Here is a 144179-nt window from a genome sequence, read left to right on the forward strand (position 1 = left end):
GTTGTTACCATGATACCAGCAGGACGTATCATATTGTTTGACTAAGGGGGATTTTTAGGAGTTCATAATTAATCACTGCCCCTATAATTGAAATGGATAGTCTGCGAAGATTCTATTTAATTTGTACAGCAAAAAATTTACCAGAACCAATAAAGAGACCTGAATGTCATAACCTTAAAGGAGATTTACAGCATCTTGTCATTGGCTTTTTGACTCATGGCTATTATAATAGGAAGACAAAGTGGAAGCCTTTGGAACTGCCCTTATCTACTAAAAGATTAAACCAAAGGCAATACCATAGTCCTAGGGGAATTCCAGTGATTAGTGGCACTATTAAAGAGTGCAAAGATGTAAAGGTGGTGATTTTCCATCACACTTTCATTTAACCTTCTGTTTGTCCTCTGCAAACAGAAGGTTATCTAAAATGTTGCTTTTTAATTTTGAAGTATTATTTGTATTCAAGTATCTTTATTCTATTTCATTGTCTGCTATTTTTACATTCTAGTCCCTATTTGTTGCCATGAAGGTAGAAATCACAATTTCTACCCAACACTGTAGTGTTGCATCCTACACACAAATGTACTTTAGTGAGCTGATATGTTTATGTTTATGTATCATCTATGGCTTTTCTTGGTACGACAATGGCAGAGTTAAATAGTATCACAGAGACCATATGACCTGCCGAACCTATTAATAAAATACTATCTGACTGTATGAGCCCATTTTCATACTGCTAGAAAGAATTGCCTGAGACTGGGTAATTTATAAAGGAAAGGGGTTTAAGTGACTCACAGTTCAGCGTCGCTGGGGAGGCCTCAGGAAACTTACAATTATGACGGAAGGTGAAGGGGAAGCAGGACACCTTCTTCGTTAAGGAGAAGTGCCCAGTGGAGGGGGAAGAGCCCCTTACAAAACCATCAGATCGCTTGAGAACTCACTAGCATGGGGGTAAACTGCCCCCATGATTCACTTACCTTCACCTGGTCGCTCTTTTGACACGTGGGGATTATGGAACTGCCCCCATGATTCAATTACCTTCACCTGGTCTCTCTCTTGACACGTGGGGATTATGGGGATTATAATTCAAGATGGGATGTGGTTGGAGACTCAGAGCCTAACCATATCACTGACCCTTTGCTGAAAATGTATTAATTCTGTCTCCCACTTTAAATTATGAAAGGGACAATTACAGTACTGGTGGAAAAACATTGCTGGAGTGCTTTAGTGAAACCAATTATTTAGGTAGCAGCATGCCACGGTTACGGCTTAGTTGACAGTTACTCGACTTGTGAACTTCATAGGTTGGTGTACGATTCTTAACATGAATATTAAGTAGAGGCATTGAATGAAGATAATTTTCCGATTATAATCTTGCTTTGCTTCTTCAGGACTTTATAAACCAGACCAGCTGGCTGTAGCACAGATACGAAAGACTTTGAGACCTTGAAGGCACCTTGAAGAACATCCTCAGGCTTCCTCATTTAACAGGAAAAAACCTGAGGCCCAGGGAGGCATCTCAGCTAAAAATACTACTATACATTTAAAAGGAGGTTTCTTCCCGTCGCAGTTGCCTTCACGTTTTCAAATCTTCTCTTTAAAAAGCAAAAGCAGGGCACATCCAGGCCAAGCGCCAGAAAACTCGGAATTGGCTTTATTTCCTTTTTTTCTAGTTGGGCTCGGTTATGATTTTCGGTAACGTAGACAAGTGCTGTCCTTTTCCATAAACAAACGCTTAAAACAAATTTTACCCGAGAAACAAGGATAGACACGAAGCTGCCCTCCCTGACCCGTTCCTCACCCTCGCCAATAGCGACAGGCGCTGCCCGCCGTCCCTAACCCGGACCAATCAGCAGCCTGCTGCGGGCCTGACGGGAGGGGCGGGGCCGCCGTTGCCAGAGAAGCCACTAGCCGGTTACTAGCTGCGCTTTTGTTCTACTTGAGCGGGCACTCTTCCGCGGCAAGCAGGTCTAGGAATTCGCCTGCTTCCCACCTCGCGTCCCTTGCCTTCCTTCCTAGTCTACCCACTGTAGTGCCCCCTGCGTCCCGCTCCCTCCTAGCCGACCCAGAGCACAAGAAGGATTGCCAGGGTTTCCACTGCAGCAGCCCTGGCGCCTCTGACCCTTTTTTTATAGCGCGGCGATGGCGGGCTGACGTCACGAAGACGTGCGGACGCAGCGGCGGGGGCGTAAGTACGCCTTTTGGGTTGGGGACGACTTTGTGGGGAGCCTAGCTGCTGCTGAGCGTTTACCGCGGGAGCCGTTAGAGGTCTGGAGGTGAGGCAGTGGTGGGTCCCGGAAGTAACAGGCCCTCGCGCCTACCCAGCCCCCTCCGCGCAAACCCTCCACCTCCCTCAGGCTGACTACCTGGCCTGGGAAAAGGGCGGCGAGACTCTTAGGAAGGTTGTGGTCCCTGGGACATCAGGGCAGATGTTAGCGTGAGGTGGGCTTGTCCAGAACGAAGTCCTGACCGGGCTGTTCCTGGATATGGTTGCGTTTCTTTCAGAAATAGTGACCTCTTAATCATTGGGCTGGCTTTTAAGCGCCCATCATGTGATATATCAGATTGTAGGAAGCCCTGGGGGCTTCGTAAGTGAGGTATATTACAGGAATCCTCAGGAAATAATTCCTTCTCCAGGATTCCTCTAGGTCCCAGCCCCTGTAGGCGACCCCTCTAGTGCGAGATTGACCTAGGGTCGTGGAGAGTGCTAAAGGCCGACTTGTGTTCAGTCCCAGCTCTGCCACTGAACCCGCTGTGTGGCCTTGTCTAGGTCACTGAACCTTCCTGGCTTCCTTACTGATAACTGTAAAATGGAGACAATAATCATCACTTTGGGGTGGTTGTAATACGAGATTAAGTAAACGCAGGGCCATTAAGGTGGCACCGAATGTAGGTGGTTAGTGATTGGTGGTGCTTGTTATTTACTGAGAATAACCATACTGGGGCTGCTGTTGGGGATAAAATCTATTTCGAAGACAGTTTCCTCATCACGCAACGCATAGTACGGTTTCAAGTGCTTTTGAATGAACGAGGTTCTTGGAGTTTTAAGTGCAACTTAGTTGTGGTTAAAGAAACAAACCGGGCCGGGCGCGGTGGCGCATACCTGTAATCCCAGCACGTTGGGAGGCCGAGGTGGGCGGATCACAAGGTCAGGAGATCGAGACCATCCTGGCCAACACGGTGAAACCCCGTCTCTACTAAAACAAATACAAAAAATTAGCTGGGCGTGGTGGCGGGCGCCTGTAGTCTCAGCTACTCAGGAGGCTGAGGCAGGAGATGGCGTGAACCCAGGAGGCGGAGCTTGCAGTGAGCCGAGATCGCGCCACTGCACTCCAGCCTGGGCGACAGAGCGAGACTCTGTCTCAAAAAAAAAAAAAAAAAGCAGAAAACCTGTCTGCTTTTGAAATTAGTTTGATATTTTGCTTATAGTAAGAATGTCATGATCATGTATGATCTGCTTTTTGCTTCTCTTTTTCATCTTCTTATTTCACAATGGATGTGTATTTATAGTGTAGTTTTTCAATCCCAAAAGTTCCTTGTGACAGACTTTAGAACAATGGAATTTAGTGATCTGGTCAGGGTCTGCTCTCTCTCTTTAGAATTGTAGTCTGTGCTTTTAGGTAGCTCAATCTTATTCATTACTCATTTCCTTGTCCAAAACAGTTTTAATCTTTTGAATCTAAATTGAATTTATAAGTATTAAAACCTGACTGAATAAAGGCAAGTTTGTGGGGGTACTTTTTGCTTTGTAGATTTTTATATTTATGTTTTCGTATCATGGCTTTTTTTTTTTTTTTTTTTTTTTGAGATGGAGTCTCGCTCTGTCGCAGTGGAGTGCAGTGGCGTGATCTCGGCTCACTGCAACCTCCGCCTCCCAGGTTCAAGCGATTCTCCTGCCTCAGCCTCTCTGGAGTAGCCGGGACTACAGGCACCCGCCACCATGCCTGGCTAATTTTTGTATTTTTAGTAGAGACGGGGTTTCACCATCTCATGGCTTTTAATTCAAAACTGAGTTCCACCAATTCCTTACTTGTAATCTTGGACAAGCTGTTTAACTCTTCTAAGATTTAATTTCCTTATTTATAGCTTTTTAATAGCAACCTTATGAAGCTTTTGTGAGATGATGTTTATAAGGTCAGTCAGTGCTCTGCTCAGTAAATGGCAACAGCTGTCATGTTGAAGGAAAGGAATATGCTTTATGTTTATCTGGTACAGGATGGTGACTTTATTTGGGATTAGACAATATTCTGAACATCTTTGGCCCAGTCTTTTTCCGAGTAATTGTGCTCTATATGGACACTCAAAAGTGTCCGAGTTTAAACAATAAATAATTTAGTCACCCTAACTTATATTTGAGAACCTAATCTATGCTCCCCACTGTGTTAGGAATTTTTTAGGGCACAGAGTGATGCGTATATTTGTCCTCACAGTTAATAGCAAGTTTAAAAGAAAACTAAAATATGAGCATTTATGGAGCAATTAAATTCTAAACTATATGATTCTGAAAATACTTTTGTTTGGAGTTCTTGGTGGGCTGTAGAAATCAGGGCAATACTTTGAGAAGGAAATGGGATGTTGGCTTTGAAGTACATGCCGCGTTTACAGACCAGTCACTCTTGCTGTCAACTCTTCTGCCTATATTATCCAATCTGCAGCCCATCTTTTAAATATACATCCTTCTTTATTCATTGGAGAGAGGCATTAGCCAATTAGTTATCTAAGCTAATCTCTTTGTATCAGAAAATGTTTTTTCCGTTTTGGTAGCTTTTACCTATAAAATTTATTTTCCAGCTTTTTGCCTTTTTCCAAACTTCCTATACTTTTTTTTTTCATACAGTTACCACTCTAGTGAACTTTTGACTAGTGTCCAGAATAGTAGGGGGAAAAAAAGAGCATTCCTACATCTACTTTGTGTTCCTTGCTGAATATTTCATGGTGACTTGTTTCAATAGAAGCTGTGTTTGAAGCCAGTGGAAGTTAGTTTTCTAAGAATTCGTGTTTGGGAAAACAAAATGTGCAGGTTTCATATGCTATTCTCTTCAGAGAGATTATTTTAAAATACGTATTCGTCTGAAGTTAGTTAATTCACTTAGTCTGATCTGCCATGGACCATGATTTTCCTTTTTCTCTGACCATGGCTGGCATCATGATCCCTGAACAGTTATCCCCAAATGCTTGCTGTTGGCCACAATGGAACATAGTTTAGTGAATGTAGCTGGATCAGCATAGCCTACAAGCACTCCTGGAAAAAGCTTTAAGTACATGTCCTCTTGGCAGTAGACTGGCAAAATTGTCTCTGTATAGGAAATTTAAATCTTTAAACATTTTAAAATATTTTAAAAGTGCTCATCTTTAAGGATTTTTAAATGGTTTTTTAAAATTTTTTATTTCCATAGGTTTTTGGGGAACAGGTAGTATTTGGTTGCATGAGTGAGTTCTTGAGTGGTGATTTGTGAGATTTTGGTGCACCCATCCCTGAGCAGTGTACACTGAATCCAATTGGTAGTCTTTTATCACTCACCCCCTTCCCACCCTTTCACCCTGAATCTCCAAAGTCCACTGATTGATTCTTATGCCTTTGTATCCTCATAGCTTAGCTCCCACTTATGAGTGAGAACATATGATGTTTGGTTTTCTATTGCTGAGTTACTTCTCTAAGAGTAATAGTCTCCAATTCCATCCATGTTGCTGCGGATGCCATTAATTTATTCCTTGTTATGGCTGAGTAGTATTTTATCATATATATATTATATATATATGTATATCACAGTTTTTTTACTCATTGTTTGATGGACATTGTGTTGCTATAAACATGCATGTGCAAGTATCTTTTCTATATAATGACTTCTTTTCTTCTGGGTAGATGGCTAGTAGTGAGATTGCTGGATCAAATGGTAGCTCTACTATTAGTTCTTTAAGGAATCTCCACACTGTTTTCCATGGCGGTTGTACTAGTTTACATTCCCACCAACAGTGTAGAAGTGTTCTCTTTTCACTGCATCCATGCCAACATCTATTATTTTTTTTTGATTATGGCTGTGCTTGCAGGCGTAAGGTGGTATCACATTGTGGTTTTGATTTGCATTTCCCTGATCATTAGTGATGTTGAGCATTTTTTCATGTTTGTTGGCCATTTGTATATATTCTTTTGAGACTTGTCTATTTATGTCCTTAGCCCACTTTTTGATGGGATTGTTTTTTTCTTGCTAATTTGAGTTCATTGTAGGTTTTGGATATTAGTCTTTTGTCAGATGTATAGATTGTGAAGATTTTCTCCCACTCTGTGGGTTGTCTGTTTACTCTGCTGACTATTCCTTTTGCCATGCAAAAGCTCTTTAGTTTAATTAAGTCCCAGCTATTTATCTTTATTTTTATTGCATTTATTTTTGGGTTCTTGGTCATGAAATCTTTGCCTAAGCCAATATCTAGAAGGGTTTTTCTGATGTTATCTTCCAGAATTTTTATAGTTTCAGGTCTTAGATTTAAGTCTTTGATCCATCTTGTGTTGATTTTTGTGTAAGGTGAGAGATGAGGATCCAATTTCATTCTCCTACATGTGGCTTGCCAATTATCCCAGCACCATTTGTTGAATAGGGTGTCTTTTCCCCACTTTATGTTTTTGCTTGCTTTGTCAAGTATCAGTTGGCTGTAAGTATTTGGGTTTATATCTGGGTTCTCTATTCTGTTCCATTGGTCTGTGTGCCTATTTCTATACCAGTACCATGCTGTTTTGGTGACTGTGGCCTTAGAGTATAGTTTGAAGTTGGGTAATGTGATGTCTTTTCACCTAGTCTTGCTTTGGCTATGTGGGCTCTTTTTTGGTTCCAAGTGAATTTCAGGATTGTTTTTTCTAGTTCTGTGAAGAGTGATGATGGTATTTTTATGCGAATTGCATTGAAATTGTAGATTGCTTTTGGCATTATGGCCCTTTTCACAATATTGATTTGACCCATCCATGAGCATGGGATGTGTTTCCATTTGTTTGTGTCATCTATGATTTCTTTCAGCAGTGTTTTATAGTTTTCCTTGTAGAGGTCTTTCATCTCCTTGGTTAGGTATATTCCTAAGTATTTTATTTTATTTTGTTTTGTTTTTGCAGCTATTGTAAAAGTGCTTGAGTTCTTGATTTGATTATCAGCATGGTCACTGTTGGTGTATTGCAGTGCTACTGATTTGTGTACATTAATTTTGTATCTTGAAACTGCTGAATTTATCAGTTCTAGGAGCTTTTTGGAGGAGTCTTTAGGATTCTCTAGGTATAGAGTCATACCATCAGCAAACAGCAACGGTTTGACTTCCTCTTTACCTATTTGGATGCCCTTTATTTCTTTCTCTTCTCTGATTGCTCTGGCTAGGACTTCCAGTACTATGTTGAATACAGATGATGAGAGTGGGCATCTTTGTCTTGTTTCAGTTCTCAGAGGGAATGCTTTCAACTTTTCCCCATTCAGTATTATGTTGGCTATGGGTTTGTTATAGATGGCTTTTATTACATTGAGGTATGTCCCTTGTATGCCGATTTTGCTGGGGGTTTTAATCATAAAGGGATGCTCGATTTTGTCAAATGCTTTTTCTGCATCTATTGAGATGATCGCTTGATTTTTTTTAATTCTGTTTATGTGGTGTATCACATTTATTGACTTGTGGATGTTAAACCATCCCTGCATCCCTGGTATGAAACCCACTTGATCATGGTGGATTATCTTTTTGATACGTTGTTGAATTCGGTTAGCTAGTATTTTGTTAATAATTTTCTTTTTTTTTTTTGAGACGGAGTCTCACTCTGTTGCCAGGCTGGAGTGTAGTGGCATGGTCTTGGCTTACTGCAACCTCCGCCTCCCGGGTTCAAGCATTTCTCTGCCTCAGCCTCCGGAGTAGCTGGGATTACAGGTGCCCGCCACGATGCCCAGCTAATTTTTGTATTTTTAGTAGAGACAGGGTTTCACCATCTTGGCCAGGCTGGTCTTGAACTCCTGACCTCGTGATCCACCCGCCTCAGCCTCCCAAAGTGCTGGGATTACAGGCGTGAGCCACCACGCCTGGCCTTTTAAGAATTCTTGCATCTATGTTCATCAGGGATATTGGTCTATAGTTTTCTTTTTTGGTAATGTCCTTTCCTGCTTTTGGTATTAGGGTGATACTGGTTTCATAGAATGATTTAGGGAGGATTCTCTCTTTCTGTATCTTGTAGAGTAGTGTCAATAGGATTGGTACCAGTTGTTCTTTGAACGTCTGGTAGAATTAAGCTGTGAATCTATCTGGTCCTGGACTTTTTTTTGTTGTTGTTGGTAATTTTTAAAATACTATTGCAGTCTCACTGCTTGTTATTGGTCTGTTCAGGGTTTCTCATTCTTCCTGATTTAAGCTAGGAGGGTTGTATCCAGGAATTTATCCATCTCCTCTAGGATTTCTAGTTTATGTGTGTAAAGGTGTTCATAGTAGCCTGAGTGATCTTTTGTATTTCTGTGGTGTCAGTTGTAATATCTCCCGTTTCATTTCTAATTGAGCTTATTTGAATCTTTTCTCTTCTTGATTAATCTTGCTAATCGTCTATCAATTTTATTTATCTTTTCAAAGGACCAGCTTCTTGTTTCATTTATCTTTTGTATTTTTTTTTTCAGTTTCATTTTGTTCTGCTCTGATCTTGGTTATTTCCTGCCTTCTGTTGGGTTTGGGTTTGTTTTGTTCTTGTTTCTCTAGTTTCTTGAGATGTGACCTTACATTGTCTGTTTGTGTTCTTTCAGACTTTTCAATGTAGGCATTTAAGGCTATGAACCTTTCTCTTAGTACCCAGAGGTTTTGATAGATAGTGTCACTCTTATCATTCAGTTTGAAGAATTTAAAGTTATCTTTAAAATGATTTGATCATTAAACATGTATACAGAATATGTGTCTTTGTTTCACCCACCACTAACAAGTTGTACAAAAGTATATTTGTCAGTTAACAGTATATTCCACATTACTGAAAACATTTTATTGTGAAATGTCTGCTTTTCTATGCAAGAATACATTTGGTCCAATAAAATGATAGCATTTCTTATAAAGTAGGACTTTTTATGCTAAATAAAATTATTACATTTTTGTTCAACACATATTTTTTGTTACACAATTATCACAACACAAAAGCAGTGGAGTGCCTTGGAATCTCTGAACAATATTTATCCTGGAGAAGATGACTGTCGATAATTTTCATGGAAATTCCTGAGACAAATAGTTCTCTTCCTTGTGTGTTGAGAAATCAGTAATGTAATGTAGATTCCATTTTAGAATGTTAGGTAGAAAGTCATTCTGAATTCCTAGTTTTACAGTGTATTGATTTTATTTATTTGTTTACCCTTTAAGATAAATGGCAGTTACCAGTTATACGTGATGAAGCAGAAAAATTTTATGACTTTATCTTATGATAAAACTTTTAGAAAAGTTGTGTATAAAATACCAATACCTAACTAGTCTTATCTTGTAAAATATTTTCTACAAATTGAAAATTTCTGTCTTCTTACATTGTTTTTTAAACTTTTATTCCAAATATAGGAACCATTTGTCTTTTAATGATCCCTGAAAAGACAAATCAAGGGGTGAATTTAAAAAAAAAGGTAAACAGTCTTTAGTCATTATATTCTTTAAAAGCTCTAAGCCTTATGTGTTTTCCTTCCATTATTGCTTAGCTTTTACGAGGCTTGTAGGTGCTGAGGATTCAAATATAAAAAAGACATTCTTTCTTGAGATTCCAGTCCACAGAGAGACAAATATGACAAATATTTAAACAAGTAAAGGGTTGGTACCAGTTGCTCTCTGTATGGGATAGCTATTGCAACTGAACGAATTAGTAGATGATGGTTCTCTTGATTGCAGTGACTTATCCCGAACATATTCTTCCTAACTTTCAGGTTTGGTTTTTTATTTTATTTTGTGTACTTGTAATTCTTCTAGTCTATAAATAGCTCAAAATATTGTTATACCATTGTAATAGATGTTGCATATTTGCAGCGTTCAAGGGAATCATCTTAGACTATCTGTTGGTTACTTAGCAGTTCTTTTTGGACTTCACTTTCTGGTATTTGAAAAATATGACCATACTTCTTTGGCCTGTTTCCTAAATATTTGTCTCTATAGTATATAGAACATTCAGATAAAATGTATACATTTTATGGACACTTTGGAAGGTTTCTGAATGGCTAATTTAAATAATCTTCAACCTGTAATTTCACTTCTACTCTAAGTGTTAAAAATTCCTGAATGTAATATGTTTTGTAATACAGACATATAAAACTAAATTACAAGGAGGTAAATATCCAAAAAAAATGTAGAAAACCTTAAATATAACCTTTGATTTTGTGTAAACATAAAATGAAGTCAAGGAACACATTACCACGTATTGTTAGAGTTGGGAAAACAGAGCCTTAATGGTTGCCAGAGCTCTAACTCATTACTTAAATTGGAATAGTTTTGAAGAAATTAATAAATATTCACATTTTTAAAGTGACATCTACAGGTGTGAGTAAAAACAATTAGTAACATTTGGAAGTAATGTCATCTGTCTGGTCTTTTCATTATCAACAATAATATTCTAGATTGAGTTGGGAATAGGAGTAAGTGAATTTAATTTTGAAAAGTCTACTTGCAATTGAGTATCCTATCCTTTGTAGCTATTGTTGCCAAGTACTTTGGAAAGTTGAATTTCTGCAGATTTAGGCATAAATAACATATATTTCTTATGGCATGGGCCTAATAAGACAGACTATAGGTAACCCATGGTTTTTATATTTGTTTTATAGTCCTGCTGGGTTCAAATATTGTAATACTTCAAGAAATAGACTAATAAAGATTTTTACACTCTTGTGATTATTTAGGAATTATCAGGCCTTTTGGAAACAGTGTATGGAAATTGGCAATTGTTGAGTGGTTGTGCTATGCAATTTTGATACAATTTTGAATTAGTATAACAATGAGTAGCAGTTATACCTCTTATTTTGTCTTTGAAATGTTATCCTTTTACACATCCTTATAACCTTTATTTTTTATGAGAGTAATGACAAAAAATCTCTATTGAATTAAATTTAATAACTAAAATATTTCCTAGCTTTCAGCTTATGTGGAGAAGTCTCTGTGAAGCCACCTATAAATCCATTTACTGAATTTATGGAGAAGGCTGTAAATGATGGAAGTCATTCTGAAGAACTCTTTTCCCATCTTAAAACTATATCAGAGAAAGAAGATTTACCACGGTGTACCAGTGAAAGTCATCTCAGCTGGTATTCTCATCAGTATCAGGGGAAATCTAAATTTCCGATTCCAGGATTTCCTGTTTTGTCTATAATATAAATTATTTGAATCAAATACAGCATTCTTTTAAGAATATCTTTTCCAAATCTAGTATTTATTTATTAAAATATATTTAATCTGATTACAAAGGTACTCATCTAGCAGAATTCAGCTAGTTTTTTTGAATCTTAATGAAAGCAATTAAAAATGAAAACCTGGCTGGGCGCAATGGATCATGCCTAATCCTAGCACTTTGGGAGGATGAGGCAGGTGGATCACTTGAGGTCAGGAGTTCAAGATCAGCCTGGCCAACATGGTGAAACCCCATCTCTACTGAAAAAATGCAAAAATTAGCCAGATGTAGCATATGCCTGTTGTCCCAGCTACTTGGAAGGCTGCGGTAGAAGAATCACTTGAACCTGGGAGGCGAAGGTCGCAGTGAGCCGAGATAACGCCACTGTACTCCTGGGTGACAGAGCCTGGGTGACAGAGCGAGACTCCATCTCGAAAAAGAAAAAAAAATGAAAACCTCATCTGTTAAGAATTTGTAAAATAAAGCTATTTAAGATAAATGAAAATATATGATATTAGAAATGTAGTTAATGAATGTGAAATCACTGTCATTTGGTATATTACTATATAGCAAATACTTGTCATACTTCTTTAAGTGGGGAATACACTTGTTATTTACATGGAATATTGCCCCCCGTCAAATGGCAATCTTAGTATACCATTACTGTCCGTATGGGTAGCTTAGTCCAGCTTCTGGTTTAACTTGTTATGAATGAAAATATTTTATCATCTATAATCACACTTGACTTTCTGCCCATGTTTTTAATAAGGGACAGGTGTCATTTATAGATAGAATGTTCTTAGGCTCATTACTTGAAGCCAGTTGTGCTTAAGAACACAGATATTTTTGACATAGCCTCTAAGATGCCGTCAGTTGTTAATGAGCCGTTATGTTTTACAAAGAAAGAGAAAAGCTGCCAATTAAAGAGTTTCCATATCACTTGGAATTTTATTTATAAATATTGAAAATGCTCCTTCAAACTTAACTATACATACATCTTTAATCCAAATAACTTTTGTGATTACATACAAGTAAAATATAAGTAAAATATTCTTAAAATTTGCTTACACTCAAAGTCCAAGTTTCGAGCTACTTTTGAACTAAAAGTTGTCCTTGCTATGAAGAGTACTGTATAGGTGATATGGCATTTCTGAGGAGCGTCTTTAAATGAAGTGGATTTAACTTAAATTTTGTATGTGCATTTGTAATTAGCCTGAAGCAGGACATTCTAAATGAAAAGACTGAATTGGAAGCAACACTTAAGGAAGCGGAGTTGGTAACTCGTTCTATAGAATTGCTTTTGCCACTATTTAAGGACACCATTGAAAAGATTAATTTTGAAAATGTGAGTGACTTATGAATATATAATAAAATGAAAAGCTAGTATAATACTCAGAATGCATTAACTGAGGTCTCATATCTTACATAGGTATGCTCACATATGAGTATTTAATACCAAAAATGAGGGTTTCTCAGAATTCTTTATTCCCGTGTCATTAACTACAATTCTTTTCCCGAAAGATAATCTCAGCATACACCTGATAAGAGGCTAAGCTAGAAACAATATATTTTGGATGTTTGAATTACCCGGAGTTCAACTAGAAAATCAGCTTTTCTTAAGAGTGAATTTTAAACTAAAATCTTCTGAGAGATGAAATATATGTTTCTATAGTATTATTTGGAGTAGAGAACTATTTTTAAGTTTCAGCATATTAAAGTTTAAATTAGGGACAAACAATAGATTATCTTCTATAACTTTTATTTAAATAAAGGCCAAAAATGCTTTTAAAATTTAAGCTCTTATTTTGATTTCATTTTATTTTAATGTACTGTATAACAGATCCAATTTACTATTAACAAATTTTGTAACATTTATTATTACTATGCACAAAAGAATGATTTTGTTTAGTAGGAAAAAATGTCGTTTGATAATATATTTTAGAGGGTTTTACTTAATGCTGTCTTAAAATGTGTATGTGGTTCTTATAATTTGGCAGGTGAATCTTTCTGCATCGAATTTGAAGATTTCCGAACAGAAGGAAATATTAACAAAAGAATTAGACACCTTCAAAAGTGTAAAACTAGCTTTAGAACATCTTCTTAGAAAGAGAGACTACAAACAAGTAAGGCATCAACACTAAGCACTCATTTTAATAGTGATATTTCTCATTTGAAGGATACATTATTTTTAAACTGTAGAAATTATTGGTATATTTGAAATGGAAATAATTATTGGAATTTTGTCAGTCATTAATCCATACCTTTAATGTTTCATAAGTAGTTGTATATGAAAACCACGTTTTTATAGAAAATGTGTTTTGGTTTTTCATCTCAAAAACTTTGTTATACTTAGCTGATTCGAATAAAATACACACTTTTTGAGTTTAAGCTCTTTGTACATTATATTTATACATATCTATATATTCTTCTTCTGGTAAAAGCTTTATTGAAATAGAATTCACATACCATACAGTTCTTCCATTTAAATTATAAAGTTCAGTGGTTTTCATTGTATTCACAGAGTTGTGCAGCCATCACCACAGTCAATTTTAAAGCATTTTTACCACTCCAAAAAGAAAGCTTATACACTTTAAATCACCTAAATTATTCTTCTGACTCCCTTTTGGCTTTTTCCTATGATAAAAGTTATTTCAGAATTGTAAAAACTATCTAATATTAGGTAATAGCTTTTGTAATTAAAAGGTTACATGCTGATAGAAAATTGTGATAAGCAGAGAAATATTCTCTTGATCTCAGCACTTAGTGAAACATCACTATTAAGGACTGTTAATTTTATGTTGTGTACATTTTGCAGTATTTTGTTTCTTTATATATGTTATGTGTGCATATATACGTGGTGTTCTAGAAAAATGGAGTAAAACTACTATATTTGTTTTGTAATTGGACTTTTATACTTAACACTGTATCAATATTTTCTCATGTATTGAATATTTTTTGAATAGAAAGGAATCTTAACTCGAGCTCTTTGGACGCTTATGGATCCAAGGATGGCCTTTATGAAATCCATGAGCCCTCTGAAATTCCTTGTACAATTTTGCATTATATGTACATATATATGTGGTTTTGGGTGAAAAGAATTGATAGCTTTTTCACATTCTGAAGCAGAAGTATGACTCTCAAAAATGAATAAATAGTCGTCTATGGTCTCATTTAAAATGGCTATATAGAATTCTGTTACTGATTTGCTGTAATTCTTTAAGAGATTTCTTATTGCTAGAATTTAGATTGTTGATAATTTTTGCCTATTTGTAAACAGCACTGTGTTGCATTCTATACTCTATACAAACTCTATACAAACTTCTTTTGTATAGAGGGTTTTTGTGATTTTAGTGTCATTGGCCTATACTTTCTGAGGCATTCTTTTGAGATCAATTTAGTAAATTAACTAATTTTATAAATTGCAGACCAAAAATAATTTGGAATACTTGGGCAAAAATCTTTTCAATGGTTAACTCTTTTAAAAATCTGAATTAAAAGTCATATTAATTTATTGAGTAATGCTTATTTCACTTCCTACTTTTTTATATAGAGAAATATAATTTGCAATCACTGATTTATAACATTCTTTTCTCAGACAGGAGACAATTTACCCAGCATGTTGCTAGAAAATCTAACTGATAATGAAAGTGAAAATACTGTAAGTCTTTCCACACTTACTTTGTGTCCATTCTTCCTGTCATTGTTATTTGCATGCTGCTTGGTTTTATAAATTAGCCAATATTATCCAAGTTGTGAAATTTCTAATTCTTATTTTATATTTGCTCAAGAATCTTAAGAAGAAGGTATTTGAAAAGGAGGCCCACATCCAAGAACTTTCTTGTTTGTTTCAGAGTGAAAAGGTAAGCAAAATTTGAGCTTTTGAGCTTAATTCATTATATTAATATTGACCCCCTTTTTTTTCCCACCCTGGCTTCAACTCCTCAGAAATAAACACAGAAAAGTGTTTTGAAATTCTAGATTATTTGGATATTTTACAGGTTTTACCTATCAAATATAACATCTTAATTTTATTAAGTATTTTTAGAGTTTTATGGTGTTTGTCAGAATACTTGGCATAAATCACTTCATATAGGAACTGTTTTAAATTTGTATTGTATTTCAATTGGGGGACAAATTAAGGAATTTTAGTGTTTGTAGGAGCATTTTAGGTATATCCATACCTTTATTTAGAAAGATAGATGAGAATTTTAAAAAAGAGATGCTTATCAGGAGCCATTAAATAAAAAAGGTTGGGGAAAAAAACTTAGCCCTGGTTGGGCATGAAATACATTTGTAATAGGGGCGGCAGTTTATGTAAAGTAGTGCTTTGCTTTTTATCAGCTGTTTAGATTGTGCCTCAATCAGGGTAAAATTAAAGATACTGGGCTGGGGATACAGCAAATAATATGGATTTTTTTTTGGTTTTCTCTTTCTCTTTGTTACAGACAAACACTTTGAAAGCAAACCGTTTTTCCCAATCAGTAAAAGTAGTACATGAACGACTACAGATTCAAATTCATAAAAAGGAAGCTGAGAACGATAAGTTGAAAGAATATGTAAAGGTTATATATAAATATGTATCCTTTTTTTAGCTTAAGTGATAAAATTAATGAAAGGCTATAAAGCTTTCCTTAGTTCTAGAATTTGGTGGTTTTAAAATACACAATTGTTGACATGGGAAATACATATTTAAGGTAAATCTTAATATTTGTGGCCTAACTAAAGGTTTGGGTCCAAATTTCAATGTAAGAATGCTGTCTCTGTTTAATACCAATCTAGGAAGGATTTATGGAATTGAATTACTTTAAAAATCATTTCTACTTTATAGTTAATTTATATTTACTGTGGAAAATTTATAGAAAATAAATTTAAATACACCAAAATCGTTAACATTTCGGTGTACATTATTTCAATCTTTTTTCTCCATCTATACATATATACATACATACTTTCACATGTTTAACAGTCAATACAATGTTTATTTTTTGTTACTAATCATAATAATTTTAAAATCAGCCCAACTTTGTTGTTCACAAAATTAAGTAATTCCCTTATTAAACAACTTTGTAGAAGTATAATTAAGGGGAATTTTTTGGTTTAATTATTCTTTTGGAGTCAAAGTCACGTTGAGATAAGAATTTGAGGTGGCATATCATACAATATAAGGTTAACTCTTTTTTTTTTCCGTCAAAGGCAAAGAAGCAATATTCCCACCTTGAGAGGTTACAGAGACTCAAACTCCATTGAGTGTGAGGACTTCTGAGTTAGATTTCTGTTTGGTTTTGCACTCCTGAATCATAGCAGATGTCTGCAACCTGTAGCATGTTTCAAAACCATACTCGAGTTTGTGTGTGTGTGTGTGTGTGTGTGTCTGTGTGTGTGTGTATGTGTATTCCTTTAAAGGGACATTAAGCGGGTTTATGGGGGATATAAATTTTGTATGCTAGGGCACTGCAGATGAACTGGACTTGGTATTGCAGTGGTCTGTCATAGTAAATACAGGAGAACACGTGATTGAATACATCTGATGTGTGATTGAACATATTAGATAATCATCTTTCCCAATTTATCTTAAAGCATAGTGGTTATTTTTTATAACCATGATAATTTGGAGAAAGAACGTAAGGCTAAAATCCTAAAATTTTGCTATGAAATTCTACTATAATTTGAATTCAAATTCTTTTACCAAAATGCTACTGTTAAGAAATGATTAAAATAAACTGAGTCTACGGATTTTTCTACATTTTCTCTCACACACTTTTGGATTTAAGCCATTAAGTAATTAAGCGGTTCAGAATTTAGTTCTTTTTGACTTAGGTTTGACAGTGTTTTTTTTTGTTTTGTTGTTGTGCTTTTTTTTTTAAGAGTATGAATCCAGTGAACTCAATTTGGCAACATCAATCTCAACTTTTTAGCGTTGAGTAATTTGTTTTATTGGGTCTTTTAAAAATTTACATTGTAAATCTCTGGGAACTATCCCACAGATGCCTTGCACCAATTTTTCTTTCTAGATCTTTGTGATGTAGCAATTAGAACATTTTCATATTTTCAGAAGAGACTGAGAATAATTGTCTGTATAAAATGTAACATGTATATACAGACACTGCTTTGAAGATAGAAAAAGAAGATAATCAGCTTTATGTGTTCATTTGGCAAATGACTTGAGAGGTTATTTTGAAATTATAAAAATAATTTGTCGTTTCAGTATACTCCTTGATAGTGCGTAAGTGTGGGATTTGATAAATCTGGTGAGAAGATCGTGTCTGGAACCCTGTTCAAAAAGAAAATTTAGTTTCTATGTTTAGAAGTTTTTTAACCTAAGACAGCAACTATTCATGGTGTGATGATGACACCGTGTGGACTTTTAGAGGAATGACAGCAGTGTTTCCTGTGGGATGTTCCTTTGTCTTATGTCTACTTACTGTACTGCTGTTTTTCCCCAGCTACTTATGTTTTATGAGATTTTGTTTTTTAAAAACAATTTAAGAATGTATTGCTCCTTCTCTTACTTAGTCACTCTTCAAAGAAATCAAATCTAAATCTTAATATATACTTCTTAATCTCAATTTTAGAGGCAGTTAAGAAGCTTAGATTTTGATGATTGTAGAGTTAAGTTGAAAAGTCCTAGGTTTAGCTTTTACTGTGACTCCTTTGCAATTTTTAAAAATTAAAGTGGCTGTCTAAGGAATGGGAGACTAAAACTTAAATTCTGTAATAATTTCACATTCATTTCAATATTACACAGGTTTCAAAAATGTAAAAACATTAAAATCATAAGTCTTTAAATTAATAGATACTTAATACTCAAATACTTTAAATACACAGTCTTAAAATAATTTGAAATAAAAGCATTTGGGTTATCACATTAAATCACATCCCTCATCTAGCCAGCCTAATATTCTGTCTCATCATGTCACGAAGAGATATGCCAAAGAGATAGTCATGCCAATTAGTTACAATCACATTTAATGATAGAAGCATGTCCTCAATAATACTAATCTTATGACTCTTATAGTCATTAATTTATCTAAACCTGTGTTTGGTCTTGGAATAATGACTTCCATAAATTTACTTTATTGGATAAAGAAGTATTTTATTATCTTTAATGTAACTCTAGTGTCAGGGCATGCCCCCTAATTCTAGTAAATTAAAATTTGGTAAATAAATCTGTTTATCTCATCTATAGCCTTCTTAAAGATTATAATCATATCTTTAAGATTTTATCTTTCAAAGTGAAGAGTCCTAATATATTTGGGGAGCTACCAATTCCTTTGAACATTGGTACATATTTGGATTGTTTTTAGCTCAATTATGTTTTTTTAAACTAGTTTTTAAAACTAGTATGATGTATAATATTCTAGATGTGAACTAAAAAAACTATTTGAGTTAATCACAGAAGTTTCAAGGAAGTTAGTGTTTGTACCGTAATCACTAATATTAGCATTAGTTTGATATAGGATTATATGTTTTAAATTTGCATCCTTTAACAGGTTATAGAGAAGCATTGGTCCCCAATGTGTAGAGGATTATTGTATTAGGCCATTTTAACATTGTTATAAAGAAATACCTGAGACTGCATAGTTTATAAAGAAAAGAAGTTTAATTGGCCCACAGTTCCACAGGCTGTATAGGAAGCATGATTCTAGCATCTGCTCAGCTTCTGGGGAGGCCTCAGGAAACTTACAATTATGGTGGAAGACAAGCAGGGAGTGAGGCATCTCACATGGGGGGAGCAGAAGCAAGAGAGAGAGCAAGTAGGGAGGTGCTGCACACTTTTAAACAACCTGATTTTGCAAGAACTCACTCACTATCAGGAGAACAGCACCAAGAAGATGCTGTAAACCATTCATAAGAAACAACCCCCATGATCCAACCACCTCCCACCAGGCCCCAGCTGCAACACTGGGGGTTACAGTTTGACATGAAATTTGGGTAGGGACACAGATCCAAACTGATATAGTTTGGCTGTGTCCCCACCCAAATCTCATCTTGAATTGTAATCTTCAGAATCCCCATGTGTCTAGAGAGAGATCTGGTGGGAGGTGATTGGATCATGGGGGTGGTTCTCCCATCCTGTTCTCATGATAGTGAGTGAGATCTGATGGTTTTATAAGGGGCTTTGCCCCTTGGCTCTTCACTCTTTTCCTTCCTGCTGCCACATGAAGAAGTTCCCTGCTTCCCTGTCACCTTCTGCCATGATTGAAGTTTCCTGAGGCCTCCCTAGCCATGTGGAACTGTGAGTCAATTAAAACTTGTCCCTTTGTAAATCACCCAGTCTCAGGTATTTCTTTATAGCAGCGTGAGAATGGACTAATACAGTTAATTGGTACTGCAGAGAGTGGGGTATTGCTATAAAGATACCCGAAAATGTGGAAATGACTTTGGAACTAAGTAATGGGCAGAGATTAGAACAGTTTGGACAGCTCAAAAGCAGACAGAAAGATGTGGGGAAGCTTGGAGCTTCCTAGAGGCTTGTTGAATGGTGTTGAGCAAAATGCTGATAGTGATATGGACAATGAAGTCCTGGCTGAGGTAGTCTCAGATAGAGATGAGGAACTTCTTGGGAACTGGAATAAAGGTTACTCTTGCTATGCTTTAGCAAAGAGACTGACGGTATTTTGCCCCTGCCCTAGAGATCTGTGAACTTTGAACTTGAGAGAGATGATTTAGGGTATCTGGTAGAAGAAATTTCTAAGCAGAAAAACATTTAAGATATGACCTGGTTGATTCTGAAAGCTTTCACTTTGATGCATTCACAGAGAGATGGTTTGAAATTGGAACATACGTTTAAAAGGGAAACAGAGCATAAAAGTTTGGAAAATTTGCAGCCTGACCATGCGATAGAAAAGAAACACCGATTTCCTGGGGAGAAATTCAAGCAGTTTGCAGAAATTGGCATAAATAATGAGAAGCCAAATATTAATGGGGAAAATGTTTCTGGGGCATGTCAGAGGTCTTCATGGCAGTCCCTCCCATCATAGGCCCAGAGGCCTAGGAGGAAAAAGTGGTTTTATGGGCTGGGCCCAGAGCCTTGCTGCTTTGTACAGTCTTGGGACTTGGTGCCCTGCATTCTAGTTGTGGCTAAAAGGGACCAATGCATAGCTCAGGCCATTTCTTCAGAGGGTTGATGTCCCAAGCCTTGGTGACTTCCATGTGGTGTTGGGCCTGCAGGTGCACACAAGTCAAGAATTGAGGCTTGGGAACCTCTGCCTAGATTTCAGGGGATGTGTGGAAGTGCCTGGATGTCCAGGCAGAAGTTTGCTCTGGGGGTGGAGCCCTTATGGGGAACCTCTGCTGGGGCAGTGTGGAAGAGAAATATGGGATTGGAGACCCCACATAGAGTCCCCATTGGAGCACTGCCTAGTAGAGCTGTGAGAAGAGGGCCACAGTCCTCCAGACCCCAGAATGGTAGATCCACCGACAGCTTGCACCATGTGCCTGGAAGAGCCACAGATACTCAATGCCAGCCTGGGAAAGCAGCTAGGAAGGGGACTGTACCCTGCAGGCCATGGGGCTGGAGCTGCCAAAGACCATGGGAGCCCACTCCTTGCATCAGCATGACCTAGATGTGAAACATGGAGTCAAGGGAGATTATTTAGGAGATTTAAGATTTAATGACTACACTGCTGGATTTTGGACTTGCATGCGTCCTGTAGCCCCCCTTTTTTTTGGCCAATTTCTTGCATTTGGAATGGGAACATTTACCTAATACCTGTGCCCCATTGTTTCTTGGAAGTAATTAACTTGCTTTTTATTTTACAGGCTCCTAGGCAGAAGGGACTTGCCTTGTCTCAGATGAGACTTTAGACTTGGGCTTTTGGGTTAATGCTGGAATGAATTAAGACTTTGAAGGACTGTTGGAAAGGCATGATTGTGTTTTGAAATGTGAGGACATGAAATTTAGGAGGGGCAAGGGGCAGAATGCTATGGTTTGGCTGTGTCCCCACCCAAATCTCATTTTGAATTGTAATCCTTATAATCTCCACATGTGTAGGGAGAGACCTGGTGGGAGGTGATTGGATCATGGGGGTGGTTTTCCCCATGCTGTTCTCATGATAGTGAGTGAGTTCTCGTGAGACCTGATGGTTTTATAAGGGGCTCTTCCCCCTTTGCTCCTCACTCTTCTCTCTCCTGCCACCATGTGAAGAAGGTCCTTTCGTCCTCTTTGCTTTCTACCATGATTGTAAGTTTCCTGAGATCTTCCCAGCCATGTGGAACTGTGAGTCAATTAAACTTCTTTCCTTTATAAATTACTCAGTCTAGGGTATTTCTTTATGGCAGTGTGAGAATGGAGTAATACACAAACCATATCAGTTATGTACATATTTTTACAATGTTTACATAAACATTGGAGTTCTGAAATAATTTAATTGTTGCTATTTTCTTTTTTAGAGCTTAGAAACCAAGATAGCCAAGTGGAACCTGCAACTGAGAATGAATAAGAATGAGGCTATAGTGATGAAAGAAGCAAGTAGGCAAAAAACTGTAGCTTTAAAAAAGGCATCTAAAGTTTACAAACAAAGGCTTGACCATTTTACAGGAGCTATTGAAAAGCTTACTTCCCAAATTAGAGATCAGGTATGTAAATGCATTCTTTTTAAAATTAACAGATATATTATGTACTTAGTTTATATAATTAATATCATGATGCTTAATGTAGTAATTTTATTCTTTTCTTAATGCCGTTAATACTGGAAAAAACTTACACTTTTTGCTTTAATCTTTTATTTTGAAATATTACATAAAATGTCAAATTTTCATATTGAAATATATCAGCATTTCCTTGGGAACTTTACTTAAAGGAAATATTAAGTGTCCCCCCCCCCACCCACACACACACACACACAAAGGTTCTATTGGCCAACCAACTAAGGGTAATACTTCATGCACATTTCCCCTTGGGACATTGTGTTCTATGTTAGCAAATTAAAGGCTCTGAGAAGGCTTTCAGAAACAGTGGAATGAAGGGTATTGAACTAAGAGTTTCTCACACTTTTTTAACCACAGAGCTATTCTTTTACACACAAAGCGACTCTTGGAACTGGTTCTGAGGAATGCTAGTTTGAGAAATGCTGATTTATGTTATTAGACCCTATGACTTTATTCAGTAATTAACCTCATTTAATCTATGTGATACATTTAAAACGATGTGCTGACATAAACACACCATGTAAAATATATCTTTGGTATAGTACAAATTTGAAAATGGCCTTAGTGCTTTGTTGTTTTTGATAAATTGTATTTATTCAATTACTAATTAATAATTTTTTTTAAAAAGTCTCACTGGTATCCTACCTCTTAAGAACTTATGTTAAGGCTTATAGAATTATTAGAGGCTTTTAGAAATGAAAACAGACTTGTATAAAAAGCTTATTGCAAACAAAATAGTATTTTGTTAACCTTGTGACTTGGGATAAGGAACTTAACCTCTTTAAGCTTCAATTTCCTCATGTATAAAATAGGGGCTCATAATACTCCCTAGCTCATGTATTTGTAGGGAGAGATAAATGAGAAAATATATTTTTGCACTGTCCTTCTTTCTGTTCCTATAATGCATGAAGTTTTTTTCTTTGTTTTGTTGTTTTTCTTGTTTGTTGCTGCATCTGGCTTTAATGTTCTTCCCTGGCTCACAATAGCTCTTTCTTTTTTAATCACTCAGGTATCTTTTCAATTGACATCTCTTCAGAGAGGCCTTTCTTGACCATTCCTTTTGAAGTAGTCCTAAAACAATCATATCAATGTCTTAATTTTTTTCATAGCATTCACTATAATCTGAAACTGTATCATTTATTTTTTCATTTATCACTGCTGTTGTGTTTTGTTTTATTTTTAACTGTTTCCTTCTACTTGAATATAAGTCTCAGAAGGCAGGAGCTTGCTATCCTATTCACCTAAGGTAAGGGTACCATTATTTAAAATAGTACCTTAAGTCTAAAATATGAACAGTTCAGCAATAAGAGCTAAATAATAGTTTAACAAAATGTTATCACATATCTACACAATGCGTAAATTTTGCCAAGGACTACAGAGGGAGATCAAGGACAAGGAGGATTTGTAAAGGTCTGTGGTCTTTGGTAATTAGAAGGTCACTAGTTACTAATTCAGATGCAGTTTCAATGCAGTGGAAGGAAAGGTGAAAAGCGGGATTTTGCTTTATCTGCATGTTATAAGGAGAGATGAAAGAAGAAATGGGGATTTGGAAAGTACTAGAGACAACTGATTCTGACTTTTAGTACCTAGGGGCCAGGATGTTAAATGCTCTATAATTCTGCACACTGAAGAATTAACCCATTTCCTTCTTTGAATATTAGACAGATCCTAATTTTTCTTCTCGTGGCTTAGATATGCCATTTCTCTAAAGCAAAGAGAAAAGGTAGGCCAACTCAAAAAATCTCTAGGAAGGTGATTCCATCACTGACTAGTTTCAACATCTAGGAATGCCATACTGATGAAGTAGGTAATAATTATATTGCTAACACATAAATTCTTTTCTTACTGATAAAACTTCTAAATATCTTAATTTATATTATAAACTTATACTTCATAATTTATACTGAAGCTTATTTTATACAAAATATGAAAACAATACTAGTCTCCAATATATCAAAAATATTACTGTGAAAAAATTTAAACAAAGTGTTGTGCGTACTACATGCTCAGTAAATACTTGCTCAGTAAATGGATGAATGATGAAAGAAAGAAGTACCCAATAAATGTTAATTGTTGTCATTACTGTTTCTAAGCTTTTTGATTTGTAATTACTGGCATTGTGGCCTTCCAGTGTGTTTTTATGTAGAATGTAGATAGGAGGCACAGTGGCTACAGCTCTTTAGGTGGATCTGCAGAGAATTATTTGAGCTATTTATTGTGTGTTTACTGTGCTCCAGGCACTATCAAGGCCCTAGAAATATAGCCATGAACAAAAGCATATAAAAATCCCTACCTCATGGGAGTTCACATTCAAAATGAATAAGTCACTACTACCACTTGTATCTCTTTGTGGACAGTAGCAGTGTTTGAAGGCTGATGGGGTGACCTCTACAAAATAGATCTTGGCGTCATTATAGCAAAGATAAGTAAGGTACATCACTAAATGTTATGGAGCTGTGGAACTGGGGGTAGTTTCTGTGTATATCACAGGGGCTTTCTCCTCTGATGCTTATGTGGTTGTTACCATCTTCTGTATATAGAGCATGAAATTAATTCAAGACCAGCCTGGGTAACATAGCAAGATGCTGTCTCTACTATGTATATATATAATATATACACCATATATATAGAGTAGTTATATATATCAATATATATGTATAATAGATGTATATATAGTATATACATATGTATCTAGATACATTTTATATGTGTGTGTATATATATGGTGGCTGTGGTGGCACACATTTGTAGCCCTAGCTACTAGGGAGGCTGAGGCAGGAGGATCCCTTGCAATCAGGAGTTGGAGGCTGCAGTGAACCATCATGACCATGCCACTGCACTTCAGCCAGGGCAAAAAAAAAAAAAAAAGTAAAATGGAAAGTTCAGTTAAAAAGAAAAGAAATTATCTTAATTATGAAATATTGTTTAAAAATAGTTGCAACATCTTTTAAAATGTTAAGTTGAAACTTCCACTATGTGTATATAAAATAATAGCAATATAGATATTTACTTTAAAATTTTTCTATTCAAAGTTGTACAGTGACTTTATTTATTTCAATAGTTTTTGGGGGACAGGGTTGTTTCTGGTTACCTGGACAACCTCTTTAGTGGTTATTTCTGACATTTTGGTGTACCTATCACCCGAGCATTGTACACTGTACCCAATGTGTATTCTTTTACCCCTCACCTCCCTCCCTCCCTTCCCCCCAATTCCTAAAGTCCTTTATATCAATCTTACGCTTTTGCATTTTCATAGCTTAGCTCCCACTTATGAGTGAGAACATACGATATTTGGTTTTCCATTCCTGAGTCACTTCACTTAGAATGGTGGTCTCCAACTTCATCCAGGTTGCTGCAAATGTTCCTATTAATGGCTGAGTAGTATTCCATGATGGATATATACCATATTTTCTTTATCCGCTCATTGGTTGATGGGCATTTAGACTGGTTCCATATTTTTGCAATTATGAATTGCACTGCTATAAACATGCATGTACAGTTTTCTATATTTGAAGTTCCATACTTTTTGGAAGATTGCTTCCCTGTTTATAATGTATTTGTGTTTAGAGATCTGAACAAAACAAAAATGTTTTAAAATTATAGTATGAATACTTTTATGTATTTTTTAGGAAGCCAAGTTGTCTGAAACAATTTCAGCTTCCAATGCCTGGAAAAGTCATTATGAGAAAATTGTAATAGAAAAAACTGAATTGGAAGTACAGATTGAAACAATGAAAAAGTAAGAAAAAATTTACAATCTTTTATTATTTAGTAAGAGTTTTCACTTTTTAAAAAATTCTTTGAGTTGTTTGTATTTTTATTTTTTTAGATTACATATGGTAAAGGTGCTACTTATATGATTTGATATTTTTGCTATTTATAATTCTATAAAGTTTTCTTACTCTACTATTAAAAATAATTAAAATGATTGCTCATTAAAAGTGAATTGGTGTTCACATTTTGAAATTTTTTTTTTTTTTTGAGATGGAGTCTCACTTTGTTGCCCAGGCTGGAGTGCAGTGGTGCGATCTCAGCTCACTACAACCTCCGCCTCCTGGGTTCAAGCGATTCTCCTGTTTCAGCCTCCCTAGTAGCTGGGACTACAGGCATGCACCACCATGCCCAGCTGTTTTTTTTTTTTTTTTTTTTTGTATTTTTAGTAGAGACAGGGTTTCACCATGTTGGTCACGATGGTCTTGATGTCTTGATCTCCTGACCTTGTGATCCGTCCACCTCAGCCTCCCAAAGTGCTGGGATTACAGGCGTGAGCCACCATGCCTGGCCCACATTTTGAAATTTTAAACTTGTAGATTATCATTCAGTATTTCAGTATGCCATCTATTATTTGTAGTAAATGTTAATATTTACTTAAATGGAGATGATGTTTCTCTTTTAAACAAGAACGTGTAAAAATATATTTAAAAGTTTATAATAACTGCTTTGAAAATCCTAAAAATTATTGTTCCTTAATTAAAGTGACTTAAATGCATAACAAAGAAATGAAAAATAAAAATACATATATTTTATTATTTGAAATGTATTACTGTAACACTATAATGAACCCTGAATATTTGATTTTAAGTGTTTTCTGTGTCTTCAGTTTTGTCATTGAAAACTACCATATATAATTCATTTCTAAAGTTTAGTTTTATTGCCTCACTTAATTCTTTTCTTTAACCTTGTCCCTAAAATTGTGTATATATATGTGCATGGGTATGAATGAGGGGAAGAGAGAGATGTGCATACTTGTGGATAATAGTTTAGAAGTTTTATTGAACAGCAAAGAGCATGTTGTATAATTTTTTGTTGGTGTCATCAGTGGGTAATTGTTTCTAATCAGAGTTACTTTGGTTGTACCCTTTTAGATTACTTCTTCCTATTTTTCTTGTTCTATGAGTTCTATTTATTTTTTGTTATTCCCTATTTGAAACAATGCACCCTGCCAAAGTGATTTCAGAAACACACTTAAAATGTGTTATTTGAATAAAAATTTTTATGACTTTTATAAAATGTGTCATTGATTTTATAAAGGCAAATCATTAATCTTTTGGAAGATCTGAAGAAAATGGAAGACCATGGAAAAAATTCATGTGAAGAAATTCTTAGAAAAGTTCATTCAATTGAATATGAAAATGAAACTCTGAATCTTGAGAATACAAAATTAAAGGTACTATGTATGAGTGTTTGTGCAGGCGTGTATTGTATAATGACCATAGTCTACTTAGTAGAAATAGCTTGAAGAAAGAGTATGTTTAGAGCAGTGCTCTTGTATAATTTTGTCTTCTGTGCTTGTCAGGATATTATGTTTTCAGCAGTACAAAATAATATTTATGAAGTTGACTGTCTCTTTGCCTCAACTTTTAAAATAAACTACTGTGCATTTTTTGCAGTTAAATGAATCACCCAAATTACATTAACTTTAGTACATAAGATTATTTCTAGGTGTCATGGTTATAATAGGATATAACCTCAGGCCTGGTCTGTTTGAAACCAGAAAGTATGTTCTTGGCTGCTTCATAACCAGAAAGAATTTTCCAACTTACTCATATCCAAGGGGTAATTGCTTTCCATAGGTACCAGAGGACAGACAGGGGAGAAGCTTTTAAATTTTCTGAGAAAAAAAGATACTTGAGTTCCCAGTCAACCAGAGATACATACAACCAGATGGAACTTGAAAGATGATGGCATCATTTTCACTTCCATAATAATACTTTTAGAGGACAGAAAATAGAAGACAGCAAAGAACCTTTTTAAACCATGAAATAAAGTTTATGTGCACAGGATAAATAATATATTAGTAGCATAGAGTACATTTTAGAGAAACTTGTCAAATAAGCATCTAACATTGTTTTGTTGTATTTATAACAGTTTAATTCTATCACTGTATTTAGAATTAACTAAATGATAATACATTTATTCTGTGTATTAAGATGTCCTTAAGACATGTTAAATTCCTAAGAGATATTGCAGATATATTTTGTGGTCCTTGAGAGAAAAGATCTTTAATGTTAAAAGAGAAGTGAAGGTCTAAGGCTTTTTTTTTTTCTTGATTTAAGGTTTGTTTTTGTTTGTTTGTTTTGCATTAGAAATGCACTTGTTTCTTGGAAACATAATTACTGGCTGTTTAGAATTATGCATTATATAAAACTTGCAGTGGGTTTTTAAAAATGAGTATGTTTATGAGAAAAAATATACACAATTTAAAAATCATCACCAATGGAAATTATTTTAATAAAATGATAGCATTCCAGGCTTTAGAGTTCTGAATTGTTATTTTAAAAGATTATTTTTCTGATGGAAACTGGAGATACATCCATATCTCTTTTACCCTTTCTAAACCCTTCTTTCACTATATGTCTAAAATGTCGTTGCTGAAAAGAGAATTTTATCCATTGTAGGTCTTAGCATATTTTCCCAGGAGCCAATCTGTTTGCTACGTACTGATCTGTCTTTGTGGGAGATACATAGTGTTATGCAGTACAGTGTATAGTAATGAAAGTTTGTTTATTATATATTACAGAAGGCAACAGATTGCCCAAGCCAAAAAGATTCTTTCCCTTTGTAGGTTTATAAAGTTGTAACTTTTCTCATCTTGATGTTGAGTTTCAGTCTCCTTTAGGCCAATGGGACAAAGCTAGGCTCACAAATCTCAAGTCTGTTTTGTTCCAGGTGGAAAGACTCGATTAGTTTCAAGTGCAGCACTTGAAATAGCCAGTCCTGTTGGCTGTGGTCATTCAGAGTGAGTGGAGGAAATAGGAATCTAAGTGATATACATTATAGGAAGTAGCAAGGTCTTCTTTTCTCACCTTTAATGTATTTAGTAATACAATTATTTCGGCTACTTTTTGTTAGGAAAGATTTTAAAAAATCAAAATTGCAATGTACCTTAATACCATTTTGTTTTAGCAGCGACATTATGATATTCTGAATTAGAATTTTTTCCTTCAAGAAATTTTGTAAGTCCCTTATGGTTTTTCAAGCAATATGAACTTCTCATGTTTTCTTAATAAAAGAAGTTCAGTTATTCAGTGAACATAGTTCCTCCAACTTCTGACAATTTATTCAGTATTATCTTTTGAGTGAAGAATATATACTCATTACAGTAAAAGTGGAAACTATAGAAATATAGAAAGAAAAGAACAGAGTGATCGTTGATCCCACATTCCTTGGAGATAACTGTATTTTGTAATATTTCCGTTTTTTCATAGTTGTTATTAAAATAATGTCTTGCTTTATTCACTTTAAAATGGAAACATGTATATAACATATAAACTCTTTATAAGCATCCTTTTAAATTACTCTGTAATATATATTCAACATAGAAGTGTTAGGTGATTCCCTATTTGTTGGACATTCAGGTTATTCCCAATGTTTTTAACATTTAATAATAATAATGCTGTGATGAACATTTTCATACATAAACTTTTTGTTGTATTGTCTTTAGCTTAGATTCCCATGTAGAATTACTGAGTCAAAGAATATGAACATTTTGAATGTTCTTGATATGCTTTGCTACATTTCTTCTGAAAAGGTATTTTATTACCCATACTGCCATTAGTTTTCTATACCTCATCAGCACAGGAAATAAAATGTTTTTTTTTTATTTGTAGTGTTTGCTAATTTGGCAGGTAAAAATGTTATCTATGGTTTTAATTTGTAACTCTTTGAGGAGCTAGTTTTAAATTTCTTAACAATTCCTATTTTTATTCTTTTGATGGTTATCTGCATATCTGTAAATTATATATTATACTGTTCCTTGGTTTATCAAATTTAGTCGATTATATTAACCTTCTAATTAGTAGAGCACCAACATAATTGATAATATAAATACTAATACAACTAAAAGACATGTTAAATTCCTAGTAAATACTACAACAAACATATAACTTTATGCTTTCAAAAAAATAAGTGAAGGTAGTTTGATACAGGAAGCTAAAAGAGTTAAGGATTTTATGGACATAAGAGATGAACATAAGGGCAATATACAATAAGCACTTTCAAGATAGGGCTCATGACCAAAGGGAAGAAAGAGGAGGAGGAACATGGAGTATATGGGATTTATGTAGAGTGCTGTGTACCTCTGTGGCTTGCCATGTTCAGCTGTGTTTGTGCACTTTGTATTCAGCTGATGTTTTTTACATGGTTCAGACAATTAATGAGCTAGAAAAAATTGCATCTGAACAAAAGTTACTTCTTTGTTATACATCATTCCCCTACTTACCAATACTGTAAGATGAGGTTCACTTGACAGAAATGTGAAACATAGGACAGATTATATATCTTCACCTTTTGTTTGGAAAATAAGGATATTTTCCAACTACCTGTTCTCTGTCTGTTCTCCACATGTTCACTTTGCCAGTGTTGTTAAATTGACAATTTGTTATGTAACCTGAAGTGCTCTTTTTATAGATTGATTCTAAACATTAATAGCAATGACTTATAATTGTTCTTTCACTACACAGTCAAGTAATATGTTTATAAATTTTTTTTCTTGTACAACTTTTAAATTTTTCCTGGAGTTTCCAAAAACCCTGCTTGTTTTACTCTTTGCCCTTATCATTGTCTTGTTTTTGTTGTTGTTGTTGTTTTGTTTTGTTTTCCCTTCTTGAAATTCTTCATCCTATCTCTATTCTCTGAAGAACCTATTTTCCCCAGATTTCTTCTACTTGGGGCCTTCTGTCTTCTTGTTTCAATCTGAATGGGTTGATCTCTAGGCCTGCTGCCCAGATGCCATGCTGGAATTTTCTTGACTGCTACCCTGGTTCCACTATTTCCTTGAACCCACATTGTGTTTCCTGTTCTTTTAACTGGAATATATCTGCAAATAATATTCCCTTAAGGAAGAGAAAATTAGAAGTAAACATTAAAATGGTCTTACATGTCTAAAAATGCCTTTATTCTGTCCTCATTATGATCAATGGTTTCAGCTGGGCATAGCAACCTAGCTTGAAAGTAATTTTTACTGAGAACTTTGAAGGCTTTGCTCCATGGTCTTCCATAAGTCAGAGTTGCTAGTAGAGAAAATCTACCACCAGTCTGATACTTATTCCTCTGTAGTGACATTTTTTATTTTTCTTGAAATTTTCAAGAAATTCCCCCTATTCTTGGTGTTTTGAAACTTCACACACATTTAGTTGTGTCTTCCAGTCCTTTGTGCTAAGTACTTTGTAGACGTTGTAAATCCAAAGACTCATGTCCTTTACCTCTGGAAAATTCTGTTGTATTATTTCTTTGGTAATGCTCTCTCTCCTGCCCCTTTCCATTTTCTCCAGTCTCTCTGTCTGGGTGTACTGCCGATTGTATTGTTGATTTGTTGGACCTCCTAGATTGATACTCTGTCTTCAATTTCTGGGTTTTGTTCAATTTTGGGGGCAGATTTCTTTGGTTTTTATCTTATAATCCTTTGTTTAAAAGTTTAATTTTCAAGAATTTTAAAAAGTATTCCCCAAGTGTTCCTATCATCAAATATCTGAAAATACCTATAAGAATTTTTTCTTTTTTTTTTTTTAGCATTTCAATTTATTGTTTCCAACTGGCACTTTTTTTTTTTTTTTTTTTTTTTTTGCGACAGAGTCTTGCTCTGTTGATGATTCTGGAGTGCAGTGGCACGATCAGAACTCACTGCAGCCTCGACCTCCTAGGCTTAAGCAGTCTCCCATCTCAGCCTCCCAAGTAGCTGGGACCACAGCTGATAGCTAATCTGTGTGTGTATGTGTGTGTAGGTGGGATCTCACTATGCTGCCTAGGCTCCCTGGGCTTTTGAACTCCTGGACTCAAGCGATCCTCCCACCTTGTCCTCCTAAAGTACTGGGGTTACAGGTGTGAGCCACTGTGCCCAACCCAATTTTTTTCTTCCTTTTTTTTTATATAAAAAATTTAGATCTGTCTCATGATACTCTTTTTCCAGAAGTCTAGTGACATTTAAGAATTTACAAATGAGACAACAAAAAGACTAATGAAACAGTAGAAAACTAAATGGATATGTGGATGGTTCTTGCCGCTAGATTGGTTTCACTTCACTTTTCTCAACTGTTGGGAAACTTAGCAGTTTACCGGTGGCTCCTAAAAATGCCAAAATACATGCATCTTTGCTCTGGGTCGCCAGCACCATCCCTCTGTCATTCCCAAACAGTTCATTCAATTTCTTTAGAGAAGGATTTTTCTTATCTTTGTTGGGAAGTAAACTCCTAGTTCCAGGTGTTCTGCCTTGAGTGTGAGCAGGGGTTGGAGGGTAGTGGTAGTAGCTGTTCTATTCACAGACTTTGAATTAATCCTTTTCAAACCCAGGTCTCACTCTTGCCCTTAGCCCTGTGCCTCTCTAGATTCTACAGATAGATGAACTTCCTCCTTAGCTAAATCCACTCCTGATTCATAAGTCAGTCATTAGTTTTCCAGAAGCATTAAAAATATTTTGTCCTTTGATAGCCACTGGTATGTTATTTTTATTAAGTTGACTTACATTCTTTTTCCTTTATGTTAGTTTGGTCTTGGGAATGAAGGGAGATTTTACAATGTGGTTAGTTCTCCAGCAGAAGACTCCTTAAACCTAGGAAATTCTCTCTGATAGGGCACATTACTAATCTTCCCATTTTTCACTCTGTTTTATTCTCTGTATATTAATTTTGCAGGTAGAATTTCATTATACTTACTTGTTTGTATAATTTATCTCCCTCTGAGGGCTGTTCTTCCCTCCATCCATCCATATCAGGGCCAGGGATTGTTTTATCCTTCCATTACTTCTAGTGTCTAGTACTGTGCCTGGAATACATCAGTCATTTAATAAATGACTCTGGAGAGTAGCAACCGTAATGGCTACTATTTTATCAATTAACCATTAATGTAGGAGGCACTTGATAAGTACTTTACTTTTTTTACTTCTAATTCTCTTGTCCATACTATCATAAAGATACTTTTCTTAATTATGGATGAATACATTGAAGCTCAGAGAGATTAAATAACTTAGCCAAGATCATACAACTAGATTAGTGGCAGAGCCAGGATAGAATTTGGAAGAAGACAGGAAAAAATACAAGACACAATCTTGTTCATATTTTATAATTAGAAATTTGATTTGTCTCAATTTGGAAGAAGACAGGAAAAAATACAAGACACAATCTTGTTCATATTTTATAATTAGAAATTTGATTTGTCTCAATTTGGAAGAAGACAGGAAAAAATACAAGACACAATCTTGTTCATATTTTATAATTAGAAATTTGATTTGTCTCACATTTTAAGTTACGTAAAGTTTGCCAGAAATTGTATTGGAAAATTCCAGAAAACAAAATACACTAGCAACACTAGGGAAGTTTCTTTTATATTTCAGCAAGTCTTATATTAGTTAAGATTCAGCTTCACCATATGTAACAGAAAATCCAAATTAAATGGCTTAAGTAAGATAGAGATGTGTGTTTATTATGTAGAAGAAGTATAGAATTGGCACTTCAAAGCTGATGTGGCTCTTTAGCTTTTTAGCTTTCTGTTCTGCCATCCCTAGGTCATGACCGTCATTCTCATGATCTAGAATAGAGGCTGGAGCTTCAGCCATTATAGTCAAGTTTCAAGTAACAAGGTGCAGGAAAAAAAGATGCATTACCTCCCTTTTTAAAAATTTCCTCCCCTTTAAGGAGCCTTTCCAAAATTCCCATATGACTTGATTCTTTTACTTATTTAGGCACATGACCCCCACCTAGCTGCAAGGGAGACTAGGGAATGTAGTCTTCTAGTTATTCTGAGCTCTAGCCAAATATGAATACTCATTTTCTGCAATTGTTTTATGTTTTCTGCATCTACTCCTATAGTCCTCCTATTCTTACACATTGGAATGCCATTTTTCTCAGTATCTAAATCCTACCTTTCCTTTAAAGTTTAGCTCAAATGCTACTTCCTCCCAGAGTCTTCTCAATGAATTTCTCCTTGTAAACTCCTATCTTTGTGTACATACAGGTTGCCCAGGGAAGGTGTGACATACTTAACTCTCAATGAATATTTATTGAATTAATGCTTAAATTGCTCTATTTGGAAAGAGAAAGCAATTTCATTATGTTTATTTTCTTATTTTCTTGAAATCCTTCAGAGGGAAAGGATTAGAAAGATATTATAAACTAGTTTTTGATAAAATGATGAATTTTAAATTATATAGACTATAAAAGTCATTAAGTTAAAGTTTGTATCTTAGCATATTCTATTAATAGTTAAGAAATGTATTTTTAATGCATTATTTTCTGGATTTTTAAGGAAAACATTTACATAAGTTTGGCGTATGTTATTTGTAGTGTAAATGCAGTTTTTTTGCAGCCTAGATTTTTTGTGTTTTATTACTTTTAATTACTTTAGAATAGTTTTAGATTTTAAAGTTGCAAATGAAAAATAAACTGAATACTGTTTCCAAGGCTGAGTAACCTCCTCTATTAGACACAACAGAAAGTTTATTTGGAAGGTTAAAAAGTTGTATTTGTTTCTTATAGAAAGTTAGAAAAACAGAAAAGCACAAAAGGAAAAAAATTTAAGTCACCTGTAATCTCATAACTGAAAGATAACTGGAGTTAATATTTTAGCATATATATAATTTTTTATTTTATATGTAATATATATGCTACTTCCAATAGCTGCTTCCAGTTTTTTTACTATTGTAAATAAAAACAAAGTTTCTTTGAGTCTTTTTTGCTTATCTGTTTTCTTAAGATATATTTAATTGTATGGTCAAAAGAGAGACTCATTTTTAATATTGTTCTGTATTTCCAAATTACCTATCATAAATGTGTCTACTATAAGTAAAATAGTCCCTATACATTTTCCAATACTAGGTAATTAAAAGTGCTAATTTTAAAACAAATCTCTCCAAATTTTATAAATAATCTCATTTATTCTTGTGGCTTTACATACCATCTATGTGCTTGAGGCTTTCAAATTTTTACCTCTAATCTAGACCTAGTCCCTGAATTCCAGACATATATTCTGCTGCCTGGTTGACATCTCCACTTTGATATTTAATAGGTGTCTCAAAGTTGTCATGTCCAAAATGGAGCTCTTGATGTTTCCCAAAATAGTAAATCCTACAGTTTTCCTCATTCCAGTTAATGGAAAATCATCATTTCTCTCATACGCTGCTTCCAGTCTGTCATCAAATCTACCTCAAGTATATTCAAAATTGGACCACTTCTCACCAGCACCACTGTCATTACGCTGATTCAAGCCTCCATCATCTCTCATCGTTACTGTGACCTCCTGAACATTCTCCTTGCTTCAGCCCTGGCCCCTGCAGGCAGCATTCAGTATAGCAGTAGAGTTGTTTCTATAAAAATGTAGTCAGATGATGTCACTGCCCTGCTCAGAACCCCCCAGAGATATCTTGGTTCATAAATACCTACAAGGCATTATACCATCTCATTTTCTATTACCTCTCTTCTTCTGCCACTCTCATCTCCTTCCACGCTTCCTCTTTTTTCTCTATTTCTACCTCACTGGCTTTCTTGTTGTGTTCCCCTAACTTGCTAGGCCTCCTGCTGTTGCCTTTTTCCCTTAAACAGACACACTTCCTATCAGTTTTACTCAAAAGTCTCTTTCTCAGGAGGCCTTTGCCTACATGTCATTCCTAGCTGCTTTTGTGTTTGATGTATTTTACTGCTTATTCTTATTTTTTGTCTGTCTGCCCCTCCAGTATGTAAGCTTCATGGAGGAAGGGAATTTCGTCTGTTTTGTTCACTAATAGAACCTTCAGTGTCTACAGCATTTTTAAAAATAACTAGTGAACATATTGGCTCATGTATTCATAAATTATTCACATTTCTGCCTTTTTGAATTACCTACTCAGTTTTTATATTTGTCTTTTGTCCTAATTAATATATAATAACTATGTATTAAGGATATTAATCTTACGCTTGTTTTATTTTTCTAATGACAAATGTTATTTGACAAGACATCAAATTTGTCATTTGCTAATAACTTTTTCATATTTTGTTTGCCATTTAAACTGTATTGGAAAGCTATGAAATTTTGGAGAGATACATGCACACATTTTTTTAAATGGCTTCTCTTGAGAGTGCTCTCACAGCTCTGCACATCTTGTAATCAAAAACATTGTCCATGTAGACTGTCTTTTCAAGGATGTTTGTATACTAGATATCCTTGGAATATGATAACTGTGTCTCCCTTAGGAGTATGGGTAGGCATCTCACTGCCTGCTATAAGAAATTTGGGTTCCCTAAACTCAGGTTTGTTCTTCCGTAATGCATTTGACTGCATATACAGTTGCCACCTGGCCTCTTTGGGTTGCTCTGTGGGAATTGGGGCTCAGCAAACTGATACAAATGCTGACAGTCTTGCTGCTCTTATTGCTGTGAGTAATAAGTCTCCTGTCTCTGACCTAGGAATCTTGTAACTTCTGTTATCATCCATGAAATTGCAGTAGGCTAACTAGTAAGCTTGCAAGGAAGATAAAATCTCAGACTTTTACATTTCTATGTATCTTCTTTTAATTTTATGCTCTTTAGGACTTTTGCTATCCTGAAATGAAATACAGTTTTATCTGAATTGTCTTTGAAAATTTTTAAAGTTTTTATTTAATTCATTTGATGCTTCTTTAGTGTTGGGCTGAGGCAGGTAGTTAACCTGTTTTTTTTTCCTAATAGTTAAACAGTTGTCTTATTGCCATTTATTTAGTTGTCCATGTTTCCTCCATTGATTTAAAAATCTAACCTTTATCATGTACTAAGTATAATTTTTGTGTATTTTTCTTTTCTAGTAACCTCTATATTCTATTGATTTTTCATATCTAGGAACATTTCCAAGTTTTTTTGTCAGTAAATTTAAAAAGTTTTAAAAATCATATGTCCTGTGTAAATCTTAATAAGGTTGTTCATAAGTATTAGTCACTAACTGTGAAATTCCTAAATTTTAGATGGTATTGCATGCAATAAAAAATATTTCATCAACTTTGTTAATACACGAGTTATGTTTTTATAATAATTCTGTAGCACTGGAGTATAAATGTATTCTAATGATTTATAAAATCTGTTTTTTTTTTTTGCTAGACTACACTTGCTGCTTTGAAGGATGAAGTTGTCTCTGTTGAAAATGAACTGTTAGAATTGCAAGAAGTAGAAAAAAAACAGAAAACCCTTATTGAAATGTATAAAACTCAGGTGACTACTGCATTTATTTTAGTGTTTACTAAAATTGGTAGACAATTTAAAACACTATTTGTTTGTAATCTAAATAAACAGAACTGAAGAGAGGTGGGGCTATCATTGTGGGTTATAATATGGTGTGTCTCAAATATTTTTTAAGGTCCCACACATCTTTATAAATAGATGATTCTGCTGATTCCTGATTCAAACACTGCATATGGATATACTGGATATTCCTAAAAATAGATTTAAAATTAATTACATAGGTATAATGTGACCCTTAATGTATTCTTGTTAATCTTGGTTTTATTTGTTTGTCATCATGTATATTTAATGGTATTGATTTAGATTAATGACTCCCTTCTAGGGTCATTAAAGTTCCTTATGCCTCCTTTCTCAAGAAATAAAGTATAATTCAGATTATTCACATGAAAGACCAAGAAAAGAACATATGACAATATATATGAAATAGACCATGTGTTCAATGGTAATTTATAGAAAACCTTTATTTTTTGGAAATGTAGCATTCAAGAAAAAACTTCATAAGATGGGACTTATGCAGGTCCTTGCATGATGGTTAACACACTGGTCAGAGAGACTTTGAATTAAAGAATAATGAACTGGCTGGGCGTGGTGGCTTACACCTGTAATCTACTGGGAGGCTGAGGTGGGCGGATCATTTGAAGTCAGGAGTTCGAGACTAGCCTGGCCACCATGGTGAAACCCTGTCTCTACTAAAAATACAAAAATTAGCCAGGTGTGGTGACATGCACCTGTAGTCTCAGCTACTCAGGAGTCTGAGACAGGAGAATTGCTTGAATCCAGGACGTGGAGGTTGCAGTGAGCCGAGACTGCACCAATGTGCTCCCAGCCTGGGCAACAGAGCAAGGCTCCGTCTCAGAAAAAAAAAGAAAGAAGAATGAACTAAGGATGAAAGCTTTAGGGGGGCAAAGTGTGGGCAAGTAGGAAGGGACTGCATCTTGATGGATTAGATGGGAAAATTAGAGTTGAGACATCCAGTTAGAATATTTCAGTCATCCAGATCTGAGGTAGGAATGGAGGTTGTGGTGGACTGTGGGACCTGTTATTCATCAGGGTCTTCCAGCTGGTTATTTGGGTTTAATCCCTCAGCAGAAATACTGTTATTTTTTATATTGGTATTTGGTTGAGTGACCATATTCTGGGTGCAGGGCCTAGAATCTTTTCTTTTTTTTTTTTTTTTTTTTTTTAGTAGATTTTGATTTGGTGGGAAAAATAATTTAAATGGAAGCTAGTTTGGACCAGAGACTGGTTCTTTGAAGTGACAGTGATCTGCAAATGAAAATCTTTGTAGTCTTCAAAGCTCAAGTGGAGAGTTTAGAAGTATTGATGAGAGAAGACAGGTAAATCAAACAAAGATTGTGGGTTAGAGTAGAGCACTGAGTGATTCCGTATTTAAAGAAGGAATAACATTAGATGAACCAATCAAGGATATCGATAGGAAAATAATGACTTGTGGCCAGGCGCGGTGGCTCATGCTTGTAATCCCAGCACTTTGGGAGGCCGAGGCGGGCGGATCACGAGGTCAGGAGATCGAGACCACGGTGAAACCCCCGTCTCTACTAAAAATAGAAAAAATTAGCCGGGCGTGGTGGCGGGCGCCTGTAGTCCCAGCTACTTGGAGAGGCTGAGGCAGGAGAATGGCGTGAACCTGGGAGGTGGAGCTTGCAGTGAGCTGAGATTGCGCCACTGCACTCCAGCCTGGGCAACAGAGCAAGACTCTGTCTCAAAAAAAAAAAAAAAAAAAAAAGAAAATAATGACTTGTTTAAAATGAAATTTTAAATTTTAGATTTTTTTTTTTTTTTTTTTTTTTTGAGACGGAATCTCGCTCTGTGGCCCAAGGTGGAGTGCAGTGGCGCAATCTCGGCTCACTGCAAACTTTGCCTCCTGGGTTCACGCCATTCTCCTGCCTCAGCCTCTCCGAGTAGCTGGAACTACAGGCGCCCGCCACCACGCCCGGCTATTTTTTTGTATTTTTAGTAGAGACGGGGTTTCACCGTGTTATCCAGGATGGTCTTGATCTCCTGACCTCGTGATCCGCCAGCCTCGGCCTCCCAAAGTGCTGGGATTACAGGCGTGAGCCACCGTGCCCGGCCAAATTTTAGATTTTTATCTCATGTTATGATTCTAAAAATAATACGTTTCTCTCATACTTTATTTTCAGGTACAAAAGTTGCAAGAAGCAGCTGAAATAGTAAAAAGCAGATGCGAAAATTTGCTACATAAAAATAACCAAATAACAAAAACCAAAAATAAAAATGTAGCGAAGGTACGTTTGGAATTCAAATAAAATAATTAATATTTTATATATTTTTTACTTTATGAATAGTACACAAATTCATTCATTTTGGTCATTTTCTCTAGTTCATACTTAGGCTAAGGACTAGTCTGAACCTCTGTAAGAGTTTGTTTTCCAAGGAAATAATGTTTCTTCCAGGCTGGGAATGTTGTTTGTTTATGTGAATGTTTTTTCACTTTTTTGTTAATATTTGGAAAATAGCATAAATGTTTAATTTTTCTGATGCAAGAGCGGACTTTAAATAGCTCAAAAAGTGGTTATCAATCGTAAGTATACAAACCTAAGTACCTCTCATTTTTAATCTCACCCTTTTTTTCTGGTTATAAATCTTTTACATCTGAAAAAGCAAAGCCAATATCTGCTAAATGCATTTTTGAAGAAAAATAATATCTTTTAAAAAACCATCGTTTCCTTTTATTTGTTCTGTTGCAACAGAATGAAGGGAAGGCCAGTGTTGGCAAGTTATGATGTTTTTGTGAATATTTTAAAGTTTTTAAATGAAACCGCATCTCTGTTTGGGTTTTTTGTTGTTTTGGTAAAGAAGCAGTGAAAGTTGTAGGATGCTGACTCCTGGCAGCAGAGGTCATGCGATGTTAGTGGTCGCTTCCATCTGAATCTAATAAGGTTACTCTCTCTGGGTTGCTCCCCCATCTTAGGATTGAGAAGTCAGAGCAAGGCAATAATGTGAAGAAGAGGTCAGCCAGAGCAAGCATCCTCCAGTTATACAGAAATAAAGATAGCCCACTGAATGCACAACTTACTGCTTTCATGGAATTACTTTTCACCTATTTTTAGCAGGCCAGCGAATAAACCATTTCATGTCTTTTGGTCTCATTTGCTCATGAAACATAGTAGTGCAAATGTCTCCTTTTCTGCTAGGCAGCACTGTAAATAAAAGCATATTTTACAATCCTGTTCAAATGACAGAAAGGGCTGGAGCCTGTCTTTTTCAGATACTGTGAGGTCACAATGTTTTCTTACTGGTATTTAACAAGACAACTATTTTTTTTAAATGAAATTTTTCTTTTTCTTACTTCACTGTTTTAAGTCTCCTGGTTTTCTCATGGCCTCTAAGATGTTTTAGAGACACTGAGGGATCCTTTGTTCTGGTTTTATCTTTCCTGATCAAGAATGCCAGATACTACACAGAAACTATTAGATGTTCCTGTCTCAGGGAAAGAGTCTGGCTATTTTTTGTAATTAGCAGTGCAAACATTTCTTAAGGTTGCTGCTTTTCACATCTCCACAAAAGTGCTGCAGTGAGGAACTGCAGTAGCCAAAACAGATTAATGTAGATGAAATTAGAGAGATTTGTTGATAGTAACATTAATGGCCAAATTAAAGGCAAGTGAGAACTGATGATACTGGCTATTTTTAAATAATATACAGTAAACCCTATCAGTTTTGGCTAAGATGAGTGAAGCAAGCTGCTCTAATTTACGTAAGTATCTGAGTTATAAGATTGAATGACTAAAAGTGACAATTCCTTTAGAACCTATAGCTGGACAGTAGACAACTACAGCTTTATTAGTAATGATTATTAGTGATAATCTATGCTTGAATATAATGCCAGGATTTTAAAAATTTGCTTTTAAAAATTAGTTAAATATCCACCCTGTCAGCTAATTTACCCTATTTATGTGCTCAACAAACTTTTTGAAAACTAAAGTCTACCCCGCTTTTTAGTTTTATACATTCTTATTTAACAGAGTTTAAATTAATATTTATTCAGTTGTGTTCTTATTTAAAGCCATTATACCTAAAATACTTATGTTATAAGCATATCTAGTATTTAAGATAATAAAAATATTAATGCTGAATGTGTGATCTTGCACTTATTTCCCTACTGCCACAACTCAGATGAGAGGCCAGATGGAGTCTCATCTGAAGGAGTTAGAGCGTGTCTGCGATTCCTTGACGGCGGCGGAACGGAGGCTTCACGAGTGTCAGGAGAGTCTGCAGTGCTGCAAGGGGAAGTGTGCAGACCAGGAACATACCATTAGGGAGCTTCAGGGCCAGGTGTCCAGCCGTCCTTCTGAGTTTTGCTAAATGCGTTAAAAGAATGCTTTGGAATGATTTCACCAGTTGAGGGCACTCATGTCAGGGCTTGATTTTTAAATTCCCATCTACTTAGTTCATAAAACATCATTTTCATGCAGATACTATAATACTGTTTTGCAAGGTATTTTTTTAGTATTTTATGGTGAAAAATTGGTAATTAAAATTCCTAGTTTAGTTTATTCTTGCCAATCTATAGACATTTGAAGACATGGTAATAGAATGAGAGAAGGAGCAAAGTTATACTTACATATATGTTCCTTGATGTAAGGATAAGGTAAATTATTGAAACTTACATTACAAAAATTGAATTTATTTTAATTAGAATTGTACGTCAAGTTTTTTGGGATATTTTTCAGTCTGTTTTTTTTCCTGTTTTACTTTTTATACCATCAGAATATGGATCAGGTGCATCCTGTTAGTAGCCACATAGCCTTCTCCTAGCTCAGTGCCTAGCACATAGCAAGCACTCAATATTTTTTTAATTAATGAATTTTTTTTAAAGGAGCAGTCCAAGGATGGCAACAAGTCTTTTTACTTTTACTTTCACGACAGTTTTAGGAAGCATTCCCTGTCTATCTTCCAAATATAATCTGGATTCTAATTTTGCAAAAAACCAAATACTGCCTTTTCTCACTTAGTAAGTGGGAACTAAATGATGAGAACACGTGGACACATGCAGAAGAACAACACACACTGGGGCCTTTCAGAGGGTGGAGAGTGGGAGGAGGGGGAGGGTCAGGAAAAATAACTAACAGGTACTAGGCTTAATACCTGGTCGATGAAATAATGTGTACAACAAACCCCCATGACACAAGTTGACCTGTGTAACAAACCTGCATTTGTACCCCTGAACTTAAAAGTTAGATAAAAATATGCAGACAAAATTTTAGAGTTTAAATTCCTGAGAAGAGATTTTTCTAGTAAAATATCAAATGACATAGATTAGCCTAAATTACTAATTCAAATTATGAGAAAAAAATTTTTTCCTTAAAGCTTCTTACATTATTTAGAGCAGATTTTGAAGCAGTGGGAAGAATATTCTATCTTGGCATGGGTGAGTGTGTCTTTGGTTGATTTGTTTACTTCACTTTGCTTCTCAAAAAAATATGTATTTTACTTACAGTTTCGACCTCACATATACTCAATTATTAATCAGTATTTTTAGGTGAAACAGAAAACCGTAAGAGAAACCCTAGGTATCAAAAAATAGGAGATTAATACTGCTTAAAATTTTCCTATTTCAACTTAACAAAATAAATATCTTTCTTCAATAAGGTGTTGTTCAAAGTGTTTTAACTGCCGTCATCCTGAATTTCTTTTAGTTGGTTATTTTCCAATACAGGCAACATAGCCAGGAATTTAAAACTTCATTTTAACAATATAACATTTTCTTGGTGTCTTTCTGTGTAAGAGTAGTAACATTTATACCTTCTCGTTGCTTGTGGTTGTTCTAACAATAAATTATGTGGATTTCTTTGGAGGAAGTTGATTGTGAAGAAAGTGACTAAGAAAACTTTTTCTTTTTCTTTTAGGTTGATGGAAATCACAATCTTCTGATAAAGCTTTCTCTGGAAGAGGAAAACTATCTTATTCAGTTGAAGTGTGAAAACCTTCAACAGTAAGTATTAAATTACTTAACATTGCTGCTGCGTATTTATCTGCACACTAAAATTTTAAAATATATGTTTTCTGTAAAAAGAAAATTAGAACATATGGACACAGAAAATAAAGAACTTGAGAAGAAGCTGGCAAATCAAGAAGAATGTCTTAAGCACAGCAATCTTAAGTTTAAAGAGAAATCTGCAGAATATACAGCATTGGCCAGACAACTGGAAGCCGCTTTAGAAGAAGGAAGACAAAAGGTATGCATGGCCTTTATTTAGAAACTTTTTAATTCATTTACCAAAGAGTCATCTTTTTAAACATCTTGCCGAACCTGTAGTTATTGTTTTTGTCCTGATGACAGGGTGAAGGGAGCAATTACATTTTTGTTCTTTAACTATCTTCCCTTTCCAGCAAAACAGATATATTGCTAGGCTAGAGTTACTTCACTAGATAAATGGTAATGTGGCTGGGGAAAGGGCAGAGATGGAAAACACTTTGAAGACATAATCTCCTCCCATACCTTTTTTATATACAACCAAATTGAATCTGCAAATAATTGAAAATTTTTGTTTTGATCAGGATTCAGTGAGCTGTAAAGTTCAAGTCCCTTTTGACAAATATTGTTGCATAGATAAATACATACAATATTAAATTTCAGTTACATCCATTAGGTTAGCATTCAATGAATACTTCAGTATCAGGCAATCTGCTAGTGCTTGAGATGCAAAGATGAATAAGACCTAGCCTTAGCTCTCAGCACTCTCATAGCCTGGTAGGGTTCAGCCTAAGTGCATTTTGGAAATGCCAGGTATGCTCTCAGATTCCTTCCTGAATGGAAGAGTTCAGAGTCCCAGAGGTATGTCTGCCCCCTCCTTTCTCTCCTGCTACAGTGGAATATGGGGCTATCTGTAGTTTCTGCCCATGTGAGAGTGCCATCACTGCCCTGTTACCATTGTCCACACTGAGGGGACGGCGCCAAGGGCGTCAATGTTTGTCCTAAGGGCCCTTTCTCCCATAGCTTCAGATCACACTGGCATCTCTTATGCATAATTGTGCTTGGAATATGTACAGAAGAAATCTTTATAATAACTTAGAACCGAGTTCATAGAAATTAGGTTGGAGGACAGTCCTTTCCACTAGCTCCTTGTTTGGATCAGTCCCTGCCTCTACTCTCATTCTAGTGGCTCCAGCCCAGCATTCTTACAAATAGGCTTCCACATATCTGATTCCTTAGATGAGCATAACTAAGCTAGACTTCCTGCTAAAATAAGTAATCAGAGAAATATGAAAATTCAAATTCAGACGAGTTTGGAAGTGAATAGGTGAAGAACCAGTCTCTGTTTGTGTGTGTGGGTTTGTAGGCAGTGTGTATACCAATTCCTACTCCCAATTCTATTAATCCAAGTGTATAATGAGTATTTAACAAGAAATTTCTATGTTCCGTCACTGCTCTTAACACCCTGGTGAATATAAATGCTATAAAAATGGTAATTGGTCTCAGTCTGTTTTTAAAATATATTGTTGGAGGAAACACCTACCTAAGTCACGGAGCAGTGAAAATGTATACATCTCTTCCATCTCAAGCCAATTTTGCAGATATTTAATGCTGCGAAGGTAAGTATAGTACATACTTACACTATAAGTGCTTCTTCAAGATAGAACATCTTTAAACTTGGATATAACATACAAGTAATATCTGTTTAGAAAAAAGGTACAATATAATTGTCAAGGCTTTAAATCATATTTTAAAGAAAGCACTTTATTTTACTCTTTTGATAAAAATTACAGGTTGCTGAAGAAATAGAGAAAATGTCATCTAGAGAGAGTGCTTTACAAATTAAAATATTAGATCTGGAAACTGAGCTTAGAAAGAAAAATGAAGAACAAAATCAACTTGTTTGCAAAATGAACAGTGTAAGTATAAGCATGGCTTAACATATTATAAAAGATAACATTTAACATTCTTACCATGTAGAAAATACAAAGTGGTGAATCAAGGCTATTGTTTTACTGATAATATTAGAAATAACAAGCAATATAAGACATAAAAAATAAAAATGTTATGCCAAATAATTTATTATTCTGCCTCCTTGGATGGCATGTATTGCATTGTCCTCAAATCTCATCAAATCTCATCAGGCCCTTTCCCTACATGTTACTTTTGCAATGACAACTGCTTAATGAAAATTACAGATATAATCTACTTGATTTCATCCTGATATGAATTTTTCATTTTTTAAAGATAAACACAATTTAAACTGTTATTACAAGTGAGTTTTATATCTGTCTTGAATAATTAATATTTTGTTTTAGAAAGTTATAATTTTGTATTAAACATTCAGTATTATTAGATATACATGTGAGATGGATGCTTTAGTCCACGCAGCCATGAAATGAAAATACCAAATTGACTGTGTTTAATTATTCTTCTGTTTTTTTTTCCTGAATACTCATGAAACGGTCAATTGGCATAGAATATTCTGAAAGCTAGCATTACTCATGGTTAAATTACGTAATAACTGTCTGCTAGATAATGACATAGAGAATAATGATACTGTGTTTTTTCCAGGATCCAAAGACTCCATGAAATCTATTTTTTTTATTCCCAAGTGTCTAAAAAGTTGAAAACCTAAAAGATTCAAGAGTTAAATGATTTTTGACATGCACAATTTGATTTTATTGCCATCAAAAGTTTCATGACAACTTAATCAGAACAAAACATTGATCACCTTTAATTTAGCACAGGTCTTCCATTTATTTCTAAACTTTTTTTTAACTCACCGTTTGACTTTCTGATATTGTAAAATATGTGTGCTATTTTTTGTGTAATTGAAGCCTCTGAAAAAATAAATGAGGTGGGTTTTGCTGTAATGTCCTTAGTACTTGGCTAAAGCTAGTAAAATAAATAGATCCCATTCACAATTGCTACAAAGAGAATAAAATACCTAGGAATCCAAATTACAAGGGATGTGAAGGACCTCTTCAAGGAGAACTACAAACCACTGCTTAAGGAAATAAGAGAGGACACAAACAAATGGAAAAACATTCCATGCTTATGAATAAGACGAATCAAGATCATGAAAATGGCCATACTCCCCAAAGTAATTGATAGATTCAGTGCTATCCCCATCAAGCTACCATTGACTTTCTTTACAGAATTAGAAAAAACTACTTCAAATTTCACATGGAACCAAAAAAGAGCCCACATAACCAAGACAGTCCTAAGCAAAAAGAACAAAGCTGTAGGCATCACGCTACCTAACTTCAAACTATACTACAAGGCTACAGTAACCAAAATAGCATAGTAATGGTGCCAAAACAGATATATAGACCAATGGAACAGAACAGAGACCTCAGAAGTAACACCACAAATCTACAACCATCTGATGTTTGACAAACCTGACAAAAACAAGCAATGGGGAAAGGATTCCCTATTTAATAAATGGTGTTGGGAAAACTGGCTAGCCATATGCAGTAAACTGAAACTGGATCCCTTCCTTACACCTTATACAAAAATTAACTCAAGATGGATTAAAGACTTAAATGTAAGACCTAAAACCATAAAAACCCTAGAAGAAAACCTAGGCAATACCATTCAGGACATAGGCATGGACAAAGACTTCATGACTAAAACACCAAAAGTAATGGCAATAAAAGCCAAAATTGACAAATGGGATCTAATTAAACTAAAGAGCTTCTGCACAGCAAAAGAAACTATCATCAGAATGAACATGCAACCGACAGAATGGGAGAAAATTTTTGCAATCTTTCTATCTGACAAAGGGCCAATATCCAGAATCTACAAAGAACTTAAATTTACAAGAAAAAAACAACCCCATCAAAAAGTGGGCAAAAAATATGAACAGACACTTCTCAACAGAAGACATTTAGGCAGCCAAAAAACATATGAAAAAAAGCTCATCATCACTGGTCATTTAGAGAAATGCAAATCAAAACTACAGTGAGATACCATCTCACACCAATTAGAATGGCAATCATTAAAAAGTCAGGAAACAACAGATGCTGGAGAGGATGTGGAGAAATAGGATGCTTTTACACTGTTGGTGGGAGTGTAAATTAGTTCAGCCACTGTGGAAGACAGTGTGGTGATTCCTCAAGGATCTAGAACCAGAAATACCATTTAACCCAGCAATCCTATTACTGGGTATATACCCAAAGGATTATAAATCATTCTACTATAAAAACACATGCACACATATGTTTATTGTGGCACTATTCACAATAGCAAAGACTTGGAGCCAACCCAAATGCCCATCAATGATAGACTGAATAAAGAAAATGTGGCACATACACACCATGGAATACTATGCAGCCATAAAAAAGGATGAGTTCACGTCCTTTGCAGGGACGTGGATGAAGCTGGAAACCATCATTCTCAGCAAACTAACACAAGAACAGAAAACCAAACACCGCATGTTCTCATAAGTGGGAGTTGAACAATGAGAACACATGGATATGGGGCAGGGAACATCACACACCAGGGCCTGTCAGGGTGTGGGGGGCTAGGGGAGGGATAGCATTAGTAGAAATACCTAATGTAGATGACGGGTTGATGAGTGCAGTGAACCACCATGGCATGTGTATACCTATGTAACCAACCTGTACGTTCTGTACGTGTATCCCAGAATTTAAAGTATAATAAAGAAAAATTAAAAAATAAAGATCTGATGTTTTGTTAAACCTGATAATTTTTGTACTAGTAAAATTCTAGAATTCTAAGCATAGATTTAAACATTGCTGAAAAATGAGTTTGTGTGTTTTATGCCTTCCAGGGAACAGTTAAGTGGGCAGTATTTATTTAATATACCTGCTTCAGCCCCATTTGAATTGTAAGCATTCTGAAAGCATAGTCGTCTATATCCCTGGTGTCTCTCACAGTGCCCTGCTCACCTGCAGGCCTTTTTGTATTTTCTGTCCAAGTACCCTAATGGGGTGGTGCAGAACGGATGTACAGATCTGAGGATGACCTCAGCAGCTTAATCCAAGGCACCCCTCCTGAAGCCTGAAATGTCTTTGAAGTCTTATGTATTAACCTAAAATCCATTGACATTTTACATTCTACCCTACAAAATAAGTATGTGTTACTATTTTTCTTTCCAAATTGTTGAGTAAAACTCATTGTATTCATCCTGTGACTTTGTACTGTCCGGCCTAGCTCATTGTTTTTTACCTGCCCCATTTCCTGAGCTGGGCATTGCTCAGTTTCAGAAGGTATCAGGTGTCATTGAACACCTGATATGAAGGATGTAAAATTTCTCTCTTTTCTATCTAGGTGTCTATATTTGAATTGGAAGCTAGATGATATTTGCAACCTGTCTTTATCTAAAGCATTGTCAGTGAACTCACCTACTTAGGAATTCATATGCACCTTAGTTAAAAAAAAATGTATTGAGGTTTAAAATTTTTTCCTCAAGAACCACTGTAATATGAAGAATTCTTTTTATTTTTAAAGGGATTCTAAAAATAAAGTGTTCACATTATCAAAACTAGAATTCTATCAACTTTTAAGACATTTAATTATTTTGGAATAAAATGTGAATTTTTAGACAGAAAATGGCAAAAACTAGTATGAAAATATATCATGTTACATGTGAAATTATGACAGTTGTTAAAGAACCTATTAAGTTAATCATGTTAAGTATGTAATAATTTGGGGCTAAATGAATGTGTATTATAAATTATATCAGTGAAGATCAACCATGTGTGCTTTAATTATTAATTTTAAAGAAGAGTGAGCTCTAAGAATGAACACATCAGATGTGAGTATTCTTTTAAAAAATCAAAAAATTATCTAGTTATTGTATATCTGTTTTTAGTATTATGACTCCGGTCCTTTGGAATGAATGCTATTATTACTTATTTGTATTTTTTTCCTTTTTTCTTTAGAAAGCACAACATCAGGAAGTGTGTTTGAAAGAAGTACAAAATAGTCTTGAGAAGTCGGAAAATCAAAATGAGAGTATTAAGAATTATTTACAGTTTCTTAAAACTTCTTATGTAACAATGTTTGAATAAATTGTCAAACTTATTTTCTCTAAGTAGGAGATTTTTATTATGAGTCTAAAATGTGATTAGGTAAAAAAATAAATATACTACCAGTTACATCTAATACTACCAGGTGGTAGTATTAGAGGTTTTTATGTAAAGATTTTTGAAACAATTTATCTAACTGAAACTTTAAAATAGGATAGTTGTTACTATTCCTGTTTGCCGGATAATTCTTATTTATCTCTGGTTTAATTTATTTTAAAATTAAATTGGTTAGAATATTTTTCTCACACATACACATGGAAGTCAGATTCATTCTTTGTGATGTTTGTAGCCACCATTCAATCAAGTGAATTTGTAGTAAGTCTTGGTCAATATGATTTTAAATAATGTATATAATTGTTTTGTATTGTGATATATAAATATAAAATATTCTGAATTTTAATTTTTAATAATGGTCTAATTACATACTTTCTAAAGCTACTAAATGTCTCAATATACTACACTTAATATTGTTTCAAGTATATGCTGAGTTGCCATTATAATTTCTGTTAGGTTTTAAGTATACAATTTTAAGTCATCGCTATTAAGTACCAACTGCTAATGACAGATGAAAATGTGGTCATACATTCTTTCCTTATAAAGAATAGACATTCAGGCCATCTTCAATTTGTAGTCTCTTTTGTTCATTTCATACTAATGATTATCTGATATTATTATTATTTTAGACATTCTAGAGCCCCTTAGTTAAATAAAAGATTAAAGGGGAACAGCTTATCCCACCCTTTCCATGGCCAACTCACATGGGGATGATCAAAATAAGCACTCTTAACATCAAGAAGGTTTAAAATAAGGTCTTTAGTATTGGGATGAAGTTTTCCAAGTTGAAAAAGAACTTGTTTGCTATAATCTCCCACTGTGTGTGCCAAGGCAGGATACTCTAAAAGGGGATGACATGGTTTACAAAGGATCAAGTAATAGTGACTCCTCTCGGACAATGACTTGAGAGCTGTTAATTCAGAGGAACACTCAGGTCTTAAAAGATCACTAAAAAAGGCAGGTTGTGAACTACACAGTTCCAGCCTATGAACCGAAGTATCTCTTTAAGGTGTTTTATGCTCTTTTTCTGATCAGAGATGGGGTCTGGTCCCCTCTGATCCCCTCACTTTTAAGACTGTCATATCATCCACAGATGCTTACTTTCTAGTGACCCAATTTCTTTATAGTATTTTTCTTAAAATAGCAAAATACAGACTGTCAGAACTGGCCACACTTTTTACCCAACAATTGCTAACAAGATTAGTGTCACTTTTAAAAAAATCTTAATACTCATGGTACTAAAACCATACTTGACCCTTGCAGCCCTTTCTTTATCTCCTAACGCAAAGGGAGCCTTAAATGCCCACATGAAAGCAAAGCTCTTGAGTTTTACTCACTAAACTGTAAGCTCCTTAAGGGCTGAAATGTATCTTAGTCATATAAATATCTGGGCACTCAGTTGATGTTTGTGGATAGATGGACAGATGTTGAAAGACGCAGGTATTCATATTCCTGTTTTAGATATGAAAAATGTAAGCAAAAAGGATTAATTACCATGGCTGTGGTATGAAACTTAAGTTTAAAGTTGGCATTTAAATTCAAGTCTGCAACATTAAAGTTCTGTGTACAGTGCTGTTTTCCCACTGTAGCAGCAGCCCAGCAGCAGTGCTGCTATGATTGATTAAGCACTTGCTATGTGCCAGAGTTAATAATTCTGATAATATATTAACTCATTTAATTTTCAGGAAACTAAGACATGGAAAGCTTAGGTAACTTGCCCAAGGTCGCACAGCTAGTAAGTGGCAGACATCCGGAGTCTCTGCTCTGCTCTTAACTCACCATACTACCTCTGTATCCATTTCATAAATAAAGATAGTAGTTTCTTTTAATAGTAATGCATTTGTCTTACCCATAAATACCTCCTTTCTCATATTTTTAATTTTTTATTGTTACCCAAGTAATTTGTGCTTATGGCATTTAAAAATTGGTGCCTGCAGCTTTAGACAGACTGTGGAAGGAAAAGACTACCACAAAGTTCCTAAGGTTGGTATTTAGCTCCTAGTGACAACATGACAAAAGAAAGTTGCTGAATGCTAGAGTTTAACAATCTCTGCTTAATACTGTTTCCATGTGAAGCATTAGGTACACACATTGGGCTTACCTGGTATGTGACCTAAATCCAATGTCAGCAAGGCCCTTGAGCCAGAAAGCCAATTTCCCCACAGTACTAAAAGATCTGCAGGATTTTCCCTTTATCTTTGATATTCAGGCCCTCAGTACTTTCTAAGTTGTAAATGTTTTCTTCCATTATCTATGTTATTATTACTTCTCATGTTTTTTTCCTCCTCTTTAGTTGGCTCCTGGATCTGACCTCCATGCAGCTTGGTCTTTTCCCTCAGGTTATCTGCACTGGGTCTCTTATGAGGTATTTCCTCCAGCGATTTTTCTGACCACTAATGTTATTTTCAAAGTCAGTCATTCTCTTTCTCTGTTGGATATTGAACTTTTAATTAAGAAATCATGTGGTAGTTTTTGGTTTCTGAAAATCTTTTCTTTTTTTAGTTCTATAATTCCATGATATTTTTCATTAAAATTATCTTGTCTCTTCCATTGGTTCTGCTTCAGTAGACATCTCTCTTATTTCTGTTCTGCTGGTCATCTTTCTTCCCATGCCCCATTTAACTTTTCCTGGCCTACTCAAGCTGTGGTTTCCTCAGCATCTGCCAGCACCCTGTTGTGCACATCTCTTGGGCAGTAGCAAACTAAGTGGTAAGAGATGTGGTGGCTTCATTTCTCATGGGCCTGTGAGAACTCTTACCATCTGATAACTTTCTATGAGGAGCTGTTTTACTCCCAGACCTTTTCAGTCTCAAGCAGCAGTTCTTTCCCAACTACAAAGATTGGAAAGCCCTTCACTAGAGAGCCCCTTCAAGGTTTTCTGAGGTCAGCAGGTCTGTTGCAGCAAATGGCAAATGAAGTCCTCTTAGGAAGTGAGTCACAGCAGGGTCTGTAGCTGGAAAAATATACAGCAATTTAAAGAATGAATTTTATCTATGTTGGCTTGCAGTTTATTCGTTATATTTAGGTGAAAAAAGTCACAAAATCATGTTTATTTTTGTAATTAAACACCTCTCTGTATATAGATGGGTTCACATATGTTGGTATGCACATGGAGAAAGGAATAGAAACCCACACACCTGATACGGTTTGGTTCTGTGTCCCCAACCAAATCTCATCTCAAATTGTAATCCCCACGTGTTGGGGGAGGGGCCTGGTGGAGGTGATTGGATCATGGGGTGCATTTCCCCATTGCTGTTCTCTGGATAGTGAGTTCTCATGAGATTCAATGATTTAAAAGTGTGTGGCAGTTCCCCCCTCACTCAGTCCTCCTGCTCTGCCATGGTAAGATGTGCTGGCTTCCCCTTTGCCTTCCACCATAATTGTAAGTTTCCTGAGGCCTCCCAGTCATGCTTCCTGTTAAGCCTGTGAAACTGACTCAAACTCAAATCAGCAAGATAAAAATAATCCCATTAAAAAGTGGACAAAGGATATGAATAGACAAATTCTCAAAAGAAGAAATACAAGTGACCGACAAACATGAAAAAAATGCTCAATATCACTAATTGTCAGGGAAATGCAAATTAAAACCACAATGAGATACCATCTTACTGCTGCAAGAATGGCCATAATCAAAAAATCAGAAAAGAATAGATGTTGGCATGGATGTAGTGAAAAGGGAACACTTCTACACTGCTGGTGGGAATGTAAACTAGTACAACCACTATGGAAAATAGGATGGAGAGTCCTTAAAGAACTAAAAGTAAAACTACCATTTGATCCAGCAATCCCACTACTGGGTATCTACCTAAAGGAAAAGAAGTCGTTCTGTGAAAAATAACTTGCATATGCATGTTTATAGCAGCACAATTTGCAATTGCAAAAATATGGAACCAGCTTAAATGCCTGTCAACCAATGAGCGGATAAAGAAAATGTGGTACATATACATTGTGGAATACTACTCAGCCACAAAAAGGAAAAAAATCACAGCATTCACAGCAAACTGGATGGAGTGGGAGACCATTATTCTAAATGAAGTAACTCAGAAATGGAAAACCAAATATTATATGTTCTCATTCATAAGTGGGAGCTAAGCTATGAGGATACAAAGGCATAAGAATGATACAATGGACTTTGAGGACTCCGGGAAAGGGTTGTGGGGAGGGGAGGGATAAAAGACTATACAATGGGTATAGTGTAAACTGCTTGGGTGATGGGTGCACCAAAATCTCAGAAATCACCACTGACGAACTTATCCATGTAACCAAACACCACCTGTTCCCCAAAAACTATGGAAATTTTTTTTAAAAAAATAATTTCATTGTAATAATGCCAAGGAAAACTTCTAGAATGTCACCCAAATGTAATCCTAAAACTCATTTTTGTCTATATTTATAAAATTTGCTTTAACTTCTATAGACAAACACAGTTAATTACCTTAAAACTTAATAAATTTGCATTTCCAGGCTAGAAGTATAACTTGATTTCACTATTTTGAGCTTGTTTAATTTGAAATTTTTTATTTAAGCCTTTCTGATAGTATACATATGGTAGTGTAAGCATTTCAAGAAATAAGAATTTTAATTTCAAATGACTCATGTTAAAATACCAAGCAAAATATTGTATGGTATATTTGATACTCAAAGACTTCTTTTTCCTGCCTGACATAGAAAGAACTTTTAGAAATTAATAAAAATGTGATTTCCAACAATAAAATATCAAAAGATAAGAACAGACAAATCACAAGAGAAGAATTACCAATGGCCAATAAACATGTTTACAACATATTCAGATTAATTAGTAAGGGAATGTAAAGTAAAACTAATCTGTTTTTATTATTTTTGCCTACAATAATTTTAAATCATTAATTCATAGTATTGAAAAGATGAGATAAAATGAAGATTCTCTCATATTACCAATGGAGCTTATTGTTTCATTATCTGGGTACCACACAATATATTAACTATAGCTCTATTGTTAAATAATTGCATTTCCCAAGATTGGCAAAAAAAATCTCCAAATGTTGGGATATTAGAAAGATAATTAGGAAAAAGGCTGGGCTCAGTGGCTCACGCCTGTAATCCTAGCACTTTGGGAGGCCAAGGTGGGTAGATCACCTGAGGCCAGGAGTTTGAGATCAGCCTGGCCAAAATGGTGAAACCCCATCTCTACTAAAAATATAAAAATTAGCTGGGCATGGTGGCAGGCTCCTGTAATCCCAGCTACTCAGGAGGCTGAGACAGGAGAATCACTTGAACCCGGGAGACAGGTTGCAGTGAGCAGAGATCATGCCACTCCAACCTGGGTGACAGAACAAGACTCTATTAAAAAAAAAAAAAGATATTTAGGAAAAAAACCCAACTGACTAGAAATTAAAAATACTTATAAATAATATTAAATAGATAAAAATAGATTTTTGGAGGGAGAAAATGGCAGATAGGAGGCAGGACTGACTTGCAGCTCCCACTTGGGTGGACGGAGCAATGTGGAGTCCCATATCATGAGCTTTTGCTCCAATAACTACCACAGGAACATACCAGGAATGCTGAGAGAATCCACAGACCCTTTGAAGGAGGTTTCCTGGGTTGCTGCTGCAAGCTCCATGGGACAGCTGAGGAACTGTGAGTAGGCTTTTTTTCTCAGCTGGGAGGCTTGTAGCCTGAGGCAAGTTCTCAACCTTGCTCACTGGCTGCCTGGAAATAAACGGTGCTATTGTGGGGGCAAAGTGGGAGTGAGACTGGCCTTTCAGGCTGTGGGCTGCATGGAAGTTGGGTGAGGCTGTGGCTGCTGGCTTTCCCCCACTTCCTTGGTGATCTATGTGACACAGCAGAGGCAGCCATAATTCTCCAGAGAATATAACTCCATTGGCCTGTGAACCACACTCCCAACCCCTACAACAGCAGCAGCAAGCCCTGCCAAGGAGACTCTGAGCTCAGACACGCCCAACCCTGCCCCTACCCCCAACCCCATGGTCTTTCTCTACTTGCCCTGGTAGCCAAAGACAAAGGACATAATCTCTTAGGAGCTCTATGGCCCTGCCCACTGCTTGATCCTCCCTATACTACTGCAGCTGATGTGCTCTTGAAAGTGCCACCTTCTGGCTGGAGGCCAACCAACAAAACCAGCACACTTAACAAAAATACAACCAAGGACCCTCACAGAGTCCACTCCCTTGCTACCTCCACCAGTGCAGGTGTTGGTATCTACAGCTAAGAGACTTGAAGATGGATCACATCACAGGACTCCTTGCAGACACTCCCCAGTACCAGCCCGAAGCCTGGTAGCTCCACTGGGTGGCTAGATCCAGAAGAGAAATAACAATCACTGTAGTTTGGCTCTCAGGAAGCCACATCCCTAGGGGAAAAGGGAGAGCACCACATCAAGGGGGCACCCCCGTGGAACAAAAGAATCTGAATAGCAGCCCTTGAGTCACAGATCTTCCCTCTGATGTAGTCTACCCAAATAAGAAGGAACCAGAAAAACGATTCTGGAAATATGACAAAATAAGATTCTTTAACACTCCCAAAGATCACACTAGCTCACCAGCAATAGATCCAAATGAGGATAAAAATCTCTAAATTGCCAGAAAAAGAATTCAGAAGGTCGACTGTTAAGCCAACAAAGGAGGCACCAGAGAAAGGTGAAATCCAACTTAAGTAAATTAAAAAAAAAATACAGGATACAAACGGAAAAATATCTAGTGAAATAGCATAAATAAAAAACAACCACAACTTCTGGAAATGAGGGATATACTCAGAATTGCGAAATGCACTGGAAAGTTTCAGCAACAGAATTGAACAAGTAGAAGAAAAAACTTCAGAGCTCGAAGACAAGGCTTTGAATTTATCTAATCCACAAAGAAAAAGAAAAAAGAACTTAAAAAAATGAGCAAGCCTCCAAGAAGTTTGGGATTATTTTAAATGACCAAACCTAAGAATAATTGGTGTTCCTGAGGAAGAAGAGAACTCTAAAAGTTTGGAAAACATATTTGAGGGTATAGTTGAGGAAAACTTCCCTGGCCTTTCTAGAGATGTAGACATCCAAATACAAGAAGCTCAAAGAACACCTGGGAAATTCATTGCAAAAAGATTATCACCTAGGCACATAGTCATCAGGTTATCTAAATCAAGAGGAAATAAAGAATCTTAAGAGCTGTGAGGCAAAAACATCAAGTAACCTATAAATGAAAACCTATCAGATTAACAGCAGATTTCCAAGTAGAAACCCTACAAGCCAGAAGAGATTGGGGTCCTATCTTTAGCATCCTTAAACAAAAGAATTGTCAGTCAAGAATTTTGTAACTAGCAAAACTAAGCTTCATAAATAAGGAAAGATATGGTCTTTTTCAGACAAACAAATGCTGAGAGAATTGCCACTACCAATCCAGCACTGCAAGAATGGCTAAAAGGAGCTTTAAATCTTGAAACAAATCTCTAAAATACACCAAAATAGAATCTCCTTAAGCATAAATCTCACAGAACCTATTAAACAACAACACAATGAAAAAAAACTCAAGGTGTTCAGGCAACAAATAGCACAATGAATAGAATAGTACCTCACATCTCAATACTAATGTTGAATGTAAATGGCCTAAATGCTCCACTTAAAAGGTACAGGATGGCGGCAGATTGGATAAGAATTCATCATCCAACTATATGCTGTCTTCGAAAGACTCACCTGACACATAAGGACTCACATAAACTTAAGGTAAAGGGGTGGAAAAAGGTATTCCATGCAAATGGACACCAAAAGTGAGCAGGAGTAGCTGTTATATCAGACAAAACAAACTTTAAAGCAACAGCAGTTAAAAAAGACAAAGAGTGACATCATGTAATGATAAAAGGATTAGTCCAACAGGAAAATATCATAATCCTAAATATATATGCACTGAACACCAGAGCTCCTAAATTTATAAAACAATTACTATTAGACCTAAGAAATGAGATAGACAGCCACACAATAATAGTGGGTGATGTCAGTATTCCACTGATAGCACTAGACAGGCCCTCAAGAGAGAAGGTCAACAAAAAAACAACGGACTTAAATTATACCCTACAACAAATGGACTTAACAGATATTTACAGAACATTCTACCCAACAACTGAAAAATGTACATTCTATTCATCAGCACATGGGACATTCTCCAAGACAGACCACATGACAGGCCACAAAACAAGTCTCAACCAATTTAAGAAAATTGAAATTATAGCAAGTACTCTTTCAAACCACAGTGAAATAAAACTGGATATCAAATCTAAAAGGAACTCTCAGTACCATGAAAATACGTGGACATTAAATAACCTGCTCCCAAACGATCATTGGGTCAACAATGAAATCAAGATGGAAATTTAAAAAAGTATTTGAACTGAACGACAATAGTGACACAACCTATCAAAACCTCTGGGATGCAGCAAAGGTGGTACTAAGAGGAAAGTTCATAGCATTAAGTGCCTACATCAAAAAGTCTGAAAGAGCATAAATAGACAATCTAAGGTCACTCCTCAATGAGATAGAGACACTTCTTTTCCCAGAGGAAGTCATTATATGAAAAAGATACCTGCACACACATGTTTATAGCAGCACAATTTGCAATTGCAAAAATATGGAACCAGCCCAAATGCCTATCAATCAATGACTAGATGAAGAAAATGTGATATGTATGTATATATATATATATATATATATATATATACATATATATATACACATACATATATATATACACATACATATATATACATATATATACACATATATATATACATACATATATATATACATACATATATATATACACACACATATCTATACACGTGTGTGTGTGTGTGTGTAGATAGATAGATGATAGATAGATAGATAGACAGTGGAATACTACTCAGCCATAAAAAGGAACAAAATAATGCTTTTGCAGCAACCTGGATGGAATTGGAGACCATTATTCTAAGTGAAGTAACTCAGGGATGGAAAACCAAACATCATGTGTTCTCACTCATAAGTGGGAGCTAAGCTATGAGGATGCAAAGGTGTAAGAATGATACAATGGAATGTGGGGACTCTGGGGAAAGGGTGGGAGGGGGGTGAGGGATAGAAGACTACACATTGGGCACAGTGTACACTGCTCAGGTGATAGGTGCCCCAAAATCTCAGTAATCACCATTAAAGGACTTACACATGTAACCAAACACCACCTGTTTCACAAAAACCTATTGAAATAAAAAATAATAATAAATTTTAGAACCAGGAACTGTAAAATAAATCTAAAAATATTTTGAACTAAATTATAATGAAAATATGACACATTAAAGCTTGTAAGATAGAATTAATCAATGGTTAGAGGGAAATTTATATAAATATATATGAGAAGGAAAATGGCTATAAATCAATATTCTACAATTCTACCTTAAGAAACTAGAAAAGCTACTCAGGAGGCTGAGGCAGGAGAATGGCGTGAACCCAGGAGGCGGAGCTTGCAGTGAGCAGAGGTCATGCCACTGCACTCCAGCCTGGGTGACAGCGTGAGACTCCACCTCAAAAAAAAAAAAAAAAGAAACTAGAAAAGAATCCCCCAAAGCCAGATTAGAAGAAAGAAAATATTAAAGATAACACAAACTAATAAATTTAAAAGCATACACAGAGAAACTTAGGTCAAAAGTTAATTCTTTGAAGATTAATCAATTCATTAAGGAAAACAGAGAAAAATTATTGATATTCCAAATGAAAAGGAGGAGTCGCTGTTGATCTTATATTGATAAGAGGAAGTTTTGAACATTATGCCAATAACTTTGAAAACATAGATGAAATTGGAAAATTCCTGAAAGAACACAGCATACCAAAACTCACAGAAGAAATAACATTGGAATAGTGTAATATTAATTGAATAAATAAAAAGTATTAAAGAGACCTGTAAGATTGTTGTATCAGTTCGAACCCTGAGAGTGCGCCAACAGAAAACACAAGGCGGTGTGGAGCAACATGCTGTTTTAATGAGCGCCTGGGTGCAGGAGGGCTGAGGCCTAAAATGGTGTCAGCCCCAAGTGAGGACAGGGCAAAGGTTTTATGGTCTCCTGTAAACAGGAAGTGTCCTAGTCTGATGAAACTGCTACGTTGTACCTGGATATCCTCTTTCTCGATCTTCAGGGGTACGTGTCTTCCGGCCAGGGTAGGTGTCTTCTGGCAGGCTCCCTTCCTGCTTCTGCTATCTTGCTGATGCCCGCTGCTGACACAAGTGGCCTTGCGCCTTGGGACTGGGCCTGAGAAGGGAGGAGCTCCTTAAGCTTTCAGGCCCCAGGGAGAATCTCACATTCCTATTTGGCTATAGAAAAGGGAAAAGGGATGACTTTCTCAATAACTACTTCAGGCATGACATAGGGGTGGCATGGGCACCTTAGAAAAAGAAAAACTTAATTTTGGGGGTATTCTTGAGAGACGGGTTGGTATCTATTGTGTCGTAGTAGCAGGAGCATCGTCTGGATTGCTGGTGCTTAACTGTAGTTTCAACAAGAGTTTTAATGGCTTTTATTATCAGTGGGATAACACAAGGGAGAAACAGGAGGAGCCCAATGATGAAGATTATTGTCCCTACCAGCATTTTAAATTCTCCTAAATTAGAGAACCACCCTCCTAGAAGGTTTGTTAGGCCCCATCCCTTCCAGGTTTGGACTGGTACATGGGCTACTTTTCTGATGTTTGAAGCGATTTCTAGAACCATTTTTTTGTTATCGTCTATGTTAAGACAGCAATTAGAGATATTAAACTTACCACAGACTCCACCCTCTTCTGCTAATAAGTAGTCTAGTGCTAGCTTGTTTTGATAAGTTTTCACGAGGTTGCGCGAGCATTTCCAGGGCTGAGGCGGTTTGGTTATTGATTAGTTCTAGAACAGCCTGTAGTCTAATTATTCTATTTAGCATATATATATAGGAGTGCGATAACCCCAAGAACCATCCTCAGCCCAAGTGGCAGGGCCGTAAAATTTGATGATTCATTGAGGAGGCCATTTGTTCCCTTGCCATCTTTGGCTTCCTCCTACCTTTAAGGATCGTTTTTCTTTGTTTAGGTTATTATATACATGGACTCTGAGGGTGTCGCCTGCTGTTAATGTTTTGGAGGAGGGAGTAGCCTTGGGGGTGAGCTTGACCCTGGTGCGATGGATCCAGTGGGGGTGTCCTTGGACTCTCACTGTAGTTGGCATGCTGAGTATCACAGTGTAGGGGCCTGTCCACTTAGGTTGTAGCTTTTGGTGAGGGCTGGGTTGGCAGATAAACACATCTGTGCCTGCAAAACAGTTATGTTGAGAGGACAAGGAGGTGTCAACAGGGAGAGGCATGGCCTTATTTGCTGCTTCACGAATGAAAGACTGTGTCTGGATTAAGGAGGGGAAGTAATTCCCGAGTGGCTTAGAGTTTGGTAAGGGTGGAGGCCCCAAGGCAAAAGTTCAGCCATACATGATTTCAAAGGGACTCTAAAAAGATGGTGGTTTTGGTGTTGCGCGGTCTCATGAGGGCGAAAGGGAGATTTTTTGTCCACAACTGGCAGGTTTCTAGATCCAGCTTGCTGAGTTGGGCTTTAAGCACAGAGTTAATTTTTTCAACTTCGCCTGAAGACTGAGGCCTGTAGGGTGTATGGAGAATCTACTTTATTCTTAAGGATGTAGAGACGCCTTGGGTAATTTGGCTGATGAAGGCAGGCCCATTATTGGACTGGATGGATGTTGGGAGCCTGAAACGGGGAATTATATGCATGATGAGTTTGTGTGATGACATTTGCACCTTCTGAAGTTGTTGGGAACGCTTCTACTTACCCAAGGAAAGCACAGGAAAGAGTAGAAGATAGTGGAGCTGTTTTATCGGGTAGCATGTGAGTGAAGTCTACTTGCCAACCTTGCCTGGGTACCTGACTCTGGGCTTGGTGGATAGGAAAAGGTGGCGGCCGGAGGGACCGCTGGGGTGACACTGCGTGGCAGATAGAGCAGGACTGGGTAATCTCTCAACACGGCTGGAAAGGTGAGGACAAGTGAGAATAGGGCAGAGAAATTGCAAGACAGGTTTGTAACCAACATGGAAATCATTGTGGAGGCTTTGGAGTTGAGGAAGATTTTGAGAGTGAGGAAGAACAGAGTATCCTTCCTTGACATGCCATGGTCCTTGCTTTTGCAGGTTTGGGGCTCGGAAGTCCTCCTTTTCTTCTCAGGAGTAAAGAAACTGGCCTTGCATGGGTTGTAGGGCTACTTGTTTGGCTACCTGATCTGCTAGCACATTTCCAGCCGATATAGGATTGTCTGGGGTTTGGTGGCCCCTGCAATGAATGATGGCAACTTTCTGTGGGAGCCTGGCAGCTTGAAGGAGCTTGCTGATGAAAGAGCCATTTATGACAGGAGTGTTTTTTGCAGTTGGGAAACCCCGTTCTTTTCAGATGGACGAGTGTGAGTGCACTATGTGGAACGCATAACGAGAATTTGAATATATGTTGATCTGTTGTCTGGTTGCTAGAGTGAGGGCTTGAGTGAGGGTGATGAGTTCAGCTTTTTGGGAGGTGGTTCCTAGGGGGAGCAGATGTGTGTGGGGGGGTGACACTATAGCATAGCCAGCATGCCAGCGTCCTGGATGTAGGAAGGAGCTGCCATTTAGAAACCAAGTACATCTGGAAGGGGCTGGTCTGTTAGGTTTGGAAAAGGTATAAGAAAGGTTTGAACAGTGTTCACACAGAAGTGTGTAGGGTCTCGGGTGGTTGTAGCTTGAGGTAAGAGCGTGGCCGGGTTTAGAAAGGAGCTGGTTAGCACGGTGATTTGGGGAGTTTTTATGAATACAGCATACAGTTGGAGGAGCTGTAGGGTAGAGATGAGACTTAGTACACTGTGGTAAGCTAGCATGTCTTTGATGTTATGGGTTGAATAAACTGTTAGGTTGGCATGAAGAGACAGTTTTAGGCTTTGAAGGGTGAGGATAGCAGCTGCTGCCAATGCTCAGAGGCAGGCAGGCCATCTGAGAACTGTGGCTTCAAGCTGTTTAGAGAGGTAGGCAACAACCTGGAGGGTGGGTCCCTTAGACTGGGTTAGAACACATAATGCAACTCCACGCCACTTGTGTTGGTATAGAGGGAGAAAAGTTCGGCGAGGTCTGGGAGAGTGAGGACGGGGGCTGAGGTGAGAGCCTTCTGGAGTAGACGGAAATATTGGGTAATAGGCTGTGCAGGTTTTAAAGGCTCATGGTGAGGGCCTTTAGCAGCTTGGTATAACAGTTTGGCAAGTAGAGTGAAGGAGGGAACCCGGAGCCTAAAATATCCCACTAGTCCTAGAAAAGAGAAAATTTCTTGCTTAGTTTGCAGAGGTGGGAAGGACTGGAGGAGGGATATGCGGTGCGTTGTGAGCCTTCGGGTTTGCGGGGTAAGAGCTAGGCCTAGATAGGTGACTGAGAGGGTGCATATGTGTGCTTTCTTAGGGGAGACCTGATACCCCTGTTCTGCCAAGAAGTTTAAAAGAGAGATGGTATGGGCATTGCAGTCTCTTTGAGAGAGGCTACATAGGAGCAGATTATTAACATATTGAAGGAGAGTGGTTGGTTTTAGGGATAAGGTAAAGAGGTCTCAAGCAAGGGCCTATCCAGAAAGGTGGGGGCTGTCTCTAAAACCTTGAGGTAGTATGCACCAGGTGAGCTTAGGTGAAAGGTGGGTGTCAGGGTTTTCCCACATAAAGGCAAAGAGGTTTTGGGAATCAGGGTGTAAAGGAATTGTGGAAAAAAAAAGCATCCTTTAGGTTTAGAACAGAAAAGTGGGTGGTATTGGAGGGAACTGTGGAGAGTAAAGTATATGGGTCAGGAACTACTGGACATACTGGGAGTACAGCTTGGTTAATGAGCCTGAGATCCTGGACTAATTGATAAGTTCCATCTGGCTTTTTAACAGGTAGAATTGGTGTGTGAAAGGGAAATTTGTTGGGTGGAGTAGGTGACTGTTGAGGAGGCCAGAAATGATAGGCTTTAGGCCTATGAGAGTTGCTTGGGGGATGTGATGCTGCTTCTGTGATAGGAACTGGGTGGTCTTTTTTAAAGGTAATGCGGAGGGGAGTGTGGTGTTTTGCAACTGAGGGTCTGGAAGTATCCTAAACAGCGGGGTTAACTATGGATGGGGGATAAGGAAAAGTTGCATGTTTTAAGGTGGGAGGTTGGAGGAGTAGAAGAAAGTTAGAAGCCCTGGAGGGGTCTGGGTTGCTGCGTTGGGTACCGTGGGGAATGTGGAAATGGATAGTGTGGAGTTTTGAAAGGATGTCTCTGCCTAGGAGCGGAGTTGGGCATGAGGGCAGGACTCAGAAAGAGTGAGTGAAGGAAAAGGTCTGCAGGGAACAGAAAAGTGGAGGAGTGGCTTGGGGTTTGGAGACTTATCCATCAATTCCCACAACAGAGACTTGGGAAGACTGGGTGAGTTCTGAAAAATTAGGTAAAGCAGAGTAGGTTGTCCGATATTAATTAAAAAAAAAAACTATACTGGCCTACCTGCCACCATCAGATGAAGCGATGGTAGTTGCCAGGGCGTCCGTTCCAGGACACCATCAGTCTTCAGTAGCAAGGCCAATGAGATTCGAGTAGGAGGTTTTGGCCGGCTTAAGAAGGGGAAGTCCTTGCGGGGGCCACTCACAGTCCAACTTCCTGTGGGGTTCTTCACGGAGGGGACACGGCCTGGTGGGCTTACCTGGGTTTGGGCATTATCTGGACTAGTGGCCTTCCTTGCCGCACTTGAAACAGGCAGGTGGAGGTGGATTGCTAGGAGGCTTCCTTGTGGAGCTGCGGCCCTGTGGGCCTGCAGGGCCCCGATGGTGGAAGCAAGCATTTGAAACTCTGCCTGTTTTTGCCTTTTACTTTCCTCATTATGATTGTTAAAGACTTTGAAGGCTAAATTAAGAAGGTCTCGTTCTGGGGTGTGAGGGCCATCTTCAAGCTTCTGAAACTTGTACCGAATATCAGGGATGGACTGGGAGATGAACTGAAGGTTTAAGATAGTTCTTTCTGGGCTTGCTGGGTCTAGGTTGGTATATTTTCTCGTGGCTTCAGTTGAACCAGAGAGAAAAAGGGCTGGGTTTTTGTTAGGACCTTGCGTGATTTCTGAAAGTTTTTTATAGTTTACCACTTTATGGGCACAATTTTTGAGTCCTGCAAGGAGACACACAATCATGTGGTCTCGATGGCGGTGTCCAGAGGTCCTGTTTTGATAATCCCAGTGGGGTCCTGGTTGGGGACTGCCTCTGTGCCAGTAGGCTGGGCAGGAGCTTGGTGATGAATTGTATTAGCATGTGACGGAGCTAGGGTCCAGATACGGTCTTGGCCTTCTGGGGTGAGGGTGGAAGAGAGGATAATGTAGAGGTCATGCCAGGTTAGTTCATAAGACTAGGTGAGGTACTGAAACTCTCTAATGTAAGAGGTAGGGTCTTCTGGAAATGAACTGAGTCTTTTGTTAATTTGAGAGCGATCAGTGAGGGAGAAGGGAACATGAACTCTAACAACACCTTTAGTTCCTGCTACTTCCCGAAGTGGGCATTCTAGCACCTGCACTGAAGTAAGGGTGAGGCATGGGCCAAAGATGGCACCCAAGCGAGTATGGGCAGGAGAGAAGGAAGAAGCCAGAAGTAGTTCCTGCTGAGGGTTTGAAGGGGAAAGGGGGGATGAGTTAACAGGCAGTGGAGGATAGATAGGGGCATAAGGCGTTGGGATGGGTTTACAAGCCTCAGGAGAGGGTGGTGGGGGAGGAGAATGGGTACAGGCAATTCTAGAATTGTCCTGAGGAGGGGACGGTGTAGGAAAAGAAGTGGATACTGCTGACTGAGAAGATGGCAGCTAGGAAGAGGGCTGCTGAAAGATGGCGGTTGAGAAGATAATGAGGAGGCTTAGGCGGTTAAAGAAGATGGTTGAGAGGAAGAGGTAGGGGCTGGGAGGGGTAGACAGCAGTCAGCTGGATTGAATGAGGAAAAAGAGGTAGGGTCAGGAGAAGGGTGATGAGGGCAGCAAGAATGGAGGAGAAGGATTTGAATAGGTGAGCAAGAATTGCAGAGGTCGAGTTGTGATCTGAGTGCAAAAAGGCCTGGACATAAGGAATTTCTCCCCATTTCTCCAGTCGTTGGCAATAATTGCTTAAATCAGTTAAAATTGTAAAGTTGAATGTTTCATTTGTGGGCCATTTGGACCCATTATCCAATTCGTATTGTGGCCAGACTGAATTGCAAAAAATGACAAGGCACTTAGGGTGGATATCTTGCCTGAGGCCTAAGGTTTGCAGGTTTTTTATGAGGCAGGCTAGAGGGCTGTTTTTTGGAATGGAGGGCCACGAGTTTCCCCATAATGAGGGTAGTCTTGGGAGAACAGGGAAAAGGAGACTGTCCTGGATGGCTGGAGGGATACGATAAAAGGAGTGATTGTTACTACTGCGTTTTTCACTCCTGGAACAGGATCAAATGGCTTAGAGGCATCCCCCTAAGACCAGATGATCAGCGAGTGCCTGGAACATGCCGGAGCCTTCTTGGACCGACGTTGGGTTTTCAGACTGGAGAAACCAAGAGAGGCTGTGCAGATTTTTACCTGTTAACTGGGCTCCCGGGAAAACTTACCAGTAGGTGAGATCAGTGACTGAGGTGCATGCACAGAGAGATGACTGGAGACTGAGGAGCTTCCTTTGTCTGGTTGCTGTGGCCTCCTCTCTGGGATGGAGGGGTAGGTCCATGAGGGACATGGACTGGAGCCCCTCCTGGGTTTCAGCACCAGATGTAAGGTTCTTTTATCAGTTCGAACCCTGAGAGCACACCAATAGACAGGAGGCAGTGTGGAACAACATGCTGTTTAATGAACACCTGGGTGCAGGCAGGCTGAGGCCTACAGTGGCGTCAGCCCCAAGTGAGGTCAGGGCAAAGGTTTTATAGTCTCCTGTAAACAGGAAGTGTCCTAGTCTGACGTAACTGCCACATTGTACCCAGATGTCCTGTTTCTCAATCTTCAGTGGTACGTGTCTTCCGGCCAGGGTAGGTATCTTCTGGCAGGCTCTGTTCCTGCTTCTGCTATCTTGCTGATGCCTGCTGCTGACCGAAGTGGCCTTATGCCTTGGGAGTGGGCCTGAGAAGGGAGAAGTCATTCATCTCCCTAAGCTTTCAGGCGCCATGGAGAATCTTACAAGACCCCCCAACTATGACTGCAGACACATACATTCTAAAATCTTAGGATTCATTGCTGACTTTTCTCAAATTATTAAGTAAGAAGTAACATAAACCAAAGCTTCCAAAGAATAGAAGAGGAAATGCTTCTCAACTTTTTTCTTAATGAAGTCAGCATAATCTCAATAACTAAAACACAGCAAGGACATTTTAAAGAAAAACACATTCCAATATCACACATGAACGTAGATGCAAAAATCCTAATCAGAATATTAGCAAATTGGATTCAGCAATATGCAAAAAGGAGAATATATGATTATCAAATGGGAATTTATTTCAGAAATGCAAGTGTGGTTTAATATTTAAAATTGAATTAATTTAATTTGCTTTACTCTCCAAAATTTAGCATCTATTCATAATGAAAACTCTTAGTAAACTAGGAATAGATGTTGGAATGTCTGCAAAAAACTTACAGCAAACATCATCCTTAATGGCGAATTATTGAAGGGTCTGCTTGAGATTACAAATAAGATAACAATATCTGCTCTCACATATTTATATTCAAAATTGTATAGGAGGTCCTATCCAGTGCAATAAGGAAGAAAAAGAAATGAAAGGCATAAGAATTGAAAAGGAGAAATAAGATGGCATTATTTGCAAATGACATTATTGTGTACATAGAAAATCCAAAAGAATTTATAAACTCCTATAATCGTGTGAATTTATTAATATATATGAATAGGTCAGTATACCAAAAATCACACTATTTCTGTATTGCAGAAATAAACATATAGGAATGAAATTTTAAAAATACCATTGATACTAGCATGAAAAAAAAATAGTCCACCTTTAAGTAATATTGCATCAAACACTGGACAGGCAAAATATCTGCAAGGCATTTACACTGAAAACTACAAAACATTACTGAAATTTTTCTAATCTAAAAAATTGAAGGATATATATCCATGAATTGTAAAGATCTTAGTCAACTTTCCAAATTGATTTGTAGATCTATAAATTCATTACAATCCCAGTCAAAAGCTCATTTTATTTTCTTAGATGGACATTGACAACCTGATTCTAAAATTTACATTTAAATAAAAAGGGCCAAGAATGGTTAAAGCAATCTTGGAAAACAAAGCTTAAGGACTTACACTACAAGACATCAAAACTTATGAAGCTACACTTATTACAATAGAGTAGTAATGGAGCAAAGGCAAATGGAACAATGAAACAGAATAAAGAGTTTGAGGCAAAATCCACCCATTTGGTTTATGATATCTGATTTATGACAAAGATGACACTGTAGTATATTGGGAATGAATTGTAGTTTCAATAAATGGTGCCAGACCAGTTAAATATGCACATGGAAAACAATCTTAATTTCTAGTTCAAGCCATACACAGAATCTATTCAAGATGAATGATTGAACATAATATCAAGGTAAATCGAAGTTTTTAGAGGAAAATTTAGAGGACTATCTTCAATAGCTTGGAGTAGGTAAAGACTTCTTAAAGAGCATAGAGGATTGGACAAATTGGATTTATAATTTTTATAAATTATATAAATTATAAATCCAAATTTATAATTGGATAAATTGTGTTTCCTTTGTGATTAGCAATTAAAATTGAGAACTTCTGTTTGTCAAAAGTCACAATTGAGAAAGTGAAAAGGTAACACAAAGAGGGATAGAAAAGTATTATATAAAAATATTGGAGATATATATATATTTATATGACTATATATATATATATATATATATTTTTTTTCTCCAGCAAAGACTCGTATCCAGAATTCATTTTACACTAACTGGGACCTAATTGTTGATTTTTAACAACCTAAGATAATTTTAATACAAATGGATAATTGAGTAAGTACATGTATATTGGAATAAATATCAGCTTCAGGTATTACTTGAAATATCAACTAAATATTAATGAGATATAAAACCACAGCACTTTTTTTTATTTTTTTTTTTTTTTAGTAATATTATATCGAGACTGACAAAATCTAACCGGAGCAGGTTCATGACGAATTATGATAGCAAAGAATTAAAAAAAAAAAAAAAAAAAAAAAAACCACAGCACTTCTAAATTATGTACAAAATATTGATGTAAACAAAATATTAAGGATTTATGGTTTCAGAACTCTTCACAAAGCTTTCAAAGCATGTTCCCACTTGTAAGGATGTACCAGATGCTGTACTTGATACTGAACATGCAAAGTTGAGTAATAACTCTTTTTGTGGCAATAGTGCTTCCCTACCTTTTGAAAACCACGACACAGTAGAAAATAATATGTGTTATGTCCAACTATGTTAAAAAGAGGTAGTTGCTTATAGCTAGAAATTCTGGTCCAAGGCTCTAGCCAACACAGATATTGTCCAGGATACTCCACTTTATGAGTTGAGATTAGTATCTGTCCAGATTTGTAATCCATTCGTGCCTTAAGAAATCCATCACCAGCCTTTCTTCTTTTGTTCTAGCTTTTCTTTTACAAAAGATCCGGTGAACATCTCATGTTCCTGGTGGGAGAACTGGTGCTTCCTCTAGATGCCTTTGGAGCTGAGATAGGTACATGAGCTAGATTTCTTATGTTCTTCTTCAATCTGGGTCTCTTGGTGCATCTAGACTATTCACAACTTGTGGCATGGAAGCAATAATTGGTGTCTTGTTAGTCTGCTTCCTGCCTCCACTTCTGTTTTCTGTTCTTTCTCCATGTAGTATGCATTTTCCTCATCCAGAGGGACACATGATTTCCATTATATGAAGTGCAGTATAATTTGGCTTTGAAATAGCTGAAATAAAATTTTTCATTTGCAATGGGAATATGGCTGAAGTAAAGTGATAGGTAAGCATTTCATAAAGTGGTATATAATCGTAGAATTTATGCTTATTTTAAAATTATTATAATTTTTATCCTAATTCTGTGTATAACTTTCTTAGTTCTTTACAGTTGATGAATGCAAATTCTCTATACACGTCTCGGAAAACTCTCTGACTTATACAAAATGTGAACTTAATGTCTAGTTTACAAACGTGTTTTATTTAAACTTATTTATAAAATGTTGAACATATAATTAATTGATCGGTTTACTGTGATACCTAGCTAGATACCAAGTCAAGGGATGATTTAGAAGATTATCATAATATATTCACACATGAAAGTTTAATTGATTAATTATAATATCCTTTTATCTAGCATAAATATTTAGAGAGAACAATGGTCTGTGATCACAGCAGTAATTCTTACTAGGATTAGATTATAGTTGGACAATGTAATTACATAAATGCTCAAACTGAGGTAACAGGAACAGCCAGAACAAGATTCCCTAGGCTGGTTTACAGTCATCTGATTGCTACTGGTGGTGGGAATCTTAGAGATGATGAGTGATGAGCTTTGCATAGGAATGTTAGTAGCAAGCGTTAGCCAAGCAGAATGTTGTTTAATGAGGCGAGGCCACAGGAATTGGTAAAGGCTATGACCCCCATAATAAAACTTTATGAGGCTACAACTTCCTAATTATGAACAGTCAGAAATGAATTAACAACCCCCAATCATTAAAGACAAAATGATCCAATTGTTATTCTCCAACTTCTTATAATGAGACAATTCTGTAACCAAATATTTCAGTATATGATTTTGGGATTCCTAAGTAAAGAAAGAAATTTTTACTAAAATTAGTAAGTAAGTTGCCTGTAATATGTTATTCATTAATGGACTGGTAAGAAGGTAATGAACAAAGTGTATTACAAAATAGGCAAAAGAATTCTTAATGTGTAATGATTTTTGAGGCAATTGGAAGAGAGAGTATAAAGACAATTTATGTAAGTATTTCTAATTATCAGTATAAATTCTATAAATTCTGTAGTTTTCTTCAAACCACTTACACACATTTCTTGGTAAAATTATTTCAAAGTATTTTGGATTTTTGTGTAGATATTAAGAATTATTAACCTCTAGTAATTAATAGTATATATGAATGTAAAAGTTTTATCTTGTATTTAGCCACATTACTAATCAATTTTGTCAGTTTTCCAATTGATTCTTTGGCCTTTTCTGAATAAGCAGTCTAAGATTGTAATTAGCAATATTGTTAATATTGTATCACTGTTAAGTATCAATAATATTTACAATGTCTTTACAAATGACTTGTTCATATTGGGATCCAAATGAAATCCACATATTTCATTTGGTGGATATGTTTCTTGTAATCTATAGCAGCCTTCTTCTATATTGTCATGACATTTATTTATGGATAAATTTGATCATTAGCCCTGTAAAAGTTCCCACAATTTGTATTTGGCTCATGACATTTTAAAATGTTTCTCCATCTCCTCTATTTCCTGTAAATCAGTAGTTAGGTCCAAGATCATGAATGAATTCAGGTCTAAAATTTTTTTGACAAGTATTCTTCATAGGTGATACCGTATGCTTTCAATTGTATCATGCTAAGAGTATGGTAATGTCTGATTGTTACACTTTTATTAGTGTGAAAATGAGTTAGTGATTTCACGTAATGTCAGACTGATTCATTCATTAAAAAAATTAGATCAACCTTTTTTTAAATTATACTTTAAGTTCTAGGGTACAAGTGCACAACGTGCAGGTTTGTTACATATGTATACATGTGCCATGTTGGTGTGCTGCACCCATTAACTTGTCATTTACATTAGGTATATCTCCTAATGCTATCCCTACCCCTTCCCCTCACCCCACAACAGGCCCCAGTGTGTGATGTTCCCCTTCCTGTGTCCACGTGTTCTCATTGTTCAATTCCCACCTATGAATGAGAACGTACAGTGTTTGGTTTTTTGTCCTTGTGATAGTTTGCTGAGAATGATGGTTTCCAGCTTCATCCATGTCCCTACCTACAAAGGACATGAACTCATCCTTTGCTATGGCTGCATAGTATTCCATGGTGTATATGTGCCACATTTTCTTATTACAGTCTATCATTGATGGACATTTGGGTTGGTGCCAAGTCTTTGCTATTGTGAATAGTGCTGCAATAAACGTACGTGTGCATGTGTCTTTATGGCAGCATGATTTATAATCCTTTGGGTATATACCCAGTAATGGGATGGCTGGGTCAAATGGCATTTCTAGTTCTAGATCCTTGAGGAATCGCCACACTGTCTTCCACAATGGTTGAACTAGTTTACAGTCCTAACAGTGTAAAAGTGTTCCTATTTCTCCACATCCTCTCCAGCACCTGTTGTTTCCTGACTTTTTAATGATGGCCATTCTAACTGGTGTGAGATGGTATCTCATTGTGGTTTTGATTTGCATTTCTCTGATGACCAGTGATGATGAGCATTTTTTCACGTGTCTTTTGGCTGCATAAATGTCTTCTTTTGAGAAGTGTCTGTTCATATCCTTCACCCACTTTTTGATGGGGTTTTTTTTTCTTGTAAATTTGTTTGAGTTCTTTGTAGATTCTGGATATTAGCCCTTTGTCAGATGAGTAGATTGCAATTTTTTTTTCCCATTTTGTAGGTTGCCTGTTCACTCTGTTGGTAGTTTCTTTTGCTGTGCAGAAGCTCTTTAGTTTAATTAGATCCCATTTGTCAATTTTTGCTTTTGTTGCCATTGCTTTTGGTGTTTTAGACATAAAGTCCTTGCCCATGCCTATGTCCTGAATGGTATTGCCTAGGTTTTCTTCTAGGGTTTTTATGGTTTTAGGTCCAACATTTAAGTCTTTAATCCATATTGAATTAATTTTTGTATAAGGTGTAAGGAAGGGATGCAGTTTCAGCTTTCTACATATGCCTAGCCAGTTTTCCCAGCACCATTTATTAAATAGGGAATCCTTTCCCCATTTCTTGTTTTTGTCAGGTTTGTCAAAGATCAGATGGTTGTAGATGTGTGGTGTTATTTCTGAGGGTTCTGTTCTGTTCCATTGGTCTAGATCTCTGTTTTGGTACCAGTACCATGCTGTTTTGGTTACTGTAGCCTTGCAGTATAGTTTGAAGTCAGGTAGCATGATGCCTCCAGCTTTGTACTTTTGGCTTAGGATTGTCTTGGCAATGCAGGCTCTTTTTTGGTTCCATATGAACTTTAAAGTAGTTTTTTCCAATTCTGTGAAGAAAGTCATTGGTAGCTTGATGGGGATGGCATTGAATCTGTAAATTACCTTGGGCCATTTTCATGATATTGATTCTTCCTATCCATGAGAATGCAATGTTCTTCCATTTGTTTGTGTCCTCTTTTATTTCGTTGAGCAGTGGTTTGTGGTTCTCTTTGAAGAGGTCCTTCACATCCCTTATAAGTTGGATTCCTAGGTATTTTATTCTCTTTGAAGCAATTGTGAATGGGAGTTCACTCATGATTTGTCTCTCTGTTTATCTGTTATTGGTGTATAAGAATGCTTGTGATTTTTGCACATTGATTTTGTATCCTGAGACTTTGCTGAAGTTGCTTATCAGCTTAAGGAGATTTTGGGCTGAGATGATGGGGTTTTCTAGATATACAATCATGTCATCTGCAAACAGGGACAATTTGACTTCCTCTTTTCCTAATTGAATACCCTGTATTTCTTTCTCTTGCCTGATTGCCCTGGCCAGAACTTCCAATACCATGTTGAATAGGAGTGGTGAGAGAGGGCATCCCTGTCTTGTGCCAGTTTTCAAAGGGAATGCTTCCAGCTTTTGCCCATTCAGTATGATATTGGCTGTGGATTTGTGGTAAATAGCTCTTATTGTTTTGAGATATGTCCCATCAATACCTAATTTATTGAGAGTTTTTAGCATGAAGGGCTGTTGGATTTTGTCAAAGGCCTTTTCTGCATCTATTGAGATAATTATGTGGTTTTTGTCTTTGGTTCTGTTTTTATGCTGGATTATGTTTATTGATTTGCATATGTTGAACCAGCCTTGCATCCCAGGGATGAAGTCCACTTGATCATGGCGGATAAGCTTTTTGATGTGCTGCTGGATTGTTTACCAGTATTTTATTGAGGATTTTTGCATCGATGTTCATCAGGGATATTGGTCTAAAATTCTCTTTTTTTGTTGTGTCTCTGCCAGGCTTTGGTATCAGGATGATGCTGGCCTCATAAAATGAGTTAGGGAGGATTCCATCTTTTTCTATTGATTGGAATAGTTTCAGAAGGAATGGTCCCAGCTCCTCCTTGTACCTCTGGTAGAATTTGGCCATGAATTCATCTGGTCCTGGACTTTTTTTGGTTGGTAGGCTATTAATTATTGCCTCAATTTCAGAGCCTGTTGTTGGTCTATTCAGGGATTCAACTTCTTCCTGGTTTAGTCTTGGGGGGGTGTATGTGTCCAGGAATTTATCCATTTCTTCTAGATTTTCTAGTTTATTTGTGTAGAGGTGATCATAGTATTCTCTGATGGTAGTTTGTATTTCTGTGGGATCAGTGGTGATATCCCCTTTATCATTTTTTATTGCATCTATTTGATTCTTCTCTCTTTTCTTCTTTATTAGTCTTGCTAGCAGTTAATCAATTTTGTTGATCTTTTTAAAATCTAGCTCCTGGTTTCATTGATTTTTTGAAGGGTTTTTTGTGTCTCTATCTCCTTCAGTTCTGCTCTGATCTTAGTTATTTCTTGCCTTCTGCTAGCTTTTGAATGTGTTTGCTCTTGCTTCTCTAGTTCTTTTAATTGTGATGTTAGGGTGTTGATTTTAGATCTTTCCTGCTTTCTCTTGTGGGCATTTAGTGCTATAAATTTCCCTCTACATACTGCTTTGAATGTGTCCCAGAGATTCTGGTATGTTGTGTCTTTGTTCTCGTTGGTTTCAAAGAACATCTTTGTTTCTGCCTTCATTTCGTTATGTACCCCTTAGTCATTCAGGAGCAGGTTGTTCAGTTTCCATGTAGTTGAGCTGTTTTGAGTGAGTTTCTTAATCCTGAGTTCTATTGTGATTGCACTGTGGTCTTAGAGACAGTTTATTATAATTTCTGTTCTTTTACATTTACTGAGGAGTGCTTTACTCCCAACTATGTGGTCAGTTTTTGAATAAGTGCGATGTGGTGCTGAGAAGAATGTATATTCTGTTGATTTGGGGTGGAGAGTACTGTAGATGTCTGTTAGGTCCACTTGGTGCAGAGCTGAGTTCAATTCCTGGATATCCTTTTTAACTTTCTGTCTTGTTGACAGTGGAGTGTTAAAGTCTCCCATTATTATTGTGTGGGAGTCTAAGTCTCTTTGTAGGTCTCAAAGGACTTGCTTTATGAATTTGGGTGCTCCTGTATTGGGTGCATAGATATTTATGATAGTTAGCTCTTCTTGTTGAATTGATCCCTTTACCATTATGTAATGGCCTTCTTTGTCTCTTTTGATCTTTGTCGGTTTAAAGTCTGTTTTATCAGAGACTAGGATTGCAACGCTTGCCTTTTTTGTTTGTCTGTTTTCCATTTGCTTGGTAGACCTTCCTCCATCCCTTTATTTTGAGCCTATATGTGTCTCTGTACATGAGATGGGTCTCCTGAATACAGCACACTGATGGGTCTTGAGTCTTTATCCATTTTGCCAGTCTTTGTCTTTTAATGGGAGAATTTAGCCCATTTATATTTAAGGTTAATATTGTTATGTGTGAATTTGATCCTGTCATTATGATGTTAGCTGGTTATTTTGCTGGTTGGTTGATGCAGTTTCTTCAGGAGCTCTTGTAGGGCAGGCCTGATGGTGACAAAATCTCTCAGCATTTGCTTGTGTATAAAGGATTTTATTTCTCCTTTACTTATGGAGCTTAGTTTGACTGGATATGAAATTCTGGGTTGAAAATTCTTTTCTTTAAGAATGTTGAATATTGGCCCCCACTCTCTTCTGGCTTGTAGAGTTTCTGCCAAGAGATCCGCTGTTAATCTGATGGGCTTCCCTTTGTGGTTAACCCGACCTTTCTCTCTGGCTGCCCTTAACATTTTTTCCTTCATTTCAACTTTGGTGAATCTGAGAATTATGTGTCTTGGAGTTGCTGTTCTCGAGGAATATCTTTGTGGTGTTCTCTATATTTCCTGAATTTGAATGTTGGCCTGCCTCTGTAGGTTGGGGAGGTTCTCCTGGATAATATCCTGCAGAGTGTTTTCGAACTTGGTTCCATTCTCCCCGTCACTTTCAGGTACACCAGTCAGATGTAGTTTTGGTCCTTTCACATAGTCCCATATTTCTTGGAGGCTTTGTTCATTTCTTTTTACTCTTTTTTCTCTAAACTTCTCCTCTCATTTCTTAGACAAATGGCTAAGTGGAATAACCAGTGTAGAGAAGTCCTTAAATGATCTGATGGAGTTGAAAACCATGGCACAAGAACTACGTGATGAATGCACAAGCTTCAGTAGCTGATTAGATCAACTGGAAGAAAGGATATCAGTGATTGAAGATCAAATGAATGAAATGAAGTGAGAAGAGAAGTTTAGAGAAAATAGATCAAATTTTTAACCTAATGATTTTAAGCAGCCATCGATAATCATTGCCAAGATCCATTATTTTATTAAGGAATCAAAATAGTGATTTTTCTAATTTTGTCGTTGTTCTGCATTTATTCACTGTGATTTTTCTATAAAGAACTTTCCTTCATCAACTGTGTTTATCCTCACATACAGGTTATAAGGGAAAAGATGAATATTTGATTCAATTTGCAGAATAATGAGTGAGTTCATAGCAGCCTCCAGAAGCTACAAAATGTTTTGTTTTAATTTTAGTGTATTCTTGCAGAACATGGAATATACAAATATATCTATATTTTTTCATCTACTTTAATTCACTGTAGTAATTTATTTTATTTTTTAATAACGAAAGTCTTCATAAATTTGACATATGACTTTTGGCTACTTCATTTAAGAGTGAGTGTGTATGTTGCAGATTCATGTGTCTGGTTTGCATTTTTTTGAGGTTTTGGTTTGTTCTTATTTTTCTTATTTCACATTTATGTTTTTAAGTTATTCTTTCTTTATTTTTTTTAATCACATAAATCCTCCCCTCATCCGTGGTTTCATTTTCTGTGGTTCCAGTTACTCATGGTCAACCATGGTCAGGAAACAGGTGAGTACAATACAATATGATATTTTTAGAGAGACAACATTCATGTAACTTTTATTACAGTATATTGATATAATTATTTTGTTTTATTATTGTTGTTGTTAGTCACTTACTATCCCTAATTTGTAAATTAAACTTTATCATAGTTATGTATGTATTGGAAAAGCATAATATATGATATGGTTTGGATCTGTGTCCCCGCCCAAATCTTATGTCAAATTGTAATTCCCAGTGCTGGAGATGGAGCTTGGTGGGAGGTGATTTGATCATGGGGCTGTTTCTCATGAATAGTTTAACACTGTCCCTCTTGGTGCCAGTTCTGTGATAGCAGGCAAGTTCTCGTGAGATCTCGTCATTGAAAAGTGTGTGGCACCTCCCCCAACCTTGGTCCTGCTCCTGTAACATGTAAGACGCCTGCTTCTGCTTTGCCTTCTGCCAGGAGTAAAAGCTCCCCTAGGCCTCCTATGAGGCAGATGCTGCCATGCTTCTTGCACAGCCCGTGGAACCATAAGCCAATTAAACCTCTTTTCTTCACCCAGTCTCAGGTATTTCTTTATAGCAATATGAGAACAAACTAATACAGTATTTATAAGGTTTGGTACTGTCCTCAGTTTCGGGCATCCGCTGGGGGTCTTAAAATGTATCCTTTGAGGATAAGGGTAAACTATTGTGTAGTAAAAATATGGTCTTCATAATTTCTGCTGTTGGCAATTTATTAAGTATCTTTCTCTGTTATTAATTTTCTGTATCTTCTTTATTGTGTCTATTTTTACTTATTATAGATTAATACTGTAAATTCTCCTACAGAGAGTGTGTTTCTGCCCATTTTTCCTTATATATCTAGTATTTTTATTCTACATACTTTTGCAACCTCTACATATTTTTTCTTCATATTTGTATGAAAAATTGTGCCAATTTCATTGTTTCTGTTGTTCTTCTTTATTTTGTTTCAGTACTTTCTCCTGGAGATAAATAATTTGATATTTTCCCATCTTTTCTTCCCAGTCTGAGATTATAAATTCTCATTTGTTATTTTTATAAAAATAAATATTAATATATACTTTCAAATAGTTAAAAGGATATCAAATGTTCCCAACACAAATGATCAATGTTTGAGATGATCAATATGCTAATTACCCTAATCTCATCACTATATATTATATGTATGGAAATATCACTATATACCCTACAAATGTGCTAAGTTATTATTAAAAATGATAATAATAAAAATTAAGGTTGTAACCATGTATAAAATAATCATTTAAATTTATAATTATATTGTTAGCTGATTTTATGTTCTTTTTGGTATCACACTCAATTGTTATTTTTGTTTTACCTTTAATTTTTCTAGGATATGCTTTAAACATTTTATTCAGTAATTATCTGTATTTGGAATATATTTAGGGTTCTCATATTCAGGATTTCTTTCTTGCCTTCATTTACATGTAACCTGAGCAGAAACTTTAGTGGGAAGAAAATCTTGGAGTTACAACTGTTTCCTTCAAAGCTCTGTAGATGTTACTTCCTGTCTTCTGACACGAAGAAATGTCTGAGGCCTTCAAATTCTTTTTCTTTTGTGGGTAGCCTAAGTGTTTTTGCTGTGTTTCCCTGGATCCTTTTTTACCCCAGAGGTCCCTTTAAACAGTATCATCACTGGATCAATGTCATTAAGTCATCTGACTTAAGATCCAGATATTTTACTGTCTGTCTATTCTCTGCTTGTCAAAGTAGAATTTTTGAAAGAGAAAATGTGCCTGACACCGTCTTTTCTAGAATTCTGTCCAAACAGGGACATATGTGGTCAAATTTTCATCTATGTAGATAACTCTGGTGACCAAGAAATATCAATATGTTGTTGGGGAGGGTAAGAATGGGTGAAGAGGGAGAAGGAACATTGGAGGCTGGGAGACCCAATAGGAGACTGTGTCATAGTCTAGTAAACAACAATGAGGGTAGCAATGGTAGGAATAGTGAAAAGGGGATAAAGTCATGAAATTTGATAACATGAAATCCACATGACTTGGTGACTCATTGGCTTTCGTTGGGAGGGATGCACAGATTGCTGATCAGGTACCAGTTAGTGCCATCAACTAAAATACAAGAGGAAAAAGTGGGGTCGAGGGAGACCAATTTTGTTTCAGATTCCTTTAATTTTTTTTTCTTAGGAAAAAGAAAATTATTATTTTGCTTATATTTTTGGTCTGATTTTAACTTATGGGTTTGTCTAATTATTTTCCAATGTATTTGTGTGTGTTTATTGGGGAAGGAATATGATGTTTGTTTTAACAAGTTACAGAATTTTTCTGTGTTCTTTGTTACTGCATTGTTGCTCATGTGTTAATTTTATTTCCAGTGTCTGTATTATTTACATAATGATGTAAATATTTATCATATTTTAAAATCATATTTAGGACAGACTCAGAACACTGTCAGCCTTTACAGTTCTAAACAAGTGCATACACTAGTTTCTCATAAGCATAATAGCTTTGAAATTAGATGAGGCTCTAAGTTAATCATACAAAAAAATTCCAAACAAACCCTAAATCATTTAAGGGATTGTAGAAAGTATTAGCCAAATTTGAAATTTATGTTATTTATTATAAATTTCTTTCATTGACAAATTAAAACATCCCCTGTAAATCGTAAGAAGGGATGCACATTTATACCAGGAACTTGACTGTCAAAAAAGCATGTTAATGTTACTTCAGAATTATTGTGAAAGAGCTAAAGAAGACAGTATTTCCTTCCAAATACTCAAGAGTCATTGGTATTTAATGAAGAGGGATTTGGGGTTTCCTGATTTATTAGGATAGATTTTTTTCTAAAAAAACTACAACAAAAAATAATATGTAATCTAAAAGTTCTTCAATTTGGGCTTAATAAAATTTTAGGATTGGATCTTACTGTTTTGAAACTTATTTATTCATATCACATATGAGGCTACTTTTCAAGTTTCAATAAAGGCAATTATTTTTCATGCTTTGTATTTTTGTTTCTTCAGGGATTTTGATCTTATAAAGTTTTCAACTTCAGTTTATCATTAATAATTTAATTACAAAAGTAGTAATTTTTAAATTAAAAATTAATTCAAACAATACCAAAGAATATGATGTGAAAATATTACTTCAGCTGCTTCTCATACCAGATCCCATTCTCCAAATTAAGCACTATTCATTGTTGCTTAATCATATTGCTTAACCTTTAAAGAAGGCCTAATTCTTTAATTTTAAATAATTTAGCCCAGGGGAGAAACAGTATCTAGTTCTCTTACAAGTAACAAGAAGTAAGTATCAATACCTTTAAATTTTGATAACTCACTAACCTAGAGATCCTGAATAATATTGAAAATGTTTGAACCTCTTAATTTTAGCAACACTAAGATTGTCTTATCATTGCTAAAATGGCCAAGTAAACTTTTTTCATTGTTTTGAGTAAGAACATAAGCTACACTTTTAAAAACATGCTTTTCTATATTTCTAATAGATATAGCAAGTTTCACTATTCATGTCAAATCAATATATAATTTCAATATGTAATTTTAGTGATCCTAGTTCTATTTAAAAATGAAAAATATAGTTTATCAATGGTATTTTAAATGTTGTTCATCTTAATATAATCCTTTGAAGGCTACACATTCCAATATCCAAGTTTTAAAGTAGTTTGTATACACCCAACATGCAAACCATGACTTTAATCATTTCCTCACCAGAACTTCAATTATGCCAAGCACTTTTTAATTATCCTGCGGCCCACAAGTCTATTCTTAGTAAAAGTCTGATTTTATGGAGGCAGTCTTCTCCTCTGTGGCAAAAATCAACTCACCACTTAGCAACTCCACCCATGAAAAAGCCCTGTGAATTAAAAGCTACTAAATTAAGTGTGTATTTTTAACAGCTTCAATTTTGAAGTCTATTTTGGCATAAAAGTTGAAGACTTTTTTTTGAAGTACAAAAATGCTACGTTGGCATTTCTTGGTATTTTCAGAATGCAATTTGTTTTTTGGGTTGTCCCTTTTACAAAGTTAGTTTCTTATAACATCAATTTTTTTTTTCTAAAGGGAATATATGTAATCAACTTGCCCTATCACTTTGTATTTTTTATCTTATTTTAAAAAAGCAAATTCTGAACCAAGAAGAACAATGATAGAAAAAGAATTTGTGTGTGAGGCAGGGCTGTAGGATAGGAGGAGAGGGTTTGGGGGCACAGAGGGAAGCAGAGGAATCACAGAGCTGAAGTGTAAATGGGCTCAGTGTTTCCTGCACAGATCAAAACCTGGAACACAAATCTAGAAATTAAGAAAAAGTAAGGCACGTAGAATTATTGTGCTGTTTACTATTTTCATTTCATAGTAATGGAAAATCTGTTTTTCCCAATTAATACAAACACAATACAAAGTCATTTTAGGAAATGCTTGTATAAGGCTAATGCTTATAAGATATATTAAACACTAGTATATAATACTTTCATTTAAGAAATAATAAGGACCTGCTATGTACAGGGCTCTGTACTTCTCTTGTGTTACAGTGTAGCTCCAATAAGTGATTGTATTATGACCTACCCTCCCAAAAATGTGGTGTTCAAAAGCTGAACTTAGGAAATGTGACACATACTGTGCCCTCAGTCAACACCTGTTTTCCTTATTTTTCCCTGCTTTCATCTGTTACAGAGGTTGGAATATCTAAAAGTTTCCCAGTTTGCCTTACAGATAAAAGTTGCTTGACAAGGTTCTGGCCAATGAGATGTAAAGAGAAAGTCACTGATACCACACGGTCTCTTTCTAGTATGCTCTGGAAGTGCTGTTTCATTCACCCCAGGTGGTGGAGCTGAGAAGCCAGAAGAGTCTTTGAAGGTGCTCTTGACCTACTATACTAACTGTGGACCTCCTACTTGGGACTTCTTATGGCATAAAATATACATACCTCTTCCTTGTTTAAATGACCATTTGCTGGGTTTGTGTTACTCTTGGCTGCATGAGTTACTGACTCAGGAAAAAAAAATGGGCAATAAGCATGACAGTGGTCTTCATATTCCAAATTGTGATGAACAGTGTCTAAGACGGCCCACAATGATCCCCACCTCCTTCTCCGCCTTGTGTAGTTCCTCTTCCACTCTCTACCAGGGTCAGTTTCTGTGACCAGTAGGAAGTGGCAGAAGTGAGGGTTGTTGCTTCTGAAGTTATAAAAGTTTACATATGCTGGGGTGCTCTCTCTCTGATTCTTTGCTCTGGGGAAATCAGCTACCATGTTATGTGAGCAGCTCTATGGAAAGGTCCACATCGCACAAAACCGGAGCCTCCTGCCAACAGGAGATTGGAAGCTGACTCTGTGGTCCCTTCAGATGATGGCCATCTCACAAGACACCCTGAGACAAAGCCACCTAGCAGTGCCCCTTTGAGATTCCTAACTCTCAATAGTCAATGTTTGTTGTTTTAAGCCACTAAATTTTAGGGTGATTTATTACTTAGCAATAGAGAACTAAGAAACAAATGTATTGATTATAGTATCTTAAACAGTGTGCTTTAAAAATACTCAATTTAAAAATATTTTATAGTTCTTTAATAACACATTTTGGTATAGGAAATGGATATATCCTGTATATATATATTGGTAATTTTTTTCATATTGAAATATATGTCTTCATATGTTTGCTATTAAAACTTTTTTGGCCTTCTTAATATTTAGGTGCTATTTACTGACTCATTGAATATGTGATCTAGATAGTGTTCTTTATACGAGTCAGAAAATATCCCAGCTTTCATGGAATTGCTACTCTGGTGTGGGAGGCAAATAATTGAACCAGTAAACAAATAAGACAGTTTTATATAGGGCTGATCATTGGGAAGGAAATAAAACCATTAAATGATAGACTCAGGATGAAGATGGCTGGATTTTGAAGAGAGTAACTTATGCCAGGAGGGAACATTGTTACTGAAATCTGAATGCTTAGAAGAGGCCAGAAATGTAAAGGTCATTCTAAGCAGAGCATGCAGAGAGTGCAGAGGCTAGGAGGTGGGAATTCTTAGCTTGCTTAAGCAATTGAAGTAAGGCCATTATGGCTGAACCACAGTGAATGGAGGAGAATAGGATGAGGGCCTGCTTCCTTGAAGGTGGCTTCTTGTTGCTAGAAACAAAGTAGGCAGGGCCAGGCTACGTAGGACACAGTAAGAGGTTCAATGAAAGCCACTGGAGAGTTCTAAGCAGGGCAACATGATTTGTGTGTTGACAACAATCTGTGAGGCTGCTGGGTGCAGGATAGATAATAGGGCAAGAGGATGGAGAACAACTAGGAGGCAGTTGTGCTTGGCATATGTAGGAACTGTATGAGTGAGTGTGTGATAAGTGAATGAATGAATATGTCAGAGTCAGTCAAGAATGACTATAGTTTGGGTCGGTGTGATGGCAGTGGAGGTGCAATCATGTGGACAGATTTGTGCTATATTTTGGAAGTAGAAATAGTAGAACTTGATAATGCTTTGGAAATTTGCATCTGGAAAGGCAGTGAGGGAAAAAGCAGACTCAAGAAAAAATATCTCCCACCATTCTGATTTAAGCAATTGGGTAGATGAACACGCGTTTATAAGTTGAGCAAAGACTGCATGGGAGTATATTTGGGAGACAAAAACTTTTGTTGGTTTTGAAATATCTGATATTTTCATGTGAAGATCGTATCAGAGAACTCAGCTGGGTATTTGACTACATTGCTTATAAGAGGGGTCAGGGCTAGAGAAATACATTGAGGAGCTGTCATCAATTTCTCAGAGAATCATAGTGCAGGCTAATTTATACAGGCTTTCAAAATCAAGCTTCATTGGCCGTGAAATCTTGTCATGCTAAAGGGAGCCATCGGACTGAGATAAAAATATATAGGTGCTATTTAGATCATGCCACTGGATGAGGTATAGCTCTAGAAGAAGACAGAGCTAGTGGAGCTTAAAGGCGCTACAGCATCACAACGATGCTTTAACTTTGATACCATCAAAATTGACGTCACTTTAGAAAACGTTCTGAATAGTTTCCAGGTCTTTGCAGTGCTCTCTTTTTTTCAAGGAAATTGACAGAATTTTGTATCTTGGCTTAGCACTCTCTCCAGCATTAGAGTCATGTGGCTTTCTGTGTCTTCTTAGAAATAATAGTTCTCATTTCTGGGATTGTAGATGGTTATCTTGAATTTATTTTTAAAATGTGTGGTATTTTCATAGTAAAATAATGCAGTAGTGTACCACTGGTACGGCACATTGATTATGCATGCTTTTACTTCTTAATACACCCAGTGTACAAAAAGGGATCACAAGAGAAAAACAAAAGAATTCTGCTACTCAAGATCTTACAACACTGTGTGATACGTATCTGTTAGCAATAAGAGGAAGCTACTTCACACTTCTGCAGTGATCTGAAAACTGTCAGATGCCTTTGAACTTTCCATGTCTGCATGAAGCTCCTGCACTTATTTGAGTTACATGAGGTTGCATGTTCTTATTGAGAATTAAGAGTTCTCATTTGAAAGTAGTCCAGTCTTGCAAAACTCTAACAATGGAAGTAGCTCACTTACTGTGCAATTTAATGGCAAGTCTAGTAAGGATGATAATTTCAAAGTAGTGATGAAAGTAAATGATATTTGGAGATATCGCCAATAACAGTAATAAGAGATTAAAATATCTGTGGTTACTATTGGTGACAAGGTGACTTGTTCTGCTCCTACAATGGTGATTTGCTGTCTACATTCACAGTGAAAGGAAAGGCTAAATGTCAGTTAGAAGTTTAATGAAAATAGGCTGGGCGTGGTGGCTCATGCCTGTGTTGACACTTTGGGAGGCTGAGGCAGGCAGATCACTTGAGGTCAGGAGTTTGAGACCAGCCTTGTCAACATGGTGAAACCCCGTCTCTACTGAAAATACAAAAATTAGCCAGGCATGGTGCCGGGCACCTGTAATCCCACCTACTTGGCACGCTGAGGCAGGAGAATCGCTTGAACCTGGGAGGCAGAGGTAGCAGTGAGCCAAGATTGAACCACTGCACTCCAGCCTTGGCAACAGAGTGAGACTCCGTCTCAAAAAAAAAAAAAAAAAAAAAAAGAAGTTTAGAAAAAATAAAGATGTGATTTACTTTTCCCATCCATGTTTATGCATGCATTTGTGGACCCCAGGTAAAAGCCCCTAGTTTAAGTGGAAATTAAAATTATATGCCTGAGTTAACATGCTGTAGTTCGAGGGGATCACTATTCATCTTTTCACTATTTATCTATTCTTCCCCACCTGATTTTAGGACAAATTGAGAGTAAAAGATGCAGGAATAAAACACAGAAATCAAAATAAAGGGTTTACTGCTGAAAATTCTGCTTGAACAAGCCTGTTAATATGTCCTTCCTGAATGAAGCCAGCTTACCCCTAGGCCTCCACTGTCCCTCAGGAGAGAAAACACGAAAACTGGAACTCTCTGCAGAAAGGAGGATCCCAAAGAAGGGGCCAAGCTGTACATTTATCCATCAGGAAAGCCACTCCACCCTCCATGGCAGCCCCTACAATTTGAAACAAGTATTCTTCCTAACATAACACATTAATTCATGAGTTTATCAGTTCATTTCATTTTTACTTTGAGATTTTTGTGAATAACTATAGAAAAATCTATTTCACCAGGCAATAAATAGGAAAAGGCACAGCATAATGTTTAAATACAGAGAATATTGTTACATGTAAGATGTTGATCGAATGTTCTAAATACAATTTGAAAACTGCGTGAGAGGAAGAAAAGGTATATTCAGAAGGACTTAGGTGAAGCCAGATGAATATTTTCATGACAGGATGTTGGCTGTTGATATGAGGAAAGTAGAGGAATAGACTTGCTAAAGGTGAGAGGAGTCTAGTTTATCTTCCAAGAAGCTTTGCAACTCTGTAATACTGTAGAAATCACAAATTTGGCAATAATTTTAAGATAATTTATGTTCATTTTTTATGGAATGCCATGTTTATCTTTTTATATATGACATTTTCTGGTCAGTAGTAATATATATCCTTTATTAAAATTGGAAAATAAATACAAACATTTTATTTATTTATTGGTTAAAAAATTATTATCCTCATTCTTTTTTTTTTTTTAACCAGTAAAGATCTGGATAAAGAAGAACGTTTTAGAAAACCACTTGTAGAGTACCATGAACCAGTCTCTCTTCTCCATTTTTAAAAATTTATTGACTCACTTTTTTTCCATAACCTTTTGAGATACTATTTCAACCACTTTGCAATTAGAGAAAAAGAGGCAGAGAGTAATTAAGAAATCTGCCCAATGCTACACTGATAGAAGTTGGGAGAGCTGGGATTTGAGCTTACATAGGCTAGTTCTAGCATTTGTGAAGTTCTCACCTAATAAAAATTATCTGTAATCAAAACCAGAGCAAGTCATTTCCAGCCTCCTGTCTATAGACACGCAGATACATTTGTAATGTTTTTGTTTGTTTGTTTTTAGCACGACAGATCAATTCCTGCTGGCATTATAGTTCTTTAACTATCATAGCTTCTCTGATTTTTCAACACATCTGTCATCCGTATTCTGCAGGCATAGCCAACTCTGTCAGTGTCTCCTCAGGCAATCAGAATCAACAGACAGAATGTAGGACAGAAAACTGGCTGCAAACATGTTGGAAGGGCTGGAGGAGCAAAAGAGGGAAGATCTGTTACCTAGAGATAGTAACTTCCAGAAGTCACCACTATACTAGTGCAGGAGAAGCAGAAAGGAAGATGCTGCTACCCAGAACCCACAGTCATTGTGCCCCTGATGCCGCTGGAACCCCACTGCAGCTGCTTTACAGGAAGCGGAGAATTAGTGCTCTTGCTGATGCTACAGGTATCCAGGATCCAAAAGCCATCAGCCGCTGTCCCTGTTGCAGCCTAGGGAAACTGTCCTGCTGAGGCTGTTGGGGTACCTGCTACTGCATCTACTGTCGGAACCATGTTGCCTGAGCAGACGTCCAGGGCTCAGGCTTGCCTGCTGCTGTTACTGCTGCCACCATGTTTATCAGAGCTACTTCAAGAAGAGAAGAAATCCTCCTAATTTCCAGTTTTTTCCAGTGCCTCCCATTGCTTCCCAGAATGCCAAATTCTCTTTGAGAGACAGCTGAAAGGAAGGTTTGGAAAAGACTCTGGTGTATGCAGATTCTGCTTCCCTGCAATAGGGGGAAAGCATAGGGTGGAACTGGAGCTGAGAGCTAATCACGAATGAGCAAATCAGTCTTCAAGACTTTTACCTTCCCTTGAAACGTTTCCCTTCTTTTACCGTGTCTTCCATGTCATTATTTTTCCACAATTCTGCATCATATTCTGTTAACTATTAATGCCCTGGATAAGTTTATTTGCTCTTTCTTAGGGTTAATTTTTCTCTTTTTCTTTGAAGCTTTAGTTTGCAGGTTCAGCTTGTGTGGGAGTTTTCATCTCCCTCCTCTTCAAAACTCCTTGGATATCAATTTTTTAGTTGCCTTCACCAACTCTCCCCCCGCCATCTCTAGACCAGGGCATGGTCTTAGTTGGTGGCTTGGACTCCTGTGGCTTGGTGTCTTTTGGGATATTAGAGATCCAGTCACTGAGCTGGCAAAGGGAACACTGTCCTTGCTTCCAGCTTTAGGAAGAACGCTTTGCTCTGTCACCGCACGTGAGTCCAACTCTTGGCTGCCTACACTGCCTGAGGCTTCAGTTCTGGCATCGTGCTGCGGTGATCTATTATCCTGCTTTCGAATGTGGCTATGACTTTTCTTTATATATTTTTAAAAAATGTTATTATTGGTATGTTTACAGTGAAGGGAAGAATGTGAAGCATGAACTCGAGTCACAGTAATGATAAATTTTAATGATTGTAATTGTCCTATCTGTCATAATACATTTATTTAGTTGATTTGTTTAGATTTTCTAGGTAAATAATCATGTTATTCAAGGATAATGAATGCAACCACCATGTAATCATCACTGACTCCATGGCAAGTACACTCTGCCTTGTGCTTTGTATACTTGTCAGGACTGAGAAATAGGCAAAGAGGATCACTGGTATCTTTCAGTGGAGTCCTGGATTATCTGATTCCAAGAATTCACACCTTGACTTTCTATTGACTAGGTTATTTTGCAGCTCTGCAGAGGTAGCTGTTAAGTTGTTGAAAACTGCTGACAATGCAGCAAATTCTTATTCATACCAAAGCGTACAAATTTTGGCTGGTTGATTATAAAGCTCTATAAGTCAAATTCTCATTCGAACAAATCTTACTATATTAGTGGTTCCCTCAGTAATTAAAGAGGTGAAATAAAATCTTTGACATATGTTTCTTTTATAACTGTAGAAGGGTCATAATTTTACTTTTTTGAAAATTACCCTTTAGCATACATAGTATCTTTTAGTCTTCACAACCTGAGAGGTAAGTATCACTCCCATTTAATAGATGAGAAAACCGAGACTCAGATCAAATGCTTGCCTGCTCAATGTCAAATTAACTAGTAAGTGGTCAAGCTGGGATTCGAATGCCAAATTTTGCTGTCTTCAAGCTCTACCTTCAAGATCTATGCTCTTATATATTTTTGCTTCCTGGAGAAACCCCATTTACTCACAAATAAAATGATGAAAAAATATGAACTTTGATAAAACAATATTAATAATAACTAATATTTATTAAGTGTTTACTGTAAGCCAAACACCAAACTAAACTTATTTGGATTAACTCATGTAAGTAAAAATGAGAGAAGTGAGTTTAAAGAGGTTCAATAACATGCTCAAGGTTTTACATGCTATTTCTAGCTTTTTCTCTTCTTTCTCCAAATGCCTAGTTTTCCACATTAGCTGCACGTTAGAATCATCTAGACAGAGCTCCTTAAAAACATTAGGGTTTCAGCATATCTTAAAAGCTTCCTAGGTGATTCTAATGTGGAGAATCACCACATAATAGAGAGGACTTGTCCTGCTTCCCTAGCTGATACTTAGGAGAACTGGACAAATCTGCAATATTTGTTTTGGTTTTCTTGCTGTAGCTTGGAAAGGGAGTAATGGGGCTGAAATCTGTACTATCCTGAAGCTTGGGTGTCTAGATGTATGCAGCACTTAGCTAAAAGCATTTGAAAAAGCATCTCAGCCGAAGGTCAAATCATAGCAGGAGCACAGCAATTTAGAGAAACCATCTGAGTGGTAAGAAAATGACTTTTTACATGGACTCACGAAATGATTTAGATATGCCTTAATAAGGCCAGACAATAACACATATTGTCAGTATTTGCTAAACAAATTCTCTTCTTGTAATTTAGAAATGATTTCAATCACATATTAATATTTTCTACAAACATCCTTATCCCCTTGCCCACAGAAGCAGACACAGTGACCTAGCCACTCAAAAGCCATTCACAATCTTTGATTCGTGTCTTTTCCTTCATCATGACTTGAAAACTAAAACATTCAGGTTTCCATCCATCTTTCCATTAGAAGTAACCATGTGATCCAATTCTCAACCAGTAAGATGAAAGCTGTTGTTATGGTATGAAACTTTGAAACATCTTTTTTAAAGAGATAAACTAAGAAGACCCTGCCTTATATATATAGATGAGTGTTGAGGTGGTAGAGCAGCTATTTTGTGACCATGAGGAAAAAAGCCACAAGTCAAGCATGGTGGAACAGAAAACTAAAAGGACTCTGGGTTCTTGATGATATTGTGGACTCATGCACCAGTCCTCAACAGCCTCGTATCAGAAATTTTTCAACATAAAAAAATTAGTCCCTTAATCATACAGTCTACTCTTGGTTGGTTTTTCTGTTGCTTGCAGCTGAAGGAAACTCTAACTGATAACATTTGTCAAAATATGGAAATAAGAATGTATTTTTGTTGTTGTTATTTTATTTGAAAAACCACTTTTAAACAAAAGCTTCTGAAAGCAAACTTCAGTCAGTTTAATTAAGCCCAATAGGAAATCGACACAAGTCATGTCTTTTTTGTTTTTAAGTCATCATGTGTTGTCTTCTACCTTAGTTAGTTTCCATTCTGATTTCAAATTGAGTGACAAACTAGTAATATATACCCAGAATTTTTCTAAATTAACTCCTATTTTTTTCCTCTTTTTCAATAATACATTACAAAACCTAACACTTAATAGAAAACAACTTTCTTCTCTTAGATTTAATTGCAGTGCAGAAATCTAGCAACAGGATCAATTGTGATATTTCGTAATGCAAAACTCCCAAGTAACTTTTAGGCCTTTAAGCCTCTCATCATGAGAAACATGGATTAAATATATAATAACATTGTTAGAAAAATGTGTCCTGTTTTATTGGAACTTCTTGCTTCTTTCTTTTTTCACCTTTTCATATGGTTTCCTCATAATTGTTCTATCCAATTCTCAGCCAGTCTTGTTTGTTCATATTTCAGATTGGTAATGTGGTAAAAACTTAGTGATTTGTGATCATTCAAGAATAGTTTGATTAATAAAATAGATTAAATCTAGAATATCTAGATTAAAATAGCAAGTTCTTAATCAGAAGAATACTGTAATTGCTCTCTTATATAATTTTTATTTTAATTTTTTAGAGACAGAGTCTCTCACTGTCACCTAGGCTGGAGTGCAGTAGCGTGATCGTAGCTCACTGCAGCCTTGGACTTCTGGGCTCAAGCCATTCTCCCCCTCAGCCTCTCAAGTAGCTAGGACTGTGAGCAAATGCCACCATGCCCAGGTAATTTTTTTTTTTAATTTTTGTAGAAATGTCTCTCTGTGTTTTCCAGGCTGGTCTTGAACTCCCGGCCTCAACAAGTCCTCCTACCTTAGCTTCCCAAAGTTCTACGATTACAGGCATGAGCCGCCATGCCTGGCCTGCCATATATAAACTTTAGGTATTTTAGTATAATGTACTTAGTTCTAAGTTTTTTCTAACCATAATACAGTCTTTCTTTAATTCAGAGTACATTGTCTTTTCTGCCCAGTAGAGCTTACGTTTCTTTTAAGAAAATTTTCTTTTATAATTACCCATAGGTCAACAAATTTTAGCCTTTTATAGGAAGACTGAATTTACTTTTCAAAACTGAGCAAATAGTTAAACTCATTTTGAGTGATGCAAGTAACCCATCCAACGTGATATAGATTGTCCTTCTTTTCTTTATTATTAATGAAGAGAAACACAACCATTTAGAGTTTCTCAAAGGAGATCGAATTTTACAATATTTAGGGTGTGGGCCAGTGTTTTGGAATGAACATGTTATTTCTTCATGAGTTCCATTAAACATGTTTACTAATGTTTTACACCAGTGGAATTTCATATCTGTCAGAATTCATGATCTCATTCAGTTGTTATAAGAAAAACTTTAGACAAATTAAATTTAATGGAGTTTAATTGAGCAAAGAATGATTTGCACATCAGACAGCCCTCAGAACCAAAATAGGTTCAGAGCAATTCTGGTGCTGCAGCATGGTCAGATCATGTTTATGGACAGAAAAAGGAATGTGACATTCAAAAAATGGAAGTGAGGTACTGAAATAGTTGGATTGGTTACAGCTGGGTGTTTGCCTTATTTGAACCTGGTTTGAACAGTTTGCTGCCTGTGATTGGCACTTGTTACAAGAGTAGGTTACAGTCTGTTTACGTATTAAGTTAGGTAATAGCTCACTATGCATGGAGAAACCTTTAAGCAAAAGTTAAAATATGTAGGGAGGCAGCTTTAGGCCAAACTGAATTTAACAATGACCCCTTCAACCTCTCAATTATACCATAAACTTTAAGTATGTCACTTTCTGTCATTATTGTAAATGAATAGACTTATTTGGTCTCAGTATAGAATTCACAAGTCTTATTTGGTCTCAGCTCCCATCTGTTTTGAGATCTGTTTGCTTCTTTAAGGCTTTGGTTTGATTATGTGGAACACAGCATAAGTGACTCCAAGTTGGGTTAGTGTAGTCTGTTAGGGCCTAGTGCATGAGTTCAGTTCAAGACAGTGGCCTCTCATAATTTTGTTTAACAAATCTTAGATGAGAGCATGACCAAAACTTAGAGCTTTATTGCTATTCTTAGTTACCGTCATTTTGGGGTTCTAGTCTCAACAAGTCAATCATAGGTTAGAGTAGTGTCCTCATGATCACATGTCTTTGGGTTTTTGTTGTTCTAGCTGAAGAGGGACCATTTAGCATTGTACAGATGGCTGCATGTACACATTTAAAACTTTTGAGAGAGTACAGCACATCAGGGAGACTACTATTATGACTATCAAAAGGGTAATACCAAGAGTTTGGAGTACGTTTCTTAGCCAGGTTTCCCATGAACAAAACCAATCAAAATCAAATAGATCAAAGAATGAACCAGATGAGGAATCTACCTATTTTAATTAAGCAGCTTGTTGGTTAATCCCCTGTGACTGAGTCTCTATAATACTTGATGTATTCATCTATGTGTAATAAGAAGTGTCAAAAACTGCACAGATTCCTCTCTTTTCATGGTTAATATAGAGCAATTTTATTATCTAATAAAACTTTAGCAAGAGAATTTAAAGAAGTCTGTTGTGCAACCATAGCCTTTGCAGTTGAACCTGCTGCAGAGCCTATAATGAGTGATACATTTGTAAGCATTACCTCATTTATATTTACTTCAGGCCATGGGAAAAGAGACCTAAGAAATGATGCCCATCCAGAAGAGTGAAGACTTCCTGACAATGTTCTTTTAACCTAAGATGTAGGTTAAGAGGAGTGAAAAAATGTTCTGTTTCTGACTGATGATGGAGCAACAAAGGTACTGTTAAAATTTCTAGCTCATATTGGCCCTTCATCTTCTATCCATCAAGGCATACGTTGCTCAGATATAAAGTTGGCTGCAAAATCCTCCACAAATAAAAGCATACCCCATCAGTGCACACAAGGCCCCTTTCCCAATTATATTGTTCATAGAGGCATAAGCAACGAAAAGGAAAAAATTAAGAGAGGTAAAAGTTTTCTGATGGCAGAGAATTCTTGATCCATGATCTTGGGAAAGTTGTCCATGTCTAGGATGCTGTCTGCTTCTGGGGAGAGACTTCTCTGATTAGCTGTACCTTAAGATCTCCAACAGGTGTACAGTTCCAAGAGTGTGAAGGGGCCACTCTGAGTTGTGTGATTACTGGCCCAAGGTTCAGTGTCCCAACGTTTTGCTGCAGTGTTGGTGGCAAGGGCAGGCTTCCTCTAATATCGTTCCCAGAAAACCCGGTCTCCAGGTTGTAGATCATGAAGGGTTTGATTGTCTTAAGTTGGTGGATCATGAAAAGTTTCTTTTACCTGGTAAAAATACACTTTGGCATAAGGCATTAAAGCCTTGCAGCATTTAGTCATACCAGAGGTTAGGAGCAGAACATACATGAGTTTCTATTATTAGGGAAATAGGCCTTCCAGTAACTATTCCATAAGGGATCAACTTATGTTTCCAGTGTTGTAATCAATCTATAATATCTTTGACTGAGGCAATCTAGTTGATTCAGTTTGCTTTGCTTAATGTGACTGTATCCATAATACCTTATTTAACTGTTTTACAACTTGCCCAGTGAAACAAGTAGATCCATTGCTGGAATTTCCTCCAGGAATACGCCATGAGGGAAACACATTTTCTAATAACTTTTTAGCTACTCTTGTAGCCTTCCTATATGGGAAAGCTTCTGTACAACCAGAAAACATGCAGTGAAAATGGCAATTGAATGAAATCCCTTTATAAATGACCCATCAGATTGAAGAAATGTACCTGAAGTTTTGGTTGTCTTATCAGGATTATGGCTTTGACAAATCAAAAATTAATCATGAACCATTACAGAAATTTAGCATAGTCACCACACCAATATTTTTTCCCATAATTTGGATCATTGTATCTCTTCCATGATGAGTCATGGAGTGGAAGGCTTATAATGAAGCTTCAGGGACTCAGGAAGCAGTCCAGGCTCCATGAGTCCATGCTTAACGCTGGGTTTATAGCCTCTTAAATTCCAGTTTTGTTTCTCTAATTCAGGTGTGTAGCACTCTTTGTTAAATATGTTATCATAGGTAATTTGACCTAGACCATGGAGTTTATTGGAATTGCATATCTTAACAATTTCAGCTCTTATAAACTTAGTATGAAAATCTGCAAACATATTTCCTTGGTGTTTAATTAATTCTAGTCTGCTTGGGTAAGCAATTTTATAAACCAGTTTCTTCATTAGAGTTCTGATATGATCCTAAAGTAATCAGAAACCTGTATTCAAAAGTGCTTGTCAGGGTCCTTTCCATCCTTTCCATGAACCTCCTTGAAGACATAACACTTTAGGATTATAATTGCTTGTAAAGAGCTTTCAGAAAGGGCAGCAGAATTAATCAATTAACTAGAGACAACAAGACTTAAAAGGGTTATAATTAAAGACATAATTGACAAGAAAGTTTAATTTTTTCTGTGGCCTACAATAATTTAACATAATAACCATAGTATCGTGACTGATAACATATACCATGACATGTCAGAATTTTAGAAATCTCATACTATTTTTGGAAAACAATATAACTCAGAAAAAGGCTAAACGTCATTTCTTATTTGACAATGCTTCCCATATAATTAAGCATATCAAATAAGCCTATTTATTATATCTCTTTTGAATGCTTCAAGGGCTCTCTGTAGCATCCGAAGGTTAGTTTGAAGTCAAAAAGACTTAATTTTTCTTTTGAAATTTGATGTTGGGAAGCCTGTCAAATATGTCAAAGGTTTAAAATACTTGATCAAAATAGGATCACAGATCACTCTGAAATAATAATCATTCATTTAGCCAAATTGATAATTAAAAGTTTTAAAAAGCAAAAACCTTTACTCTTTGATAGAGGGAAGACCTAATTTTCCAAATAATTAAAAGACCTACAAAAGACATCATGAAGCATGTAAATCTGTTTCTCTTTCTCTCCCCTCCAACTCTCACCTTTTGCAGTTTACTCAAAAGGTGAACAAAAAATATTTTACTATCTCTTATTATATTACAGAAAAATCTTAAAAAAATTTTCCCCATGATATAGTCTCAGGAGGTCCTGAGAACCTGTGCCCCAGAAAAATCTTGTTTAAAGGAGAAAACCAAATTCTCGTTTTCTAATAGTGTAATTTTGATAGTAATGCTGTTTTTAGAAAAACCTTATAATTCCCTTCCAATTTTAGCCAGCTTAATTGCACATCAAATTCTTTTCACAAGATTCATCTTTCATAAACTTTCCACAACCTTTTCTCTTTTTCCTTTTGGGACAACTAATCATCCTATTTTAAAACAAAAGTTTCTTTTGTTTGCCTTAACTAAAACACATCTTTCATGTAAGCTTCACTTACCAAAAACATGTCTTACTTTCCTTGCATAAGGAGTTGTTTTAATTACCATATGTTAATTAGATTTTTAAAACTCTAGTAACCTTAATTTATCATGAAAACCTAGGACATAAGCAACTTTGAACTGTTTTATATCAACATTTTGTCAATGGCAACCATTTCATAATTTTTAGAACCATGTTTCCTTGTAACAAAATTTTTATGTTTATTTACAAACCCAAATATATTTAGCTTCTCCACACCACATAAAAATATATTAAAATGTATAAACTTAAATTTATGCTTAATAATTAGTGTTTCAGTGTTTTAACTGACTTAGAAATGGCCCAGACGTTTAATAAGTATCTATTACTTAATGTAAAATGACTTTAAGATTCAAAACTGTTAAAAAGGATTTTTGAATTTATTACAAGTTCATTTATAAACTTTTATTCCATGAGACATCAGATTTGATTTTCTCATTGTTAACAATTATAGCTGAGTTGCTCATTAAACAAAGCTAGCCATTGAAAGGTGTTACTTAACTTCTCTGTGCTTCAGTTTCTCATCTACAAAGGAGAAAATAATTATCCCTGTTTTCTAGGGTGCTTGTAAGGATTAAACAAGATTACATACTGGTAGCATATAGAACAAGTCTTGACGTATAGTAGCTATTTCGGACTAACTATGGGTAACTTCTTACTATTATTGGCATCATCATCATCATCTTATCTCCCTGCCTCCTTTCCTTTGTGGCACCCTTTGTGAGCTGTAATTACATTGGTTATTTACTCACTGATTGTCTGCAGCACATATAGCATGGCAGAATGCAAGGCCCCATGGTAGGATGCAAGGTAGAGGGAAAGAGCCTCCTCTACCTTGTTGATTTCTTTCCCCTTTACATCTCCTTTGAGCTTGGAGCACAGTAGGTCTCAATAAATTAGACATTTCAACCATTCTGTTTATCTCGTACTACATTTGTCATTGTTGACCATGCCGTTCTTCTTGAAACTCTCTCTTTTTTTTCCTTTCCTCATCTTCCTCTGCCCATATTTTTAAATGCCAGGATATGTTTCTTTGAGTTTAAAGGACAGAGCAGGGACGTGAGTGGTGGTTGAGACCAGGTGAGATGCTGGGTATCCTGTGGAGCTGGTAAGAGTAGGAGGGATGCCTGGGGCTGCTGATCATAATTGAAGAGGAGAACATTGGACTGAGCCAACAGGGTAAAGTTGGGAGTAAAGGGCTTGGGCTTCCTTTTAAGGCTCTAGATTAACTCAGTATGGATTAGGCCACCCTATGCATCATACTGAGCTGGCATTAGATAAGAAACCTAAACAAGACATGGTCTCTGCCAACAAGGATATCAAAATATAGATGTGGATAGACAAAATATAAACAAATACTTGAAATTCACTATAGGAAGAGCTGTGTAGAGATGTGTGCAAGGTGCTGTGCTGGTAATGAAGGGAGTGAAATCTGCTGTCTTGGGGCCCTGGGATAGAAAGAGGAGTAGAAATGTGAAGTGAACCTTGAATGTATCACACCAACTAGGAAAAGAAAACTCAACCTTTTTTGTGGCTTGATTTGATAGAGCTACTACTTAATTTTGAGAATTCTTAATATTGAATTCTACGTGCCAATTTTAGAAGGGAGAGAGGGTAGATGGTTATTTGGGATGGTGGTATGGGTGAGTTGACTGGGGGTAGATGGGTAGGTGGAAGACTGGGAGATGGATGCCAAGAAATCCCATAGAGATCCTGGATGATATTGCTTTACTAATGTTCTGCTGGGACAATATACCCAGATGCAATAGTGACCTGGGAAAGCCATCCACATCTTCCTATGTACCAATTTCAGATTTTATTATGATAACAGTAGTTATTGATATCTACTGTGTATCTGACATTATTCTAGGTTCTTTTTATATAGTTTCTCTAACTACCCTAGAAGAACAGTTTGAGGAAATTGAGACTTAGAGAAGTTACTTACCAAAGGTAACACAGAAAGTAGATGGCCTGAATTCAAACCTCGATTTATATAAATGTAAAGCTTATGTTTTTCCTACTGTATCACAAGGATGATTCCTACTTTTTTCTAAGCAAGGACACAGTTTGTTTCTGTGCTCACTTGCAAACCTAATCACTGGTCTGCTTCAAGAATTCTCTCCAACTCTTGGAATATAAAGGGCAGCTAGGAATGACACTGCTATTCCATTTCCATGATGCCTTTCCTTTAATACAAATGATTTTTCTTCTAGCAGTGAATGACCTTTGGCAATATCAAATGCTTTCTTTTGTGTTTGGAATGGTGGCCACCACCACAGTCAATTTACTTCTGACACCTATTTCATGCCTCTCCAGAGAGAATTGTCAGCTGTGTTTTCTGATATTTGCAATTAAGACCTTCTGGTTGCGCTAAGTATTAAGGAAATTATTACCAGCTATTAGGTGGTTTAAAAAATCATTAAAGTGGCTAAAACAGCAGGCTCTAGGCTGCGCTTCTAGGAAAAACTCCCCATTTCCAAAATCACCCAGCTTTTGCATGGCCAAGAATCTCACAATCTCCTCCTGATATTTTGGCAGGAAACTGAAAACAGGAGACCCTTGATGCCACAATCAGCAGGCATAAAATGGAATGCTTTCTTTCCACTAAGCACCAGCTTCATGAGCAGGTGATCTGTGCATTCTCTCAGGGCCCCCATGCGTGGAGTTTAGTGCTCTGTGGTTACCATCATGAAATTCTTTTTTTTTTTTTTTTTTTGACGGAGTCTCACTCTGTCTCCCAGGCCAGAGTGCAGTGGCACGATCTTGGCTCACTGCAAGCTCCACCTCCCGGGTTCACACCATTCTCCTGCCTCAGCCTCCCGAGTAGCTGGGACTACAGGCACCTGCCACCTTGCCCAGCTAATTTTTTGTATTTTCAGTAGAGACGGGGTTTCACCATGTTAGCCAGGATGGTCTCGATCTCCTGACCTTGTGATCTGCCCGCCTCGGCCTCCCAAAGTGCTGGGATTACAGGTGTGAGCCACCGTGCCCAGCCACCATCATGAAATTCTTAAAAATTTATCTTTTAATTTGTGTTTTAAAAGTGATGTCCTTTGGGACAATAGAGTATGTCTTGGGGGACCTTAGGTATTCTTCTTGCCACCTTCCTGTGACAGCTTCTCAGCCAACAGCTCCCCTAACCCACACCTCCCCTTCCTGGGCATGATTCACCAATCACTGCCTCCCTCCATCCCTGGTGGAGCCCTAGGCATGGATAGGAAGAAGATTGGGGTTAGAGTCAGGTGCATGCTCCCAGAGCATCTCTATGCAGGACAGGGTAGGAGAGGGCAAGGCAGTGGCAGTCCTTACCCCAGGCTGGTAGCATCATGGAATATTCAGTGGGTGACTTGGCAAGGGCACACCTCTTGTCTCCATCCAGGTGTCTCATTTATCCGTACATGAAGGTGATAATACTCTCAGGGGTCACCCAACAATCTTGAGTTGCTATGGCCAGTGGAAGGAAAAAGATGCCTGATTGAACTTCTGGAGCCTTTGGTCTTGCAGCGGGTAGGAGGGAAACCTCATAGCCAGTGGGCTGCACATATGCCAGATTATAAGCACTGGTAAGGATCTGCCTGCATACCTGAGTATCCTCACATTCCTGGGACTACAAACACCCTGATAGATGGTGAGAAAGACCAGGGGAAGAAGAAAGGAAGAAAAAGTTTTTTTCCTGCCTTTTGTACAGGGGTCTTCACACTTTAATTTTGTACTGGGTCTTCCAAATTATGTGGCAAGCCATTGTCTCCACTTAATTTAGTTACAATCCAAGTCTTTTGAGTGCATCTGATTGGTGGAATCCAAATCACATCCTAAACTCTGATTATAAGGGAGTCTGGGAAATGTAGTTTCTAGCTTTCCAAACTCAGGAGTACTGGAAGGAGGCTGGAATGGATATCGAGTAAGGCAATCCATTTTAGATGCGCTATTACCTCCACCATGGCTCTGGCAAAGAGTGGTACCCTAAGGTCTATGGGGCAGGGGCTGCATCTGGCTCATTCACTCCTCCATCCCCAGTTCAGGCTATAAGTCCTGTCACATAGTATGATCACAATATTTGTAGAATTGAATTGCAAATCATCCGTTTTCATATGCTATATTTATGAACCTATACATTTAATGGCATAACTTCTCTTGCCATTGTTCATATTAGCTGGAGCTCTTCATTACCAGTGGCAAATTCATATATAAAATACAGTGAGTTAGGGAAAAAAAGCAGGTAACTGAATTCTACTTGGTGATTTCTTTTCATGTACTGGGCATAGCTAATGCAAACAGGGTACCATATGTCCACTGCACTTAATAAATTAAGTCACTTTCTAGGCCAGTATGAAAACATTATTAATGTTTATCTAGTCACAGAAACCACTAATATGAAATTACATTCCTTCCAGTCTTCACCTTTCTATGTTCACAAGCTGGGATTAATTTCAAAGGGAACAAGTTTCTGGCTGAGGTATATTAAGGGTGGGCAAATCACTCTTAGAATATTCAATGGAAAAATTAGTTTGATTTAAAACAGGAGTGCCCTGAGCAAAATCAAACTTTTCTTAATACTTCTCATCATCTCCAAAATGGAAAGTAAGGATATTTCCCCCAGAATGTTTTAATTAAAAAGTGTTTTGGAATATGCATGTGTATATAAAAAGTCTCTTAATTACAAAGATATAAAGTTAAAGATTTTACCTGAGATTTAATTAATAGTCTATGTAGTTTTGGAGTGGATGATGGTGAGGACAGCTGGGAATTTGATGGACGGTCTGATCATCCAAAGCAACTCAGGAAGCAAGCTGCACCTTTCAGAACTTCCCTCACTATCCAAGAAGTGATGGAGGGTAGAGGGCTTGCTCCAAAAATTTTGTACATTGAATAGGATAAAAGAGGTCTTTGGAATCTCCATCTTTAGAGGCTCTGCTCAGGGGTTGTACTGTGGAAATCTGGCCTGACAGTCTGACAAGTCCTGAAATAGATCTAGTCATAACTCAGAGCATATGAGTTGCTTTACGGGAATCAATGAGCCAATTGTGCATGGTTACCGGTTGTGATGGCCTGGAGGCACAGTCTGGCCCTTGAGCCAAAGTAGGGAGTCAGAGAATTCTGGTTTCATTCAGGAAATGTGGAGCAGATAATGTTGACTTTTATTATCCAGATAAGCTTGTCTTCCACATCAACTGACTGCAGGATTCCCCTAATCTATTTTGCCTCTAAAGCAAATAGTTATATTTAGAAAGTGTAACTATAATACAATTATATAATTACAATAAAGGTTATCCCCCTGGATAATCTAGGGTAATTTCCTCATCTCAAAATTCATAATTCGACTATATCTTAAAAGCACTTTTTGTGATATAAGGTAACATTCATAGGTTCCAGGGATTAAGGCATGGATATCTTTTGGGAGGAGCCATTATTCAGCCTAACAAATAAACTACCCAAGGATTCACTAAAACACGATCCTAATTGCTACCCATTTTCTTAATTTTTATCTATTTGTTACAGAATGACAGACAGAAGGAAGACTACTTATTTTTTTTTGAATTGTTATCATACACCTATAGTGATATAATCAGTACCAAGTGTTTTTTTTGTTGTTGTTTTATGTTAAGAAACATGGTCTTGCTCTGTCACCCAGGCTCAAATGCAGTGGCGTGATCATAGTTCACTGTAACCTCGAATTCCTGGGCTCAAGAGGTTCTCCCACTTCAGCCTCTGGAGTAGCTAAAACTACTAGCATGTGCCACCATGTCAAGCTAGTTTTTAAAATTATTTTTGTGGAGATGAGGTCTCCCTATATTGCCCAGGCTAGTCTTGACCTCCTGGCCTCAAGTGATCCTCCTGCTTCAGCCTCTCAAAGTGTTGGGATTATAGGTGTGAGACACTGTGCTCAACCCATTACCAGGTTTTGAAAGAAGTTTATTTTAAAAAGAGTTGTTTGGGGGAACATCTGAGAACACAGTTTCTGTTTTTAAATATCCAGACTAATTTACAAGTCTTCAAAAATCCTGAGGGTAGGATTTGAATGAAATTTAATTATGGTTCTGCTGTATATGTTACTGAACTTCCTAAATCATCATGTGTTTCTGGGTGTTTTTGATCAGCCATGTGGAAGCTATAAGACCTGGAATCTGGAGTGAATCAACACTATTTAATTTGGATCACCCTGGGACTGATAGGTTACACTTTGAACTAGATTAAGGCTGAATTAATAAACATTTTTTGATGAATTTACACCCAACGGGTCATTTAATATGTCCTGACCTTGAGCATAGCTATTGAATTCTTATTGCTGAAGTTTAAATTGACAGGCAGGTAGCTTGTTTCGGGATCCAAACTTTAAATATAAGGACAATCCCAGCTTTGTTCATTGTTGTAAGATTCTGAGTACCATGTATCTCACTAAACATTTTTAAATCTGTCCTGTTTTTGTAAAATATTTTGGTAAATTAGAAAATGTAATCTTTAGAGCTCATAAACTCTCTTGGACTTGACTATTTTCTGCTGTTTAAAATGTTAGTTACAGCCACCAATTACTGTACTTGGGACTTGTAGTTCTAGTTCTTTTAGTGGAAACATGCCTTCAATACACCGAGAACTTCTGTTGAGCATAGACTCTATGACAGCGATGATGTGAGGGGCAGAGTGGATAGGAGGATATCTAATACTTGGTCCCTGCTACCTCTAGCCTGTGAGCTCTGGACTGGGGCCAGGTTTTATTTAACTTTAATCTCCAGCATCTATCCCACTTTGCAGCACATAGCTCACACTGCCAGCTTGCAGTCAGCTCACATTTCTTCATTAAATGGACATTTGTTTAATGAAATTTTTGTTCAGTAAGTAGTTATTGAATGAATAAACAGTCTAGAAATTGAGCGGGTAATGAAATCAAATAACTGAGATAGAATGCTTGTATCTTTAAATTACTTCTTTTTTTATATTTTTATATTTTTTTATTTTTTATTATTATACTTTAGGTTTTAGGGTACATGTGCACAATGTGCAGGTTTGTTACATATGTATCCATGTGCCATGTTATTTTGCTGCACCCATTAACTCGTCATTTAGCATTAGGTATATCTCCTAATGCTGTCCCTCCCCCCTCCCCCCAACCCACAACAGTCCCCAGAGTGTGATGTTCCCCTTCCTGTGTCCATGAGTTCTCATTGTTCAATTCCCACCTATGAGTGAGAACATGCGGTGTTTGGTTTTTTGTCCTTGCAATAGTTTACTGAGAATGATGGTTTCCAGTTTCATCCATGTCCCTACAAAGGACATGAACTCATCATTTTTTATGGCTGCATAGTATTCCATGGTGTATTGGAGGTCTGAACAGGGCACTCTGGGACCCCAGAGAATGGAGCTACCAAATCAGCCAAGGATACAGTCATGTGATTCAAGTCCTAGAGAAAAAGACTCCAAATCACTGATTCACCACTTGTCTTAATGTACTTGCTCTTTTCTCTATTTAGTTTAGATGGCCTGATTCTCACTGGGTCTCCATAATAGTGTTTCATGGAATGTGCAATTTGTCTCTGCCCCAGCTCCTTGCTGCTTATGCTGGAAGGAGCAGGGAGGGAGGGAGTGAGTGCATGGGGGAGAGATTGGGAGCAGAACCAGCACACAGCACAGCCCTTGCAGGGAGAAAAGAGACTAGGGAGAGACTAGGGGCAGAATGCCTGGGAAACAGAGCAAGGAGGAAGCTGGGGCTACTTCTTATTTCTAAGAAGAATGTATTTATGCAAAGTGGTTATATTTGGGGATATATTCTCTATGAGTATATATTCCCCGAATGTATCTTTCTCTTTATGACCCACATCCTCCCTCTCATTGGAATCAGCAAATGAGCTGAGCCTCCTTCCCGTCTTGCCCCTAGCAGAGGTCTCCTATCTCTGTCCCCAGCTCTTTCCAGCTGCAGCAGCAGGAAGCTGGGTAAAGATAAATTAAACATTCCTTAAAATGCTGCTATGAAAACAAAATAAAAACTGATCAATTAAAAGTTTACATAAATATTTAAAAGCTATTAAAAAGATCTCATTCAATGTGAATTGCTGTAAACTTTATAAAGAGTTCTAAGGAAGAAGAAAATTTGGCAAACTGTCCTTGTGGAAAATTGGCTTTCTGCAGTTTGATTTTTGGCAAATTTACCCAAAAGCAGTCTTGAAGAATTAATACACATTCACTTAGAACAGAAAAGCAAATATTGTGAGTGAAAAAATATATATAATCATAGATAAAGATTAAAAATATAAGTAAAATGACCATGTACAACTTTGGCATTCAAGAAAAATCTAGATGGAATAAATTGTTTATGCTAACCAAAATTAAGAAAAGGACAACAATCTGAATAAGTCAATAACCATAAAAGAATTTTAAAAGATTTAAAATTTACTTTTTAGAGGTACCAGGTCCAGTAGATTTATCTGACTCCTACAATAGATCATCAACAAAGATGGCACAAAAATATCAAAGCATGTAGCCCAATCTCAGATATGATGATGAAAAAATCCCCCCAAAACTTGAAATATATCAAATCCAGAGCATTAACAAATAACAGAATGTGATAATAAACTGTGATTTAGTAGGGTTTTCCCTCTGTGATGCAAGAATAGTTTGAAATAGGAAGTCCATTAATATAATTAACTATATAACAGATTAAAAGGGAAAAATAAAATATATTTATTTCTATAAATATTAAAATATAAAATTTGCCATTCCTTCCTGATAAAAACGCATGGCAAGAAACGATAACTCGCTTACTATGATAAAAAAGACTCTTTACACAAATCAACCACTACAAAAACAAATATTATGCCTGGTACTAAAACCTAGAGACATTCTCATTAAAGTGAAGAATAAGGCAAAGAAACAGTAACACTATTCAGAATATTTCACTTCTTCTTCCAGGCATCTTATAGATTGCACTATTCCACCCCTTTGACATTTACATTTGAGGTGGTTTGTTTTAGCCAATAGGTTGCAGCCAGAGATGCTGTGTTTCCTTTAAGGTCAGAGTAATTATTTCTGGCTGGAGACCGCTACTGCTCCCTATTCTGGTTATAGAAGCATGTGTGCAGAAGGAGTTTCCATGGCAGGAGTAAGTCCTTACTTAATAATAACATCGAATGTGAATGGACTAGACTCTCCAATTAAAAGATATAGAGACTAGCTGAATGGATGAGAAAACAAGACCCATTGATGTGTTGCCTACTAAACACACAAATACACACACACACACACACACACACACACACACACACACACTTCGCCCGTAAAGACATGCATAGACTGAAAATAAAGGGATGGAAAAAATACTCCATGCCAATGGAAACGAAAAAACAGTTGTCGTCGCTATACTTATATCAGACAAGATAGATTTCAAGACAAAAACTATAAGAAGAGATGAAGAAGGTTGCTATGTAATGATAAACAGGTCAATTCAGCAAGAGGATATAAGAATTTTAAATATATATGCACCCAACACTGGAACACCCAGATATATAAAGGAAATGTTATTAGAGCTAAAGAGAGAGATAAGCTCCAATACAATAACAGATGGAGATTTCAACACCCCACTTCCAGCATTGGACAGATCTTCCAGAGAGAAAGTCAACAAATATCAGTTTAATCTGCACTAGAGACCAAATGGACCTAATAGATACTTACACAACATTTTATCCAAGAGCTGCAGAATATGCATTGTTTTCTCCAGCACATGGATCATTCTCAAGACAGACCATAGGTAAGGTCATAAAACTAATCTTAAAACATTAAAAAATTGAAATAATATCAAGCATCTTCTCTAACCACAATGGAATAAAACTAGAAATTAATAACAAGAGGATTTTGAAAACTATACAAATACATGGAAATATAACAATATGCTCCCAAATGACCAGTGGATCAATGAAGAAATTAAGAAGGAAATTGGAAACTTTTTTGAAACAAATGGTAATAGAAACACAACATACCAAAACCTATGGGATACAGCAAAAGCAGTATTAACAGGGAAGTTTACAGCTATAACTGCCTACACCAAAAAAAGAGGAAAAACTTCAAATGAACAATCTAATGATGCATCTTAAAGAATTAGAAAAGCAAGAGCAAACCAAACCCAAAATTAGTAGAAGAAATAATAAAGATTAGAGTGGAAATAAATGAATTTGAAATGAAAAAACAATGAAACAAAAAGTTGGTTTTTTGAAAACTTAAAGAAAATTGACAGACCTTTAGCCAGACTAAGAAAAAAAAAAGACGATCAAAATAAATATAATCAGAAATAAAAAAGGAGATATTACAAATGATACCACAGAAATTCAAAGGATCATTAGTGGCTGCTATGAGCAACTATATGCCAACAAATGGGAAAATGTAGACGAAACAGACAAATTACTAGATACATACAACCTACCAAGATTGAAGCAGGAAGAAATCCAAAACCTGAACAGACCAATAACAAGTAATGAGATTGAAGCCTTGATAAAAAGTCTTCCAGTAAAGAAAAACTGGAGACCTGATGGCTTCACTGTTGAACTTTACCAAACATTTAAAGAAGAACTAATACTAATCCTACTCAAGTTATTCAGAAAAATGCAGGAGTGAGGGAATCCTTCCAAGCTCATTCTGCAAGGCCAGTATTAACCTTAATACCAAAACCAGACAAAGACACATTAAAAAAAATAAAAAAAAGAAAACTACAGGGCAATATTGCTGATGAATATTGATGCAGAAATCCTCAATAAAATACTAGAAAACCAAACTCAACAATGCTTTCGAAAGATTATTCATCATGACAAAGTGGGATTTACCCCTGGGATGCAAGGATAGTTTAACATATGCAAATCAATAAATGTGATATCAACAGAATGAAGGATAAAAACCATACAATCATTTCAATTGATGCTGAAAAGGCATTTGATAAACATCCCTTCATGATAAAAGTCCTCTAAAAACTGGGTATAGAAGGAACACCCTTCAACATAATAAACACCATATGTGACAGACCCACAGCTAGTATCATACTGAATGGGGAAAAACTGAAAGCCTTTCCTCTAAAATCCTGAACATGACAAGATGTCCACTGTCACCACTGTTATTCGACATAGTTCTGGAAGCCCTATCTAGGGCAATCTGACAAGAGAAAGATAGATATAAAGGGAGTCCAAATTGGAAAAGAAGAAGTCAAATTATCCTTGTTTGCAGATGATATGATGTTATATTTGGAATAACCTAATGACTCCACCTAAGAAAAGAAATAAAAAAGTAATCCCAATTACAACAGCCGCATATCAAATTAAATACCTAGGAGTTAACCAAAGAAGTGAAAGATCTGTGTAATGAAAACTATAAAACACTAAAGAAAAAATTGAAGAGGACAACAAAAAATTGAAAAATATTTCATGTTCCTGAATTGGAAGAATCAATATTGTTAAAATGTCCATACTACCCAAAGCAATTTACAGATTTAATGCCATCCCTATCAAAGTACCAATGACATTATTTACAGAAATAGAAAAAAATCCTAAAATTTACATAGAACCACGAAAGACCCAGAATAGCCAAAGCTATCCTACACAAAAACAGCAAAACAGGAGGAATCACATTATCTGACTTCAAAATATACTACGGAGCTATAGTAACCAAAATAGCATGGTATTGGCACAACAAAAGACATATAGACCAATGGAACAGAATAGAGAACCCAGAAATAAATCCACACACCTACAGTGAACTCATTTTTGTCAAAGGTGCCAAGAACATACACTGGGAAAAAGATAGTATCTTCAGTAAATGATTTTGGGAAAACTGGATATCCATATGCCAAAGAATGAAACTAGACCTCTATCTTGCCATATACAAAAATCAAATCAAAATGGATTAAATGCTTATAAACATAAGACTTCAAACTATGAAAATACTATGAGAAAACATTGGGGGATATCTCCTGGACATTGGTCTGGGCAAAGATTTCTTGAGCAATGCCCCACAAACACAGGGAGCTAAAGCAAAATTAGATAAATGGGATCATATCAAGTTAAAAATCTTCTGTACAGCAAAGGATACAATTAATAAAGAGACAACCACAGAATGGCAGAAAATATTTGCAAGCTACCCATCTGACAAGGGATAATAATCAGAACCTGTAAGGAGCTCAAACAACTATATGGGAAAAATTTAATAATCCAATAAAAAATGAGCAAAAGGCATATGAAAAACTGCTCAACAGCATTGACCATCAGAGAAATGCAAATCAAAACAATAATGAGAAATCATCTCACCTGAGTTAAAATGGCTTATATCCAAAAAACAGGCAATAACAAATGCTGGTGAGGATGTGGAGAAAAGGGAACCATTGTACACTGTTGGTGAGAATGTAAGTTAGTACAACCACTATGGAGAACAGTTGGAGGTTCCTCTAAACACTAAAAATGGAGCTATCATATGATCCAGCAATCCCATTACTGGGTATATACCCCAAAGTAAGGAAATCAGTATATTGAAGAGATATCTGCACCCTTATGTTTGTTGCAGCACTGTTTACAATAGCTAATATTTGGAAGCAACCTAAGTGTCCATCAATAGGTGAATGGATAAAGAAAATGTGGTACATATGCACAATGGAGTACTGTTGAGCCATAAAAAAGAATGAGATCTAATCATGTGCTGCAACATGAATGGAACTGGAGGTGATTATGTTAAGTAAAATAAACCAGGCACAGAAAGACAAACATCACATGTTCTCACTTATTTGTGGGATGTAAAAATCAAATCAATTTAACTCATGGACATAAAGAGTAGAAGGATGGTTATCAGAGGCTAGGAAGGGTAGTGGGACGTTGGGCTGGGGGTAGATAGGGATGGTTAATGGGTACAAAAAATAGAAAGAATAAGATCTAGTATTTGATAGCACAAAAGGGTGACTGTAGTCAATAATAACAACTGTACATTTTAAAAATAACTTAAAGTGTATAACTGGATTGTTTGTAACTCAAAGGATAAATGCTTCAGGGGATGGGTATTTTATTCTCCACGAAGTGCTTATTTCACATTGCATGCCTGCATCAAAACATCTCGTGTACCTCATAAATATATATGCTTAGTATGTACCCACAAAAATTAAAAAAAATTTATATAACATGGAAGAAAGGAAATAAAGAAGGAGAGAGAGAAAGGAAGGGATAAGGAAAGTTAGAGCACTATTAAAACTTTGCTAAGGGCTGGCAAGGCTGTGGAGAAATAGGAAGTTTTTACACCGTTGGTGGGAGTGTAAATTAGTTCAACCATTGTGGAAGACAGTGTGGCAATTCCTCAAGGATCTAGAACCAGGAATACCACTTGACCTAGCAATCCCATTACTGGGTATATACCCAAAGGATTATAAATCATTCTACTATAAAGACACATGCACACATATGTTTACTGCAGCATTATTTACAATAGCAAAGACTTGGAACCAACCCAAATGCCCATCAATGATAGACTGGATAAAGAAAATGTGGCACATATACACCATGGCATACTATGCAGCCATAAAAAAGAATGAGTTCATGTCCTTTGCAGGGACATGGATGAAGCTGAAAACCATCATTCTCAGCAAACTAACACAGGAACAGAAAACCAAACACTGCATGTTCTCACTCATAAGTGGGAGTTGAACAATGAGAACACACGGACACAGGGAGGGGAACATCACACACTGGGGCCTGTCGGGGGGTGGGGGCAAGGGGAGGGAGGGCATTAGGACAAATACCTAATACATGCGGGGCTTAAAACCTAGATGATGTGTTAAGTGCAGCAAACCACCATGGCACATCTGTACCTATGTAACAAACCTGCACATTCTGCACATATATCCCAAAACTTAAAGTAAAAACAAACAAAACAACAACCAAAAAAAGCCTTTGCTAAGGAACAAAATAAATAAATGAACAGACGTGCCTATTCCTAGCTAGGATCTGATGAGGTAAATTTCTCTCCAAATTATTCAGTATAGTATGTAATTCTGCAATGACAGAACAGACAATGGCCAGTTTGTGCTAAACATGATGAGAGTAAAGGGATGATAAGAAGTATTAACTTAAAAATCACTATGTATAACAATGTATAAATTTAGAAAAGAGAGATTTATTTCCTTTTTTTCTTTTTTGGTTCCTCATCATTCAATCTGATGAGCTTATGAGCTTTATTTCTTAAGAAGGAGATTACAACCTCCAGGCAGGAAGCACAACCACCATCTAAACAAAGCACTTTGAGGCAGAGGAGGATGGAACAGGGATTTCTTTTGAATGGATTGGCCAAGTATACTTATTCAACAGGTTACAGGAGGAGCTATGAATATTCATGAAGGTGGTCCTCATGCATGTTACACACCACCATGTTCACTTAGGGGTGGAAGATTAACATTTAAATGTATTACAGGTAGGCCAAAAGGTGAAGCAGGGACACGAAGGCATTCCAGTGTGCAGTCTCTGTAAAACACACCAGAACCAGTTCATGATAAGTGATCTCTCATCAGAAGAAAGTTACAGAAATCAGTCTGTTGTCCAATCAAGGCTTGTGGAACAGGGTGTCAGTTAGTGAGCATCTGGTGGTGAGTTGCAATTGTTTTAATATTGTTTATTTCAAGGCCAGTGCTTGTTTAACTTCTAGAGAAAAAGAAAAACCTTGTAGCACTTTGCACATAGTTTATTCTTTAAGTGTAGGGTGTATGATTTAATCCTTCTCTGGCATGGCCTTAGGTCCTGTTTATAATCTATTATCTTATTTCCACAAAGAGTCCATTCTGTCAGTCATATGATATCTATTTTGACATTACTGCTGGTCAGTTGTGTCTAAACCACAAAAGGAGGCGGGTGTAACAAGGGGCGTCGGACCTCCCATCCTGTCATGGCTGGGAACTAAATTTGTAAGATTTCTCCAGAGTCCCCTTGGCCAAGGCGGCAGGGTCCATCCAGTCAGTTTGAGGGGCTTAGGATTTTATTTTTAGTTTATAGAAGCAAGAGGATTTCTGAAGAATTAATTATTTAACTGCAAAGCTGGGGAGAAGTAGCAAGAAAGCATTCTCTGAAAAGACATGTCAAAAAATGTCCACTTTTTTCTAGAACTGTTGCTAATCATTGTGAGCTGTGTTGTTTGAGTAAGAGAAGGCATACTGATCACAGAAAGACTACATTTGTCCCTTCCACTCTCCTCCCTACAGTTGACTGAATGTTAGTAACAAAGTGACTCTGGAAGATCTGTTCCCACCATTCTGCATTTCTCCTGCAATCTTGTGGTGGACCTTGGAGAGTCACTCTTACTTAACCCAGAGGCAGCTGGGGTGGTAACAGGTGAAACAAGCAAATAAATTTTTTTTGGAAAAGTATAACATGAGAGGACTTACCTACTAGGTATGAAAACACGCTATAAAGCTTTATTACTATTATCGTTTTTAGTGACATTTATTGAAGGCTTACTGTGTGCTAGACACTGTGCTATGTTTTACATACCTGATGTCATTTAATTCTCTTCCAAACCTTATGAAGTAGATAGCGTTTTTTAGACATAATACTTAGAGGAAGAAACTGAGGCCTAGAAAAGATGCATTTGCAAAAAATTAAATAGCCAGTAAATAATGGAAATATAATTCTAATCTAGACATTATAACTCTAAAGCCATTTTTATCATTACTATCAATATAATTTTGACTACATAAAAGAGGAACAGTAGAACGGAGAAGAGTTTAAAAACAAAATAGCCATATCTATGGGATTTCACCATGTGATAAAATTGACATTTACATCAATTTAATAATTATTGCTAGACAATTGGCTATTCACTGAAAAGTAACTATTATCTCTCATACCAGAAAAAGGTATAATTCAGAAATTTAAAAAAATTTAATATAAAAAGGTAGAAATAGTACTAAAAAATATAGAACATACAGCAATCTGGTGGCCATAAAAAATAAGTCAGGGACCAGGGAGGTAAAGGTTGCAGTGAGCTGTGATCAAGTTACTGCACCCTAGCCTAGGTGACAGAGTGAGACCCTGTCTCAAAAAAAACAAAAAACAAAAACAAAAAAATCCCAAAGCGCCAAATTAGTGAGGGTTGGTACATAAGTGGAAGCCTATTTGCTACTTCTCCATGAAAACTGAGAATGAGTGAAAAGAAAAAGTTTTAAATTAAGAAGTTTCAAACTTTGGCTGGAGACTGTTAAAACATTCTCCAAGAAGTATGAGGAGAAGGAAATATTTATTTTCCAATGCAAATTCAATCATTTCTTTTATTATTGACATTGTTTGATACATTGGATAAAAAAAATCCTGCATTGGTTAAAATCAAAAGACACAGTCCCTGAATGACATAATATAAGAAAAATAGGCCAGGCGTGGTGGCTTATTCCTGTAATTCCAACACTTTCCGAGGCCGAGGCAGATGGATCACAAGGTCAGGAGTTCGAGACCCACCTGGTCAACATACTAAAACCCCGTCTCTACTAAAAATACAAAAAATTAGCCAGGCATGGTGGCTGGCAGCTGTAATCCCAGCTACTTGGGAGGTTGAGGCAGGAGAATCGCTTGAACCTAGGAGGCGAAGGTTGCAGCGAGCCAAGATAGTACCACTGCACTCCAGCCCAGGCAACAGTGTGAGACACCATCTCAAAAACAAAATAAAAAAAAAAAAAAAAGAGAATGAGAATAGCAAAATTTGACTAAAAATCTTGATCAATGACACCGTTTATTTAAAAATTGTATTACTTATATTACCTTGAAGCTATAAAACAATAGTCAAAATAGATTGTGGGAACTTCTATTTCTAATCCAGATGGAGTAACAGGAACCAGATTCTTCTTACTACCTGTGACAACCAAAAAAATAAATAAATAAATTTAAAAAAGGACAACATACAACGTACAGGACACAATAGTTCTCAGGATGCTGGACATTGGGGAAAAAAAGACAGTAACCCCTAAGAGACAGGAAACAAGCAAGATGAGCCCTACAGTTGCCCCAGCTTACTGTCTTGAGGGAATTTCCAGGATGAAGTGCCAAGAGGGGAAATGCAGGAGAGTGCAGTGGACTCTGAGTTGAGGAGACAGAGCTGAGAGTCCAGGGAGACTAAGATGGCCAACGTCATAGGACAGAGTACTGGAGAGCAGAGACCTGCAAAGAGAGAGAACTTCAGAGATCTGCAAAGGGTTCCTCTCAAGTACTCAGATGAGTACAGATTACCACTTGCCTGTGAGGAAACTGGGTGAAGCTCAGGAAAGAAATCCCTAAACATATTAGAGGAACCGATGCCCAATGCTCACAAAAGGCTGAGAGTAATGCCCGTTCCCACCATCCAGACTGGAAAACCCCATAATTCACAGGACATTTGCTACAGTGCACAGTAGGGTCTTGCCTCAGTGGAGAATAAGTAGCTCTCCACTGAGTATTGCTCTGGGCCAGCCTAACAAACCTGAAAGGATAAAACTGTTTCCAAGCATCTCAGAACAAAGCTCAAGAATACTTGTAGGAGTACAGAAATATCCAGCATCCAATGAAACAAAATTTACAATGTCTGGTAGTCAGTTAAAAGTTACAAGTCAAAGAAACAAGAAAATACAAACCATATTTGGAAAACTTACCGCCCAATTGAAACAACTCAGAATTTACACAATGTTAGAATTATTAGACAAGGACACTAAAGTTATCAGAATTACATTTTATATGTTTATAAAGTTAAGGTGAAACATGAAAGATATTTTGAAAAACAAAAATAAAATAAAACACATTGAACTCTAAAGATAAAAACTGCAGTGGACTCACAGAAGATTAGACATTGAAGAATAAAAGAGTAGTGAATTTGAAGACATAGCAATAGAAATGATCCTAAATGAGGCACAGAGAGAAGAGAATTAAAAAGAGGAAAGGGCATCAATAAGCTGTGGGACAACTTGAAACATCCTAATGTGTGTGTAATGAGTCTCCAAAGGAGAGGAGAAAATAAGAAATAGAAAAATAAATAAATTCTTAAAATACATTTTCCAAATTTGATGAAAACTCAAAACTCACAGACTCAAGAAGCTCAACAAACCCCAAGCATAGGAAACATGAAGAAAACTACACCAATGTGCATCATAATCAAGGTGCTCAAAACCAGTGATAAAGAGAAAATCATAAAAAGCAGCCAAAGAATAAAGACATGATACATGCAGAGGAACAAAGATAAGGATGACAGTATAATTTTTATTGGAAATTGCAAATGAATTCACTGTGAAGCAACATCGGTAAATTACAGAAAGAAAAAAAATGTCAACCTAAAATTCTGTATTTAGAATTCTATACCCAGAAAAAAATCTTTAAAAAACAAAGGTGAAATAAAGACTTTCTAGACATAAAAAACTGAAAGAATTCATCATCAGTGGGTCATCAGCACTACAATAAATGCTAAAAGATGTCCTTCAGATGAAAGGAAAATTGTTAGCTATATAAAGAAGGCTACATCACAGTGACAGCATTAAAGGATATGTGTTACAGTCAAAAGCTTCAAAGAAAAGGATCTGGAGAGGCTGGAGGTAAGCTCCAAATACTCTCCCTCTACAGAGAGTACTTTCCTCCTAATATCAAAAACAAGATCACAATGTCCACTTCTTCCACTTCTGTTCAATATTGGGTTAGATGTTCTAGCCATTGCAATGAGGCAAGAAAAAGAGTAACAGGCATACAGACTAAATAGGAAGGAACAACACTGTTGTTATTCACAGACATGATAATCTACGTAGAAAATCCATGGAAATCTACAAAGAAACTTACTAGAACTAATGACTTTAGCAAGGTCACAAGATACAAGATCAATATACAAAAGTGTCTCTACATACTAGTAAAAATATTATTTACAATAGCAGCAGAAAACATGAACTAACAAAGGTTGTGAAAGACTTGCACATTGAAAACTACAAAATACTGGTGAGAAAAATTAAAGAAAACCTAAATACATAGATATGAGCTGAGTGCAGTGGCTCATGCCTGTAATTTCAGCACTTTGGGAGGCCAAGGCAGGCAGATGAGTTAAGGCCAGGAGTTCAAGACCAGGCTGGCCAACATGGCGAAATCCCATGTCTACTAAAAATACAAAAATTAAGGTGTAGTGGCACATGCCTGTAATCTCAGCTACTCAGGACGCTGAGGCACGAGGATGCTTTGAACCTGGGAGGCAGAGGTTGCAGTAGCCAAGATCATACCACTATACTCCAGCCTAGGCGACAGAGCGAGACTCTGTCTCAAAAACAAAACAAAAAACAAACTAACTAATAAATAAATAGATAGATATGTCTTGCTCATGGGTCAGAAAACTAACCCTGCCCCGTCCATTAATGTATAGATTTAATGAAATTCCGATCATAATCCCGAAAGTCTCTTTTGTAGGTATTGGTAAAAACAATTATAAAATTTACATTGAAATGCAAAGACCTAGAATAGCCAAAATAATGTTGAAAAAGAACAAAGTTAGAGGACTAACACTACCTGGTTTTAAGGTTTATTATAATGCTAGAGTAAGCAAGACTAGTGGTACTAGTGCAAAGATAAAGAAATGAATCACTAGAAAAAAATGGAGCACCCAGAAGTACACCCACCAGTTTTTGAACAACTAATTTCAAGTCTTTTTAGCAAAAGTTGCTAATCCATGCTCAATCCATTCCTTAGCAACATTTACACAAATTCACCAAAAATGGATCATAGACCTAAACATGAAACCTAAAACTATAGAACTTCTAGAAGGAAACATAGAAAGAAAATCTTTGCTGCTTTGGATTAGGCCAAGATTTCTTAGACACAACACTGAAAGCATGATCTATAGAGGAAAAATGATATATTGAACTTCATCAAAGTTAAAAACTTGAAAGAAAGAAAATGCAAGCTACAGAGAAAATACTTGCAAATCATATATCTGATATATCATCTATATGATATATTTAAATAAACTTGTATCCAAAATATATAAATAACTCTCAAGATTTAATATAAGAAGGCAAATGAACTAATTAAAACATGGGCAAAAGATTTGATCAGATTCCTCACCAAAGATTATATATGTCTGTTTTCTCATTGCTATAAAGAAATACATGAGACTGGGTAATTTATAAAGAAAAGAGGTTTAATTGGCTTATAGTTGTGCAGGCTGTACAGGAAGTATGATGCTAGTATCTGCTGGGCTTCCGGGGAGGCTAAGCTGGAGGCATCTCACATGGTGGGTTCAGGAATGAGAGAAGTGAGGGGAAGTGCCACACACTTTTAAATAACTAGATCTCACAGGAACTCACTATCACGAGAACAGCACAAAGGGGATTGTGCTAAACCATTCACAAGAAATCCACCCCAATGATCCAATCACCTGCCACCAGGCCCCACCTCCAATATTGGGGATTACACTTTGACACGATTTTTGGTTGGGCACACAGACCTAAACCATGTCAGGAGACAATATGAATAGAAAACAAACATATGAAAATATATTTAATACTATTAGTCATTAAAGACATGCAAATGAAAACCACAATGGATAGCACCACTCATTGTCAGAATCACTAAAATTTAAAAGACTGACCATACCAATATAAAGGAACTAGAATTCTCAGGCACTGCTGTTGAGAATGTAAAATGATACAACCACTTTGGAAAACAGTTTCTAAGTTTCTTTGGTTCCTAACACCATACAAACACTTGTATATAAAAGTTCTTAGCAGCTTTACTTGTAATAGCTAAAAACTGAAAATAACCCAAATGTCTATAAACAGATGAATAGATAAACAACTGGGTTACACTTACATAATAGAATACTACTCAGCAATAAAGCAGAATGAATCTCAAAACAATTATGCTGAGTAAAACTTAAAAGGTCAAAAAAGAATACATACTGTATGATTCCATTCATTTAAAATTCTAGAAAATGCAAACTAATCTAGAGTGGCATAAATTAGATCAGCAGTTTCCTGGGCATCTGGACTTTAAAATTATGGAGGGGAATGAGGAAACTTTTTTGGGTGATGGACATGTTCATTATCTTGATTGTGATGATGGTTTGGTGAATGTGTACATATGTCAAAACTAATCAAATTGTATACTTTCAATATATGTGATTTGTTATATGTCAATTACACCTGAATAAAACTGTTTTATTTTTTAAAAGTTTGTATCTAGAAGGATAGTAAAACTACTCTCTTCTGAAGGCCAGATTTCTATACTCCTCAATTCTCTGGTGTAGAGATATGCATCCAGAATTTTTTTTAAAGCATGATGAAATGGCTTTGACAAAGCTACAGCACTCTGGCTAAATTCCTTATTTCCTAGGTGACCTTTTAAACTCTCATTCAGAGCCTGTTTGATTCTACTTAGCACACTTCAATTAAGCTTGATAAGTTCTAAACAATACATTTGAAGAGAGAAAGGGACATAAAAATATTTGAGGGAGTCCCAGTGAAAAGTGATTATCAGTACTGCAGGAAGTGAAAAGAATTTTGGAAAGTAGCTGGAATTTCACCCTGAAAGCATTATCTAGTAATGAGTATTCATTGAGATAACCAAGGAGAGCGTCTTTTGTTTAATAAGTCTGTTTAAAATGTATGGACTACAAAAAGATTTATGTCAAAAATAAGATGAAAAAGGTTTTCAATTCTAAAGAGATGGTTCTTGGTTATGTGAAAATCTGATTTAGGTGGCATACCTTGTTGACCCACAATGAAGTGCTTTTGAGGAAAGTCTTGAATATTACAGAAAGTAGTTGGATTCAAACTAAGTAAAATATTGGAAAGAATGTGAAAGAATATTCCAGCATTAGAGGCAAAATAGAAAGGTTCACTCCAATCCTTTTCCCTTTATGAATGTGCATGTGTCTTTGGTTTCCTAAAGTGCTTTTTGTGTTTAAATTGACAGGAAGGGAAGAACAAGTCTTAATGCCTTATGGCTCCAAGATCTGTTTTCCAGTCATTTCACATATGGCTCAGAATGTTAATAATGGAAAGTTGATCTATGTTGACTACTTGCCAACTTTATTACTTAAACTCGTTCCTTGACAATAAATCTTGTCCTTTCAAGGACAATTCTGGAATTAGGCTCAGAATTCTGACAGTATAACTCTTCTGTTACTGAAAATTATATCTATCATTTAAAGCATTTTATCATGCTAAACCTGTAACGAAAATTTTTGAAACATCACATTTCTAGGAACTCCTAAAGAAGAAATCATCCATTCAGTGAGAGCAAATGAACACTCCAACAGACTGAAACAAAGCATCTTTACAGGAGACATGAATGCCAGAAAGCAAAGAGAACTACAGTCAGGGTCTCCACTGGCATGGCCCAAGCCCACCGTGGCATGACCCAGACAGACGAGTAGGCAGAGCACTATGGGCAGCTCCCATACTCCTCGCAGATCAACAAGCCAGCACATAACCCAGGGAGATAGATAATAGTGATGCTGTGATCTGTAGAGGGTAGTGGCAACAGTGGGATTTCTTCTGGAATAAATCTGTAGTGAGCCAGATGTTTCTTCTGACTATATTACTTCTGACAGTGTATAATCCAAAATTGTTTCCTTGGCCTTCCAAAAAGTTTTATAAGCTACCTAATGGCTGCAATAAATCCCTTTCTTCTTAAACTAGCTAGAGTGGATTTTTGTCCTCTACAAAACAGATCCTGCCACTAAGAACCCCACTAGTATTTGTTGCCATGATTAGGGAATAAGTTAAGCCATTGTAAGGGGGGAAAAAGCAGCTCCAAGTACAAGGGCTTAAGTGTGTTGGAAGCTTCTTTCTCATATCACAATTCAGGATGAATATCTGGGCCATGCTCCATAAAGTCATCTAGATACCCAGGTTGCTGGGGCAATGCTCCCATCTTCTACATTTGGCTTTTCTCTCTAGGTCAAAAGTGTTTTCTCCAGTGATTGTTAACTTCACTGGTTCCACACTCCAGGCCACAGAACAGAACAAAAGAAAATACAAAGGGCAAACAACCTTATTTTGAAAAACATAAAGCAGAAGTCATTTCTAAAACTTAGGCCCAGCGGGGTGGCTGACATCTGTAATTCCAGCACTTCGGGAGGTCAAGGCAAGAGGATCACTTGAGCCCAAGAGTTTAAGACCAGCCTGGGTAACACAGGGAGATACGTTATCTACAAGAATTAAAATAAAAAATAAAATAAATTAGCCAAGTGTGGTGATGCATGCCTGTAGTCCCAGCTACTTGGAAAGCTGAGGTGGGAGGATCTCTTGAGCACTGATCAAGGCTGCAATGAGCTGTGATCACACCACTGCATTCCAGCCTGGGTGACAGAGCATGCCCCTGTCTCACAAAAATAAAATAAAACCTAGAAGCTAAAACCAAAACTCAAAGCCTTCTCAAAAGAATGTGGAAAACATAACCTGTAACTGGAGTAGCCATTAATCTAGTCAAAACTTGATGGGCGTGGGGTGTTCTCTTAGTAAAAGAAGAAAAGAGAAATGGACATCGGAAAAATTCCAAAACTTTATTCAAGAGGACATCATCAGCTTTTGAGACTTCAGTTGTCCCCTGCAAAAGGGCTCTTACTCCCCTCTCTTTTCTTAAAGCAAAAATACCTGCAGGAAGCTGCAGAGCAGTGGAAAGATCAGAAAGCATACTCCTCAGTCCCTCTACCTAAGTAGCAGTGAGATGGCCATAGCTATTTTTACCCTCTTACTCGAAATAAAACATTTAGATTTTGAAACACCAACTCTCCCTCCAATGTAGAGCATCCTCTGTGTAGACACTATGAGATATAGAAGTCAGCAAGGCTGGCCTGGCCACTGCCCTGTTGATGCTTTCATTCTAGGATGGAAGATTAATTTTTTGGTAGTTGATTATTTAACTAATTATTAAAGAGTGCTCCAAGGAAGTACAAAATGGATATGTGTATAAATGGATATGTGTCATAAGTAAATGGATATAAGTGTCGTAAGTATATGACACAAGAATTTGACCTTGGCTGAAGAGATCACAAATACATTTTCCTCTGAAAGTGATATTTAAGTATATACAAAAATTATGAACAGATTTACCAGTGAAATTTATTTCTGTAAGTTGGCAAATTGTTTACATAGCCTTTCTATTTCACTCTTTAGTTATGATTAGGAGTTTTTTTTTTTTCACTTAAAAACATGTATCAAAATTGTTTGAATAGGTATTCATTTACCTGGCCTAAACACAAAGTATGAAAACGTAGCTGGGCACCATGGCTCGCACCTGTAATCCCAGCACTTTGGGAGGCCAAATCAGGAGGATGGCTTGAACTCAGGAGTTTAAGACCAGCCTGGGTAACATGAAGAAACCCCATCTCTACCAAAATACAAAAATTAGCTGGGCATAGTGGTGCACACCGGTAGTCCCAGCTACTCAGGGGGCTGAGGTGGGAGGATCGCTTGAGCCCAGGAGGTCAAGGCTGCAGTGAGCCATGTTTGCACCACTGTATTCCAGTCTGGGGCCACAAGGTGAGACTCTGTCTGGAAAAAAAAAAAAAAAAAAAGAAGAAGAAGGAGAAGGAGGAGGTGGTGGTGGCAGAGGAGGAGGAAGAGGAAGAAAAAGAAGAGGAGGAAGAGGAAGAAGAAGGCTTCTATGGGGAAGTTTAGGGAGAGTGGCTTCTCAGACAGGAATTGTCTTTTGCATCATACAGGCTAGAATCTTCAATGTGCAAGACAATCAGTAAAGCTTCACCATTCAGAAACCAATCAATGTCCTTTTCAGTATCACTTAAGTTACATATTAATTATGGAACATCAACAGTTTGAGGAACCCACAATAAGATTTCAGGGACTCAGGATAAGTTTCTTTACTCAAGGATAGGATGTAAGCCCTGAATTATAGACCTCCCCAAGGTGGATTAATTTGGAAACCTGCCAAATGTGACGTCTAGGTTATCATATCCTTGATAAGAATTTGTATTTATCTGAAAGCTAATAAAAATAATTATCTTTCTTCTCCTTTCAAATTACAGATAATAGGAAACTATACACATTTTACCTCCTGCTCTAGCTTTTTTCACTTACTATAGCATGGAGATATTTTGATATAATATATTGATAAAAAACCTTTTTTAAACAAAATTATTGTATTCCATTTTATAGATATACTATTAATGGATTTAACCAGTCCCTTATTGGTGAGCTTGTAGATCGTTTCCAATATGTTGCATTATAAACAGTGCTTCAGTGAATTATATCCAAATGTATAGGAAAAATCCTAGCCCATTTGAAATTTACCGTGGGTTAGGGTGTGAGGCATACATCAAACCACATTTTTTTCTCCATTTGGCTTCCTGGTAGTTCCCAGATGATTCGTTGATAGCACCTCTTTTTCTCACTGACTTGAGATACCACATTTATTATATACTAAAACTCCGTATGGATTTAGGTCTATTTCTGACTATACATTCTGTTGTGTTAGTCTGCCTATTCATGTGTCATTATAATAATAACCACTGGGGCTTTATCTGACAAAGAAAAATCTTCCTTCGGTGCTTTTCTTTTGCAGACGTTTCCTATTTTTTTGTTTCTATTTCCATATGAGCTTTTTCTGTTTTTTGAGACAGGTTATTGTTGTGTTGCCCAGGCTGGTCTCAAACTCCTGGGCTCAAGCAATCCTTCTCTCTTGGAATAGCCGGGATTACATGTGCATATCACCATGCCTGGCTTACTTTTATCTAAACTTTAAAATTATTTCTGGTCTAGTCTGGTTCTAAAAAAAACCAGATTTTACTTTTATTGAAATCATATTAAATTTATAAATTAACTTAGAGAAGTTCGACATCTTGATAATATTGACTCTTCCTATCCAAAATGCCTTTCCATTTGTTCATGACTTCCTTTTATCTTTCAAAGAATGTTTTAATGTTTTCATCTGTAGAATACTCAGCCTCGAGCATTTCTTTTTAGGTTCATCACCTCGCTATGGGGTCTTTTCTTCTATTATATTTTCAATGAATATTGATTGTATACATGAAAAAATTTGCATATGAATTTTGTACCTTGCTAATTTACTAAATGTTTTGTTTGTTTATAGTAGTTTTTATTTGACCTCCTTGAATTTTCTAGATATGTTATATGATTTACATATAGTGACAGTTTTACTGCTTTGTTAATTCTCACATCTCTAATTTCTTTATCTTGCATGATCACATTGGCTAGCACTTCTGCTACAATATTAAATAATAGTGATGATAGGACCATTCTTGCTTTGTTCCTGAGTGGGGATGCCCTAGTGTTTCTCCCTGAAATGTACTACTGATTTGGCAGGTGAAATAACTATATTTCAACATTCAAAGATGTATCCATTGATAAATACTTTCTTAAGAATTTAATGGTTATTAAATTTTGTCCGATATCTTTTTAGCATATATGAAGGTAAGGGTGATCACATGATTCTCTTCCTTAAGCCTACTAATTGGTAGATATCAATAGATTAATCGATTTTCTAATATTGAACCTCCTTTGCAGACTTGTAATAAATCCTATTGGAAATGGTACATTTTTCTTTTAATATACTGCTAGATTTATATAGGAGTTTTCTTTAATATTCATATGTGATATTGGAGATAGTTTTCATCAGATTTTACCATAAGTGTCCTGCTTGCTTTATAAAATTAATCTAGAATTATTTTTGAAGATCTTGTAAAATTGCTCAGAGAAACAATTTCAACCTGGTGTTTGGCCAGGGAAAATGGGCAAGAGGTGGCAGTAGCTCTTTGATGAATTTCTGGGTTTCTGTTTATGAAAATTATGCTACTTAGATTTTATGTCTTTTTTAAGCTTGAGTATAAAATTGTCCAATTTATTAAGTTTTTTTCATTTTTATGGTAATTTCCTCTCTTATTCCTTCTCATTTTACTAGCACATTTTTATATTTTTTTCTTGACTAAGTTAGTAATTTATGTTTATTGACTTTTTTCAAAGCAGCAGCTTTCAGTTTTTGTGCTCCTTAAATTCTGCTTTTATCTTTATTGATTTTTTCCCTTGATTCTCCTTTATTTTATTTTGTTTCTTTTTTAACTTCTAAAGTTAAATGTCAAATTCATTTTTTCAGTCTTTCATGTTTATAATGGAAGTATTATTTCCTCTCCTCCCACTATTGTTTTAGCAATTTGTAGTTTTCTTATTACTATTTGTTAGATGTTTTGCAATTATAGTTTTGTATTTTTCTCTTTGATTCAACAATTGTTTAAGTGAGATTGTTAAAGCCAAGAGGTACTGGCTTTTCATTTTTAAATTCAGTTATTAATTTCTAGTATTACATAGTGATCACAGAATGTTGTCCATATCACTTCTACTTTTTGTAATGTATTTAGGTTTTCTTTGAGTCTTAATGTATCATCAATTTCTGTGATCATGGGCACTTAAACAGAATGTGTACTCTTTTTTTCAGGATACAGAGTATGATATTTATAATTAAATCTGCCTAATTCATTGTGTCATCTAGATTGACTTACTTACTTTTTTCCTCTTTATCTGTCATGGCCTGAGAAAGGTGAATTAAAGTTTCCTTCTATTAGTAAGTTTCTGTTTTTCCTTATAGCTCCTCTAATTGCTTGAAGCATAAATTTTCGTAACTGTTACATCAGTATTGTGAATTACCTTTATTATTATAAAGTTCATTCCTTCACCTCATTTAATATGAATTGTACATTCTGTAATATTAGACTGTGACCTTTACATTCTCTCCTTCTCTCTCTCTTTTTTTTCCACTTGCCTGATAATATCATTCCCCATTTTGGCCATTCTGAAATACTTTATCCTAGAGTGCATCTCTTGAAGACAGTGTAGAATAGGTTTAATAAACTAATCTGAAATCTCTTTGTAATTGGTTTAAGCCTACTTACTCTTATTGATATGAAAGATATATTTAATCTTAGATTTATTATTCAATATTATATTTTCTGAATTTATAAATTTTTTATCTTTGTAAGCTTTGTTTTCTGTTTTTTCTGTTTTTCTCTGTTTTGCTTTCTGTGTGTGATTCTACTGATATTAAGAAACGTTTGTGGTTTTGTTCTCACTGTTATTTTGTAATTATAGCTTTATTTAACATCCTTAGTTCTTCATAAATCTTTATTAATAAGAATTCTCTAGATAAACAGAATCAATAGATTAGATAGATAGATTCATTATATGAAATTAACTCACATGATTATGAAGTCTGAGAAGTCCCAAGATCTTCATTTGGCAAGGTGGAGACCTAGGAGAGCCAATGATACAATTCTAGTCCAAGTGCAAAGGCCGGAGACTGAGGAAAGCCAATGGTGTTAGTTCTGGTCTGAGTCCAAAGGCCTAAGAACCAAGAGAGCTAATGGTATAAGATTCAGTCTGAGTACAAGTCTGAAGGCAGGAAAAGACCAATGTTCCAGCTCACACACAGTCAGGCAGAGAGCATAAGTGCTCTTTTCTCTTTCTTTTTGTTTTATTCAGGCTTGGATGAGGCCCACCCACATTAGGAGGGCAGTCTGCTTTGCTTAGTCTACTGATTCAGATGTTCATCTCATCCAGAAACACCCTCACAGACACACCCAGAACAATGTTTAACCAAATATCTGGGCATTCCTGACCCAATCAAATTGACACATAAAATTAACCATCACAAGTCTCCCCCTTGTCAAGTCAGCCCCCAAATGCATCTCATTAAACCATATTTAATCTCCAAATAAAGACAATAACAAGGCTATAATTCTCCCCAACATGATGCAACTATACCTTACATAACCAAAAAAGCACCTACCCTTTCCTCAGAAAAGAAAGAAAAGTTCTTGGGTGATGTTTATTCTTCTCCTTGATATCCTGTAACTTAAATATTATGATGTAAAATGAACAATACTTAAAAATACTATGATATAAAATCAGTATTTTTTTACATGATAAGAAAGAAAACAAAGGTATTTGAGGTGTGTATCTGTGTGTGTGTCACACACATTCATAACAAAATAAGGAGAAAACACTCATGATAACTACAGTCCTTGTTTCTGTAGCTGGCCATGTGGTCATAGCTAGTATTTACCTTTATCCACTACCCTTTTTGTATTCCCTTTGTTTTCAGCAAGCACCTCAGCTGGTAATGGTTCTTTACCTGGTTAAGTGATCCAAATCTTCACTCTATAAGATTTTGAGATGTTAGTAGTGTAATGTTGCCTGGTTTGGGCTGTTGTAGTTTTCTGTTGACCTTAACCACGTTGCATGGTAATCCTGAAATACCCTAAGGGCTCTTCTGTATTGCAGACATACTCTTCCTTACTTCCACTGTGGCATAGCAGTTCAACTTCCTCTTTGTAGTTGGAACAAATCACCCTGGTCAGAGCATTAACTCACTTCTTTGCCTGTTGATTAAGAGGCTTGAAGAGCCCAAAGTAACCAGACAGCAGGCTTAACTTCCAGTTCAATTGAATCATTATGTCTCTTGGTGAAAGCCTTTCTCCTTCTGAGACTGAGGGCATAAGGTTGCAGAAACTGGAAGGAACATTTTTGCTAGTGGGTCACTAGGGCTAATAGTGAGGGTGCCACTTCCATTTCCACCCCAGTGACTCCTGGATGATGAATCTTGGCTATGGGAGAAATAGCATCATACATTGGACACTGATTCAGAGCATATACAGCCTTCTAGAGAACCTTATCCCCACCTTGCAAGATGTTGCCACCCAGCTGGTGCTGTAGCTGAGTCTTCGAAAGACCATTTCATTGTTCTGTCAAACCAGCTGTTCAGATGGTGGGGGACATGGTGAGACCAGTGAATACTATGAGCATAGGCCCATTGCTGCACTTCCTTTGCTGTGAAATGTTTTCCTTATTGGAAGGAAAGCTGTGTGGCATACCAGGACAGTGTATAAGACTTCTGTAAGTCCATGGATGGTAGTTTTGGCAGAAGCATTACATGCAGGGAAGGCATATCCATATCCAGAGTTAACTCTATTTTAGTAAGAAATAGACTGCCCCTTCTGTGACGGAAGAAGTTCCAAGGTAGTAATCAACCTACCGCCAGGTAGCTGGCTGATCACCCTGAGGAGTGGTGTCATTTTTGGACTCAGTGTTGGTCTCTGCTGCTAGAAGACTGGCATGTGACAGTGGCTGTAGCCAGGTCTGCCTTGGTAAATGGAAGTCTGTATTGCTGAACCCAAACACAACCTCCATCCCTGACACATGGCCACTGTGTTCATGAGCCAATTGGGCAATGACAGGAGTGGCTAAGGAAAGAGGCTGACTGGTGTCCTCAGAATGGGTCATCCTATCCACTTGATTAAAATCCTCCTCTGCTGAGGTCACCCTTAGGTGAGCATTTATGTGAGATGCAAATGCCTTCATGGTTTTTTGTCCATTGAAATAAGTCTATCCACTTACCTCTTCTCCAAATTTCCTTGTCACCAGTTTTCTGATCGTGCTCCTTCCAAGTCCCTGGCCATCTAGCTAAACCACTGGTCACAGGCCTGGAATCAGTATATAATGGTTCATCTGGCCATTTCTCTTTCCAAGCACAGTGCATGACCAGGTGCACTGCCCAAAGTTCTGTCCACTGGGAGCATTTCCCTTTACCATTGTTGATTGGTAATGGCCCAGAAAGGGGCTGTAGTGCTGCAGCTGTCCACTTTCAGGTGGTTCCTGCCTGTCATGCAGAGCCATCTGCAAACCAAGCTGTGGCTTTCCCTTCCTCTGTCAGCTGATCATAGAGAACTCACAAGGCCATAGGTGCAGGCTGGGAGAAAGAAGGCAGTGTAGCATAAGGCCTGGTCTCTGTTTGCTTTGCTTTGCTTTCTGTATGTGATTCTACTGATATTTTAAAAGATTTGCAATTTTGTTTTCACTGTCATCTTTGTAATTACAGCTTTATTTAATATTCTTAGTTATTCATATCTTTAGTTCCCTTATATGAGTAAATATAAAATTGAAATCTTTCATACTTTTCCTCCTTTCCCTACCTCATCTCTATCACTAGCTTTAGAATTTACAACTGTATTGTGAAATATTCATATAGATTAACTTATATGTCATTTTTAAGTGGTATCTTTTTACTCCAGATAGTACACATCTGGGAAAATCAACATATTTTTTACCCACTTTCTTTCCCATTTGTCTTCCAATGTTTTTGTTACAATTTCTACCATGTTAGGGCATACAATATTAATATTCTCTTATGCCACTCTAATCTCCACATTTTTTAGTCTCAGTTCTACATTTTACATATATACCTGCATATGTATCATGAATTAAGTTATTTATAGATGACATCATGAGAATAACTTATAGACATTCAGTTACATATCTGCTTCAAGTAAATTAAGCAAAAACATCAGGAAATTATAAACTCAAACAAAATTGAACTCTTAAATCCAACAATTTGAAATGAAACATGGACTAAAACATTTTTCTGGCAATAATCCTTTCCATTTGGCCTTTTCTGTTCTCTTTCCAACATCTCTACCTCAAAAAAATCAACCAAGAAATCAAAAAGCAGCTATACGGTATCATCAAATCCATGTTAAATCCACATATGGTTTGGAAATATTTGAGACCTAGCCATGTATAAGCAAAGGCAGATGCTTAACTTTTTTTTTTTAGTTGACAGTATCAGTATTATTAAGTCTGTTGGATATTAGAAATACTCTCAATTCCACCCACTAGAATATACCATTGTAACTTAACACAACATCCTAGAATTGATATCCTCTTTTCCTTTCAGATCCTAAGAGCGATCCCGCAATTCATTCATGTTGAATAGACTCATAGAGCTTCAAGAGTGGGCTTCTGGAGCCCATTCCAACTCCATTCTTGTTTCTTGGTCCTTCTGGAGCTGGTCTGGCCACCAAGGATGTGAGCCAAAGGTTTCTAAATGTTTGATGAGTTCCAGAGTGTTTGACTTAATTTTGTTGATGCACTGACAGTTGGGGCACTTCAAAAAAATTCATGGGTTTACTGTTTTTCTTGATTTTTGCATAGGTTACTTCACTTTTCTTAGTTTTTAAAATATGAATAATAATGCCTTCCTTGCCGGTGTCACAAACTCTGTTTTATTTGTTTGTGAGGGCTAAATTAGCAATGCATGTAAAAGTACTTTACAAGATGTATAATACTAAACAAATAGGAGAGTAACATTATTTAATTTTGTTTGGTGGCAGGTAAAGGGGAAAAAATAGCATAGAACCACTTATATCATAGTCTCAGTGATGGAAACCAGTGGAAGAGGGCACATGGTAAGACTCTAAAATTGTGTTTAATTTCCTTTATTCAACTACATACTGCCATGTGCTAAATGTCTAAGTTTCCACTAATTATTCATCAGAGCTGGCAAGTATAGCTTGACATTTGATCTACACACCTTGCCTGGAAAGTACATCAATGTCATCTGTATTCTTGTACTTGCTTTCCTGAATAATTTTTATCAACACATTGGCACCAGCTGTGGCTTCAAAACATTCAAAGCAGCCATATTTAAATACTTTAAAATCTAGTGAATAGGAATTTTATTGGACCTAACAAAATTGTTGCCAAATGGGACATTTGAGAGCAGGACTAACTTTTGAACACGTTTTTAAACACAATGGTGTTGAAAGCTTGTGAATAAAATGTTTTTATCTTGTGAATTTTGATAGTTTGACTCTAATCAGTGTGTCCCTGAAACTTTGACTATGGAAGAAAAGGAGTAGAGCAGGTTAGCCGAATAGAACGCTCCACTGATTGTCCCACTCCACCCCCACAAGGATACAAATTTAATAACCATCTACATGAAAAAAGCACTTTCATAAGAACAGAAAATCAAGCAAGTGCCCATAGTACCTAGTTTTAAATTCATATTGCTGAAAGAGGCACTGAAGAGGGTAGGAGACAGTCTTGAATCACCGATGCCACTCTTCCCCCGTATTCCCTGGCAGCTGCTGCATGGCATGGAGAATGAATCTGTGTACTTTGGAGAGGAAGAGTGCAGCAATTGTGAGACACTGCACTGAACTCAGTGGTGCCTTGTCACAGCAGAAAGCAAAACAATGCTGAAATCAGCTGACTCCTGCCACAGAGGTAATATTTAAACCAGCCCTAGCCAGAGGAGACTCACCCATCCCAGTGGTTAGCACGTGAGTTTTGGCAACCCTTGCCACTGTAAGCTAAAGTGCCCTGGGTTATTAAATAAACTTGAAAGGTAGTCTAGGCCACAAGGACTGCAACTCGTGGGAGAGCCTTAGGGCTGAACTGAGCTCAGAGCTAATGAATGGGGGCAGCATGGGACCCGCTGAGCCAGTAGCTGGGGCAGCTAAGGGAGTGCGTATGCCACCCCTTCCCCAACCCCAGGCTGCACAGCTCGTGGCTCCAAAAGAGGCCCTTTCTCTTTCTGCTTAAGGACAGGGATGAGTGGGGAGGACTTTTTTTGCTCAGTCACAGTAGGATGGGGCACCAGTCAGAGTTTGAGGCCCCCTTTCTAGCTCCTGGACAATGTTACTAGATACACCCTGGGCCAGAAGGGAACCTGCTGCCTTGAAGGGAAGAACTCAGTCCTGACAGGACCTATCACCTGCTGATTAAAGAGCCCGTGGGCACGGAATAACCAGTAGCAATACCCAGGTAGTATATTATGGGCCTTGGGTGAGACTCTGAGACTTTCTGGCTCCAGGTGAAACTTCACACGTTCCCAGCTGTGGTGGCTAAGGGGAGAAGACTCCTTCTGCTTGAGAAACTCAGAGGGAAAAGTTAGGGGGTTTTGCCTTGCACCCTTGGTAACAGCTTGGCCACAGCAGGGTAGAGCACAAAGCAGGTTCTTGGGGTCCCTGATTCCAGGCCTCTGCTCTTGGATGGCATCTCTGGACCTGTGCTGGTCCAGAGTGGAGCCCACTGTCCCAAAGTGTGAATCCCAGTCCAGGCAGCATTCATGACAAGCTGACTGAAGAGCACTTGGGCCTTAAGGGAACACTGACAGCAGCCTGGCAGGACTCCCCATGGGCCTGTGGTGGTGGCCACTGAGTGAGGCTCCTCCGCCTGCGGAAAGGGGAGGGAAGAGTGGGAAGGCTGCACATTGTGGTTGAGTGCCAGCTCAGCCACAGTACAATAGAATACCGGGTAGACTTCTAAGGTTTTGGACTCTAGTCCTTGGCTCCCAGATGGCACCTCTAGACCCTCTGGGGCCTGAGAGAACTTGCCACCCTGAAGGAAAGTATGTAAGACTGGCAGGCTTCCCTACCTGCTGATTGTAGAGCTCCAGGGTCTTGAGTAAACATAGGCAGTAGCCAGGTAGTGGTTATAACAGGCCGTGGATGAGACCCAGTGCTATGCTGGCTTCAGGTCTGACCCAATGTAGTCATAGTGGTGGTGGCCACAGGGGTGCTTGTGTTACTCCACCCCCAGCTCCAGGTGGCTCAGAACAGAGAGAGAAACTTCAGTTGTTTGGGAGAAAGTAAGGGAGGAGAATCAGGGTCTCTGCTGGATAATTCAGAGACTTATTCCAGATCTTATCCAAGATCATCAAGGCAGTACTTCATGAGTCCGCAAGAACCATAGCATTATTGGACTTGGAGTGCCCCCCAATGCAGACATGGATCACAATCCCAAGTCTTTTCAAATACCTGGAAAGCCTTCTCAAGAAAGGTAGGTACAAACAAACAAGACCAAACTGTGAAGACTACAATAAATACCTAACTCTTCAATGCACAGACACAGATGAACACTCACAAGCATGAAGACCATCCAGAAAAACATGACCTAACCAAATGAACTAAATAAGGCACCAGGGACCAATCCTGGAGACACAGAGATATGTGACATTTCAGACAGTGAATTCAAGATAGCGGGGTTGAGGAAACTAAAATAAATTCAAGATAACATAGGAAGGAATTCAGAATTCTATCAGCTAAATCTAACAAAGGTTGAAATAATTCGTAAGAATGAAGTAGAAATTCTGGAGTTGAAAAATGCAATTGACTTTCTGAAGAATGTATCAGAGCCTTGTAATAGCAGAATTGATCAAGCAGAAGAAAGAATTAGTGAGCTTGAAGACAGGCTATTTGACAATATACAGTCAGAGGCGACAAAAGAAAAAAAAGAAGAAAAAACAATGAAGCTTGCCTGTGGGATTTAGAAAATAGCCTCAGAAGGGAAAATCTAAGAATTATTGGCCTTTAAGAGGAGGTAGAGAAAGAGATAGGGGTAGAAAGTTTATTCAAAGAGATAGTAACAGAGAACTTCCCAAACCCAGAGAAAGATATCAAGATCTAAGTACAAGAAGGTTATAGAACACCAAGCAGATTTAACTCAAAGAAGTTAAACACTTTTACCCCAGAATAGTATATCCAGTAAAAATATTCTTCAAACGTGAAGGAGAAATACTTTCCCAGACAAACAAAAGCTGAGGGATTTCATGAATACCAGACCCATCTTCAAGACATCTAATAGTCAAACTTTCAAAGGTCAAGGGTAAAGAAAGAATCCTAAAAGCAGCAAGATAGAAGAAGCAAATAACCTACAATGGAGGTCCAATACATCTGGCAACAGACTTTTCAGTGCAAATTTTACAGGCCAGGAGAGAGTGCTGAAAGAAAAAAACACTTTTACTCCAGAATAGTATATCCAGTGAAAATATTCTTCAAACATGAAGGAGAAATACTTTCCCAAGCAAACAAAAGCTGAGAGATTTTATCAATACCAGACCTATCCCGCAAGAAATGCTAAAGGGAGTACTTCAAGAAGAAAGAGAAGGACATTAATGAGCAATAAGACATCATCTGAAGGTCCAAGACTCACTGGTAATAGTAAGTACATAGAAAAACAGAAAATATGATAACACCATAACTGTGGTATGTAATCTACTCTTATCTTAAACAGAAAGACTAAAAGTTGAATGAATCAGAAATAATGACAACTTTTCAAGCCATAGTACAGCAAGATATAAATAGAAATAACAAAAAGTTAAAAAGCAGGGAGAGTCAAAGTATAGTTTTTATTAGTGTTCCTTTTGTTTATTTGTTTATGCAAAGAATGTTATCACCTTAAAATAATGGGTTATAAAATAGTATTTGAAATCTTGACCGTGATTTTCAAAATCAACTAGATTATTATTCAAATAGGCCTACCAGTTGGGAAAAAAATTTCTGTTGCATTGGACTTAGTCTACAATGATTGGATTTTGAACACTCACTAAAATTCCGACAAAATGCCCTCTAATGGATAAGCCTCTGTTTCCCTTTAGAGATACTCTGAACCCATGTTTTAGAAATAGGTTTAATGTACACAGACTATCACAAGCATTGAATTGGAGATTGCAAACAGAAACAATCTTGCAGAATTCTAACCTTTTCAATTTTTCTTCAGATTATTTATGGTGTAGAGAGAGAATAGGACAAGAAGTCTTCTAGTTTCCAAGGCTTTCAAGGCCTTTGAACTACCAGTCTACAGAAATTTCCTTGAACCACACTTGAAGGTGACAAAGACAATTTAAACTGAGTATTGACATTTTCTATAATTAAAATTATTGATGAGAATATTTTGATAATATTGAATTTACTAGAATGAGTCAGTCAATGTACTCAGTACTTGGCACACATGATCTTATGTAATCTTATAACAATCTCATGAGGTGAGTATAATTACTCCATGTCATCAATAGGTGCAGAAAGCTCAAGGACCTTGCTGAGGTCTAGCCACAAAGCAAAGCTTGTGTTCCGTTTTTTTTTGTTTTTTTTTTTTTTTTTTTTTTTAGACGAGTCTCTCTCTGTCACCCAGGCTGGAGTGCAATGGCACGATCTTGGCTCACTGCAACGCACTCTGCCTCCTGGGTTCAAGCAATTCTCCTGCCTCAGCCTCCCAAGCAGCTGGGAGTACAGGTGCAGGCCACCAAGCACAGCTAATTTTTTTGTATTTCAGTAGAGACAGGGTTTCACCATGTTGCCCAGGCTGGTCTTGAACTCCTGAGCTCAGGCAATCCACCCGACTCAGGCTCCTAAAGTGCTACAGTTACAGGCATGAGCAACCGTGCCTGGCCCAAAGCTTGTGTTCTTAATCATGATACACCCCCCTCCTTTTTTTTTCATCTAAGCACGCTATCAATTTTTTTAATTTTGGTTTTGTAATACTGTAGCATGGCAGAACTTCATCACTTTTCTTTCAAAAATTTAAGAACAATAAAGACTTGAGTAAATACATATGGACAATGTGGACATTTGGAAAACAAATGTTGATTTCCAGGCTTCCTATTGATATTTTACTCAAAGAATTCTTCTGAAATATATGTATGTTCATCCACTGAAACTTGCACTGGGCCAAAGTTAAACTCTCCTGATGTCCAGTGGATGATGACATTTTCCAAGCATCCATTTGACACACAAATATGCTGCACTAGGGATAATATCTAACATGAAAAATGTGGAAAAGAAACCATCCCAAATTTGTGCCGATCCAAGGCAGTTTATTGTCATCCCATCAAACTGAACTCATTCCTCCTGGAAATGCAATTAATTCTTTAGGTGAAGAGAATTTTAAAAGCCTGCATTTGAACATCAGCCTCCTCTTGGTGGAGGAGCTGAGAATTCCGTTTGTTCACAACTCATGCAATGGTGGTTATTTCAGTCTCTGGATGAGCTTACCCATTTCTGATCTTGCCCTATTAAGAGTAACTTGAGTTTAAACGTTGGTATCAGTTTTACTAATCTTATTTCTGAAAGGGACATAAATTAGTAATAAATGTTTTATTAATTTTTAATCTTACAGAGTTTATCTATTCCTACATGTAATCTTATTGGGCTGAAGTAAAATTTCCCATAGGTATTTAATTTGATTGTATTTACTATGTATTTTTAGTTAAAAAAGACATCTATTAAGGTTCACTAATCACATGAGTTTATGCAGACATATTTTTGCCTAAAGCTGAGCATATTCGAAAGTGAGACAGTGGCTCAATAAATGACGATGCGTTCAGTCAGATGATTTCTTTCTTGAGGTGGAAATGAGAGGCATTTCTGTGTTCCATTAACATATGCATGTTAAATGTAAGGCTCATGTGACCCATCCAGGCATGGAGATCACAGGATTCTCTAATGACTAAAATATTTTTGCATTTCAGCAGTGCTTTCCATGCTGTTTGTGTTAAATAATATTTTTGGTTATCCGCTTTATAGACAGGTCATCTTATCTTCATAAGTAACTTTGGAAATACAGAGATTTCTGTCATTTTAACACAATATAAAGAACTACCTGAACTCACACATTTTAAAAATTATAGGATTATTAAGTCTTAAGCAAACATATGCTATTTCTGGCAATAGGCAATGACTGTGTATGACAAAAGCAATACAGTACATGAAGTCTGGATTTTTTTGTTGTTGTTGTTAAAAGGGGATGAATTAAGAGATTTATTCCATCCAGATTAAGAAATTAATAATTTCTGCAACATTCCTTGCACACCACCTCCTTCTCAGAGGACTAAGAATTGTGGAGAGTTAGGAGGTAGAACCTGGAAGCAGGAAGTTGTTTCCTTCCTAGAAATCTTTGGTATTGTATGGAGTCTCTGCCAGATAGCAGATAGCGACATTTTCTGCTTAGATGATCCTGCCAACATGGCATTTCGCCTGGGCAAGAAGAAGATGAGCTAAAGCTACAGCAGCTCCATAGACCAGGCTTCTGCCACCCTGTATGCTCCACAGAATTCCAGCTCAGGCTAAGAGATGTCACTGGGAAAAAGCGTTCTGACCTTCAATAACTGTGAACAGTATTGGAGAATAGTTTGGTCTCTGTTGGCTGGTTGAGAACGACTAAATTAAGCTTTCTAAGCTTCAGTTTCTTTTCCTGAAAAGTGGGGTTCATGATACATATGTACCATAGGGCTGTTTAGAATTAAGTGAAACAAAGAATGAAAACACTTAACGCAGTGCCTGGCATATTTTAAGCTTCACTAAATGATAAATATTCTTTATATTTTTATACTATGGGCTCAGAATGTGAAATTCTTGTTGTTGCCAGAAAAAGTCAAGCTAGAAATAGCAATTTATTTGGCTGGACATCTGTGAAATTTGCTCTGGGGAAGAGGTTTCGGAACACTGTATTAGTGCATTCGTGGCAACAACAAACCCAAAGAAGCAAAATGTACAAAATCTTTACTCATGTGGCATATCTTCAACATATTTGAATGAGTGAGTCATTTATACTGGAAAAAATCTTGTTTGTTATCAATAAATTTATCTCACAGTTTATCTCACCTTTCATTGCCTTTTCTCTACAGAATAGGTTTAGGAAGTTGTTTTTTCTTTAAAGTTCAGTTTCAATTTGCACTCTAAAACTGTAAACAGAGAGAAGTAATGAAACAGTAATAATCCACAGGCCTCCTCAATGTATTCGGATAAAAGAAAAAATTGGGCACTTGGTGGCTGTGGTGATAATGGTGATTTGGAGGAATTTTGAAATGTATTTCTGACCATTAAGTTTGCTAAAAGTCCACAGACTGCCAAGAGTTTGTCAGGAAACCAATAGAATTGTTCTCTTTCCTAATTAATATTCAGCAAACTTTCAAGGAAGGCCTGGTATATTATATTTAGTGCCATGAGATCTATGGTTTAAAATCTGGTTCCTAATTTCAAAGTACTACCACTTCTACTGGCATGATCAAGAGACACTTACTATATACTCACTACCTATGAGGCACCATGCTAGTCTCTGCAATTACCAGAAGAAACTAGGAAGGATCCTTGCCCTCTAAAGTCTCATTATCTAGTTGGAAGAGTAGGGCATCTGTAAGTTCAAGACTGAGTTCTTTTTTTTTTTTTTTTTTTTTTGAGACGGAGTCTTGCTCTGTCCCCCAGGCTGGAGTGCAGTGGTGCGATCTCGGCTCACTGCAAGCTCCGCCTCCCAGGTTCACGCCATTCTCCTGCCTCAGCCTCTCCGAGTAGCTGGGACTACAGGTGCCCGCCACCACGCCCAGCTAATTTTTTGTATTTTTTAGTAGAGACGGGGTTTCACCGTGGTCTCGATCTCCTGACCTCGTGATCTGCCCGCCTCGGCCTCCCAAAGTGCTGGGATTACAAGCGTGAGCCACCGCGCCCGGCCAAGACTGAGTTCTTTGAAGACAAAACTATATTTTATTACAGACTGGCTGTAGGGTCAAGAGGTAAAATGGCATCAAAGTATTGGATCAGCTCTTACCTGTTGGATCGTTGCACTCATTGTTGTACTCAAACTTTAATGTGCTTTTGAATTACCCAGAGATCTTGTTCAAAAGCAGATTATGATTCAGTGGGTCTGAGGTGCAACCTAAGATTCTCAATTTCTAACAAGCTTTCAGGTGATGTTGATGCTGTTGGTCCACAGAACACACTTTGAAAAGAAAGTCTCTAGAGCAGTGGTCTCAAACTGGCTGCACAAAGAATCACCTGGGAAACAAAAATCTTGATGTCTCCAACCCTCTTTACAGGTGGAAAATTCCCCACTCCACCCCACTTCACACAAGAATCTGGGAGCTTTTGCCTCTCCTCATGCTTCCTGGCCTCAATCAATAGGGGATCAAAAGTGTGCCCCACAAGCTTAGAGGAAGACTGCTCCTTTCCTGGCTTGGCAATTTTACATATTGCCTGGAAAGCTGATGAAAAGGAAAGATGAAAGACAGGAATCCATGTGTCATCAGAATCATGCAGCGACTCCAAAATGTTCCAAGTATTCCTCCAAGTCACACTAATAGACCAAGGTTCTGTGGTGTTTCCTAAGTATTTTTGAACTAAAGCTTACAAAAAATTGCATTTGTCTGTGTTTTCCACATTGAAACTACGTATCTATTTATCACAGTTTCTTCATTGTACACTGGGAGGTCTTAATTACTGTTAAGGATGATACTCAAATAAGAATAAGTATTAGCTAAAAACATAGGGAAATGAAAGCAATTATATATTTGGAATATTGAGTAGTTAAGATGTAGTGTTGACTTCTTTTGTATTACTAGCTTCTAACTTTACCGGAAGATGCCAAATTTATAGATGCTGAAATTAGTGAGGATACAACTGATGAGGTCACATAAGATGGATGTCTCTCTTTTTCTAAGCAGAGTTTTATTTTATGATTAACTGATTCATATATCTTCCTAGCTACGTGTGAAATATTTTTAATGCTGGTCCACCAAGACTTTTCAACAGCTTCTTTTAGCTTGCTTAATGACCATTTAATGGTAGCAAAACTATATGTTAAAATGTAACCTTAGAAATTGAGGTTTTTCTTTTTCTACTCTCCTTATGAAATATATTAGGCTGATACACCATGTTGCTGCCTACCAAGATATTTTCTTTCAGAGCACTGATTTGAACCAGTCTTTCACCAGCCACTTCCCTCTCAAATCCTTCCACTGTGCCTTTGGAATACATAGTTCATCATGCTTTGTTGAATATACATCATGCTTTGTTGTATAATAACTACCTTATGGGGCTGTTAGGAGGATTTAATGAGACGTGCATGTAACACGTCTAGCACCGTGCCTGGAACACATTCATCATTCAATGGCAGCCAACCTTTAGTGTTGTTACAACTGCTATTATTATTTTAGTTAAGTGTTCCAAGCAAAAAGAGTAGTACATACAAAGACAGTGGGGACGGGGGTAGAGGCCAGCAGGGTGGCTTAGGGAGAGTCTACGTAGAGTGGTTCAGGACTGGATTCATATTAGGATTCCAATCCTGGCTCTGCCACTTTCTTGCTGTGTGACATTGGAAAGTCTGCTTCCTCATTTTCAAAATGGGGATAATAATAGTGCTTACTTCAGAGGAATATTGTGGGGATTAAATTAGAAAATGATGCAAAAGTTCCTCACCCAATGTCTGACACACGGTAAGTTTTCAGTACGTTTTAGCTAAGACAAAAACAATTGGTCAGAAGGCCTTTAGATGTATTTCCCTTTCCTAGTGATAATGCCATCTTCTGAATAGGAGGTAGCTTCTCCACTTCTTCTTGGAAACGCTAATAATCACCCAGGTAATGGTCTCTTGGCTTGACCAAGGATTTCCTACCCGGACACGGGAGTGCTTCCACCTCGTGTGTCTCAGCACTGCAGCAGCAATTATACAGTGAGAATCTTTGTATTATTCCCATATATTTCTTGCAAATATAGTTCCCATTGATCCTTTTTGTGGGTTTATATTCACTTTCATGGTTTGTACTGTTTTTATCAGGTTTTAATATTATGACTATGCTAGCTTCCCAAAATGAATCAGGGAGCTTGTCATCTTTTCTATGGGTTGGAGTAACACAAATAATATAGGCATTACCTGTTTTAAGATTAAACACAAATATATAGGCATTACCTGTTTTAAGAGTAAAATCTAACCCAATTACAAAACTGTTTTTGTCTTGGTACATTTTTATGTGGCATCTCTCTCTTTTTTTCATTATTTTTAGTTTTTGAGACAGTCTTGCTCTGTCGCCCAGGCTGGAATGCAATGGGGCGATCTTGGCTCACTGCTACCTCCACCCCCCAGGTTCAAGCAATTCTGCCTCAGCCTCCCGAGTAGCTGGGATTACAGGTGCCCACCACCATGCCGGTGGCAATAATTTTTGTATTTTTAGTAGAGATGGGGTTTCACCATGTTGGCCAGGCTGGTCTTGAACTCTTGATCTCAAGTGATCCTCCTGCCTCCGCCTCCCAAAGTGTTGGGATTACAGGTGTGAGCCACTGCGCCTGGCTGCATATCTTTTTTAATGGGAGATCTTTAATTATCTTTCCAGTGTAGTCTATAGTTATGAGTCTAGGTTTTTTTAATCTGTTCTTGGATCAACTTTGGCACTTTGTATGTTATAGGAAATCGTATAATTCTTCTAGATTTTCAAGTTGTTTATCATACAGAAACACATAATATTCTCTTATAGTTCTTTTAACCTATTCAGTATCCATGATATCTTTCTCATTGCTAATCTCACATGTTTTTGTTTTCTCTTCTTTTTAAAGAGATTTACTGGGTCTTTCTACTTTTTTTTTCTTTTTTGCTAGTTTCTATTTTCTTCATTATTTTAATCTTTTATCTTTATTAATTCAAGTCTCTTTCTTTTAGTTTACTTTGGTATTCTTTTTCTAATATTTAAAGTTAAATCATTTAATTTTAGTCTTTATTTTTAATCATAAAGTATGGAATAAGTAAGTTTTTCTCTGAATTTAGCCTTGGTTATGTCTCACATATTTTAATATAAAGTGGTCTTTTTGTTACTTTCTAAATAGTTTGTTTTTGTTTGGGTGCAGTGGCTTACACCTGTAATCCCAGCGTTTGGGGAAGCCGAGGTAGGATTATTGCTTGAGCCCAGGAGTTTGAGACCAGCCTGGGCAACAGAGTGAGACCCTGTCTCTACAAAAAAATAAAAATTAGCCAAGCATGGTTGTGCACATCTGTAGTCCCAGCTGCTTGGGAGGCTGAGGCTGGAGAATTGTTTGAGCTCAGGAGTTGAAGATTTCAGTGAGCTACGATCATGCCACTGCACTCCATTCTGCCTGACTGGCAGAGCAAGAATCTCAATGAAAAAAAGTTTGTTTTTTTACTTCGGTCTAAGATTATTTTGAGTGTTTCTTAATTTCCAGTGTTTATGTTTTTACTGCTTTTTAATTGTTGATTTCTAGTTATTAGATTATAGTCAGAAAATAAGGCCTGAGAACATTCCTGCTTTCTAGGATGTATTAGGGTTCTTTGTAACCAAATATATAACCAAATATCATAATTAGAGAAATAATATGTATTCTTTGTTTGTAGGATAAATATTTTTATTGTGTCTATTATGTTTCTAAAGTTGTCCTTCATTTTCTGTGAGTTTGCCTGGCACAATAAGTGGTATGTTATCTCTTTTTGAATTGTACCTCTTGTCATTTCATAATATCCCTCTTTTTCCTTTTAGGTATGTTTCTTATTAATAACACTGAGCAGTTAGGAAGCAGATGTGCCTCTCCAGGGAAACTCACAAGGGTCCACTGACCTAGTATCTGCAGAGAACCATAGCAGTTGTGGTCTCTCTCCCCAGCTTCAAGCAAGGGCAAGTTTTCCCTGTGTCTGGTTCTTTTGCTGTCACCTGAAGCCACAGAAAATGATCTGAACCTGCTCAGTCCCTGGACATATCTGGGGAATACGAAGTCTCAGACTTGCTCTCTAAGAATTGTCAGCATGTTCTAGAGATTCTTTAGATGCATTGCTGCATGGAGCAAAACAGGGTCAGGGGATGTGTGCCGAGGCCAAGATCTTCTCTTATGTTTCAAAAATATTAACATTTCAGGCCTGTCTTCTTTTAAAGAATAGCTTGTATATATGATTTTTTAAAAAAAAATCTACCAAATCAAATAAAGAAGTCCTGGGAGTTCACGCGGTGTTTTCTACGGAACCAAAGTATTCATATTGAGGTCCTTCAATATAATCAGCTATGTGACCTTGGTTAAGTTAATTAATGTCTCTGAAACTGAGGTTCCTCATCTGTGAAATGGAGACATTAAAGGCACCCTGTGGGGATTAGATGAGATTGCACATCTAACTGCCTAGAGTATAGTAAGGGGTCACTGTTTCCTCTTTACTCCTCAGGAAAATTTGATTGAACAAGGATAGAAACTTTGATTCTAGGGACAGAAGGTCTTCAGAAGTCTTTGAGGCCAGAGGGCCTGTCATTGAACTGCAGTGTAGGTTCATTAAAACGCTGTCATCCTAATGTTTATCCAGAGTATCTAATGGATTTAAAAGGAAGACAATATGGCACAGGCTATTTCGGAAACCTATGCCCATTCTGCCAAGAGGATATCGCTACTGGTGGTCAGACTATTTCACTTATAAAGTTTCTTCTTTCCTTAAGTCATAAAGATTAAAATTTACTAAAAATTTGAGGGTCCATTAATGGACTCCCACATGGCTTTCCTCTTTCCTTTGAGCTGGATTCATTTTCACTGACTCCCGAGTCCTGCACATCTGACAATTGCTTCAGACCTTGGACATGCTTGAATTATTTTATGCAAGTCATTTGAAAAGGCAAAGTACCACTGTTCTTTCTTGAGTTTCTTCGGAAACTGGTTTCTAATTTATCTGCTGCTTTTTCTCGATCCAATTTGTGCCTATGTCTTACTGTAGATTCTTTGGAAATAAAGAAATAAAGAATATATCTGTAGCTATTTTGTTAAACTAAGAATGTTTGAAAATATTTTATTGTAAAATAAAATTCCTTCGTTCTCTCAGAACTTAGGTTCATAAAAATCATTCACTAGGAATTATTGTGTCAGGCAACATTATTTAATAATAGATATCTACCCTAAAACAACAGAAACATTGCTCAGGAATAACTCTGCATTTATATACATTAGCTATAGTACATTAGATTATTAGATTAGATTCTTTTCTAACCTGGCCTTAAGTAGACTAGGACTTTTTTTTGGTCTATAACTTTTTGGTTTAAATGTTTACTGGGTTGTTATTGAGGGTTTTGTTGTTGTTTAGTTTTGCTTTCATTAAATCATTAAAACCTTAAATTAAAGATATTATCTTAGATAATAGTTTTATTTTATTTTTAACTGAGCCACATTGAAAGAACAAATGCAAATTAAGGTAGGTAGCATTGGGCTAAATTAAAAGCATGCTGGATAACTGACTCTATTGGAAATCTTTTTATTTTATTTTTTGAGACGGAGTTTCACTCTTGTTGCCCAGGTTGGACTGCAATGGCGCTATCTCAGCTCACTGCAACCTCTGCCTCCCAGTTTCAAGTAATTCTCTTGCCTCAGCCTCCCAAGTAGCTGGGATTACAGACATGCAACACCATGCCTGGCCAGTTTTGTATTTTTAGTAGAGACGGGGTTTCACCATGTTGGCCAGGCTGTTCTCGAACTTGTGACGTCTGGTGATCCACCCGACTCGGCCTCCCAAAGTGGTGGGATTTCAGGCATGAGCCACCATGCCCGGCCTTGGAAATCTTTTTAAGTGCATGCTTTAGTCAAACAAAAATCGTTGGTTCTCTTTTTTTTAAGCAAACAATCTCTACATAGATTACACAGAGCAATGTATGTGGTTATGAAGCATAAATAGAATTTTGATGGCATGTATTCACAAATGCTCCCAAATGTAGGTTAATATGCAGTGCCCTTTCATTTGGTAGTTGGAAATTGAGACCCTGGCAGGAGTGATAAATATTGGAATTAGGGTCTTAATAGCAGAGCATGTAGAACATTTAATCTTCTACTTAGGATTTGAAATGCAATAAAATAGAGCCAGTTTCACTCTCCAGACTAATGCTCACTTTTGCATGTCGTGCCTCCAAAAGGAAAGTAGCAGCAGCCACAGTGGCCACCTTCAGCAGGAAGCAACACACAGTGGCAATTCCATGCTTGCAAGGGGCGATTCAGCACAGCTATTGGCTTGGCCCTGGGGCTACAGGGCTGGTGTGATTCCTTAAATGCATGGGCAGCACCAAAAAGGAGCTGGGTTTCTGCATGAAAATAATTTCTATCAAAGTGCCTTCCAAGAACAGCATTCTTCTAATGGGGGTTTGGCCTCCGATTTCAGTCTCTTTTTCTTTCACCTCAAATAACTTAAAAAAAACAAACAAAAAATTATCTGGAGTTTGTACTTAAGTTACCATGGTACCCAGAGGCAGACAAGCCACAAAGACCAGTCTACAGAAGGCACAAACCCGGTGCCAGGCACTTGGAGGGGCTCAATAATGGTAGCTGTTATATTATGGAAACAAAGGGCAGCTGTAGGGGTGGTTCTCCAGACCTGGGTCCAAGCTAAGATTTTCCGTTTTATATTTGAATTAGTTTTGCTAACTGAATTCTCATGAGTAGAGATGAAATCTGCATGCTTGCCTGAATTTTACAATCAAGTCTATCAGAAAGGTCAGCCATTCACTTCTCTGGGTTCAGGCTTTTCAGTATTTATTAAAACTCCCACCCCATGGTCCTCTCTGACTCTTGCTACATCTGCCTTTTACAGCTCACTGCTTCCACGTCCTCACTATTCAGTCTCGCCTCTGCTCCCACTTCCATGGCCCTCATCTGTGTCCATCTAGTTATTAAATCCTTATCTTCCTTGATCTCTGTGCAGCGGTTGGTATAGGAAATACTCTCTCTGACTCAAAATTCTTTCTATCTTGGTTTCCATGACAGCTCTGGCTACTCCTTCCCAGAATTCTCCAAAGGTTCCTCCTCCTCCCTCGTATGTTCTCTCTCAGCTCTCTCCTCATCCTACACTTTCTCTTAGCAGCCTCATCCATTTCCGTGACTTCAACCACCACATGCGTACTGGTAAGTCACAAATCTCTTCCCTTAGCAGCAAGGGAACTCCAATTTTTACATCCAAACTCTTAGTCAACATCCGCACTTGTTATATCAGAGACACCTTTAGCTCACATGTACAAAATGAAACTCATCGTCTCCTTCAGGTCTGCCCCTTTTCCACCCATTTACTTAAGCCAACATTGTATAACTTTTATTTTGTGCCCCATAGTACTTTGTAAATAATTTTGTTAAAATGCTTATTGCCGTATGTTGTAATTGTCTTTTTAAAAGTCTGTCTTCTGGCCGGTCTCAGTGGCTCACGCCTGTAATCCCAGCACTTTGGGAGGTTGAGGCGGGTGGATCATCTGAGGTCAGGAGTTCCAGACCAGCCTGGCCAACATGGCAAAACCCCATCTCTACTAAAAATACAAAAATTAGCCGGCCATGGGATGGCATGCGCCTGTAGTCCCAACTACTCAGGAGGCAGAGGCAGGAGAATTACTTGAACCCGGGAGGCAGAGGTTGCAGTGAGCTGAGATCCCGTCGCTGCACTCCAGCCTGGGTGACAGAGCAAGGCTCCATCTCAAAAAATAATAATAATAAAAATTTGTTTTCTTCATGAAGACTGTCATTGTCTAAAGGTCTAGTACATTGTAACAGAAGAAATCATTAAATGACCTTGGCACACAGGAATGCTAGATAATGTCTCAAACTAGCTGGGTTGTATTTCAATTTAAATTAAAACATGCCGAGCATGGTGTCTCACACCTTTAATCCCAGCACTATGGGAGGCCAAGGTGGGCGGATCACTTGAGGCCAGGAGCTGGAGACCAGCTGGTCAACATGGCAAAACCCATCTCTCCTAAAAAAAAATACAAAGATTAGCTGGATGTGGTGGTGCACGCCCGTAGCTACTCCAGAGGCTGAGGCACGAGAATTGCTTGAACCCAGGATGCGGAGGTTGCAACGAGCTGAGATTGTGCCACTATACTACAGCCTGGGTGACAAAGTGAGACTCTGTCTCAACAAATAAATAAATTTATTAATTAGTTAAAACACCAAAATACCCGCTTTAAAGTGTGAAGTCATCTTTAACTTTAATGACTGAATTGGCTATTTTAGCTATTCACACAAGTAATGGATTTCTTTGAATTCAGTCTTTGTTAGGTATCAAACGTTTGACAATCTTTTTTTATCAAGTTTATTTAATTCAAATTTACATCAATATAAAACATACCAATTGAAAGTGTACAAATATACTCACTAATCACCCCAATCAAGATATAGAACATTTCTATCATTCCAAATATTTTCTCCCTTCTTTCCACACCTGGTCCTGGGCTTTCTGTCCCTACAAATTAGTTTTGTCTGTTCTAGAATTTCACATGAATGAAATCAAACAGTATGTATTCATTTATGTCAGGCTTCTTTGGCTCAACTTTTTTTTAAGATTTGTCAATATTATTGCATGCATCGATGATTCAACTTTTTGTATTACTGAGTAATATTGTATAATAGAGATATACTACAATTTTTCCATTTGCCTATTGACAGATATTTGGGTTGTTTCCAGTTTTGATCTATCGTGAATATAGCTGCTATGAACATCAATATACAAGTCCTTGTGTGGACATGTGCTTTTCCTTTGTTTTGGGTAGTAACATAATAGCAGAATTGAAGGTCATATGGTAAGTACCTGTTTAACTTTGTAAGTAACTGCCAACCTTTCCCAAAATGTTTGTACCATTTTACATTCTCACTATCGATGTATGAGAATGTCAGGCAAGGTATATCCTCTCCTGCACTTGGTATGATAAGTCTTTTTTTAATTTTAGCCATTCTACTGGTTCATAGTGATATCTCATCATTTAATTTGAATTTTCATTTTGGTTAATGATGTTGAGGACAGCCTTTTATTATGATGTTTGGTATCAGATGGTCACCGTTAACTTAATATTGTATGAGTCATTACTTTACCGACAAGCTAAACATTAACTAGAATATAATCCTTTGTAATGCAGTGGCAATAGCATAGCCTTGGGGTCAAAGTTGGATTTAGATATTGATTACCACTTACCAGCTATAACTCTAGGCAGTTATTCTTAGCCTTGCAAAATCGGGCCAATAATATCTATATCCTAGCATTGCTTTGTGATTTTAAAATAATAATCATAGAGTTCTTAGCACAGTGCCTGATAGAAGCTCAATAAGCGATAACAGTTATTATGAATATAATTATTTTGCCTGTACTCATACCTGTAATTAAAATATATGAACTGGCATATTGTACAATCAATGTAAAGAATCTATGCTAATTAAAATAAAAACCACAAATGTTGCTGATTTCTAAAAATATGTTGCTGAAAAT

At 36.9% G+C, this 144179-nt stretch overlaps 1 protein-coding gene across 13 annotated transcripts; it reads left to right on the forward strand.

Moving 5' to 3' along the window:
* The first annotated feature begins 1894 nt into the window (after nucleotides 1-1894).
* Nucleotides 1895-51058, forward strand: ODF2L (outer dense fiber of sperm tails 2 like). 13 transcript variants are annotated; one of them, XM_030825124.1, is made up of 20 exons: nucleotides 2196-2273; nucleotides 9529-9590; nucleotides 11078-11249; nucleotides 12545-12677; nucleotides 13330-13455; nucleotides 14928-14990; nucleotides 15121-15192; nucleotides 15778-15894; nucleotides 21725-21910; nucleotides 25612-25721; nucleotides 27014-27149; nucleotides 29427-29513; nucleotides 37015-37125; nucleotides 39315-39419; nucleotides 41310-41468; nucleotides 42526-42564; nucleotides 43043-43128; nucleotides 43210-43372; nucleotides 44904-45029; nucleotides 49023-51058. In XM_030825124.1, the coding sequence occupies exons 3-20, from the start codon at nucleotides 11137-11139 to the stop codon at nucleotides 49149-49151; spliced, it is 2061 nt and encodes a 686-aa protein (XP_030680984.1). In that variant the 5' UTR covers nucleotides 2196-2273; nucleotides 9529-9590; nucleotides 11078-11136; the 3' UTR covers nucleotides 49152-51058. The 13 variants fall into 13 exon arrangements, with proteins under 13 accessions (XP_030680981.1, XP_030680973.1, XP_003260061.1 ...); XM_030825113.1 differs by lacking the exons at nucleotides 2196-2273; nucleotides 29427-29513 and adding an exon at nucleotides 1901-2185; XM_030825119.1 differs by lacking the exon at nucleotides 29427-29513 and having other exon boundaries at nucleotides 45685-51058.
* The last annotated feature ends 93121 nt before the right edge of the window (nucleotides 51059-144179 follow it).

The sequence above is a fragment of the Nomascus leucogenys genome, chromosome 12, assembly GCF_006542625.1.
Source record: "Nomascus leucogenys isolate Asia chromosome 12, Asia_NLE_v1, whole genome shotgun sequence".
NCBI lineage: Eukaryota > Metazoa > Chordata > Mammalia > Primates > Hylobatidae > Nomascus > Nomascus leucogenys.

Bases quoted from the DNA above. Each gene is read 5' to 3' on its own strand.
- ODF2L (XM_030825124.1), top strand. From the start codon at position 11,137: ATGGAGAAGGCTGTAAATGATGGAAGTCATTCTGAAGAACTCTTTTCC. The intron at 14,991-15,120 runs GTAAGTCTTTCC...TATTTGCTCAAG, and splicing joins ATAATGAAAGTGAAAATACT to AATCTTAAGAAGAAGGTATT. The intron at 45,030-49,022 runs GTAAGTATAAGC...TTTTTTCTTTAG, and splicing joins TTGTTTGCAAAATGAACAGT to AAAGCACAACATCAGGAAGT.